Here is a 144,179-nt window from a genome sequence, read left to right on the forward strand (position 1 = left end):
TACTTGTACCCCAGGTGCTGATTTTCAGCTGAGGCTGGGAACCCCTCCCCACCCCCAAGTTCCCAGCATCAGCTGTTTTTTGTGCTGGGGTCTCTATACGGAGACACAGCCTTGGCCCTGGATGACCCTTGACCCCAGGCTGCTGCTGGCTTCCTGAGCCTCCTGCCCGCCCAGGTGTATTACTTAATGTCGCGCAAGATCCTCTGGCCCCGGCGGAAGTGCGGCCACAAACCCCAGAGGCTGGAACTTGCTGATTCATCCAGGGAGCCAAGGTCAGGTTAAGGGCACTGAGTCAGGGGATAGGAGGGGACACCTGGCCACAGCCTCAGCCACTCCCATCACACATGACTGGCTCCTCTCTCTCTCGGTCCCTGGCTCAGGGTCTGTGGTGACTGAGCATGTGCAGGGAACAGGGAACCGAGCCTTCTACCTGCTCCGCCCAAGCCCTGTGGTGGTCCTTCCCAAGGCCGAGTCTCCCTCCTCTCCCCGGGATCTCATCATTCACTGTGAGGAACTGCTTCAACTTGGCACCTGCACCTTCTGCTGAGATTTACCATCTGCTCTTATGACTGCTCGTGGCGAAATTGCCCCAGGACGTAGCTGGCTCCTACGCTGTCCCCAAACCAGAGCTCCTGCCACCATGAGGAGCCCTCTCCATCCTAGGGAGGATTCTACGGAGAATCCTTAAGGGGGAGTCATTCACGCACTCATCCGTTCAACGATGCTTATTACATACGTACTATGTGTCTGGGGCTATTCCAGGCACCAGGGGCACAGCCCTTTTTGCCCTCATGGAGCTCACATCTAATGGGAGAGGCAACCAATAAGAAATGTATAGAAGGCCGGACAGCTCTATGTGCTACGGAGAACATAAGGCAGGGAAGGGTATTGAGAGTGGGGAGAAGGGCGATATTTATTCAAAGACAGCTGGACGAAGCCCAGCTGATAAGGTGTGGGACGCAGTGAGGGATCCAGCTGTGCAGATGTTTGGGGAGGAGGCTTCCGGCAGACGGAACAGGCAGCAGGAGGCCAGTGCTTGTGAGAGAGTCGAGTGAGCTGGAAGGGGCCACGGGAAGGACAGAGCTGCTATTTATGGAGAAGCAGGTTTGAAGGATGGACGTTTTGGCTGTGAAGATCTAAACCCAAGTCCCTCAAGCCAGTTAGTTTAATTCAGCTGGAGTTAAGGTTTCAGGTCCCGAACTGCTGCTTCTTCGACTCTGACCGTGTCTGGAGGGACAGTGGCCCAGCTTCTGCCCCGCAGGAAGGGTGTCCTGCTGTTCCTCCTGCCTTTCCACCCAAAGCCTTCTCCAGCTCCCCCAAATCCAGAGAGAAGATGACTTACCTGCCTGCTCGCCCACCTTCACCCCTCACCCAGCACACACCTGCCTCATGTCATCACTTCTATTCATGTCTTCTCTCTCCAGGTACATTGAGGGCAATGGGAGGGCAGGGACTAATTTTAAACTGCTTGGAGTTTATTGCACTGGGCATATGGGAGGTCTCCATAAATGTACTTGAATTGATCGGGATGGAGATGCTCAAGGAGGCCACCTCTCTTCTTGGGGACGTTGGGGCTTCGAGCAGCTTTCTCTGTAAACTGCCTTCATGGGCTTGAGGGATTCGAGAAAGCCTGGTGGAGTTTACCAGGCACCGGGGGTATCTAGGATTCTCCCACCTTGGATTTGACCATCTGAATACCAAGTTCCTGTCACCTCGAGGATGTCAGCTGAGACTGTGGTCTTTCAACCCCTGGTTCCAAGCAGGTGCCACAGGGGCTGCCATAAGGCAGAGGAGGCTTGCTGAGTGCCCCCTACCCTGCCCCAACCCACTTCAACAGGAGGAGGAGCTCTACTTTTATTTTACATGTGTACAGGTACATTTTCCTTTCGAAAAAAAGATTTGCTATAAGTCACACACACACAGGGTCTGTAAAACACTGGGGTAGCTGAAAGTGTTGGAAACTCCGGTTCTAGGTCTGGCATGAAGCTCACCAGGTTTGGCCACAGTCTCCTCATCTAGAAATAGGAACATATGGAAATATCTTTCCAACCACAGGATGATAAGCTGTCAAATTCTTCAAATCAAGTGTTCTCCAACTCTAATGACTGCAACTCAGGGAGCAGACACTCTGGTGATTCTGACTCAGGTGGGCTATAGAGCATGTCCTGACAAACATGGCTTAAAAAAAATTGCTAAAAGAGAGGGGAGGGATAAATTAGGAGCTTGGGATTAACATATACACACTACTATATATAAAATTATCTAACCAACAAGGACCTACTGTACAGCACAGGGAACTATACTCAATATTTTGTAATAACCTATAAGGGAAAAGAATCTGAAAAAAATAGATACATATGCATGTATAACTGAATCACTTTGCTGTACACCTGAAACTAACACAACATTGTAAATCAACTACACTTCAATAAAAATAAAGAAGTTTAAAAAAAAGATCAAGAGGGCCTCCCTGGTGGCGCAGTGGTTGAGAGTCCTCCTGCCGATGCAGGGGACGCAGGTTCGTGCCCCGGTCCGGGAAGATCCCACATGCCGTGGAGCGGCTGGACCCATGAGCCATGGCTGCTGAGCCTGCGCGTCCGGAGTGATCCGCAACGGGAGAGGCCACAGCAGTGAGAGGCCCACGTAAAGCCAAAAAAAAAAAAAGATCAAGAAAAAGACAAAAACGATTAAATTCATTTTTCACTTTAAAGTTCCTTTAAATTTCATTTCAAAGTGAATGTTTTCACTTTAACAATTAAAATCATCTATCTAAAATGTGCCACAGGACGTCCTTGGGGTCCAGTTAAGACTCCGCACTTCCACTGCAGGGCGCATGGGTTCAATCCTTGGTTGGGGAAGATCCCACATGCTGTGAGGTGCGGCCAAAAAAAAAAAGTACCATAAAATAAAGCAAACAACAATCCTCCTCCCCCCCCAAAAAAAATTCCTAAAAGAGAATATTTGATTTCTAGAAGGACATAAAAGAAATGAATAAGAGTGGTTATCTCTGGGGAGGGGAACTCAAGGCTTGAGGGCAGGGGAGTGAGGAAGACTTACATTTTACTATATTCTCTTTTGTACCTTTTCAATTTTTTACCACATGCATGAGTATTTGAACCATATACATGTATGGGTAAATGTAAATTTATTTGAAAAATAAATGTAAAATGTTTAGAGCATTGTTCAGGTACAAGGTAACAAACCAAACATCCCAAATATGACCACCTGCTGTGTTTCCACTGCAGGTTGAAGCTGAACCACAAGGAAAGCCAGCAAACTTGTCCCTGGGGTTTTGGGGGAAAGGTTTTTGGAGACCTCAAGAAAAGATGACAGAGAGTCACCCAACTGACCTCTCCATTAGGTGTGGCACCCAAGCTGGGTGAAGGGTGGCAGGTCCTGAACTGTGCATATTTCCCTTAAGGGAGCTGCTCATGACGGCAGAGATGGCAAAACAACACAAACAAACAGAACAGAATCAACCAACCCGATACACTGGGAGGGGAGGTGCTGCTTACGTGCCCCGTGGGGCTGCGTACTTCTTGAAAACCGCCTTGAGGTTCTGTGCTCGTACTTGGCTGTCTTCTACCTCCAGCACTTGTCTTGCTCATCCTCTGAGTCCAGTGCCTATGCCCAGCCCTATTTATGGACCAGATGCAAATGTCTAAGGTAAGAAAGCTTCTCATAGCCCCACGCCAGGTCACAGTGTTACTGCTCCCACCGCAGCGTCCAACAACTAGCAGTTTAACAGCTTATAGACAGCCTTCCCTTCTAGTCCAGCTGAGCTTCCTTCAATCCTGTAACACAGGCATTATTATTGTCTTCACTGAACAAATGAGGAAATGATCTTGTATCTGCCATCTTGTATTTTGTGGTATGCTCTTGGCCAAGTCACTTCACTTCTTTGGTTTTGTCACCTGTAAAATGGGAGCCGTTGTTTCTGATAAACCCACAGGCCAGGGAACACCTAAGACTCCAAGGGTTCAAAGAGGCTATGTGCCAGGGGCAGTAAGGGAGGGGCAGAGATCAAATTCAAACCCAGATTCTGAACTGAAATATTTCTGCTGCCCCACCAGCCTCAGGAGGTGGCTGTCAGCATCCCATCATGCAAGGTGATGCAGAGATATTTGGAAAGAGTTGATAAACCCACTTATTTTTTTCTTTGGTCATCATTAGGAATTTGTTAGGAGAGAGCGGACAGGCAAAGATATACCTTTATACTTACTTAATAGCCTTTCATTGAGTGCTACTATGGGCACAGGTGCTGGGGAGGTAAGTATAATTATGATATGGAGAAAAGGAAGAAAAGTTAACTCCTTACAGCAGGCTATTGCCTGCAGAGAAAGTATCTGAATTAGAATCCTGGAATATTAGTGCTGGAAAATTTCTTAGGGGTTAATAGAGTCCTTATATAGATTGGAAAACTGAGGCCCATAATGGGGAAGGAGCTTGCTCAAGTTCCACAAGTTAGAACACTCAAGTGGTCTTTAATCAGATTTATTAATGAGAAAATAGGAGTGGTCCTCAGCCTCCCACCCTGATGGAGTGAAGCCAGGAAAGGGGGAGACGGGAGGGGGCAAGTGGAGCCATCCAGTAAAGGGAAGCCAGGGAGCCCAAAACAGGGTCCAGGACCTAGGTCCTGCCTCCCTTCTGGCTTACATCCTTGAAGCCTGCCATTCCCTCACCAGGGGATGCAGGCAGAAAAAGAGGGAGATTGGCCTGTCCAATTCTGAGCCCTGCAACGGAGGGTTTTCCAGAGCTTCACTGTGGGCGCTGACAATGGAGGGATAGGAATTCTCTCGTTTCCGTTAGTTGTATCTCGCGATGCGCTTTTGGCTAAGTGGCTTCGTTCCTCAGTTTTGCCATCTGTAAAAGGGGGTTACTGGCCCCGCCGAGTCGCAGGTCCAGATGGCATGAGGATCAAAAGAGAAGCGACCAGAGGCAAGATTATTTGTGCCCGGCTTTTCCCGAAAAAATTCCGCCCCCCCTCCTCCAGGACCTGTCCCAGAGAGGCGTCTGGAAATTCAACAGAGCCAGCCAGTCTGGGAGTTAAACAATCAGCCGACGAGGGGATCAGCGGAGACAGAACAGCTATTCAGACGGCGGGGGCGGTGAACGGAGGCCGCGCGGCGACACTTGGAGAGAGCAGCTTTGCACACACGTCCCCTCCCGGACCTCACCCGTTGCCATGGCCGCCCCCTCCGGCTCCCAGCTCCTCCCCCATCCTGCCCCGCCCCGCGCCTGCCTGGCGTCCCTTGCGCTTCCTGGCTCGCGGTCGCGGGAATGCGGAGCGTGTCACGTCCAGGAAGGACGAGTTGACCCGCGGCAGGGCCGGCGGCGGGGCAGGCGGCGGGCTCGGGCGGGCAGCGGCCCCCTGGCCCCCGCCACGCCTCCGTTGGCGCCACGTTCCGGGACGGGTGCGGCCGCCGGGAGCGTCGCTTCTCTGGCCGGGTAGCCGACGCCCTTCCCGGCCACACGTGGCGCTCCCGGGGCGCGGGGCGGCAGCTCGCGGTTGCAGGGCAACGGCAACCTCGCTGGCCCCCTTGGTCACCTCAGGACACTTGCTCAACTTGAGTTGGCAACTTGGGGGCTCAAACAACTTACGCTGGGCCCCCGCCTCCGATGCCCGGAGTCGAGTCACGAGCCAATCGTAGAACTAACTGTAGGATGGCGTCCCATGGTGGAGCGAGCCTAAGGTTTACCCTGTGCGTTTTACTGCTGGAGAAACAACGGCCCAGAGAAGGGGGTTGATTTGTTCAAGGTCCAGGTCCCAAGGTAAGTTACTGCCCGGCCGGGATTGGGGCCTACGTTTTCGTCGCCCATCCCAGGGCCCTTTCTCCAACACTCTCCTACCTACGTTCAATTAAATCAAACCCACCCTGGGGCTAAGGACAGTCAGACTTTTTGCCAGGAGTGGTTTGGCTAAATTAGTGAAATGCCAGAAAATGGAAGGTTTCTAATAAAAGCCTGCCTCCAGGGGCCCAGAGTGTTATAAGGTCTCACCCACTGGCTCCACAAATGACCTGCACAACCTTGCTGGCCGTTTGCCTCCTGGCAGCAGTGGGCCTTCCAACAGCCCCAGGCCCCCTCTTCCCCCAGGACACACGCACAATGGCATTTTCTTCTCTGGCACCTGGAAGGGGCGGAGATGCCCAGAGACCTGATTTGACCTCTGAATGCCTGTTTTTTCTCTACCTTTAAAAAATGCCCAGAACTGGGAAAGTGGGGATGGGAGGTGGATTTGATTATTCTGCTATCTTGTACCTCTTGATGGAGTTCTTCCATTCTACCCACAGGCGATTCTCAAACTGTGTCCCAGAGTAATATTTAGACATCCCTTCATTCTCAGTCTTTATGGAGGGCTAATTTAGCCATTATCCAGACATACCATGGCAGTGTTTCAAACCACATCAAGGAAGACCCTCGGCATATAAGTCCCACTTCAAAAGTAACTCTTTCTAGGGCTTCCCTGGTGGCGCAGTGGTTGAGAGTCCGCCTGCCGATGCAGGGGACACGGGTTCGTGCCCCGGTCCGGGAAGATCTCACGTGCCGCGGAGCAGCTGGGCCCGTGAGCCATGGCCGCTGAGCCTGCGCGTCCGGAGCCTGTGCTCCGCAACGGGAGAGGCCACAATAGTGAGAGGCCCTGCGTACCGCAAAAAAAAAAAAAAAAAAAAAAAGTAGCTCTTCCTGGATCCCTGCCCTGTCCCCAAACAGTTCAGCGAGGAAATGGCCGCTGCGTTGATTGCAAACCTTAGCCTGGTCAAGACTTTCTTTGGTCAGGAAAACCCAGAGGGGAAACTGAGAATGTCAGCTGAGAATCTGGATCACCCCTCAACATGTGTGTGGTTCAGCAAATCACTCAACCCCTCTAGATATTTCTCTTTCCATCCCCATTCCCTTGGGGAACCACTCCATTTTCTCACCTATTGGAGAAACACCATGTCGTCTCACACTGTGATGACAGACCTCATGCCCACAGATGACTGATCTGTGCCCACAGAAATAAGAGGGGCACGTCTAAACTCCAGATCTTCGTCATACCTGTGTACATGATGTATCCATGTAACTTCTCAGAGACTAGGTTGGAACACGTGGTCTGAGGGTTTAGGAATCCTAGGTCTTTCACCTCTCTGTGCCTCTCAGGCATTAGGTCCCGATCCTGGAAGTCAGATTGGGGTCATCACAGACTCTTTTTTTTTTTTTTTAATATATATTTTATTTACTTATTTATTTATTTTTGGCTGCGTTGGGTCTTTGTTGCTGCGGGCGGGCTTTCTCTAGTTGCGGCAAGCGGGGGCTACTCTTCGTCGTGGTGCTCGGACTTCTCATGGCGGTGGCTTCTGTGGTTGTGGATCACGGGCTCTAAGTGCATGGGCTTCAGTAGCTGTGGGTCGTGGGCTCTAGAGCGCAGGCTCAATAGTTGTGGCACACAGGCTTAGTTGCTCCAAGGCATGTGGGATCTTCCCGGACCAGGGCTCGAACCCGTGTGCCCTGCATTGGCAGGCAGATCCTTAATGACTGCACCACCAGGGAAGCCCCATCACAGACTCTTAAATAAGGAACCCATCTTCAAGACCACCATCTCATTCTGGAGAAATTCCATAATTACTTATTTGTATGTTGAGTATCTTGAAAGATGAGATGATCAAGACAGTTCTCCTCCCTCAGGAGCTCACAGTAGGACGATACACAGAGGAAGTGGTGCTTGAGCCGGGTTTTGAAGGGTGGATGGTTGGCCCGGAAAGGTGGGTTGTGATAGAGGCTGGAGTTAGAACTAGACACGTGTTTTCTAGGCTGGTGCTCTTTGCGTACATGGTCAGTGTTTCTGTCATCTTGAGATGACTTGCTGGGGAAGCTGGAGACGTGAATTCCCAGCTGCCTGAAATGGGGCACCGATGCAGCAGTCTGGAAAAGGCCATTATTATGTTCAGCCTTGACCCAGCATCCATCAGCAAGACCAGAGCTGCCTGGGCCATTGAGGGAGGAAACGAGAGACAGCCTCGAAGACACACAGACCGAGCTGGCAGCAGCAGTAGGGATCCGAACCCTTTAAAATCTTGGCATCACCTGGACGGAAACCAGGGTCTAGCGTTCCCTTTATCCTAGTCCGGGAGAGGAGAGGTAGTTTCCATTTCTCTCTCCACTCGTAGACACCACAAGGATAGCCTGGTGAATCTGAGCATTTGATTCTCGATGATCTGAGTGTGGCTTATCCACTAGTGAAGAAACTATTTCCCAGTCTCCTTGGTCCCTGCTGTCTGGCATGGGGTGCTCAGAGGATTCAAATGTCTCAGCACGAGACAAAGCCAACTCAGAATGGCAAAGTGCTGCTTTAAACATGCGACTATAAAATGAATATCCAGTAAAAATGAAGCTGGAACCTACAGGTGTTTTTTGGGTTGAATATATTGCTTCCCCTCCTTTAAAATATGAATGAATTAGAACTTTTATATTATTTTGAAAGACTGATATAAGAGAAATACCAACATGCAAGTGTAAGGATGAGAAAGGAGTGCTACACGGAGGTCCTGGGACTGACTTTCCGAAGGATGCAGCCTCAGCTCTGCCGTGAGCTTGCAGTGTGGCCTTGATTGGTCACTGCTCTCCAGGAGTCAGTTTCCTCACCTGTAAAATGAGGGCTGAGACTCCAAGCACTGTGAAACGTGGAGTTTAGACCTAGGGAACTGAGACTCTTGAAACTGAAGCCCACCAGGCTAACTTTATCCCCTGTCACGTGGATAACAGTGTCTCCTGGTGACTGTCCTGCCCGTCAGTCTCGAACACAGGAGTGAAAGTGGAGGAGGAGAGCCTGCGCCTGGGGCCCAGGCCTGCGTGAGCACGTGGAGGGTGAGATCAGGGCCAGGCGGAGGGGCCGTGTGGCGGTGAGAGGGCTGGTCTGGAGGAAGGAAGGTGGAAGAGGCAGAGGGGCTATAGACAGTGCTGCCAGTTGCTGGTCAGGTGGCCTTAATGGATCCTGCTCTCCCGTCAGGCCCACAAGCTGTGATTCAACTGATGGCGCCGCTCTCTGGATCCACTAGAATGGGTCCCCGAGTACAGTGGAGGTTTCAGATGCTCCACCTTTGGTCCCCTGAGCTGAAGTCCCCAGCTGTCTCCTTGACCCTTCCGTACGGTCTGGTAACTTGGATCACAAAGAGGTGGAAAAAACCAAATCCTCTGAAAAGGGCCCTGTTCTTTCACTCAAGACAGCGGGTGTGGGTCTTCACAGACCCAACCCAAACATGTCACATCATCCCCCAGTACATCATTCTAGTCATTCTCCTTGTGGCGCCGACCTGGGCAGAGAGATGTGGCTCGCTGAGGGTGAGGAAGGTAAATAAAAGAGTCTTAATTTGGTAACTAGCTAATGTTTGAAGTTCTAATTTTATAGCTCTCCGGGGTGAGCACTGTTTCGTGGTCTGAGATTGTCTGGGATATTATTTGCTAACCGAAGCCACCGTCATTTACCTCGGCCCGCCTGCATTCCCGTTGTTTAAAAGTTCTGTGGTTCTAGGCCCGCGTTGGGCTGGCATTTCCCCCAATGAGTTCCCTGATTTCAATCCTCCGCTGGGCCGGCCTACGGAAATGAATGTCCTCTCACCTGGGCCCAGCCTGAGACGAAGACAAAGCCAGCTGGGAAATCAATGCATCAGTCACGGCAGCTCAGCGGCTTCCTAAACGGATTTTTACAAAGTCACAACCAGAAAGCAAGAAAAGTAACTTCCAAACGCTGAATGCTGACTGTTCTCATTTTTCAGTTCAATATTCCTGACTCCAGCGGAGCACCTCTCATTCCTCTGACTGGTCAACCTCTCATTCCTCTGCTTCTGACCCCTTTCAGGGCTTGATCCGGTCACTTCACACGTGAGGGACTGCAGGGGGCCGTGCTGCATTCATCCTGCAGCAACCCCGACTTCACCCCAACATCAGCACCTGCCCATTTCTCAAGGGGGAGACTTTTCGATGAAAGTCTTCTTTGGATGAATCTGTGCCCACCCACTCAGGCTGGCCACACTCCCTGGTTACCATTCCTGTCATCCACTGACAACATTACAAAATGTGATTTGCCACCATCTATGATTATTAGCCTGGAGAGTTGTGATCCTGAATAGTTCTCTTCCTCCCTGGTCGTGTATTTAACATCAAGTCCACATTAATGGCTACCACACAACAGGTGCTTGGGACAGGTGAGCTGTGGCCTTAAGTTGGGTTCCCTTAAGTTGGGAAATTGGTGATTTGGGAGCCGGAGGCTTCCTGTCCACTGCCATGCTTCTGTTTTTCTTAAAAGTAAGCCCTCAGATAGTGATGCTGCCACAGGCCCTATATCAGCCAGGGCTCGACCAGAGAGACAGAACCAGTAGGAGATATATCTGTATCTATCTATAGCTATAGAAACTTATTGCAAGGAACTGGCTTATACAATTGTGGGGGGCTAGCTAGACATGTCCCAAATTTATTAGGCAGGCCAGCAGGCTGAAACTCTCAGGCAGGGGCTGATACTGCAGTCCATAGTGGAATTTCTTCCTCCTCAGGGAAATCTCACCGTTGAGCTTAAGGCCTTTCAACTGATTAGATGAGGCCCACCCAAATTATCGAGGATAATATCCTTTACTTAAAGTCAACAGACTGTAGATGTTAACTGCCTTCACAGCAAAACCTAGATTGAATTGGTGTTTGATTGAATAAGGGTGTTATAGCCTAGTCAAATTGGTACAGAGAACTAACCCTCACCGTCCCTGTGGCAGGAAAGGCAAACCCGTACCCAGAATATGTGTTGATTCCAGTCTTGTCTTGCTTCATCCAGAGTGGAAGGGATCCAATGTGGCCAACTTGTCACCAAGTGGCTAGGTGATTTCTTTGAGGAGTGGTGGTGCCAAATCAGGGCCGTGGCATTGGCCTCTTCGTGGCGGGTTGGTTGGCAGTAGCTAGGCGAATCTTGGTGAGTGGGAGTCCATGCTAGTTGGACCAGTTATAACTTTCATTCCCTGCTCTCTTGGATCTCCATTCATGCACCCAGTGAGTGAGCACTGGGTTGACCAATGATGGAGACTGGCTAATGTCAACTGGCCCAGTTATTTGGTCCACTTGGCATGTGTAGTGTAGACATGGTAGATGTTTCAGATGGCCTTCAACGTGTATTGCGAAAATCTTCACACTTCATGCCCATTCCCATAGGTCATTCTGCATATCTCTTTACCATGCTTCCTTGTCGTGATCTTCCAAACTTTATTTCTCAAGTCCCTGGACAGCTAGTCAGACCATTTGCCCCTGTGCGTGTTTCTGGTATGTTCTTACCTCAGGCTGCTTCTCTATCCACATGCAGTGGATGTCTGGGTGTGCCGCTGAGGCTCTGCCCACGGGAGGATCCTCCCTCACTGCTGTTCCTCGGGAAGACCCAGAGAGGGTTGCAGTGCAGCACGAGTCTGTTCCCAGCGTGCGTCCAGCAAGCCAACCCGTCTGTGAACCAAGCTCTCCTTTTTCCCCCCTCTTCCTTCAGATGATCATAAAGTGCCCCCCCACTCCCACGTATCCACCAAACATGGATAACTAGTGGAGAGGTACCTGTGTGGCGGGAGACATGGGGGTCTGGGCCACGTGCTTGCGTAGCTTACTTGTACGTCTTACTTGTGCCCTCTGTCTTTGCTCAAGTTCAACTGATCGACAGAATCGACCTCATGATAGGAAGTTCTGGCTGCATGAACACTGATGGCTGTGGTCAGGTGTTCTGTTTATACCAGGGTTCAGTGGCATTCCAGAAGCTGTTCTGCAGAAAGTTTATAATGATCTTATGCAAATAGAATAGACCTGCCCCAGACCCCATGTGTCTACATAATTCTCCTATTTGGGCTTGCTATAAACTCCACATAATTTCTTCATGGCTGCTTCTAATGCCACCGTTGTATGGCCCTTATCTGCGAGGTGGTAGGCCAGCTTGCACCATGGCCTGGACCTGCTGAAGAACTCTTTTCAACTCTGGACTCTGCTCAAAGTTGGCATCCCTTTGTGCCATCCTTTACATGAGTTGAAGCAGCATTGCCAAGTATGGAAAGATGTCTCCAGAACCCATAGAGGCCCATAGGGCATTGTATTTTTTCTTTGAGTTGGGAGGTGCGGGATGAAATTATTTGTCCTTTCTTATGGATGCCCTAGATCACTGGACCCCTAAACATTTCACTGATGTGGCAGGCCCTAGAATCTTCTGAGGGATTATTTTCTACCCTCTAGAGTAAACATGTCTTAGCAAAGCCTCCAAAACACTTGCCACTTCTTGCCCCCTCCAGTCTGATTAATATAATGTCATCAATGTAGTGTATCAATGTGATGCTATTCAGGATGTCCAGACAGTCAGGTCTCTTTGGACTATATTATATCAGAGGGCAGGAGAGAGAACACAGGTGGAGGGTAGCGGGAATAAGGCCATAGTATGTACATTTATCCATTTAAAGTGAATGTAAATTTTTTCTGCTGCTCCTTGACAGGGATGGAAAAGAAAGTATTCACTAGATCAATGGCTGTAAACCATGGACCTGAGGCTGGGTTAATTACCTTTAGCAAAGATACTACATCTGGCGCAGCAGTTTCAATGGGGCTACCATTTGTTGAGTTTGCAGTGGTCCTTTTTTTTTTTTCCTTTTCCGCTGTGCCACGCAGCATGTGGGATCTGCCCCAACCAGGGATTGAACCGAGCCCCCTGCACTGGGAGCATGGAGTCTTAACCACTGGACTGCCAGGGAAGTCCGCAGTGGTCCATTTTAATCCCCTAGGTCATGTCTGTTTTTTGCAAAGGCCAGATTGGTGAATTTAGCAAGGATATAATGAAGACTGTCCTTCCTGTCATGTTCTATTAATCACCTCCGTAGCTCTCTGTAGATCAGCTACACCACGCCCCCAAATTCTGACACAGCCACTCATTATACTTGAATCCACCTTGCCTCTGATGTTTAAGTGCTACCATCTGCCTCCATTATGTACGGATGCTACCATCTTTATTGCTATTAGGGAGTCTAGCTCTGTACCATCAGCTCTGGTATGCAGAGGACAGACACATGGAGCTTCTCAGTGATGATGGTGTCCCTTACCAGAGATTTCTAATCCTTTTGGTAAAAGGGGTGTCCTTCAGGCCCTCCTGTGGAATATAGTCAGCTGTTGAATTTTCTAGCTCTTCATAGTATATCCACTCCAGCACTCTCACTTCTCTGGGCCTTCCATAGCACTTTTAACTTTTCTACTTCTCTTAGTGTAGGCCATGTCTTTTCTCCCAGTTTCCAACAGCCGTCTTAGCAGTGTATTAGCACCATCTCCTGGGATCTTTGCTAGGGTTCATTATCAGAATGCTCCCATATCAATAAACTGTCACCTATCCAACCTTACGCCACCCTATATCCCTTGATCTAGTCCCATAATACTGTCCTGGCTTCTGTTAGTACATGCTGGCTAGGTCCTGCAACTTCAGAATATGGAGGCTGAATCAGTCAGAGTCCAAGGAGGAGACAGAAACCACATTGTAATTTGGACAGGAAAAGTTCAATATGTAGAATAATGAAGTGTAATAGGGGATTGGAGTAATAAAGGACTGGCTAGTAAGAAACAAAGAGAACTCAAGAGTATAGGAGTAGCAGATCTAAGGAACAGCCAGTACCCCTAATGCTGGGATGGAGTCCCCAAGGAAGAGGCCATCCACCCCCGGGCCAAGATCCAGATCTTGTTGAGAGGATATGGTCGTGGCTCGAAGGACGGCAGAAAAGTCACTGTGGTGACGAGCAGGTGCACTTGCTGGAAGTTTGCCCTGCAAACTCACCAAAATCTGCCCTCCAGGATGCCTGGGGAAGCCGTGCACGGGGAGGTGTGTCACTGGAGACAGTCCACTATGTAACTTACTGAGGGGAGTGCTGGGAAATGCTGCTGGCCGCCAGGCGCTGCTGACTGTCATGCACCAGAACTGGACAGTTGGAAAGCTGCCCATGCTGCAGAAGCCAGGAGCTGGAGGAGCTGCAGGAGGCTGGCTGCCAGGAGGGATACACTAGAATTAGGAAGGAAAACCCCTTTCTCCTGCAAAGATCCTCCATGGCCCTCTAGTGATGAAGCTTAGCATTTTGCCAACTGGCAAAGGAGAAATATTTCAAGGGCTCAGATCCATTCTTCCAGAGCAGGCAGTGAAGGGTATATTTGGAGCGAAGAGGCAAAAATTGACAACGGGCACAGTCCTTGTCTTCCTTTGGCAAGGCCAGCACTTCCCTGGCTAGGTTATGTTGTGGCTTGGCCCTAGTTACTGGTTTGGTAGCCAGGAGGAGAGATGGAGTAGACTCAGCAAGGTGTGCGAGGCAGAGGTCTCTGCATCCTCTTTAAGCAAGAGGGGGAAATTAGTCTCTTCCAGGAAGGAGTGAACCACTTCTGCAGTACCAGAGGGTTCAGGGAGACCTGGGACTCCTTGGACTCAGATGTGTCCCCATTACAGACCTCAGGGTTCCACCCCTTCCCAACCAGGCCCCTGAACTTGTCATAGCAGACTTGCAGTGGACGAGAATTCAACTGTATCTGGAGCTCTGCTACTCTTATATTTAAGTCCTGGACCTGATCAGCTTTTCTGCTTTCTGACTGCAGGAGATGAGAGTTTCTCCTTATATGCTGCCAAGGCAGTTCGTTTTCTATTGCTGCATAACAAGGGGCCACAAACAGCTGTTCTAAACTACATCCACTTAGTATCGTGCAGTTATGTAGGTGAGGAGCCTGGGCAGGCTGGACTGGTTTCTGCTCAGGGTGTCAGGTCAGCTGTGGCAGCTCATAACATAATCACAGGAGTAGAGTCCCATCGAATTAACAGGTTCCATGGATCAGGGCACAGAATCTTGGAGGGCCAGTTTTAGAATTCTGCCTTCTACAGTCTACCCTGTGGTCCCCGAAGATTCGCATCCCTCCTAAAAACGCAAAATACACTCATCTCCTTCCAATGTTCCCAAGGGTCTCGTCCTATTATAGCATCAATTCAAAATCCAAAATCTCATTTAAGTATCATCAGCTCAAAAGTATGAAGTTTCATCATGTAAGTCAGGTGCAGATGAATCTGCTGAGTATTAGCCACTAAGTACAGCTCCTGGGCACAGTTCCTGTGCATCTAGGGGCCTGTGACGCTAAAGAAATAAGTTATATGCCCCCAGCACACAGTGGTGGGACAAGCTTAGGACAATGGTCGTGTTCTGGTTCAGAAAGCAGGAAATGTCGCCAGTCCAAGGCAGCTGTTAAATCTAGCCAAGCAAACTCTATTAGGTTTCAAGGCCTGGGAACAACTCTTCATGGCTCTTGACTCTGCCCTCTGGGCTCTTGGATCCCCCCTCTTTGTTTTTCATGAAAGACAGGACATGTTTGTAACTGAGACCTTTTTATCAAACTGCTTCCTGTCAGTGAAATTTGGGGGACCCAAAAGCCTTCTTTCATTTTCTACTCTGTCTTTCTTTTCCTGTGGGTATAAATTTCTCAAGAACCTTGTGGGCTTTGCATTCATGGCACAGGGAATCACTCCATTAGACAGAAGTCTCTCCCACATGTCTTTCTGGAATAATCCCTCTTCTATATTTGGCTTCTGCTGAGAAGGCTAAGGGGCAATAACCCCTGAGCTTCCTAGAGGACCCCTGGATTGATTGAGATATTTGTCAAATACCTTGATACAGATTGAATCGTGTCCTCCCAAAATTCGTACCTTGAAATCCTAACCCCCAGTACCTCGGAATGTGATCTTATTTGGGAATAGGGTTGTTGCAGAGGCAATTAAGATGAAGTCACCCTGGAATAGGGTGGACCCTTAATCCGATATGACTGGTGTGCTTATAACAAGGGTAAACACACACACACACACACACACACACACACACACACACACACACACACACACACACATACACACACACGGAGATGCCATGAGAAGATGGAGGTAGAGATCAGGGTGGTGCTTCTACGAGCCACGGAGCTCCAGAGATTGCCAGTAACCCTCCAGAAGCTAGGAGAGAGGCATGGAACAGATGCGCAGTCTTCAGAAGGAACCAACCCTGTTGACACCTTGGTCTTGGTCTTGTAGCCTCAGGAACCGTGAGACCATACATTTCTGTTGTTTAAGCCACCAAGTTGGTGGTACTCCATGGTGGCAGCCCTGGCAAACCGATACAGTCCTTGATCTCTTGTGACTGGCTTTTAGATCTCTCTGAAGCCTCGGCGAAAGGTGGTACAGCCACACGCCAGGGCTTTTCTCTACGCCAGGGTGTGGCAGCCATTTCTGCATTTTAGTATCTTTTGCAATCTGGATAGGCTGAGAATTTCTCCAATCATCAAGTCCCAGTTCCTCTGAACGGTTCTTCCCATAATTTATTTCTCTCCTCTTGTATTTTACTCTCAGCAGCAAAAAGAAACCAGAAACCTAGAAAATCTCTGCTAAATATCCACATTCCTTGCTTACAAGTTCTGTTTTCCACGTAACTGCTAGACACAACTCTGCTAAGCTTTCTGCCACTACGGAACGAGGGTTACCTGCCCTTCAGTTCCAATAACATATTCCTCACTTCCATCTGAGCCCTTACCGTCAGCGTCTTAAGTTCATCTTTCTATTAACGATCTGTTCGTGGAGACGGAGGCTTTCTCTAAGGCAATTAAGGATCTTGACATTGTCTTCACATTCTTTTGACCTGCACTGTCTTTAATGTACATATTTCTACTAAAAGTCAGTTCAAGGCAATCTACCTTTTTAGGTATTTGTTATGGCAGCCTGCTTCCAGGTACCCACACATGTTTTAGTTTTCTATTGCTACATAACAAATATCACAAATGAGGGGGACTTTCAACAACACAAGGCCCTCCGGCTTTCACACTTGCCTTCAGTTGGTGGTTAGACACCCTTGGCCACTCATTATCTTTCCCTAATGCGTCAGTGGTGCTCAGGACAGCCTTCAGAGTCCACTGTCCTTAGAATTAGTACCTCCCCCGCCTCTCAAAAGCCTGTGATATCGCCGCCCCCCCACCCCCTGCCACCCCGGAAGTGCATTCCCTTTTACAGGGTCACCACCGATGACAGTTTGAACAGTTGTCCCACCTATCACTAGTGATAGTGTCTCCACCAGCTGCCTGCCAAGGGTACAAAATCCCGTTTCTGACTCTGCTTCCCCTAGCCAATCCTGGTACCAACTGTATTAGGTCAGGTTCCCAAGAATCAAAACTTGGAAAGTCTTCAAAGAAGAAGGATTGGACAGAGGTCAAGTTGGGCAGAGTTGAACCGTGATGAATTCACAATAAAGGCCTCGGCCGATCTCACAGGAGCTCAGGAGACGGCAGCTCTTCAAAATTTCCCCCTTGAGGCAACAGGTCCGGGTCATTACACCTCTGTGCCAGCTAGTCACTGGATGTGGGCTGCCCTTGGGGAGGAGAGGAGGTGTGACTTTGGGGCAGGTGGCTTTCTTCAGCTGAGAGCCATTCCTGGAGAGAGACTCAGCTGAGAGCTGTCAGCACAAACGCTCTGGAGCAGCTGGGAGAATGAGTGCCTCGACCCTGAAGAGGGGAGAATCTGGGAAGCACACCACAGCATCCGCTGCAATCATTGTTTTCTCCATCTGCTAATAGATAGCATTTGTACTTCGTATTAATTTTCTATTGCTGCACAAATTACCCCCAAACTTAGTAGCTTAAAACAACAAACATGTATTATTCCATAGTTTGTTGGTCATGAATCTGACCTCAGCTTAGGTGTCTCTGGCTCAGGGTCACCAAGCTACTGGCTTGGGCTAAGTCACTTCTAGACTCTACTGTGCTGGAGAGCCCACTTCCAAGCTCACTCATGGGGTTGCTGGCAGGCTTCCGTTCCTGGACAAGTCCTCCATGGGCTGCCTTAAGTGTTTTCATGACATGGCAGCTGGTGATTGGAGAGGTAGAGACCATGACCAAGAGTCTTTTTGTAACTAATCTTGGAAGTGACACTGCATCACTTCTGTCATATTCCATTCCTGAGAAGCAAGTTGCGAAACCAGCCCAACCAAAGGCGAGAGGATTGCACAGGGTGTGACTGGAGGTGGGGGCCACCCTGGAGCGGCCTGTCACAAATACTACCCGGCAAACACCAAGCTGAGCATTTTACCTGCACGGCTTTATTCAATCCTCACAGTGACCTTAAGGGAGTTGCTATTAATATCCTCCCTTGCAGATGTGGACACAGGCGCAGAGTGGTTAGATAACTTACAGCCACAGAAGTGACGGTTAGGGGAGAAAAGGTCGAGCCCAAGTTTGTCTGTGAACAAGCCTGTGTGTTTCTAACTCTTATACTGTCTCCCCTGATAACATCTTGGGAAGGTCGATGTCATTGCAAAGATGGAAGCTAAGTAAGGGGCTACCATGCTTTAGGTGCAGGGACTGGGGGTGAGATGTACCAGTCAGAGGGCTCTAAACCCAGGCAGTACCTAACCCAGGAAGTTCTGGGAACACAGAAGAGCAGGCCAGAAATCTGGGTGGAGGGCAATTCTGAAATGGTGGCGTTCTTGATGAAATCAGCTGTGGACATGAGGAAACCCTCCTTCCTCTCCAAGTCCACAGTTGCTGAATAGGGATTGGAAATAGAAGTAGCAGGGTTACACATGAGCTAAAACTGTTACTTCGTCATGCCCCCCAAAGTTCTTGCATAACGGACTGTGCAGAATTATAAGCTCTTAGTAACTGTTAGACCTAAATCTGAGGGCGTTTCCAGGTTATCTTATTGCTGTGTAACAAACCACCCCGAATCTTAGTGGTTTCTAACAAAAATCATTTATTTCTGGTGACTCTTTGGGTTGGTGGGGCAGTTACTCTGCTGGCGTTACCTGGGCTCTTAAGCATGCGTTTAGTTGGCGTGTCGGCTGACCTGAAGGGCCTGCTATGGCCTCAGCCACGTGCCTGGAACCTTGACAGGGACAGCTGGGACCTCTTCTCTCCACGCGGTTTCTCATCAGTCAGGGGTCTCACCTGAGCTTCCTCAGTCACGTTCCAAGAGAATTAAAGGCAGAAGCTGCACAGGCTCCAGGACTTGCAACATCATTTCCCCACATCCTATTGGTCAAAGAATTCCTAAGACCGGCCCAGATTCAAGGGAGCTGAGAATGGCCACACTTCTTACTGGGAGTTTAATGGAAGGAGGGGCAAGGACAGACTACAGAAGGGTGTGGACACAAGGAGGCGTGACTCATCGAGGATCGTTGTACGGGCAGTGGGTTAGAGGCCCCATGAAACAGGACTGACTGCAGTGTGCCCAAGATTTGACCTGTCTCCGCTGCAGGGCACCGGAATGAGAGATGGCTAATCTGTGCAGGGAGCTTCAGAGTTTGGACCCAGGCAGAAATAGAAACACGTAAGACTTAAAATGTTAGAAGATCCAGTTAAAACAACCCGATTCTGTAGGAAATTGAATTCAAGCTGCTGCTGGAATAAAATAATACACATATACACTGCTTTAGGAAAAAATTCTTCAAACTGCAGGTAGGGCTTAGTGGGTCTTAAAATTAATTTAGTAGTTCATGATCAGCATTTAAAAAATAGAATAGAGGGCTTCCCTGGTGGCGCAGTGGTTGAGAGTCTGCCTGCCGATGCGGGGGACACGGGTTCGTGCCCCGGTCCGGGAAGATCCCACATGCCGCGGAACGGCTGAGCCTATGGGCCATGGCCGCTGAGCCTGCGCGTCCGGAGCCTGTGCTCCGCAACGGGAGAGGCCACAACAGTGAGAGGCCCACGTACCGCAAAAAAAAAAAAAAAAAAAAAAAAAAAAGAATAGAAAATATCAAAGTGCAGCACAAAGATATTTTTCTTGGACTTTTAATTCACTTTTATAAATAAATTCATAGATATGTATATTGGATAGCCAAGTAATGAGAAAATACATTTCTTACTATGGGTCACAGCCAAAGTTTGAAAGCCACTGATTTAGTATACACTGGGGTAGGGGGAATATCCACTTTATATTCATGAAAAAAGTGTGTTAACATCAGCATCTAGTCAGAGTTACAAGATGATGAAGAATAAGAATGGTAATTCCATGATTTGGGCAGTTTTGTTCCGTTCTAAGAGGTTTGAAACAAAAGGAACCTTGACCAAGATTTCCTTTCTCTGTGCTTAACTCCCTCACTGGAATCCTTAGACAGAAAGAAACGGGAATCCTGAGCGTGAAAGGCTCGGTAGAAAATAGTCGATCCTCCAGTGGCTACAGTAACAGCTCTGAGGGCAAGCCTCACTGTTGGAGAATTATTTACTTGTTTGTTGTCAGGTTTCCTCCACTGGAACACGGGCTCCATGAGAGCAGGGACTGTGTCTTGTTCACGGCTGAACCCCCGGTGGCCAGGTCAGGGCCCAATACATGTTAGGCACTCCATAAACATTCGTGGAGTAAACAAACGAGTGCACGAATTAATGGGAATAGGGGAAGGAAAAGGAGCCTCATCCAGGTACCACATTTTATAATCACTGCTTTTCACTGAGTGTACTTTGTAAGCGCTTTCCATCTGTCTTCTTTTTCTTCAGACTGATTCAGAACCCAATCATGATCCTTTTTTTCAAATACTGTTTTCTAGGATATGTTCAGATTATCGTTCAGCTAGACAGAGTAGTGTTACTGAAACCAATCAGCACTGAGCCAGGCGGCACAGAATAAAAGAGAACTAATCACTCTAACTTTGGCCAGCAGCCTTGAAAACATGTTACCCTTCATAAAGAGGTCAGCAGGATTTGTGGGCTGGCCAGCCTATTATGAGGACGGTCACATGAGGATAAGGAAGGAAGAAATGAAGTGAAGAAATACACACAATGGATATGACTACTTTTTTTTTTTTTTTTACTGTGAACATTAGCATTAAGTTGGTTACCGTACACATCCAAAGGCCCAGCATCTCAGAAATATCATGAAGTGGCACACCTTGTACCAGAGTCTCATAAGAATAAAATAAACAATGCTACATCAAGTGGTTAAAAATACACAAAAAAGTAGTTTTAACAGTCTATAAATTTTTTATACTTAAAATCATGATTGAGTTGAAATTAAAAAGTGCATTTCAATTGCTAAAAAAATAATATTGGTATAGTTAACACAAGGGGGGAAAATCAGTACATTGAGGGATCTGACAGGATGCTGGAATACAGAGGACTCAGGGAAGCTGGGCAAGTTTGGGGACCCAGGAGGGAAGCTTGGTTCCCCCTCCCTACGGTTCCCTGGGGCCAAGCAGCTCTCCTCTCCCCAGTATCTTTCCCATCTTACGAGATCCTGTCCTATTACCTGTCACCTCCCCAACTGAAAGACTCCTCTAAACTTCTTTGCAGCACGAGAGGTACCTGTCCTACATGAGTCCACCTTCACCTTCAATTGCGTCCTCACAGAGGTAGGAGAGGGACACTGCCCTCTTCTGGACTTGACACAAGTACCCCAGCTACATGGCCTTAATCCTTATGACCTAGCAGGCAGAACAGGGACCAAGCAGCTTCTGTTTTGTCAAACTCCTTTGGACAAATGTTCAACATTCAACAACAAGCTTTGTAAACCTAACGCTGAACAACTCCTGGCAAGCAAACTGGATTTTTTTCTTTAAGAAAAGAGGAAAAGTGCAAGTGATTTCAGTACTGTTGGGGAAAACAAAAATACAGACAGACAAGTTACACCTGGCCCCCTTGTTACCTAAACCAATCACAGCTTCAGTTTTGTTTTTTGCCAAGTGCTGGGGTTACAAGTGGATGCCTCTATCTGTCTGTATTGCTCAGGGTCAGACTTGGCTGGGGAAAAAGGGCCAGGCAGGTATCTGTTCGCAAGGCCATTCCAGGTGCAAATGCCTCCTGGCTCTACGGGCTGAACAGTTAGGGTCTGGTGTTCCTCTTAGTTGACTGCTGACCTGCTTCTTGTGAGGAAGGTGCTGCTATGAGCACAAACAAAACTTGTGGTCAGAGAGCTGATGACAGTTAGGAGCCCTAAGACAAGTAACTGACACAGAGGGAACACACACTGAATCCTACCCGGGAGGAGCGGCTGCTGCAGGGGACTCCCTACAGGTCAGGACACAGGGCTGACCCCGCTGACTTGGTCCCTGCTGTAACAGACATCTGCTTGGAGCAGAGAAGGTAAGAAGCACTTCCTCATTCATACTCCAGAGCTACCCCTGCCGCTCGTGTCCTTCTCAGAGATGTAATGGCCCTGCGCTGGCGGTGGGACTTGGGAGAAAAGAAGTGAGGAGGGTGGCCTTCCTGCTCTGCACTTAGCACACAACGGATCCCCCATGGGAAGGTTCTGGCTTTCAATCTCTGGCACCGATATGTAAAAAGGCTAATTCAGATGCCTGACCCACAAGGACCTCTGACCCACATATCAACCTTTGTTTCCATCATGAAGGCTGAGCACTTAGTAATAAGGGAAAATGTCTTAAAAACCAAGATCTATAAATAAATATTGAGCCTAGAGAGAATATTCTATAAGAGACTTAAAAGCGGGATCTTTCTTTAGAAGGCAAGAATAAAGAAGCTAAAGTATTTTGTTGCTCCCTTGTGGACAAAGCCCGTACTGCTGGTGGAGCAGAATCATGCTGCCCATGTCAAGAGGAAGATGCATATTCGAACGTGTGGAAGATGGAGAAGAATTCATCTGATTTTCAGAGGCTGCATAGATATGGTTGGGGATACAACGTCAGCAGTAAACACCAAAACTACGCCACACGGTTTCTTCCTTTTTTACTTTTGGAACAAGTCTAATGAGTTGAATAATGAAGCACAGAAAAGATACTTCTAGGATGGGCTGGAGCTTCTAAAAGAACAAAATATTTCCCACCAGCTTCTGAATGCGATTAAACGCAGCCTCAAGTCCTACGCAGAATGTGAGTTGGTGTCTCTGGCCTTGTGATCACACGGTCCCTTTTCACCTGTAGAAGTCAGGTAAGAAGGAAGCTGTGTGTGCTCAGAGGAGCTAGATATTTAGAAACAACTTGATTCTTTGGCACATCCGCTCTAGAGACAGGCTCTTTGGTTGATCAAAACCAACAATGCAAGTTCCAGATTTCCTTCCAAAGTTAAGCAAAATTCAGCTCCTACCCCTTCTTGCCCCATCCCCAAAATCATTTTCAAGTAATTTGTAACATCCCTGATCTCACCAGGGAAGCTCAAATGGTGTGAAACTAGAAGGTGGAGGAGATACTTCTTAGAGGCAAAGGCCCTTTGATACTCGTGCCAAACGTCTCCTATGTACAAAGACATGAAACAAGCCAACAGTCTGTCTCAGGGATGTGGCTCCTCAGGTGTGAGCGCCCCCCTCCCCCACTCCCCGCACGGCTCCCACTGCTGTGCTGCCTGAGAGTCCCAGGAGAAAAGCCACAGATTCAAAGTGGTTACTTTAGGTAGCCAGTTACCACCTAAAAGAGGCAAACTTCTAGGTTTGGGGACTATCAAGGCATACTAAAGCAAGAAGATTTCAAACAACAAGAAACTCTTGTCACTTATTTCTGTAGAAATCTACTTTTTGCATTTTGTAAACGAGTATTCCCATTCCAAACAACCAGTGACATCTTCAAATGTCTTGAATTTATTCATTATCAAACATAAGCATTCTCACAATATCACACCATCCCACCATAACATACTGTCGCCAGATAAAAGGAACAAGAATTTATTAACAGCTGCCTTCTTAGACTCCCACTTCACGTGGTTGTTAGTTAGCCTTGAAAACCTGAGTATTAGTATCATCCACTTTAAGGAAAGAGGCATGACGTTTTAAGTCAGAAAGGAAAAATTTCGACTAAGGCCAAAATACTCAACTCAATAGCTTTCATGCACTTAAAAAAAAAAGCAATCTGATTTCCTCATTTTAATGAGGTCTATCTGTTTTCAGTTTGGGAGGAGAATTGAAAGGGAGCAAGACACCTGTACGCAGCACGAACTGCAGTTCTGACCGTGAAAGATGAGCCAATCGCTACAATGTTTTATCAATAAGGTGCTCCTATCACATGGAGAACACACTGAAACCTCCTTTTTATGACATCCTTCATATACTACGTATCAACGATATTTTAAAAATTAATTAGATGTGAACAAGTAGAAGAGAGTAACCGGAAGCTTTTGAGGGACAGAAGGATTAGAGAGGCAGATCAAACATCAGTAAAGGACTTCTGATAAACCCAGAGAGCAATTTTAAATTGATTTGACTAAAATAACATTATGGGTACAACCTGGCCAAATGTTTCTCGAAGAGAGAGAGCGTATCAGAACAGGGCATAGCAAGAGCAGCAATCTAGATCCCTTAATCAGAAAGGGGAGGCATTTCAGGAAGACTAAGACGAGAAAAAGATGTTCAAAAGAGATACTCAATGACCTTTAATTTGAAAGGAACATCTACTTTCTGGTGAAAGAAAGGAACATGAGCAGTTACGATAAGGATAAAGCCTTTCATCACTAGAGATGTAATACGTGAAGAAATAAGATATACATAAAAGTTTAAAACATAATCTAAAAGTGACATGGGGGAGCAAAACAGAAATACATAAAAAATTCACATCCAAGGTTTTAGAGCTAGTTTGTAGAGACAAATCAATTGGAATAAGAGTGAGTTCCAATACTCATGGAGGATGAATAATCAGAGGTAGGATTTAGATCAGGAAAAGAATGTTCCATGATGCTGGCTTTTTGAAGGCACTCAAGAACAGAGTGAGAGAGACTGAAGCTGCAGTGAGATAATACAGGATGAGTGAGAGATGTACACGCACTAATCTGTCATAAGGAAATAAAAACAACTCCAGGAACACTATGACGAGACATATATTATCAAGTTATACACAGAGTCTAACAAGGTAGAAATCCGCTTTGTAAGTAGCTTCTTACAACAATATAGCTTCTACTTAGGGAATGAGAAAGAGAAGTTTGTTTTCCCGATATGCAATTCTGCAAAATAGCTTAATGAAAAAGTTGATAAGTGGTACATTATCTAGTTCTTTAAACAAATTTACTGAGGCTAAGGCTTCAGAGCTGGGACAACCAAGGAGTTTGATTTTCCTTTGAATCTTGCAAAACCTATCCTCTAAGACAAAAAGATCTGATCACAAAGTCTATAAAAAGTCTAGAGAGTATAAAAGTACAGAACTATGAAAGTAGATATATCGATGGCAACTTTTATGGCTTCCATAGAAAGTGTAGAGAGGATCTCTGGTTTGCTTTATCGAGGTAGCGTCCAGGGTCGGAAGGTCATTGTTATTTGTTATAAACACTACAGGTGACAGAAGCAGGTTAGCTAGGGTGTCACTAGTACATAATAATGCCAGTATCTCTAGTGGCTAATGACCTTTCATTCCTGAAAAAAATGATCTTTTGGGAAATTTCCTATCTTGGTTTAGGTAAATGAAAATTAAAACCCAATATTCACTTGCTCAATTTTATAGTCTGAAGAATTCCAAGTGAGTTGATTTTTGTAATGGGAGATAGTTGATAAAATTCTTAGGTGTAACTCATGCCTTTTTCATCAAATACTTCCCATACGGTCTGCAACAGCATCGAAATGTTCATATGTGGATCAGCGATGTAATAAAAGTTGTCTCTTCTATGCAGTAGCTCAAACAGATGGGTTTCTCTAACTTTAGTTTTCTTCTCTCTCTCTCTCTCTTTAAACATTAAAACCCCACCTACCATTCTGTGTTTCACTAACGGAAATCTTCAAGATGTGGTAAATATAATACACGTCTGCAATGGAGTTCTATTTCTGCTTGATGTTCTTAAGATTTAAAACTTCCAGTGAAATAAAAATTAAGCTAAACAAGCATATCCATTCAAAAAACATAAAAAGTGAAAAAAATTTCAAAAAGTAGAAAAAGTGTACAAGTATCTCTTCCGAGTATTTTGCCTCCAGTTAGTATATAAGGGACAGTCAAATTATAGGGAGCGAGATATGGGAACATATGTATATGTATACCTGATTCACTTTGTTATAAAGCAGAAACTAACACACCATTGTAAAGCAATTATACCCCAATAAAGATGTTAAAAAAAAAATTATAGGGAGCATTCTAACCACGATGAAAAGGTACTTTCAACCAATGTAGTTTTACAAAAGATGGTACAACTGTGGTAATATCCACGCTCAGTCATTAATTTAGAACGGTTAATGGAAAAACGGCAGACTGTAAAAGTATACACAACTGATTTGCAAAGGTTACTTTGAACTACTGTAGTAAAGTTTTATGTGGAGACCTCCCTGCTTGCTAAAAACAAGGATCAAATCACAAATATACACGGAAAGGAAGCCACGTGCTTTTAAACCGTTCATCTTATTTTCTTCATTCAGATGTAAAGTCTGACTCAGTATGAGCCCGCCCCACTCAATTTGAGAAAGCAACGAGCAGCCTTTCATTCAGGCTAAGGAAGAGTTCATATTTGAATGATAAATCTATGAGAAAAGAAGAGAAAAGTGCAAAAAAAATTTAAAAAGCAATAGCAACTCAAGCTGGGAATTTTCAAGTAAGTCTTAACTCTAGCAATGATACAAGCCTTTGAAGACAGTAGAATTAAGTCAGGAGAAACAGCCTCAATTTGGTATCTATATAATGCTGAAATGTGGCCTCTGTCGTCTTTAAAATTTAAGTACAGATAAGGGCTGAGAACTCAAACTCCTCCCCAGTTCTTTTTTTCATAAACAGATAACAAGTAGTTAATAAGTCTTGAATAAGTCACAGGGTGCTGTACTATAGGTGGGAGGGAACACACCATATATAAATGCAACTTTTATTTTAGTAAAGGACCCCAATCAAAATTTTAACCCTGAGTTTGAGTCTTAAGCGTGTTAAACCTGATGCACGTATATGTTTAAGGCTTAATTCTTCAGTTCTTCTATTCAGAAGCATTAATGGTATGAATATTCTTAATGCATTTCGTTAGGCATATGTAATATGACACTGGTGAGGAGTCATTATATTCTGAGCAGTTTTCCCGAAGACCACAAACCCCAAATCAGGGAGGGTATGCTTATCTAGGGAAAAAAAATTGGAAGTTTCCAGATTGTTCCACAATACATTTCACTAAGAAATGTACTGTTTGACAATGCTGATTTTAAAAAAAAGATAATCCTTTCTTTGCTTCTGTTAAGGGTGGTGGTGATTATTTGCTTAATATTGGTTTTCCTATGTAGTAGCTATTTTCTTATGGCTATATTCACTTGAATGGAAAATCAAATACGACTACCTGAATTTTCCAGTGTGTAATTATAGTACACCTCGTAAAATGGTTGATTCAATGGTCTCAAGTCTAGAATTCAGAACTGCTGCCCAATATTGTAAATTTATTTAGAACAAAATAAGGTATAACTAATTAACTAAGCTGTAATTTACATCTTGAACATCATTTTAATATTACAAGCTTGGACATGAAATAATGGTATGTCCACACATGGTATATCCACAAACTTGTCATGGAACGCCAAGGAGACTGTGTGAATAAGGGGAGGCAGCCGCTAAAGATATAACAGTCATAAATAAGGAATTAACTTTTCTTATTGGTTTGGGTACTTGAGTGTTCCAAGAATGTATACAAATATTTAAAACCACATTCCTTAGAAGTTACATCCAGAAACAGGAAAAGTATGTCTTGAGATACTTTTCCGCCTCATTCCCAAATTCTCCTATGCTCATTATAGAAGACAAAGGCAGTAATCAGAAGGAAAAAAATCTGGAAATATTAAACCAAAAAGCTAACAGAGAATGCGATATTTTAAAAATAGGGACTTAACCTCAATGGAAAGAGTTCCAGTTTTCCTACCACAGAGCTAATCAGCCAGAAAAAGTGCTGTAAGTCTATCTGCACACTTAATATTAAAAATCAAAAAATAAATAAAAGTCAGGGTTCTGATTCAGGCAAAGATTTAAAACCTTGAGGAAAGAAAAATGAAGAAATTTCAAGATCAAAAAAATGAGAGAGAGAGAGAGAGAGAGGGAGAAAGAAAGACCTCGCTTTGAAACTCAGTTCGCTGAGATGAAAAATTACAAAATTTTTATCTACACTGAGTCTGGATAAATGTGATCAGTTAAATATAACCAATCTGTCAGCCCTTCTGTTCAGCCTTTCTTCTAATGAGCTCCTGACTGACCATGCTCTTTAGAAGTTACCCGAACTCTTTCAAACCTGCCCCATTTGCGGCTCTCCTTATCACCAAGAAGGCTGCTATCACATCATCGCTTGCAGAGGACAGGGCAGCAAAACGTCGTTTTCTCCCTCTCACCACAATTTAAACTGTGTTAGAATAGCTCGAAGTTGTGACTACATCCATGGATAGAAGAGACATTTTAAAAGTCATAACCAATTTGTGTTCTTATCCGAATTTCTCAGCCGCTATCAGGCAACATCATGTTTGTGATTTTAGTGTACTATTTTATCTTTTTGTGACAATTAGAAAAATAAAGCAACCTTAAAGTGAGCAGTGTATTAGGAGACTTCAGTTGGTCGTCCCACAGAGGCTGAACCTGAACACATTTCTGGGGGAAGCGAGACGTGACTGAGAGGAAACAGCCTCCGCCACGTCCTCCTCTTGACGGCGAGCAGCTTTACTCAGATTTTCAAAACAGGCCAGCTTCAGGTGACCTCCCTGGAAAAGGCTCAACCCTCTGCAAATCATTCCATTCAACGTACTAACTGAACCGAACGAAACATGGAGGACACAGCATGTCCGTGAGCCTAACAGGCCCCCGAGTGTTAAGCAGAGATTAAAAAAACTACCAAGGACTTATGCCGGATTCCGAAAGCAAAACCTCATTTTCGCAGTAACCTGGTCTGGAGACCCTTTCAGATACATCTAGTCTCTGAAGCACCTTTGAGTTGTACGGATGTAAGAATAACTTTGAACTATAGAAGTTATATGCATCTTTAAGAATCACATTTTGATGATTATAAAAATTTTTTCTATTTTACAACATAGGTCCAGCTACACTGAAAAAATTACACTGCTTATTGAAATACATTTCATTTTAGAAACAGACTACTAAAGAAGTCTATACAAAAACTCTAAAATAATTTCTGTAGTAAAATAAAGAGTGCATTAGGAGAGCTACACAAAGAAGAAAATTTCTGTCTTTCTCTATAATGCTTGATATACTGTGAAACATGGCTAGCTCGACTCTGAAGCCAGCACCGAAAGCTGAAAAGAATGTTACGATACACAGTGATACAATTAATGCTCTGGATTAATGTCACAGCCTTCCCGATTAGTACAAAGGAAACCAGGCCTGTCCCCTCTTTGAGGAGAAGTCCAGGATATAAAAGCAAGCATACCTCATCAGCTGATATGAAATTATAAAATTCCACAAGTCTGAGTATTTGAAATTTATAAAAGTCACCAGAAAATGCAAGCAAATTGGGCTTTAGTTCGGTGGTTCCCTGGTTCGACAGTTCCCTCCGTGAGCTCAGGGTCTTCTCGTCCACTCCCTCGGATGCGCTGATTCACCAAGACAATGACAAAGCTCTGGGTGGAGGCTGAGGAGAGTCTGACAGCTACAGAAACGCTCACCAACCCCCACTCTGCAAACTCACACCGGGGCACGGAACTCGCGGAGAACACGTTTAAGGAGATGGATGTTAGTGATGCTGGGCTGAACTGTTCTTCTCTGCCAGGTGCCGCAGAAAGGTGTCCTCACCCTGGCCCCTGTTATTTAAAGGCTCACTCTTAAAGAGAGCTGGAGGTGGGGGGAGGTGAGGGACTGGGGGGATAGGAAGGTGGTGTGGGTGGTGAGGGTGTGCGTGGATGTGAAGGTGCGAGAAGGGGTGGGGCATGGGCCGAGGGGTTAGCGTGCTGACGGGGTTCATGCTGATGGGAGGGGCGGGGGTCGTGGGGGTGCTCCCCACAGAAGGAACTGGGGTGGCCGGGGAGGTTGTGAGTGGGATCTGGACAGCAGGCGGCACGTTCACGGGGCTGGTCACCCGAAAGCACTTCTCCTTGTGGGCCTTAAGCATGTTGGAGAAGCGGAACCGCTGGCCGCACACATCACACGGATAGGGCTTCTCGCCTGTATGAGTTCTGCGGTGCCTCTTCATGTTGGGGCGGCTGGTGAAGCTTTTGCCACAGATTTCACAGATAAAGGGTTTCTCTCCTGAGACAAACACAGACACAAAAACAGGATTAACACACTAGGCGGCAAGTAGTTGCCCCAGCTATTCCTCATACTAAAAAAGGAGGTTACCACTCCTCTCCCTTATGGCATATTACATTCTAGTAGTCATAACAGAGTTCCCCAAGGTTGGGACTTCACAAAAAGGAGCAGATACAACGAAAACTTACTTACAACCTACCATCTGGGCTTGGTTAAAAGAACAAAAAGGGCTTCTACAGTAGTGATCTTCCACATCCTACAGGACGAAGTGTTCAAATGGCTTTCCTGTGTTCCAGGGAACCAAGCCCACAGATGAATCTCTGCCTCTAAGCATAGGCGAGCTGATCTGTGAGCAATTTCTGACATTCCAACCCAGAGTAGGACTTTGCTGAAAATGTCTTGTGGAGGACATAAGTCTCCGCACGTCTACTCGAACACAATCCTTAGAATGCGGCTTACGCTTTGCTATCTGGGGAAATTCTGGACTGACTCACCCTACAACACAGATTTCGCACCACAGTGTTTCTCTGCAGGCGGCTCTCCATTACGTGGGGCTGTCTGCACACCTGAAGAGCGCTCAGCGGTCCTGGCGCCAGACTACTTATATGCCCCCAAGAAATTCTGTCCATCAAGAATGTCCCCACACCATTTCCAAATGCCCACGGGTGTGGGGAGGGTTGAGCGGCAGGCTACCGTTCTTGGTGGAGAACCACTGGGAAAATGAGCCAAAAAGGAAACAAAACCCCCTAGTTCTAAGGGCACTTAGGGAGGAAATTAGGTTTGGGTTCTAAGGGCTTAATTTTTAAACTTCCTAACTTTCCTTTGGGCTTACTGCTTAGTTCTATGCTATGTCTGCCTGCCTCTCTCCCCAGGCCATAGGGAGAAACAAAATGATGTTTGGACATACACGTCCATGGTCACTGCATCCAGAATGCTGTGGTGCGGTGCGGAATACCTGTCCACGTGTGCTTCAGCGACCATGTGCTTGTATTTAGCAATTCCTTCACCAATGCTCAGTGAATGTCGCTTGTATCTCTACTGTAGCTCCTGCTGCAAGAGTTTGCTCTCACTTCAATTGTTACTCTCTTTGTTTCTAACAGGTGTCCTTATTCTACTCTGTATAAATAAGAGCTGTTGTGTATGGAGTCTTAGTGTGTGCTTGGCACTGTTCTAATCCCTTGACACCTTATTAACCTCTGGTGATCCTCACAGCCTTATGAGGTAGGTACGCTATTAAGAAAATTAATTAAGAAACTTGCTGGAGGCTCTACAGTCAGTGGAGAGGCAGGATTTAAAACTCTGCAGTCTGGCGCCAGACACGTAAAACAACGGCGCTTCACACCTCAACGTTCTGTGCATTCCTGAACACACAAAGGAATGTTATTTTCTTACTGTTTTCCTCCACTTTGGGACTCCTTCTAACACTACGAGCAAACTCCCCTTTATCCATATTGTAGTCCTTATTTCTTCTCTCTGCCTTTGAAAACTGACATCTCCTGTTGCTTCCTTCCATGGAAGCCAGACTTTTCCTCACTTCCCATGAGAGACTGAATCGAACCGTCAGGGGGGATCAGTTTTCTCCATAGTTACCGGTACTATTTGCTGACTATAATATTTCTTTTATCTTCCTACCTTTCATTATTCAATCACTGCCACTGCTAGGCTCTTCACTGTGATTCACACACATCTTTCTAGATAAATTCTGTCCTGGCTTGTGTTCCTTCCTTTTAATCCATTTCCTCCAATTAAAAACTTCAAATTCTATGTTAAATGGAATTGATTAAATCAGCTGTGGTATGCCCAGCTAATGGAGAGTACCACTAAAAACAATATTATAAAAGTATAGAAATGTAGTTACTGACATGAAAATCTATAATCTATTATCTATAGTCCATTAAGTAAAACAAGCAAGTTATGAACACGTACGCATGGTATTATCCATTTTTAATGAAAAATACGTGTAGGAACATATGGAAAGAAATACAACAAATGTTACCAGTGATCGTCTCTAGATAATGGGATTATGAGTGACATTTTACTCTATTTTTAAATTTATTTTTATTTATTTATTTATTTATTTTACTCTATTTTTGATGCTTATATGTACTTCCTGTTTTCTAAACTAAACATGATTTACTTGTATAATAAAATGTTTTCAAAGCACACCTGTTTGATAACCTATCAATCCCCTTGACCCCGTCCTCCTTGACTCTCCAGAGTTAACAGTCTTCGCTGCTAACAGCCATGCGGAACCAGAGCCTAAGGACCTAATGTTTGAATTATTAGTCTAATACAAGCAAACATTCTCCACTTAATTCACTAATCACTTCCTAGGTTCACTAGACACTTTATTCATTGACAGTTTACTTAATGCGTGGACATGTAACTTTCTGTTATGTGCTCAAACCCGGATCCAGTCCTGGATCTCTCTCATCATCCATCTCTCATTTGTAGTCTTCTAGGCTATAATGATTTGCCGCAGAAAGACTAAAAACTATTAGAACTGGCCTACCATAAATCCATGTATTCAAATTTAAATGGGTCCTTTTAACTACTTAGTAATCTTTTATCCATTTCTTGATGTCCTACCAAATTTTCCACATTTGTTACTCCAGACATAAACCCACCCAACTCTAACTCTCATTATTCATGAGGCCCCATCTCCTAACTGTGCTAATGACTGATGATAAGGTTTCCCTGAAACCTCAAAGTAAGATTACAATGAGGCTGAAACAAGGAAAAATCAAAATGTAACATTTGAAATCAACCACCTGCACAATGTCCCACTTTAAGGAAGTGCTAGTAAATGGGTGGCTGGAGGAGGTACTAACAGCTAAGTCCATCAGGGTAACTAGAAAGCACGTATGTCAATACATCTTATGATGTAACCTAACTGTTACATACAGATAAAGCTAACCTAATGATAAGAAACGGTACTGTAATGAGTCTGAAGAACGCACATAACAAATGAAGACAGAATCTGCAGGGAAGATAGAAAGAGCAGGAATTCGGCTACTTAGCTGTCTTTTGAACTTTCAAAGGAAAAAGTGGTCTGGCCAATGAACACAAGCACCCCAGTCTGCTTATGAATATCCTGGAGCAGCATCAGAAATCTGTGCATCTATATATCTGGCCTACCATCACGTTACAGTCGTTCACCTGGATTACTGCAATATCCACCCGACTGGTTTCACCATCTCTATTCTTGCTCCCCATCCTCCAATCCACTCTCCACACTGTAGCCAGAGCGACCTTTCAGATGTGTCACGTTCTGCTTAAAGCCACTGAAGAACGTCCCACTGTCCTCAGAATAAAGCTCAAACGTTTTTACATGGCTTATTCTGTGATGCGGTACTTGCTTACTGCTCTCCAGTATCGTGTCTTACTATACTCCCTGCCTCCCCTCCTCCCCCCATCCATCAAACTCTAACCAACTTCATTTAGTTGTACTTACTGTGCTCTCATCACCAAACCACTGTTATGCCTTGCCTGTCTATCACCCCAACGTGACTGTAAGCTCTGTGAATCTAGGGACTATTTCAGTCTTGTTCGCTACAGTAGCCCCGTTTAGTGGATTCTTGATTAATATTTATAAATAAATATTAGTTAATTCTAAGACATGCCTTTCCCCCAAAATATTTACATCTGTGAAACTGACATATACCATAACCATCGGTGACGTGTCATTCTTTAATTTGCAGCATTTCCTTAGTGATAGATAAATGAGGTTTGTCTTAAAACTGATGGCTTCTTGGATTCCATGAAGGATGGTACTCACAATTAAGATCACTCAATTACCTTCCTTTGCTGTAATTTTCTGTCCCTGATGATCTTGTGATTATAATTTAGCTTCTCATATAAATTTATTTTAGGCAAAGAATATTCAGACCAAAGAACGTAAGAGTTCGGAAGCACTTGTCACTCAGGCTCTTCACTGTAAATTAGCAACTTTATTTATATATTATTAAGATTGTTTAGCACAGATCAATCCCTCTGACCCTCATCTGCTCGGGTACACTGACAAATTCTGGAAGCTGAGAACCAGACTCTGGGCTGGTGCTTTTTGCCCTCATGATGTCCTGCGTATCCCTCCATTTTATTACTTGTATCAGAGTAACTAAGTATGTGTTTCTGGAGTCAGACTGCCTTGGACAAGTTCTTTACTCTCTGAGCCTCATCTGAAAAATGAAGATAATAATAATAGGTTATTGCGATAAGTTAGAAATTCGAGGAAAGTGCTTAGAACAGTATTTGGTACATGGCAGACATTCAGTGCATTTTAGTGCTGCTATTACCATCATCATCATCATCACTACCACTGGACTGTAAGCTCCTTGAGGGCAAAAAACAGGTCTTAATTCATCCTGTATCCCTCGGCACTGAGCACTGTGCCTGGTACAAAGAGAATCAACAATTATTCTATGTTGAACTCACCCCATGTCCACACCATCCCAGGAAACCCTGCCTGAGGGCTGGTCGGCTTCCCTAGATAAGATCTACCTCACTTCTCTTTAACTGCAAAGAAACAGCCCAATCAGTGTCAGTTCCTGCAATGGCCTTAACCCCCACCAAAACGTACTCTAAATGTGGTTTCATCCAGCCTTAAAAGACCTATCCCTTTTCTTCTTTAAAAGCTAACCCTTCTCGGATCCTTTCAGGTACTATTGTAATCCTTATTTAGTACCAAGGAACCAGAGGCCTACAGGGGTTGCATAATTCACTTAAGGTCACACTGCTAGTGAGCGGCAGAGCCAGGTGTGTCCAACTCCACCATCCAGCGCTTTCCCAGTGTGAGCATTACAAACAATACTAAAAGGCAGATGCAAACCAGGGAAAAGGATTTTAACATCGGTGTTAGACAAGGTCCCATATATATAAATATATACAAAGAGCTATATATATAAAGAGCTATCATAAACAATAAGAAAAAGCCAAACACTGCAATGGCAAGATGAATACAGAAAAGGCACAAGCAATTCAGAAAAGAAAATATACTGATACCCAACAAGCATATGAAAAAAAATGTTCAATCTTACTTAGCAATTAAGTGCAAATTAACACAGTAAGAAACCATTTTTCACCTATTAATTCAACAATGATTTTACTTAGCATTGGATAGGGTTGGGAAAATGGGTATTTTCACGCGCAGCTGGTAAGAGTGTATGTGGATGGCTATTTTGCAATACATACCACCAAGTCTTAAAACTATACACATCCCTTTGCCCTAATAATCCCATTTCTAGGAATTTATCCTAAGTAAATAATCATGGCTGTGTTAGCCACAAAGTTGTTTGTCACAGTATTATTTATAACAGTAGAAAAATTGGAAATAGAAATCATCTAAATGTCCAAAAGGGAACTGGCTAAATAAAATAGAGATAACATCCTTAACAGGACCACTGTAAAGGTTATACTGATTAAATGAGATAATGTATGTAAAGTATTTAAGATAGTACTCAGCATACATGTGCATAATAAATGATGGCTATTATTACAGCAAATTTATAAGAAGGACTATTATACAACCATTAAAATGATATTACTGTTAATGACATAATACAGTAAAATAAAAAGCAGGTTGTAACAGAGCGTAAAGACCCAACTTTTGTTTTTTTACTATATACATGAACGTATAAACACCTATGCATAGTATCTATATGTATATTAAGAAACTATAGAATTAAAAAAATATGTGCTAAAATGTTAACAGTAGTCATCTCTCATTGATAAGATTATAGATCATTTCAATTTTCATATTTTCTAATATACTTTAATAAGTATGTACTACTACTTTTAATGAGAAAAATAAAAACTTAAGTGAATTTAGGTGGCTGTACTCCTTTAGAAGAAACAGGGAATGTTCAGCTTGCCTATTTGGTCAAAGAAGAACACTTAGCATAAAGTTTTATTCAACTTATACATTAATCACAAAATGTACACTTCAGTTTCATATTATGGACATTCAAGGGCCTGAAGAAAGAAAGAAGGACAAAGGGGAAAGAAGAAAGAGTAAGAAACGCAGAAGGAGAAGGAGAGAGGGGGGACCCGGGAGGAAGAAGCGCAGGGAGACAGGCAGAAAAGAGAAGGTGAGCGCAGAGGCTTAAGTGGTGGAGGTTCCTTCCAATCTTGCGACAAACATTTACTGGGCATCTACTATGTGCCAAGCACCGTGTGTAAATATGACACAGCTTCTGCCTTCAAAAAAACTCATTTTCTGTCTAGTTCCATAGTTTCCTGCTGAATTAACAGAAAACTGCACCCTAAAAGCTACTCAGAACTAAGAGCCTATCCAAGAGCCACCAGATTTTAAGAGGAGAATTTGTTAAAATACTCTGACATACCCTGCTATCCACTTAGGCTTCAAAGTTATCACTACCTTTTGAGATGTAATTTACGTAAACTCCTCTCATGGCTCTTCCTCTAGCTTATTCCTTGAAATCAGAGGTCCTGCTCTGAATGGGAAAGAAGCCCACCAGGCAGGTGTTTTTCTTTGGACTTAACAGAGATGGGAACTACAGAGGCGCAGCTACGGGCAGAACTTCCTCACCACTAGTTAAGCAGGGTAAGGAAGATAATGTCTTGTGGTTCTTTCTGGCTCTGCTACTCTGTAGACTAATAGAACCTAGAATCCTGTGATTAGATTTTATTTAGAAACTTGAAATATGTTTCACACTGTTCAATTTGTGCCAAGACAGCTAATTCCAGAGCGTCAAGATAAGACAGACGTACAATGCCCCAGTGTTTACAGGGGGCTATTATTCTAACTAGCTTCCTGGAGGCTGTGTGATCCAATGCTTTCAAGACTCAAATCGACGCTATGAAGCATATACCTCTGAAAACACAATGTAGTTAAAATACTACTTAAACTCATTTGATGGATGTGTTCGTAAAAAGTAGTGAATTTTGGTAAATAAAATCCAATCAAATTTTAAGAATATTGAGAGGGTATCCTATTAAAAACAATGTCCTCAGGGACTTCCCTGGTGGCGCAGTGGTTAAGAATCCATCTGCCAATGCAGGGGACACAGGTTTGAGCCCTGGTCCAGGAAGATCCCACATGCCTCGGGGCAACTCAGCCCGTGCGCCACAGCTACTGAGCCTGTGCTCTAGAGCCCACAAGCCACAACTACCGAGCCCGCGTGCCACAACTACTGAAGCCCGTGAACCTAGAGCCCGTGCTCCGCAACAAGAGAAGCCACTGAAAAGAGAAGCCCGCGCACCGCGAAAGAGTAGCCCCCGCTCACGGCAACTAGAGAAAGCCCGCACGCAGCAATGAAGACCTTAACGCAGCCAAAAATAAAATAAATAAATAAAACAAAAAAAGCCTGGCCTCCATTTTTTAAAGACCCAGAACCCTTTCCTTAGAAAAATAACATAGACACATATGCAAAACAAGTTTCATACAATTTCAGGAGATCCTGTGTCCCAAATAAAGAGTCCATCATCTCGAAGGAACCCACAGTTAAAAGGCACTAACAGTCCTTTTTTAAATAAATAAAATTATGAACGCCTAACTTTTCGGTATTATAAATTTGTATTTTTATATATCAGGTTTATTTAAAGCGGAATTTGCACTTAGAATGCAGACTCGTGGCTTAGAACTTTAAGTAAACAGACTCACAGGTGATCATTAACAAGTGCTTGAGACATATCTGTACCTTTCCCAAGAAATTCTTACCAGTGTGTGTTTTCATGTGTTCGTCGAAGTACTGCTTCATGTTGAAATCCTTGCCACACCACTGGCACATGAACTGTTTGTGCCCAATGTGGATGCTCATGTGGGAGCGTAGCTGGTACTTGTACTGAAACCTTTCGTCACAGTTCTGCATTGGACACAGTGGAGATTTTTGAATGCCAAGCATAGCAGCTTTACCTGCGCCCACCCTACATAGCCTGAGATTAGGTATATTTTTCATACTCAAAATAGAACCTGCTTGTGTCAACTATTTGGCTCTGCTATATTTCCGTAGCTGAGTTATAATAAAAGGGAAAATTTCCCAAATAATTATCCCTGAAGTATATCTGACTTCTCTGAATTACTGAGAAAAGTAAAATGACTCGTCACGTGTTATTCCCAAACTTAACCTAATCTGAGTTAACTCTGTGTTAAAAATGACCGCTCTCTATCCAGCAGTGAGATAACGCAACGCTCAGAGCACGGGTCTGACGGCTCTGGGGAAACGTAGCCTTGTGCCTTGCACGAGGCACACCTCTCTCCCACGGCTCACCACGTAAACATAAGCCAGCCCCCATGCCTGGGCCTGGTGGGCAGCACATGCCTTACCTCGCATCTGAAGGGCTTCTCTCCAGAGTGCTGCAAGGAGTGCACCTTGAGTGACATACTGCGTTTGAATGACTTTCCACAGGTTTCACAGGTAAATGGCATGTCTTTCGTGTGTGCTGCAACACAGAATGCACTTATACTCAAAAACAGTCCACCAAAGGGCTCAAATGGGAAAAGAGATACGTCCTACTGTAAGGTGGTCCTGCCACCTTAATTGATTGTTCTCTCATCTGTGAGGCTTAAACGGCAAAGTTCTGAAGGAAAAAATAACAACGTTGCAAAGAAACCTGGGTGTGGAGGACTCTACCATCCAATTTGGTGATGCTCACCGAAGACATGTTGTATTTAGTTTCAACAAGTCAAAGCTGATTCAAATACGGCAGTTCCTCATATCCTGCCCAATCCAAAGTATAAAACACACCAAAAAACAAGGGAAAATTATAGGTGTACGAGAAAAGCAACAGAAAAGACTTACCAACCATGTGTTTCCGTACGTGAGCCATGGTATAGAATTTCTTCTCACAAATTTCACAGGAAAATTTCTTTTCTGCATATCCATGGACGATCTTGATATGTTCGTGAAGGGACCAGAGTTTCTTGAATGATTTATTACAGGAAACACACTGAGCAGGATAAATAGAAATAATCTTTATTTATAGGAGCTTCCAGAAAGCCACGCCTGCTGACTGGCAGCTGAAATGGGTGTGCCTTATTATTATTATTATTATTATTTGGCCAAGCTGCACAGCTTGCAGGATCTTAGTTCTCCTGACCAGGGATGGATTGAACCTGGGACACGGCAGTGAAAGCGCCGAGTCCTAACTACTGGACCACCAGGGAAGTCCCACGAAACGGGTGTGCTTTAGATTCATGGCACAGGCCAGAATCCAAAACAAATCCACGGAGTCCAGATTCCAACACCAACGTCCTCATGTTCTATTTTCCAAGATGAATTTTTTTAGAGACACTTTGGGAGTATGACGACAATGGCAAAACGTAAGGCAAAAAGGAAGTCCCACTAATGTCAAAGAACTGACCGAATTAGCATTATACCTTTGAAAAGAACCTTCAAGTTTTTTTTTTTTTAATATATGGATTACCAAGAGCAGCTGTTTCCTACACGTGGGTTACTATGCAGTTAATACGTGTTTTCCAGAGAATACAAACTAATTTTAAATGAACATAAATAAAAACAAGATAAAGCGTACGTTAATGGTTATATATCTGTAGAAATATAACAATGTTTTTGTAGCTTAGAGAATGCATTTGGAGCCTTCATTGACACAAATTATTGAGATTTTATTGTATTTTCCCAAATCTAATTTTCTCTATTAAACATTCCCCCCTGGCAGAATTTAATATGACCCCTCAGCTGTTGGCCTCATCCTCCCCTTTCCCGGAGAGCCCAGCTCCGGATCTCTCACATAGGCATCTGCAGGAGACACAGGCGGTCCTGCCTGGTTCCCTGTACGATGGATCATCACTAGTCTAGGCTATCATAACATGTATCAAAATAAAATGGTTAAAAGCAATATTAGGAAGTTCTAGGTAACCATCAGACTCTGGGATGCTGAAGGGAGCAAGTTGTTATTCACTGTAAATAAAGATCTCTGAACACATTATCCCGTCAGGAAACAAGGACTCTGAGGAGAGTCACAAAGATAAGCCTCCGGTTGGATACTGTTCGAGAGAAGGACAGACAACTCCTATAAGCTATTTTGTCGGGCACAGTTTTAATGTTTACTTGTTACCAGGTCATCAGGATTAGAAATGCAAAAAGAGTTCCTTTAGCAGAATCCACAAAACCTAAATACAAGTTTAAATGAAATTATGGTGAGGAATAGTGAAGAAAGTCACACAAAAAAAGGATTTATTAAATGTTTTCTGTACTTAATGAAGCAAATTTGAGTAAAAAAAAAAAAACTATATAACATCAAGATCAAGATATACCTTTTTCAGCCACGAATCATCACAGAACTAAGTTTGACCCCTAGGGTGCAGCACAGCATTGCACTCCTTTTGGCCTGAACAACAGTTGCAACAGCAACCAATTCAGAACCAGGCCCTGGGCACCAGTAGTTATTGGAGGGTAGGCACCATGATTCAGTCTTCTTTTATTTACCAAGCGTGTCAGAGATCAAGTCACAACTGACGAATCAAAAAGCAGTGAATTTTTAGCAAATATAATTTATATTTTTAAAAAAACCTCTTTAAAGTAAAGCAATGATCTTGGTTGTCGATTAAAAGCAAGAAAGAAACGTGAAAAATAAGGAGCACTCCAAATCAGGAGTATTCCAAGAAACACACTGAAACAAAACAATTTCATCTTCTGAAAGAAGTTTAGCTTAAATATGGTACAAGAAATTTCTATTTTACATATCTTTTGGAGACATTAATAGACTTACCTTTTACGAATATTCATTAATATGCATTCACATGTGCAAACCAACATAGCTCAACATAATATAATTCACTCAACATGATATAATTAGCACACTTCTTAACCTATCACAATATAGTCCTTTCAAGGACTAGCCTGGTTTGGATACCATGTTTTGTTACCTTAACAATACTGCACAGTAGCATTATATAACCCTACTGCCAGGTGGGCAACATTTTCAACCAGCTCAGCCTCGTTTAAAGTCTGCATATTCCCATGGGCTCAGCCTCTTGACAAATTTAGTGTTGTCATCTCTCCACTGGCAAAAGCAAACTCACTCCTGGAGATCTTCCATTTCCACCAGTCTGATTCATTATGGTTTTTGTCCCCATCAGCTGCACTAGCATCTGGCATCCTTTCAAACCTTAGAAAAGGACCTCTCTCTACTCCTGACCTTTCCTTGATATCTCCCACCTTGACACAGAAGATGCCAGAATGAATTATATTACATGTCTTACAAGAGTAAATCTCAGTGCAAAGTCGGTGTTGACTTTACCTCCTTGTCAATCACCTGTAACAGATCCCCCTTCCAATGTACCTGGGTTCCCACTAGTCCAGCGTCAGTTAAATTTAATGCTTTTGAAAGAAAATGTTAAGGCTGCTTTTGAAAAGACCAAAGCAGGGGCTTTTAAAAAGATAAATTGGTGAAAACTGTCCCTTCGGCCTCTATGGTATTTATTCTCTTGGGCAGATACCAGGTGAGTGTGAACAGCCAGGTTCTATCCTGGAAAGTTTGCCCTCTTGGTGATGAAACCTACCTGAATATTTTTTTCACAGTCTGTTTGCTGGTGAAGGGACAGCTCACTTTCCAGGACAAACTTCTTGCCACACTTATCACAAATCTGCATGCGCCTATGAGTAACGTTCATGTGCTTCTCCAGGTACCAGCGAGTATTAAACACCCTGGGGCACTTCTCACAGGTCAGAGTCTCTTTCTCTTCACACTTAGCTTTCTGGACTGGCGCTTTGGGCTCCTTTGCGGCCCGCTTCTTACGCTTAGGTGGCTCTACACTCTTCCTACGACCTCTTGTAGCTCTGGGAGTAGGGGAAGTGGCAGCTGCGGCAACAGAGGCAGCTCTCCTCGTTCTCCTTTGTGTAACGCTGACCTTCTCCACTATCTTCTCCTTTTTCTTCTGCCTTTCGTTTTCTCCATAGTCATTACTGTCATCCGTGGCCTCTTCCTCACTCTCTTCCTCTTCCTCCTCACTGCTTGTCTTAAGAACAGGAGTCTCTTTGGACTGAGAAGAGACACCCTTTTCCCCTTTAGATACATTTAATGTTTGATTATTAAGGTTTACCTCCACTATGATCTGCTCCCTTTTGTAGGAGACTTCCTCCTCCTCCTCCTCTTCTGTGTCATCAGAATTCTCCCGGTCTTCTTTCACAGCATGCACGTCAGACACTGCTCTTGTCTCCCTGAAATACGGCTGCTCCTCTGTTTCATGGAGATGTGGTTTGCTCATCTTGGTGTCCACTAACACAGAATAAGGACTTCCTGATTCCCTTTTGTACACTTTGGTGGACAGGTCAAGCTCCTGGTTGGCACCATGATAAAAGGTAGGTGGCACTTGACCACGACGGCTGTCTTCTTGTGCCATCCCTGCTACATGCACAGCACAGTTTTCAACCAGCTCCTGACAAGAACTGACTGTGTGGCTCCTTGGTAAGTGGCCTAATTTATGAAGCAGTTCAGACTATAGAGAAATAGCTTTAAAACAGGGCAATTATTAAGACTCAAATCCTTTTCCATCCACAAAGGATCACTCAGATGAAAAAAAAGGTATTCCTGGAACCTGTGTGCAATTCTTCCAGTGATGCAGCACCAAAGCATAAGTCAAAAGGTTTGGTATTATGGCAAGAGCAGAGCACTAGTGATTTTTCTTTTGAAGAAAGCTGCAAATGACGTGGAGCATCTTATCTGCAAAGAAAAGCAAAGACAAAAAAGATCAGATGTCTCTTATTTCCTTCTTATAGCATGCACTGACATCATACAACAAACATATCTTAAAATGATTAAACTCTTTATATATACAATTCTTTATCCTGCTTAAATGGTTCATCGTGGGCCATCATTTTACTGGGTTACATGAACTCAGCAAACATTCTGTTAGAATGTAAATTCTAAGACAGCAGGAGTTTGCCTGTCCAGTTCACTGAGGTATTCTTAGAGCTTAGCAGAGTGACTACCAGCACTTAGTAGGTGTTCAGTGTATATTTGATGACTAAGTGAATATCTGTTTTTGCATGGCATTCATTATCCTGGACGTACTGACGTGGCAGAATATATGGTCTGTGTCCCCAAGGAGTTTACAGTCCAGTTACACAATATGTGTTGTCCATGAAACATGTAAGGACCTTATGCTGGCTGGTTTTCTTTTCAGTATCAGTCACCACCATCCACCACAGTGAGAGCTCATGGAACAAAGGGAGTAGTGGGCTAGGCACTGTGGACCACGAAAATAAAGCAGCGAATTGACAACTACAGAAGAGAGAGAAACGTCACTGGCCTTAAATAATTTATAATCTAGGTATAGATATCATTGTTTTCAGGTTTCTTAGAGTAATTTCAGAGTGGCTAAGTACTTTTAAATTTGTTCTATGCATAGCTCTCTAGATCCACTCAATGACCAGGTGATTTTTGAAGTGTCAGCTGCACAGAAGTCTAAATTCTAAGAAACAGTAACCATAAGGTTGACATGGCTCCAAGAAAAATAAAACCATCCATTAAAAAAAAAAAGATGAGAAAGGCACATAATTTGCTTTGTGACATACCTCACATTGCTGCTTAGCCAACCACCTAACCTCTGAGTCATATGAATATCACTGCAAGCACATACCCTATTAATTGACAAAAGGAAGGAAACTAGTATTTACTGAATACCTGCTATGTGCACAGAATTGTAAAGGTGCTCATTATTTTTTATTTTTAGTTAATATTCACTACAAAACTTTGGGGTTGATTTTTTTTTTTTTTTTTTTTTTTTTTTTTTTTTTTGCAGTAAGCGGGCCTCTCAACTGCTGTGGCTTCTCCCGTTGCGGAGCACAGGTTCCGGACGTGCAGGCTCAGCGGCCATGGCTCACGGGCCCAGCCGCTCCGCGGCATGTGGGACCTTCCCGGACCGGGGCAAAAACCCATGTCCCCTGCATCGGCAGGCGGAGTCTCAACCACTGTGCCACCAGGGAAGTCCTGGGGTTGATTTTAAATTTTTTATCAAAGTAATCACTCAAAAAAATCATACATAGCTTTACAAGTCAAATATACTGCAAGGTTTATAAAAAAGCAGCCATCCTCTGCCTGCTCCATCCCATCTGAGTCCCATACCTGAGACAAAAGTGTTCCTTTTAGCTGTTCCTCTTCCCCTTCCCCTTGTATTCTTCTTCTTTTTTAAAAATTTATTATTTTTTAAAAAATTTTAATTTATTTTTTATACAGCAGGTTGTTATTAGTCATCCATTTTATACACATCAGTGTATAATGTCAATCCCAATCTCCCAGTTCATCACACCACCACCCTCACCCCCCGCCGCTTTCCCCCCTTGGTGTCCATACGTTTGTTCTCTGCATCTGTGTCTCAATTTCTGCCCTGCAAACCGGTTCATCTGTACCATTTTTCTAGGTTCCACATATATGCATTAATATACAATATTTGTTTTTATCTTTCTGACTTACTTCACTCTGTATGACAGTCTCTAGACCCATCCACGTCTCTACAAATGACCCAATTTCGTTCCTTTTTATGGTTGAGTAATATTCCATTGTATATATGTACCACATCTTCTTTATCCATTCGTCTGTCAATGGGCATTTAGGTTGCTTCGATGTCCTGGTTATTGTAAATAGAGCTGCAATGAACATTGTGATACATGACTCTTTTTGAATTATGGTTTTCTCAGGGTATATGCCCAGTAGTGGGATTGCTGGGTTGCATGGTAATTCTATTTTTAGTTTTTTAAGGAACCTCCATACTGTTCTCCATAGTGGCTGTATCAATTTATATTCCCACCAACAGTGCAAGAGGGCTCCCTTTTCTCCACACCCTCTCCAGCATTTATTGTTTGTAGATTTTTTGATGATGCCCATTCTAACTGGTGTGAAGTGATACCTCATTGTAGTTTTGATTTGCATTTCTCTAATAATTAGTGATGTTGAGCAGCTTTTCATGTGCTTCTTGGCCATCTGTATGTCTTCTTTGGAGAAATGTCTATTTAGGTCTTCAGCCCATTTTTGGATTGGGTTGTTTTTTTTTTTAATATTGAGCTGCATGAGCTGTTTATATATTTTGGAGATTAATCCTTTGTCCGTTGATTTGTTTGCAAATATTTTCTCCCATTCTGAGGGTTGTCTTTTCGTCTTGTTTATGGTTTCCTTTGCTGTGCAAAAGCTTTTAAGTTTCATTATGTCCTATTTGTTTATTTTTGTTTTTATTTCCATTACTCTAGGAGGTGGATCAAAAAAGATCTTGCTGTGATTTATGTCAAAGAGTGTTCTTCCTATGTTTTCCTCTAAGAGTTTTATCGTGTCTCGTCTTACATTTAGGTCTCTAATCCATTTTGAGTTTATTTTTGTGTATGGTGTTAGGGAGTGTTCTAATTTCATTCTTTTACATGTAGCTGTCCACTTTTCCCAGCACCACTTACTGAAGAGACTGTCTTTTCTCCATTGTATATCCTTGCCTACTTTGTCATAGATTAGTTGACCGTAGATGCATGGGTTTATCTCTGGGCTTTCTATCTTGTTCCATTGATTTATGTTTCTGCTTTTGTGCCAGGACCATACTGTCTTGATTACTGTAGCTTTGTAGTATAGTCTGAAGTCAGGGAGTCTGACTCCTCCAGCTCCATCTTTTTCCCTCAAGACCGCTTTGGCTATTCGGGGTCTTTTGTGTCTCCATACAAATTTTAAGATTTTTTGTTCTAGTTCTGTAAAAAATGCCATTGGTAATTTGATAGGGATTGCATTGAATCTGCAGATTGCTTTGGGTAGTATAGTCATTTTCACAATATTGATGCTTCCAATCCAAGAACATGGTATATCTCTCCATCTGTTGGTATCATTTTTAATTTCTTCCATCAGTGTCTTATAGTCTTCTGCATACAGGTCTTTTGTCTCCCTAGGTAGGTTTATTCTTTTCTTTTTTTTCTAAATTTATTTGTTATTTATTTTTATTTTTGGCTGTGTTGGGTCTTTGTTGTTGTGTGCAGGCTTCTCACTGCAGTGGCTTCTCTTGTTGTGGAGCACAGGCTCTAGGTGCGTGGGCTTCAGTAGTTGTGACACGCAGGCTCAGCAGTTGTGGCCCACGAGCTCTAGCGCACAAGCTCAGTAGTTGTGGCACACAGACTTAGTTGCTCCGTGGCATGTGGGATCTTCCTGGGCCAGGGCTCGAACCCGTGCCCCTGCATAAGCAGGTGGATTCTTAACCACTACGCCACCAGGGAAGCCTCGGTAGGTTTATTCTTAGGTATTTTGTTCTTTTTGTTGCAATGGTAAATGGGAGTGTTTCCTTAATTTCTCTTAGAGATTTTTCATCATTAGTGTATAGGAATGCAAGAGACTTCTGTGTATTAATTTTGTATCCTGCAACTTTACCAAATTCATTGATTAGCTCTAGTAGTTTTCTGGTGGCATCTTTAGGATTCTCTATGTATAGTATCATGTCGTCTGCAAACAGTGACAGTTTTACTTCTTCTTTTCCAATTTGGCTTCCTTTTATTTCTTTTTCTTCTCTGATTGCTGTGGCTAGGACTTCCAAAACTATGTTGAACAATAGTGGTGAGAGTGGACATCCTTGTCTTGCTCTTGATCTTAGAGGAAATGCTTTCAGCTTTTCACCATTGAGAATGATGTTTGCTGTGGGTTTGTCGTATATGGCCTTTATTATGTTCAGGTAGGTTCCCTCTATGCCCACTTTCTGGAGAGTTTTTATCATAAATGGGTGTTGAATTTTGTCAAAAGGTTTTTCTGCATCTACTGAGATGATCATATGGTTTTTATTCTTCAATTTGTTAATATGGTTTATCACATTGATTGATTTGCATATATTAAAGAATCCTTGCATCCCTGGGATAAATCCCACTTGATCATGGTGTATTATCCTTTTAATGTGTTGTTGGATTCTGTTTGCTAGTATTTTGTTGAGGATTTTTGCATCTATATTCATCAGTGGTATTGGTCTGTAATTTTCTTTTTTTGTAGTATCTTTGTCTGGCTTTGTTATCAGGGTGATGGTGGTCTCACAGAATGAGTTTGGGAGTGTCCATTCCTCTGCAATTTTTTGAAAGAGTTTGAGAAGGATGGGTGTTAGCTCTTCTCTAAATGTTTGATAGAATTCACCTGTGAAGCCATCTGGTTCTGGACTTTTGTTTGTTGGAAGATTTTCAATCACAGTTTCAATTTCATTGCTTGTGATTGGTCTGTTTCATATTTTCTATTTCTTCCTGGTTCAGTCTTGGAAGGTTATACCTTTCTAAGAATTTGTCCATTTCTTCCAGGTGGTCCATTTTATTGGCATACAGTTGCTTGTAGCAGTCTCTTAGGATGCTTTGTATTTCTGCGGTGTCTGTTGTAACTTCTCCTTTTTCATTTCTAATTTTATTGATTTGAGTCCTCTCCCTCTTTTTCTTGATGAGTCTGGCTAATGGTGTATCAATTTTGTTTATCTTCTCAAAGAACCAGGTTTTAGTTTTATTGACCTTTGCTATTGTTTTCTTTGTTTCTATTTCATTTATTTCTGCTCTGACCTGTATGATTTCTTTCTTTCTGCTAACTTTGGGTTTTGTTTGTTCTTCTTTCTCTACTTCCTTTAGGTGTAAGGTTAGATTGTTTATTTGAGATTTTACTTGTTTCTTGAGGTAGGCTTGTATTGCTCTAAACTTCCCTCTTAGAACTGCTTTTGCTGCATCCCATAGGTTTTGGATCATCGTGTTTTCATTGTCATTTGTCTCTAGGTATTTTTTGATTTCCTCTTTGATTTCTTCAGTGATCTCTTGGTTATTTAGTAACATATTGTTTAGCCTCCATGTGTTTGTGTGTTTTACATTTTTTTCCTCTGTAATTCATCTTTTTTTTTAATTAACTAATTTTTTTGGCTGCCTTGGGTCTTTGTTGCTGCGCGCGGGCTTTCTCTAGTTGTGGCAAGTGGGGGCTACTCTTCGTTGCACTTCGCGGGCTTCTCATTGGGTGGCTTCTCTGTTGCAGAGCATGGGCTTTAGGCACATGGCCTTCAGTAGTCGTGGCATTTGGGCTCAGCAGTTTTGGCTCGCGGGCTCTAGAGCACAGGCTCCATCATTGTGGCACATGGGTTTAGTTGCTCCGCGGCATGTGGGATCTTCCCGAACCAGGGCTTGAACCCGTGTCCCCTGCACTGGCAGGTGGATTCCTAACCACTGTGCCACCAGGGAAGTCCTGTAATTCATTCCTAATCTCATAGCGTTGTGGCCAGAAAAGATGCTTGATATGATTTCAATTTTCTTAAATTTACTGTGGCTTGATTTGTGACCCAAGATGTGATCTATCCTGGAGAATGTTCCATGCGCACTTGAGAAGAAAGTGTAATCTGCCATTTTTGGATGGAATGTCCTATAAATAGCAATTAAATCTATCTGGTCAATTGTGTCATTTAAAGCTTCTGTGTCCTTATTTATTTTCATTTTGGATGATCTGTCCATTGGTGTAAGTGAGGTGTTAAAGTCCCCCACTTACTGTCGACTTCCTCTTTTATAGCTGTTAGCAGTTGCCTTATGTATTGAGGTGCTCCTATGTTGGGTGCATATATATTTATAATTGTTACATCTTCTTCTTGGATTGATCCCTTGACCATTATGTAGTGTCCTTCCTTGTCTCTTGTAACATCCTTTATTTTAAAGTCTATTTTATCTGATATGAGTATTGCTACTCCAGCTTTCGTTTGATTTCCATTTGCATGGAATATCTTTTTTCATCCCCTCATTTTCAGTCTGTATGTGTCCCTAGGTCTGAAGTGGGTCTCCTGTAGATAGCATATAGATGGGTCTTGTTTTTGTATCCATTCAGCAAGCCTGTGTTTTTTGGTTGGAGCATTTAATCCATTCACGTTTAAGGTAATTATCAGTATGTATGTTCCTATGACCATTTTCTTAATTGTTTTGCGTTTGTTTTTGTAGGTCCTTTTCTTCTCTTGTGTTTCCCACTTAGAGAAGTTCCTTTAGCATATGTTGTAGAGCTGGTTTGGTGGTGCTGAATTCTCTTAACTTTTGCGTGTCTGTAAAGCTTTTGATTTCTCCATTGAATCTGAATGAGATCCTTGCTGGGTAGAGTAATCTTGGTTGTAGGTTCTTCCCTTTCATCACTTTAAATATGCCATGCCACTTCCTTCTGGCTTGTAGAGTTTCTGCAGAGAAATCAGCTGCTAACCTTATGGGAGTTCCCTTGTATGTTATTTGTCATTTTTCCCTTGCTGCTTTCAATAATTTTTCTTTGTTTTTAATTTTTGCCAGTTTGATTACTATGTGTCTCGGCGTGTTTCTCCCAGGGTTTATCCTGTATGGGACTCTCTACGCTTCCCAGACTTGGGTGGCTATTTCCTTTCCCATGTTAGGGAAGTTTTCGACTATAATCTCTTCAAATATTTTCTCGGGTCCTTTCTCTCTCTCTTCTCCTTCTGGGACCCCTTTAATGCGAATGTTGTTGCTTTTAATGTTGTCCCAGAGGTCTCTTAGGCTGTCTTCATTTCTTTTTATTCTTTTTTGTTTATTGTGTTCCACAGCAGTGAATTCCACCGTTCTGTCTTCCAGGTCACTTATCTGTTCTTCTGCCTCAGTTACTCCGCTATTGATTCCTTCTAGTGTATTTTTCATTTCAGTTATTGTATTGTTCATCTCTGTTTGTTTGTTCTTTAATTCTTCTAGGTCATTGTTAAACGTTTCTTGCATCTTCTCGTTCTTTGCCTCCATTCTTTTTCTGAGGTCCTGGAACATCTTCACTATCATTATTCTGAATTCTTTTTCTGGAAGGTTGCCTATCTCCACTTCATTTAGTTGTTTTTCTGGGGTTTTACCTTGTTCCTTCATCTGGTACAATAGCCCTTTGCCTTTTCATCTTGTCTATCATTCTGTGAATGTGGTTTTTGTTCCTCAGGCTGCAGGATTGTAGTTCTTTTTGCTTCTGCTGCCTGCACTCTCCTCGATGAGGCTATCTAAGAGGCTTATGCAGGTTTCCTGATGGGAGGGGCTGGTCGTGGGTAGAGCTGGCTGTTGCTCTGGTGGGCAGACCTCAGTAAAACTTTAATCCGCTTGACTGCTGATGGGTGGGGCTGGGTTCCCTCCCTGTTGGTTGTTTGGCCTGAGGCAACCCAACACTGGAGCCTACCTGGGCTCTTTGGTGGGGCTAATGGTGGACTCGGGGAGGGCTCACGCCAAGGAGTACTTCCCAGAAGTTCTGCTGCCAGTGTCCTTGTCCCCACGGTGAGCCACAGCTACTCCCCGCCTCTGCAGGAGACCCTCCAACACTAGCAGGTAGGTCTGGTTCAGTCCCCCCTGGGGTCACTGCTCCTTCCCCTGGGTCCCAATGTGCACACTACTTTGTGTGTGCCCTCCAAGAGTGGAGTCTCTGTTTCTCCCAGTCCTGTCAAAGTCCTGCAATCAAATCCCACTAGCCTTCAAAGTCTGATTCTCTAGGAATTCCTCCTCCCATTGCTGGATCCCCTGGTTGGGAACTCTGACGTGGGGCTCAGAACCTTCACTCCAGTGGGTGGACGTCTGTGGTATAAGTGTTCTCCAGTCTGTGAGTCACCCACCCAGCAATTATGGGATTTGATTTAACTGTGATTGCACCCCTCCTACCGTCTCATTGTGGCTTCTCCTTTGTCTTTGGATGTGGGGTATCTTTTTTGGTGAGTTCCAGTGTCTTCCTGTCAATGTTTGTCCAGCAGCTAGTTGTGATTCCGGTGTTCTCGCAAGAGGGAGTGAGAGCACGTCCTTCTATTCCACCATCTCGGTTCCTAAACCCCTTCCCCTTGTATGTACTTTCATATTTCTAAACAATTTGATTATATTTCCTTTTTTTTTGGCCATGCCGCATGGCATGTGGGATCTTAGTTCTCCAACCAGGGACTGAACCTGGGCCCTCAGCAGTGAAAGCACCGAGTCTTAACCACTGGACCACCGTGGAAGTCCCTGTGATTGTATTTCTATTTCTTGACTTTTTTTTTTTTCAATTTTAGATAGTACCACTTGTCTCCCACTATAGTTTTCTTACCTTATTGCTCCCAACTCTTCCTTCATCCTCCCCATATAGTTGTATCACTTTTTTGTTAAGTGATTTATTGCTTACACTATTATGACTATAATACGTAATTCACAACTATTTCTATCATTCCTCTGCTATTGTCTCTCTTCCATTTTCTCTCCTTATGGATTTATTCTTTTAAAAAAATTATTTAGGGAATTCCTTGGCAGTCCGATGGTTAGGACTCTGTGCTTTCACTGCCGAGGGCCTAGCTTCAATCTCTGGTCGGGGAACTAAGATCACACAAGCCGCGTGGTGTGGCCAAATCAATCAATTAATTATAAAAAATTATTTTACTTTCATTTTAGTAGAATTTCAGAAAGAAACGGTGATAAGTGCCACCATGTTTTACTTGACATCTGAATAGATATATTTATACTTTTTTGTATTTATAAAAGAGGAAATTATGCCTCTGAGAGGTCAAATTATTTGTCTAAGATCACCTAACTATTAAATGACAGAAGCAATGTTTGACTTCAGGCCTGCCTGACTCCAAAGCTCATGGTCTATTTCTACTATGACAAATGACATTCCAAAATAATTAAAACTCAATTATTCCTGTAACCACATACCTTTTTGCATCAGTTTTGTACCTTGCATTTTAAGTAGGAAAATCATAGTAGCTTGATTTTGTATTGCCCAAACTTCTGACCCGTGGAAATAATGTAAACTACTACAAGTACCAGTAAATAAACTTAACCACATTAATTATCTCAAATTAAGCAAGGGAGGAGAGACAGTAAAATTCAATTAACCAGAAAAAGAGAGGAATAAAACAAAATCATGAAGACAAAGAAAAATAAATGAAAGGATATCCTCTGTGGTAGTGGTCAATTTGTTTTTCTGAAATACCCCTGACCCTAGCCCTTCTGGGCACATGACAGACCTGCACTTTCTGACCCTGCCCCCTCCCCTGTAGTTGGGTGGGGCTGTGTGACTATTTCCAGCCAGTACAGCTGAGTAGAACTGATACATGGAAGAGCAATATGAGACCCTCCAGACCTCTCTTCCCTCTGAGACAGGGACCAGCGATCCTTAAGGTGATGACTGCTCTGACTGCTATCAACCTGGGACACCAAGTAACAAAATGACCCACAGGATATGCATAAGGCTGTGGATCTTTAAATTTTTTTGTTTTTTATTTAATTTGAAGGAGAGCATATTTTCAAAGCCACTGAGATTTTTTTTTTTTTTTAAATACATCTTTACTGGAGTATAATTGCTTCACAATGCTGTTAGGTGTTAGTTTCTGTTGTACAACAAAGTGAATCAGCCATATGCATACATATATCCCTGTATCTCCTCCCTCTTGAGCCTCCCTCCCACCCTCCTTATCCCACCCCTCTAGGTGGTCGAAAAGCACTGAGCTGATCTCCCTGTGCTATGCTGCTGCTTCCCACTACAAAGCCACTGAGATCTTGTGTTGTTTACTACTGCAGCATAACCTGGCCTCTCCTAGCTGATACAGGTGGAATCCAGAAGTGTGGTGCTGCCTCACCAAAAAACCTAAAATATATGGTGAAGGCTTAGGAGCTGGGTAGAAGGAGGCAAGGAAAAAGTTATCAGAGGCTAAAAGGAGAGCAGCTCATATTGCACGGTGGTGACGAGAGTTAATATGCCATAAAAACTTATAGCTCTAGTGGGAAAATGGACTATTAAAAGAGTGTGTTGGTTACTCTTGGCTGTATTTGACAAATTATTATTTGAAAAGGATGAATTCAGAAAAGAATCAGTCAGTTTCCAATCCTAAAAAAAGGAGTCCAGAAGGTCAGTGATTTGTAGGGTTAGAAGAAGCAGGTGCTTAACACACAACTGAGAAGGTCTCTGAGCTACAAATGCCGATCAGAATTCAGTCTTGAGGCAAGGATCAAGCGAAAGTTTTGGCCTTCACAACCACTGATAAAACCTCCCAACTGATTAAGGTAGCGCTGAATAAAATAGCTTTTCTAAAAAGAGACTAAAGAGAGGTTCTCTCACCAAAGCAGTCTCTTAGTCTGTTTTGCTACAAAGCATGTTTCTTTGATGTGAACTAGTTCAAATGCTATTAGTAAACAGGGAAATGATGTCAATATAACACAGAAGTCATGTTGGTTTATACGAAATTTTCCTGTTCGAAGTGATCAGGAGAAAGCTTTCCCAAATTAAAAAGAAAGCTTTAGCAATATATGAAAACACTAAGAAAAATGCTAAGCATCCCACTTCTGTACCTTCCTTTAATGCAAGTTGTGGCTGGTTCAGCTGCTTCATGAACCACTGCACTTTCCACTTTATATCTGGTGAAGTTGAGGGTATATGTTTTTCCTCCTGTGTTTAAAAAAGAAAGAAAGTTTTTGATTGCTGAAGCATACACCATACCATAGATCAAATTTTTACTGTAATGAAATTAGTCCTATTATACGTAAATGTCTTCAACACCCCAAAATCTCAGAGGCGGAAACAAGCACCCAGGGGACTGAGTCTGTAAAGCTCCAACCAACTGATGCTGAGTGCACACGCCGCTGGAGATTTAATATGCTACTGTTTTTATTTTAATTAATTTTGCTTTTATTAGTGCACTGGTTACAGTGTTCCACAGCTTTTGAGTGGTCTGCCCAATCCTGTTTTTCCCATAAGCCCTGTTTATTTTAGTGTGCAATTTTGCAGAATTCAGGAAAGCATATACGGCATTATGGCAGAAATACCTGTATTCAAAATTAAGTCAAGGAAGAAGTATGAGACCAACAAGGCAGAGTTATGCAGCAAATCTATGAAGTATGGCTAGAAAAGACTGGTGGACGTGGCTAGGGCACATGGAGCTGACTGGAAACAAATAAGTAAAAATCCAACTAAGTTTTTGAGAGTTATACTGCCAAAACGACCACCAGCCTGGGCTTGAGAGCCTATGACTATTCAAGCCTTCTTAAAATGATCTTTGGGGTCCCAGGCATCTACGGCAGGAAGTGGACTAAGAAAGCTGTTCGTCCCCTTAAAGGGGTATATTCCTCATTGTCCATTTGGGATACAGCCAAGGAACATAATAGGAAAAAGAGGAGGAGGAGGTCCAATAAGATGGAGCTACGGGAGCAAAGAAAGAACAGACAAGTGAGCTAAGGAGCCAAGTCTGGGTCTCTTCGAGAACATTCCCCATCCCTGGAGGGGTCCTCTCAATGACTGCTCAGAGGAACTGCAGAATTTGCTGCAGTCCACTGACTGCTATATGTCTCCTGTTCTTCCCCCTTTCAAATGGGAGTGTTTCTTTTTATCATCCTGTCGCTAGTCACCACTGTATATTGTATGTGACGGCAGCCAATCATTTGCCAATTTCTTTCACAAATCTATGGATCAGAAAGAGCAACATCTGGGCCTGATGTAGAGACTATTATGTGCATCATCTCCTCACGAACAGACCACCAGTCATCACATCCTTGCATCACTCAGAGATCCTGGACTTCAAGCTTGATGCCATGATTTGATAGGACCTTGGGGTTCTCTACTTGGGGAGGAAGTGAGTGTATTTTGCCTGTGAGAGAGGGTAGATCGACTATCTGGTGACCAAAAGAACAGTGCTGTTTATTATATATTTTCAGCTGTCTCCCTGGTACCGGCAGTGTTGTGCTTCCTGGCCCTGCCTAGTTACATGGGACTACATGACTAGATCTGGCCATCATGTTGCGAAATAAGCAACGTGAATCACTTCTGAGCTAGTGAGAGACCCTCCAGACTTCGTTTCCCTCTTAGCACGGTGACCAATAGTGTACAAGAAGGTGGTGGTTCCATCAGCCTGGATCACTGAGTGACACGGGCAGAGCTCCCCTGCTCATCTATCATGGCCATGTAGTGAGAAACAAATCCTTCACTGTTTAAGCCACCTAGACTGGGAGGTGGTTTGTTGCTGCAGCATAACCTAGCTAATGCAGTTCTTTATGAATATGTATACGTATTACATATATCAATGGTCTCAGTCTTAAGCTAGACAGCAGAGACAGAATTGCTAGGTGAAAAGTTTAAAAATCAGACAGATGAAGGGATCAATTCACATGGGAATTCTCTACTTAACAAGTTTGAAAATAAGACTTTTCCTTATTTAAAAAATGACAATTAAAGTGCTGTATTCTATTTTTTTGGGGGGGAGGGGCGCGCCGCCCTGCGTGGCTTGTGGGATCTTAGTTTTCCGACCAGGGGCTGAACCCGGGCCCCGGCAGTGAGAGCGCTGAGTCCTAACCACTGGACCACTTGGAAATCTGCCCTTTTTTGCTTTATATGATTTTAAATGATGTACACATATATAGGATTACCATATGAACCTGCAGTGGAAGAGCTGAGTCTTAAGCACTGGACCACCAGGGAAGTCCCCCCATATGAACCTGAAAGTGACATCTCACCACTATTAAAATCAGGAAGGCTCATCGAAACACCAATAAATCACACTGTCACAACAGAAGACACAATCTAACTGTTCACTTTGAGACACATATGGGCATTCTGCCCACATTTTACTTTCTTCATTTGGTTTTGGCACCTTTTCCCTTGTCTGAGTTTTGGTAATAATCTTTCTTTAGTCTCTTTCCAGAAAACTTAAAATATCTCCTAAGGGCACAACAGAGTAACCTTTACAATACCAAAACCGCATTAGGGAAATTAGAACCTTCCATGTTCCATTATCCAACTCTTCATGCGTATCCTCAGTTCTAACTTACTTATTACAAATCATCTTAGTTTTTTAGAAGACTCTCTAAGTGAATGTATTGAGCTCTAAGAACCTGAAGGTAGACAGAAGAGGCAAATAAGAAATAACCCTCAGTGATATTTAAAGCTGTTTAAATGCATCTCTCTATGGTATTAAAACAACACAAGTTCATCTGTTCTTAAAGATAATTGTCTGAAGTGTCATAAAATAAATTCCAAAATGAAGTGGGTCATTCCTTAGTGTCTTGCTACAATTAGTGTACACAACTTGGGAGAAAACGTGGTGTGTATGTCAGGGGTTCACCAGCTGAGAAGCAGTCAGTCCTAGTACTGTAAAAGCTGGGCCAGCTACTGGGAAGAAAATACAGTTTTTTAAAAAAAGTTAGAACATATGACAGCATATATACAGATAGTAAAGTACAGCTTCCAGAATGTGCTTTTTTTCAATGCCATTTTTTCCCCACGTGGACCACAAAATAAGTTTACGCAGTCTTCAAGAGTGTTTATTAGGTTTAAAAGGAAAACAATTTTGTTCCCTGAGAAGTTTTAATAGTTCCTTTCAAAAAATTTAGTTTTTTTCTATTAAAATATGTACCTATGCATCCTCCTTGTATGTTAAAAAGACACTACTTTGGACGAGTCTTTGCAAGTTGAAAAGGCAGCCTGGTAAGGTATATCAGTCTGATACCTCTGCTTATTCCACTCCTTCAGAGCCATGGCCCCTGACCTCTTTCCAAAGCTCAAACCACCCATGTACTGCCAGACCCTGGTCCTGCTGAATGGAGAGGTTTCTAAAGCATACAACTACCTATGAGGATCAGGCCAGAACTAAAACCACCAAGAAATGGAAAGAATCAAGGAGGGAAAGATAAATGCCTATCAGCAAAGTTCTTTCAGAAAGAAAAAAAGATCCACTAGGAAGAACGGACAGGATGACACTTGGGTCTGTGACAGCAATGCACTGGTCTGATACTTTAGTCAAAGCTTTCCTGCTTTTGCTGAAGGCTACTCACTTTTTTCTCATTAGGAAACTATGTCAGTGATACATTTGTCAAATAACAACTAATCTCAAAGTCTTTGGATGGTCAGGTAATTATTTAACAACTACTGTGTGCTTACTATGAGTAAAAAAAAAAACCAAAAACTAGAAATCTGAAAGTTTGGAAGAGACACTGCATGCAGGTGGGAAAATCAGTAGAAGTTTTGTGAAGGATAGTACATTTCAGGAAAACTTCAAGGGCAGGCAGGTTTTAGACTGGCAGAAATGAAGGCAGAAAAGGTCACTTCTAGTAAAGTGAAATTCGAATGGGGTAATAGTGAGGTATATTCTTAAACAAGAGACCGTGTAAGCTGTTTAGTTTTGCTAGCATATAGGGCTTGAGGAAGGGAGAGGTGGCAAGATAGGTGAGTTATTTATTTTATTTTTAAAATAAATTTATTTATTTATTTATTTTTGGCTGTGTTGGGGATCTTCATTGCTGCGCACGGGCTTTCTCTAGTTGCGGCAAGCGGGGTCTACTCTTTGTTGTGGTGCGCGGGCTTCTCATTGTGGTGGTCTCTCCTATCGCGAAGCATAGGCTCTAGGCGCGCGGGCTTCAGTAGATGCAGCACGCGAGCTCAGCAGCTGTGGCTCACGGGCTCTAGAGCGCAGGCTCAGCAGTTGTGGCGCACGGGCTTAGTTGCTCCGTGGCATGTGGGATCTTCCCAGACCAGGGCTCGAACCTGTGTCCCCTGCATTGGCAGGTGGACTCCCAACCACTGAGCCACCAGGGAAGTCCCAATAGGTGAGTTACTGCCATATCGTGGCCAACCTTGAAGGCTGGACTGAAGAGTTTGTAGTTAATATGGATGACAAGATAGAGCATCAAAGGTTTTTAAGGAAGGAACGAATATAATTAGAGTTGTGTTTTAGGGGTCAAATTACATGACGGCAAACAATTGTAGACCTATATGTAAGTATATCTTTGAAACATATATATGATAAAACAGATATACAATTAAGCAAAATGGAATAAACTTAAAATAAGTAAAGAAATTGAAGTAGAAAAGGAGTAGGAAAATAATACCAGGAATTAGGATAAAAACAAAATAAAAGCACAAACGATTTTACACTAAATCCTATATTAGTACTGACTAAAATAAAATTTAAAATATCCAAATTGTAATTCTAAAAAGTTCTCTACAAGAATGCATTCCTTATGAAATAATTAATTTCCCCACCTAGTAATTAAACTGAGTTTAAGACTCATGTCCACACTAAAACCTTAATTTTGTTTTTTTGATAATACAGTAGGTTCTACTTTCAGTAGGCCTAAAATAAATGAAATCTCACCATGTCCTGTCTTTTCCTTAAAAACAATCTGTAAGAGCAGCCACAATGGAAAACAATATGGAGATTCCTCAAATAATTAAAAATAGAACTACCATTCGATCCAGCAATTCCACTCCTGGGTATATATCCAAAGAAAACTCCTATGTTCAACGTAGCATTATTTACAATAGCCAAGAAATGTAAGCAACCTAAGTGTCCATCAACAGTTGAATGGAGGGACTTCCCTGGCGGTCCACTGGTTAAGACTCTGCGCTTCCATGGCAGGGGGGCACAGGTCCAATCCCTTCTCAGGGAACTAAGATCCCGCATGCCATGCGGTGCGGCCAAAAAAAAAAAAGATGAATAGATAAAGAAGATACAGTGTGTATGCATACATATATATTTACACACACACACACACACACACACACACACACACACACGAATATTACTCAGCCGTGAAAAAGAATGAGATCTTGCCATTTGCGACAATATGGAGGGATCTAGAGGGTATTATGCTAAGTAAAATAAGTCAGATACTGTATGATTTCACTTATATGTGGAATCTAAAAAACAAAACAAGTAAGCAAACAACAAACCAGAAACAGAGCCACAGATACAGAGAACAAACAGGTGGTTACCAGAGGGGTGGGGAGCCGGAGGGGGGGGAGGGGGAGGAGAGAAATAAGTGAGGGAAATGAAGATCTTGTTATTTTATATTAAAAAAGCCATATTATTATGGTAAAGAATGTGTGACCATACAGGCTTAATGATGGGATCGATAATTAGGGTTCATTTTTTTTTTGGCTGTGTTGGGTCTTTGTTGTTGCGCGCGGTCTTTTCCTAGATGCGGGAGCGGGGACTACTCTTCTTTGTGGTGCGCGGGCTTCTCATTGTGGTGGCTTCTCTTGTTGCGGAGCATGGGCTCTAGGCGCGGCAGCTTCAGTAGCTGTGGCACGCAGGTCCTAAAGTGCAGGCTTCAGTAGTTGTGGCGCACGGGCTTAGCGGCTCTGAGGCATGTGGGATCTTCCCAGACTAGGGATCGAACCCACGTCCCCTGCATTGGTAGGCGGATCCTTAACCACTGCACCAACAGCAAAGTCCCGGGGTTCATTTTTAACCTAAATTTTGGTACTGTCAACCCTTAAATTTTACCAACCTATGCCTCAGTCTGCCAACCTGAAAAGCGGGAGCCAAGAAAACAAACTGCAAAACTGAAAAACTTGGTAAATTCTACCCTCTGATCTACGAAACACATACGGTAGTGGTGACAGTTATATGCATTTATATGATACTTTAAATTACATAAAGCACATTTATCATACATTTGTTAAACATTTATTAAATGCTTACTTTCTAAAGGTGCTCACAAAATCGACCTGGGATGCACTAGAAAAGCTACCAACACCAACATGTAAAAGTCAACTTTACAATAAACAAAACCTCAAATGACATATATCATTGGACCATATTTTAGATAAACATCATAAAGTGTTCTCAGATGCCTATATTTTATACAGTTGAAAAATATAACTAGTTTTAATGCAATCTCATCTAACAAAATTTAACGTCAAATAATTATTTTTAAGCAGTCCATTTAATCCGTTATCTGTAAGAAATGAAACTGAGAAATGCCTGTCACCTCCAACTTTGGACAAACCTTTTGTAAAAATAAAATTTCACTGCAGTTTTTCACATATGCATTTATTTATTATAAATTTACTTATTTTTGGCTGTGTTGGGTCTTCGTTGCTGTGCGCGGGCTTCCTCTAGTTGTGGAGAGCGGGTGTTACTCTTCTTCACGGTGCGCGGGCATCTCATTGCGGTGGCTTCTCTTGTTGCGGAGCAGGGGCTCTAGGTGCGTGGGATTCAGTAGTTGTGGCACACGGGCTTAGTTGCTCCGTGGCATGTGGGATCTTCCCAGACCAGGGATCAAACCCGTGTCCCCTGCATTGGCGGGGGATTCTTAACCACTGCGCCATCAGGGAAGCCCCACATATGCATTTAAATGGGACTGTCGTTGCGTTTCCTCAGTAGTATGCAAGTGAAGCTAGTAGAAGAGTACAAAGGAGAGGTACTTTTCCTAAGCACTATCGAATTACCTTCAAGCATCAACAGTCTCCACATTTCCTTACAAGATAATAAAAACTAATGTGCATTACTCATCACACAGTGGCTTAAGCAACCTTAACTTTCACCAATAACCCCTAGGGCCAAAGACGAAACCTAATACTAAGTAGGTTACACTGCAGGACCTGGATGATTACAACATATTTTTACAACATCTTTCCATTATTCAATTCAATTCACAAAAGTCATCTACAGACGGGAGAATGTAATTTAAACAAAGGAGTTATTTTTAAAAGAAGAGTAGAGTTTTGTATTACTTAGAAAGTCTCAGTCTAGCTTTAACCAAAGGTTGTTTTATGGAACGCAATTATCACATTTAATGCACTAGTCCATTTTCAAAATGGCTATCAATGTGAGTACCTTGATCATTAGTAGTTGATATCCTGCCTATTAGCTTTATTAAGAAAAATCAGAGACTTAAAAGGCCTTGTGAATCTTACTTTTCTTAAACTCCTTAAAAGTAACACTTTAAGTTAGAACTGAGACCTGTTTAGCAGGTTCAGATGTTCACACTGTGGCTACCTATAATGTAAGCCATTGCGAGAGGCCTATGTATACATCAAGTTGACTAGATCATTGTGAATTTGAATTGAAAACTCATTTAGAAAATGAAAAGAACTGAGAAATGCCCTCATTACACTCATATGTTATATTTTACAATGTGTGAACACCACCAGGAGATGTTGGAATTTAATTTATATATTTGACCTACCGAAAGACAAAGGATTGTTACCATTTTCTCATTAACAAAAAATGTTTGACACTTCAAAAATTAACATTTGGAAAAAAGTTTAACTGAACTAGTCTTAAACCAGGTATAAACAACTAATCTAAAACAAATTATTTGAAACCCTATGGGAAGGTTTAACCCAAACCATGACATACCCAAAACATGTCCAACGGAAAAAGATGAATTGCTAACATACAACTTGCCTTTTCCTTCCTAAGTCTGTATTTTCCTCTCCTTGGCTGTAATTCTTAAACTTTTAAGAATCTTTGGAAAACCACAAATCCTCTCTCCCCACAAAAATGAACACACAAACATTTACATGCAATTTCAAGGAGTCTGCCCATTTTGAGAAACCCATCCATGGATCCCCCTAAGGATCTCCAAACCCCCGTCTAAGAACTCCTGTCGTACAGCAGCTTTTACTTTTCTATATTTGTAATATACACTTAGATTAGGCTTGTAAATTAAAATTTCCTCTACCTCCTTTGCTCTTCTTTCCTACATCTTTTTCTCTGAATCTCTCCAGCATATCTATGGTCATAAAAGAATTAACAGTTGAATGAAAGAACTGTGTTGAGTAACATCATTAAATGTAGAATAAAAGATCTTAGTATAAACCCCAATATGCTAATTAACCAGATGTATAACCTCAGACAAGCCAATTAATCTCACTTGATCTCAGTGTGTTCCCCCGTAAAAGAAGAATAATAGTACCCACACCTATTTAATCTGATAACACAGGCAAAGTTCCCAGTACATAGGGGGCTTTCAGTGTTGGCTCCTTTCTCCTTCCTACTTGAGAGGATCATTCCTAAAGAAGTTATAGATTATGGATAGCAGAGCAGAGATTTATGTAATTTTAGAGTTTGTTGCATGCATTTTCCCACAGTGAACATGATGCAGGAGATGAAAGAAAAGAAAAGATGGGGAACGGAAAGTTTAAAAACTGAAGTAGGCTATAAGCAACCAAAGAAAGAATATAAACTGAACTTTATCAAAATAGAAACCTTTGGGGTGTCAAAGGTCACTATCAGAAAAGTAAAGAGATAACCCAGAGAATGGGAAAAAATATTTGCAAATCATAGGTCTGATAAGGGTCTAGTATCCACAATATACAAAGAACTCTTACAACTCAACAATAAAAAGATAACCCAATTTTTAAACGGGCAAAACACTTGAATAAACATTTCTCCAAAGAAGATATACAAATGGTCAATTTGTACAGGGAAAGATGTTTAATATCTTTAGTCATTAAAAAAATGCAAATCAAAACCACAATAAGATACCACTTCATACCTCCTACGGTGGCTATGATAAAAAACTGGAAAGAAGCAAGGGTTGGCTAGGATGTGGAGAAATTGGAAGCTTCATACATTACTGATGGGAATATAAACTGGTACAGTCACTTTTGAAAACAGTTTGACAGTTCCTCAAAATGTCAAACATAGAGTTACCACATGACCTGTCATTCCACTCCTAGGTATGTACTCAAGAGAACTGAAAATATACGTTCATACAAAAACTTGTATGTAAATGTTCATAGCAGCATTGTTCATAATAGCCCCAAAGTGGAAACAATCCAATTATACACCAACTGATGATGAATGCATACCTAAAACCTATATCCACACAATGGAATACTATCAGTCATAAAAAGGAATGAAGTACTGAGACGTTGTACAGCATGGATGAATCCTGAAAACATTATGCTAAGCAAAGAAGCCAGACACAAGAGACAACACATTGTATGATTGCATTTACATGAAATGGTCAGAATAAGCAAATCCATGAAGACAGAAAGTAAATTAGTGACTGAGAGGAGCTGGGGTTAGGGAGGAGCAGGGAGTGACTGCTATAATGGATTCCAGGTTTCCTTTTGGGGTACTGAAAATATTTTGGAAATAGATATTCGTGATGGTTGCACAGCTTTCTGAATACACTAAAAAACACTGACTTGTACACTTTAAAATGGTGAATTATATGGTATATAAATTATATCTCAATATAAATAAATAAATGAAATGAGATGAAATAGGCTATCTGGACACTAGTAGTCCAAAGATGGTCTGAAATAAAAGATCATCTGAAAATTAGGTATTTTATATAAAAATGACATTATTGATTTACTGGATAGGTCATAAGTGATGAACTGGGCTCTAACAGCAGTGACGCAATGAGATTGAGTGGAAAATTCAAAACCACCCACAGTGCTGAGCGTCACAGAATTTGGACTGGCTCTATTTGGGGCTTTTCCATACTGCTCTGGGCAGGTGACTTTACTTTTCGAACCCTCAGTTTTCTCAGCTACACACTTAAGGGATTCCCTCCCACCCGTGACACTTACTGTTTGTCCTGATTGTTTCTTTCCATTTTCTTGCCTAGCTCATCTGGTCACCTACTGCCACACAGTATTCCCAACCTTTTCAACATTAAGGGCTTTAATGTTGAGCCCTTTAATTAAGGGCTCGCCACTCTTCATACGCCCCTCCCATGTTCCCATGGAGCACTGTTTTTTTTGTTTTTTGTTTTTTTGCGGTACACCGGCCTCTCACTGTTGTGGCCTCTCCCGTTGCGGAGCACAGGCTCCGGACGCGCAGACTCAGCGGCCATGGCTCACGGGCCCAGCCACTCCGCGGCATGTGGGATCTTCCCGGACCGGGGCACGAACCCGTGTCCCCTGCATCGGCAGGCGGACTCTCAACCACTGCGCCACCAGGGAAGCCCTGGAGCACTGTTTTTAAAAGTTATGTCTCAGAGGGACTTCCCTAGTGGTCCAGTGGTTAACACTCCATACTTACAATGCAGGGGGTGCGGGTTTGATCCCTGGTCCGGGAACTAGGATCCCACATGCTGCGTGGCACAGCCAAAAAAAAAAAAAAAAAAAGTTGCGTCTAAGAAATTACATTTAGGTCATACTTTTTTATTTTTTGCTGACCAAATATAAAAAAGTAGCCTAACTTTTTGGTTAGACTCTCCAGCTTTTACCATAATTTCTATCTGACTTTCTGAATACTAAAATTAGTTTATTAATCTCAGGATTGGGGATGCCTGAGCTAAGGGAATATGCTATCTACAATCTTGAAGTAAGTATGACACTAAATGGGACTGGCCCATAGCCTTAACCATGGTATAGGTAACTTTTTCCAAAAACAACACTAGGTCTACCACACTTTCTCAGAGTAGAGAGAGGTATGACCCCGTATAACACCATTCCTTGATGATTCTATTCCATCCTCTGCCTTGATCAGAAGGCGTTTAAGGCAACATGCCAAATGGGATGTAGAAGCAACCTATGAAGCCTCAGATAACGTGCCATATCCACTGCTTCCTTACTGTTAATAGTCCTTTCTTTTTGAAACATAAGTTGTAGGCTGAGTAAAACAAAGCCAGGTAGCAATGCCACAACTGTGTCAAAATTAAAGGCAAAAGTGCCCAATCACTCTGTAGGTGGTATAGAGCACACCTCTACCCAACAGAGGTGTTCTATGCTGGATGGTGGCAAACGGAGCCAATGGATCCTCCCTCCCTTTTGGGAAGTACAGCTGAACATAGAGAAGAGGTTGATACTGGGGTCTGGGTTGTAACCCTAACCACGCTGAGTTATGGTTAATGAATCCTCACGAGATATCCAGTGTGTCACAGTCTTGGAAGTGATAGGACTCTTTACTAAAATTGCTACTTCTCAAACATAGGGTCTATTTGTGAATGCCCAGATCTCCTTTTTTCCTCTAAAGAGAGATACAGCTTTTAACTTTTGTTTTTCTGATTATAAAGGCAAAGTTTATAGGTCAAACGGGTTTATGCACTGTGTTTTCTGTCCAATTACCACACTCCACTCTTCATTCACAAGCCTTAACTATCATCTACACGCAAAGTACCAAGAGTCTAATATAAGAAGATATTTATTTATTTATTCCTTCAAATAATTATTGTATTGACCCCAACCTTCACAAGCTTAAATTTGTTTGGGGAGCAAGAACTATACACAAAAAATAAGTCACAACTGGGTCTTCCCTGGTGGCTCAGTGGTTAAGAATCCACCTGCCAATGCAGGGGACAGGGGTTTGAGCCCTGGTCTGGGAATATCCCACATGCCACGGAGCAACTAAGCCTGTGCGCCACAACTACTGAGCCTGCGCTCTAGAGCCCACGCACCACAACTACTATAGCCCGTGCGCCTACAGCCTGTGCTCCGCAACTAGGGAAGCTACCGCAATGAGAAGCACGCGCACTGCAACGAAGAGTAGCCCCTGCTCACTGCGACTAGAGAAAGCCTGCGCGCAGCAACGAAGACCCAATGCAGCCAAAAAAAAAAAAAAATTATAAATAAATTTATTTAAAAAGTCACAACTGCCAAATAAAACAAATGGTATTTTTAAAAAAGGTGCCACATAACTATTTAAAAGGGCAAGAAAGATGTAGAATGGACAGGCTATGGAAAGCCTTGTGAAGAGCATGAGATCTGAGCTAGGTCCTGAATGATGGAGGGATCTGAAGAAGCAGACAGGAAATGAGAAGACAGGATGAGGAGAGTAAGGCTGTTACCATGAAGAAGCACAGTATACTTAGGCCCAGTCAAAGGGACTTTACCAGGGGTTAGCTGGTGATAAGGTTATAAACGTAGTCAATGTAGGGACAGAAAATGGAAGGGTTTGACTGTAGAGCTGAGAGATGTGGGCATCACGAACAGTGGCAGAGAGAGTCAAAAAAAAAAAAAAGGGGGAAATCAACAGAGCCTTCTCATTAGATGTGAAGGATAAAGAAAGATATCAAAGATGATTTAGACAACTTGAATTTCCATACCCATATCTAACAGGAAAATACAGGTGGGAGAGCACATCTTTTTTATTACTGTTAAGACAGTCAGCCTCAATCCAGAGATCTAGTTCTATCTTTTGCAGAGTGACTAGACAAGTTTTTTGCTAAATATTCCTAACATTCCTTTGCAATGACAACCACTACCAAAAAAATTAAGTCCAAACCTCCTTCAAGATTAGACCCCATGCGCCACAACTATTGAAGCCTGCGTGCCCTAGAGCTCGTGCTCCACAAGAAGAGAAGCCACAATGAGAAGCAACGAAGAGTAGCACCGCAACGAAGAGTAGCCCCCACTCGCCACAACCAGAGAAAGCCTGCGTGCAGCAACGAAGACCCAACGCAGCCAAAAAAAAAAAAAAAAAAGATTAGACCCCTCACTTTACCTTTCTAACCTCATTTCCCTCCACATCCCTCCACAAACTCTATTAAGGTCTGTCTACTCAACGTTCCCTGAGCATGCCATACGACTTCTCATGCCAGTCACTTGTGTATCCTGCCCCATCAGCCAAGAATGCCCTTATTTCTCTCCCTATCAACTGAATCTCACTAATCTCTCAATATTCAGTTCAAACACCACTAACTCTTTCTAAAAATCCCCAGCCCCTATCACTTTTCCTGTGTGTATTTCTACTCTACTACTCCTGGCTTTATTATACTTATTTCATCCCGTATTGTATAAAATTTGTTTATATGACCACATTCCCATTGCCAGCGATTGATTTAGAGGCAGGTCCATGATTAAGTTTTGGACAGAGAGATTTAAGGGAAATCATGGAAGGCTTCTGAGAAAGATTTCCAAACTCTTAAAAAAGCATAAGAAAGCACTAACCACCACCCTCTGCTGGATGTCATCTTGTCTGGATATGATGCCTGGAACTGTGGTACCCAACTTGCATCCATGATGAGAACTGGCTAAAGGACAAAGCAGACAAGTCCAAGATGGCAGAGCAGAAAGGTGGAAAGGATGTGGGTCCTTGATGATGTCACTGAACCACAGATTTAAGCCAATCCTAGACTGAGGCATCTTGTCACTTGTTATGATCAATTTTCCTTATTTCCAAATTATTTTGAATTGGATTTTCTATCATTTGAAGCCCAAGGCATCCTAATTTATAGAGTCATGTTTGAGATGCAAATTAGACATCTATGCAGAGACATCAAGTAGTCAATTGGATAGAAGATCAGGGGAGGAGTCAGGACTGGACCCATATATTTGGGAGACAGCAGCATACAGAAAGAATTTACATTTCAGGGCTGGGAAGACAGGACAGATAGAGACAAGAAAGCTTTAGGGCACCCTATGGGCAGAGGAGAAAAAGCCAACAAGGAAGAGAGAAGAAATTAACACTGAGGTAAAATGAAAACACTAAACTGCAATACGCAGAAGCCAAGAGATTCAGCTTCAAGAAAGAGCTGTTCAGCTGCATCAAATGCTGCTAAAACACTGAGTAAGAGAAGAATGACCACTGAATGTAGTGGCTGGGTAATTCCTTAACATAAAGGCCACCTTGGCCTTCCACAGCCTCCTTCCCCCTGGAGACACAGCCGTCTTGAGTTAATTAGTATAATGGTTAAGGGCTCAGACTTGGGCTGAGTCCTGGAGCTACCACTCCTAGCTGTGGGGCCTGCCCTGTGAGGAGGAGGGAATGGCAGCTGAGGAATGGCAGCCGGAACTGGACTCCAAATAGACAAAAAGTTTGCATTCGGTTTTTAAAGGTGGGAGAGACTTAAGCGTGTTTAAACGCTGATGGGAAGGAACACCTTTTACCACAAGGAACCCATTACAAGAAAACATTTTGGAATTTATTAGAGTAGGTTAGTTTATTAAGCTTTAAAAAATTATATACAGGGCTTCCCTGGCGGCGCGGTGGTTGAGAGTCCGCCTGCCGATGCAGGGGACACGGGTTCGTGCCCCGGTCCGGGAAGATCCCACATGCCGCGGAGCGGCTGGGCCCGTGAGCCATGGCCGCTGAGCCTGCGCGTCCGGAGCCTGTGCTCTGCAACGGGAGAGGCCACAACAGTGAGAGGCCCGCGTACAGAAAAAAAAAAAAAAAAAAAATACAGATGAAAAAGTATAATAAAGCCACAAGCTTAATCTCTACCTCATTTCAGAACCTATCAACCAAAAGAAAAAAGATTATCTATCACAATAAGTAGTAATAGTAAATAGTTAATAAAAAGTGCCTAATCTTCTCTTGGTTATACTAAAGATGATTCCAATATTAAAACACAAAGTACTAAATCATAAAAGCTCAGATATTTTTAAAGCTAAGGAAATCTATAACATAGCTACCTAAAACTGTTTGGAATACCCTCCTAAACACTTTGTCTTTTATATATATATATATTTATACAGCAGGTTCTTATTAGTCATCAGTTTTATACACATCAGTGTATACATGTCAATCTCGGTCTCCCAATTCATCACATCACCCTCCCCACCACCACTTTCCCCCCTTGGTGTCCATACGTTTGTCCTCTACATCTGTGTCTCTATTTCTGCCCTGCAAACCAGTTCACCTCTACCATTTTTCTAGGTTCCACATATATGCGTTAATATATGATATTTGTTTTTCTCTTTCTGACTTACTTCACTCTGTATGAGTCTCTAGATCCATCCACATCTCTACAAATGACCCAATTTCATTCCTTTTTATGGCTGAGTAATATCCCATTGTATATATGTACCACATCTTCTTTAACCATTTGTCTGTCGATGGGCATTTAGGTTGCTTCCATGACCTGGATATTGTAAATAGTGCTGCAATGAACACTGGGGTGCATGTGTCTTTTTGAATTATGGTTTTCTCTGGGTATATGCCCAGTAGTGGGATTCCTGGATCATATGTTAATTCTATTTTTAGTTTTTTAAGGAACCTCCATACTGCTCTCCATAGTGGCTGTATCAATTTACATTCCCACCAACAGTGCAAGAGGAAAGGTTCCCTTTTCTCCACACCCTCTCCAGCATTTGTTGTTTGTAGATTTTCTGATGATGCCCATTCTAACTGGTGTGAGGTGATACGTCATTGTATCAGTCTTTAATACATTCTCAAATCTGAAGTATTTTTTCCCTTTGGTCTTATTGAAGAAATACGCTGTCCGGAGATAAGACTTCTATAAGCTTGTGTACACAGCCACATAAGAAAATATTAAAACATTTTAATGTTCACTTCAGGAAATTCTAAAATTTAAAACCACTCCAAACTAAAATATGACCACTTCAAAGAAAAGGGGATAATTTCAAAGTTAAGACAAAAACAGCTTTTGATACAAACCACTGCATGTTGCAGAAGCAGTAACCTAGTTTCACTTTGAGTGTAGTGTTTGTTGCCCTCAAGGGATCTGCAACTTTCGAGCAAGATTTTTTCATTAAATGCCATATAACAGGTAAAGCAGAGGAGGAAAAAAAGTCAGTACATCTTCATGCTACAACACATCTCAACTGTTCAGTTTAAGGGAAGAAAAGCACAGTACTTACGAACACATACATATACAAACACGCACACATATACACGTATCACATTGATAAGCTTCTGTTAGCTATTGGTGACATAAAACTAAAATGTTAACTCAAGGCTAACCTATAGAACATGTGGCAAGTTAACAATCTGCTTGTGAGGCGCGAAGATCCCCAGCATCACACAAAATTCCGCTTGACTATTTGCTCCCTGGGTCAATAATTGGTCAGTAATAACCTGAGCAGAGAAAGCTGGTGGAAGATGTTCAAATAGACAAAAGTTTTTCCACATAGAATTCTTAGTTACTTTTTCCCAAAACATGGTTCTCTATATTGAGCTGTGAATACTATGCATGTTTCAGAAAGACAAAAATCCCAAACACCCACATTTCTGAGTGAACAACCTGTTCCAAGACACTATCTCCCTATAAGCCCCAGAGAAGTTACTTGGAGGGTATAAAATAAATTAATTAGTAACAATACACACTTTAGACATTTATATTTTAACTGCACTGGAATGTCTAAAAAATGAGCCTATGAACAGCAAAGGCACTGAGCCCAAGAGGAAGTGAACAGACTCCTGGCTTGCAGACAAATGAGTGGGTGGAGGAAATATTTATGTGGGGAGGATGATTTTTACACGATGCTTTTCTTAATCTAAAGAAAACCACAGCTCTTCGCAATATAGGTGCTATAAATAGATGTAATCAGTCAAAAACCTGAATAAATACTTGTTTGCCTACTTGTTTTGTTTTCAAATAACTTTTGTCACAACCCAAATCCAATGCGTGATCAAGATAATCAAGCCAACGTGACCAAGCAGGTTGCCCAGTTAAAGGCCTGGGGACACAGGACCAAGACGAATTCCCCTGCACCTGTTTATGCTGAAGAAAATATTTTAATTAGTAATGTGGGTTTTTCTTGTAATATCTTTAAATATACTTCCCTCACCAAAATCAAAGAGTTTTCACACTGGTTCACATCAATGTAAAATTTCTACCAACTACTTTTGGCAACACCTTTAAGAAATGTGGCTAGGGCAATCAGAGTTCTGATCACAGAACCATTGTTCTAGTAACTGCTCCCTCCTTCCCCAGCTCCTCCCCCCCAAAACCCCACAACTATCTATGATCACAAAGTCCCTGTCAAGTAAGTATTAGTCTCTTTCATAAATAGAGGAAATTAAGGCCTGCTGACTAAAAGGTGAGAGGGGCTCTGAGAGAGTAAGAACTAGTTGAGTATATAGCTGCTATGCTCTTTTCTCCCTTAAAATAAAACCCAATCGGAGGACAGATGACTTTTTTTGGAAGTGGAGGTGAGGGTTGCTGGTAAAGAGGTAATGTAATCTAGGTTTTCTAATATTTTTACAATGGACATGTATTCCTTTTTTTTTTTTTTAAAATAAATTTACTTATTTATTTATTTATTTTTGGCTGCGTTGAGTCTTCGTTGCTGTGCACAGGCTTTCTCTAGTTGCGGGAAGAGGAGGCTATTCTTTTGTTGTGGTGCGCGGGCTTCTCATTGTGGTGGCTGCTCTTGTTGTGGAGCGTGGGCTCTAGGGGGGCGGGGTTCAGTAGTTGTGGTGCACGGGGTAGTTCACTGCTCCATGGCATGTGGGATCTTGCCGGACCAGGGCTCGAACCCGTGTCCCCTGAATTGGCAGGCTGATTCTTACCCACTGTGCCACCAGGGAAGTCCCTATTATTTCTATAATAAACCAAACAACTGATCCTAAACTTAAAAACTAAATGAATTCATCAAACCAATTCAGATTCAACATAAAAGATCATTTAGATGCGAGTGTTGATGAAAGTGCAAACGTAAGTTAACTAAACATAAAAAGCACTTACATCTACACCAAGCCTCAAAATACCAGCAGACTTTCAGTAACACTCAACAAACATTTATTGAGTACCTACCATGTATGAGGTGCCACAGACATAACTACGGACATGATACATATGACCCCGGGTTCAGAAGCTTACAATATCGCCAATTAGACAGGGTGGCCCTATATCCTATTTTAATGAGCAAAGTCCTGGTTTATACCTGTTTCTCCCAGAAAAGAGGGGACATATGACCAAGACTCCCTTCTCTCCCAGGGAAGCCCAGATTAATCGTTAATAATGCCCCTCTCACATATCTCTCCCAGTCTGGAGAATAAATGGTTACCATTTATGCAAAAAACAAATATACTACTGTTCCTATATGGCAATAGGTTTGTAAAATGTGTATCATTTCCAGATTTTATCTCTTTAAATTCATTTTATTCATTTTTATTACACATTAGATTTTCTTAAATTATACAAAGTAACTTATTTTAGACCTTCGTCTCATTCTGATATATACCTGTCATACAATAAAATCAAAGATTTGCTTTAATCAAATAAGAGAAAATCAAAATCTGATTTTACCACATCAAAATGTATACAGAGGGACTTCCCTGGTGGCGCAGTGGTTAAGAATCTGCCTGCCAATGCAGGGGACACAGGTTTGAGCCCTGGTCCGGGAAGATCCCAAATGCCGTGGAGCAGCTAAGCCCGTGAGCCACAACTACTGAGCCTGTGCTCTAGAGCCCACGAGCCACAGCTACTGAAGCCTGTGCACCTAGAGCCCGTGCTCTGCAACAAGAGAAGCCACCGCAATGAGAAGCCCGCGCACAGCAACAAAGACCCAGTACAGCCAAAAATAAATAAATTTATTTTAAAAACATGTATACAGAGTAAATAAATCAAATGAATAAAAAAGAAACTTTAAAGACTATAAGCCCCTTGAGGAGAGATAGTTCTTTTAAAAATACTACTTCAACATTCTAGCCTGTGTCTAGATCAGTACTGAGAACATAATGAGGTCCAGATTGAGGCCTGTGCTCTAGAGCCTGTGAGTCACAACTACTGAGCCCATGTACCACAACTACCGAAGCCTGTGCGCCTAGAGCCCGTGCTCCACAACAAGAGAAACCGCTGCAATGAGAAGCCCGCGCACTGCAACGAAGAGTAGCCCCCAATCGCCACAACTAGAGAAAGCCTCTATTGTAGCAACGAAGACCCAACTCAGGCAAAAATAAATAAATAAAAATAAATCTATAAAAAAAAATTAAAAAAAAAAAGACTCAGGAGGGACTTCTCTGTGGCGCAGTGGTTAAGAATCCGCCTGCCAATGCAGGGGACACGGGATTGAGCCCTGGTCCGGGAAGATCCCACATGCCCCAGAGCAACTAAGCCTGTGCGCCACAACTACTGAGCCTGTGCTCTAGAGCCTGCGAGCCACAATTACTGAGCCCACGTGCCACAACTACTGAAGCCCGCATGCCCAGAGCCTATGCTCCGCAACAAGAGAAGCCACCACAATAAGCCCGTGCACTGCAATGAAGAGTAGTCCCCACTCACCGCAACTAGACAAAGCCTGCACGCAGCAACGAAGACCCAACGCGGCCAAAAATAATAAATAAATAAATAAATAAATTTATATATTAAAAAAAAGACTCAGGAGCCAGCCTGATAAGCTCCTAATGGACAAAAACAGGACAACTGAGTATCAACAAGGATGAATAACAGTAATGCACTGCAACACTTCAAATATGCTTAAATCCATTGGTCACCTTTAGAGGATGCTAAGAGAACCAACTCATTCTTCTGAAAACTGGTAAGTGAAGGGCAAGAATCAAGCATTTAGTCTGCCATTCCTATGAGATCTGTACCTCAAGGAAACTAAGTATTTGTTGAGGGGAAAGTTTTTTGGTTTTTTTTTTTTTTTTTGCGGTACGCGGGCCTCTCACTGTTGTGGCCTCTCCCGTTGCGGAGCACAGGCTCTGGACGCGCAGACTCAGCGGCCATGGCTCACGGTCCCAGGCGCTCCGCAGCATGTGGGATCTTCCCGGACCGGGGCACGAACCCGTGTCCCCTGCATCGGCAGGCGGACTCTCAACCACTGCGCCACCAGGGAAGCCCGAGGGGAAATTTCTTTTTATAGAAGCATTCCAGCTAATAATTGAAGAAGAAGTTATAGTGTTTGGTATTATTTTGCAACCCATGATGAATTAATAGATATAGGCAAAGATCATCAGTGGCTGGTAACAGTACCGAAGAAGAAACAACCAGCACTGTACGTCTCCTGGTAGAATTACACACCACCAGCTATTAGTCTTGCCCCGCACCCACAAGAAAAATTGAACCTTAATCTGATCAAGCCTGTAGATCTAAAAGCCAATTTACAGGAAGGCACCGAGGAACATGTTAACCGATATCACGTGGGTACAAGCAGCACAATCCAGACTATGGGAGACTATACAACAAATGATAGGGATTCTTCAACAAAAATTCCAAGGAAAAAGAGAAAGAAAGGAAGGAGAACTTATAAAGAGACTTAACAGACATATTAGCCAATCACTTCTTTTGAACTTAATTCAACATTCTAGCCTGTGTCTAAATGTTGAAAACACTAACTGAAAAAACAATTATGAGTCATTTGGGAAGTACAGACACTGACTGAACACTTAATGATGGTCAGGAAGTCTTTTAGTATAATCACAGTATTAAGTTGTCTTTTTTTTTTTTCACACACACACACTGTATTTTATTTTTACAGGAGATAAACTGACACCAAGCATTGTAAATGGATGACCACAACAAAAGCAACAATGATTGCAATTACCAGACACGAAACACTCTCATACTACGTCATAATATTGACATTCAGTCCAGTAATCCTCCACCGTAACAGCTCCTTTACTTTGCAGTGAAAATTGATGTGTATATTTTTTGCCTCTGAGTCGTTGTGGGATTTTTTTTTTATTCAAACAGAAAGTCACAAAAATTATAATCATCCTCATCAGTTCACTCAGTCCCACGTAATTAATTTTTTTCATTTTGATCTTTTGTTAGCACTTTTATGAAATCATCAGTTTTCCATTAGAGTTCTGAAAATGCTTATTCATTCAGTTCAGCAGTACAGTCAGTTACCAGAAACCTGTACTTGTCAGAGTCTTTTCCATGAATTCCTTGAAGATGAAACCCTTTTATAGGAACATTTTTGCAAAAGCATCAGAGTACACCCAAAACTGTCTGTAAATGACAAAAGACTTAAAAAAACACTGAACACTTAATGATGGTCAGGAAGTCTTTTAGTATAATCATGGTATTGTCTTTTTTTTTTTTTTTTTTTTTTTGCGGTACACGGGCCTCTCACTATCGTGGCCTCTCCCGTCGCGGAGCACAGGCTCCGGAAGGGCAGGCTCAGCGGCCACGGCTCACGGGCCTAGCCGCTCCGCGGCATGTGGGATTTTCCCGGACCGGGGCATGAACCCATTCCCCTGCATCGGCAGGCGGACTCTCAACCACTGCGCCACCAGGGAAGCCCTGTCTTTTTTTTAAAAAAGAATTTTTGTATATAAAAATAATATGATATGACATTTAGAATTGCTTCAAAGTAATTGGAGGGAGGGAATTATAGTGAGGGTGGATATATATGAAACAAGATTAGCCATGTACAATAATTGTTGAAGCTGGGATATGGGTATATTTCGGCTCATTATATTTTCCCTGTTTTTATATTTGAGAATTTCTATAATATAAAAAGGGTTTTGAAAGACCAAAAATAATATCATTATTTAGAAACATACAGGACACTGTTAACCTGACAACAATGGAGAAAATATATTTTATGACAAGTACAATTAACTCTAAATTAATCTTTGACTAAGGAATTACAGAAGTAAAATATAGTGTGAAAATCCCTCTGTATTATGACTACATTTAATATTCTTTTATACAACTTAAATTTTATATCTCTAAAAACTATAATGTAAGCAGTATGGTATTTTTTTTTTTTTTGCGGGAGAAAAAATATTTATTATTAAATAGAAATAAACCCAGCTATACATTATGGTAAGTGTAGAGTACTTTGTGTGTACTTTTTTTTTAAATTTAATTTTATTTACTTTTTTAAACAACAGGTTCTTATTAGTTATCCATTTTATACATAGTAGTGTATATATGTCAATCCCAATTGCCCAATTCATCCCACCACCACCCTCACTCCACACCAGTTTCCCCCCTTGGTGTCCATACGTTTGTTCTCTACATCTGTGTCTCAATTTCTGCCCTGCAAACCGGTTCATCTGTACCATTGTTCCAGGTTCCACATATATGCATTAATATACGATATTTGTTTTTCTCTTTCTGACTACTTCACTCTGTATGACAGTCCCTAGATCCATCCACGCCTCTACAAATGACTCAACTTTGTTCCTTTTTATGGCTGAGTAATATTGCATTGTATATATGTACCACATCTTCTTTATCTGTTCGTCTGTCAATGGGCATTTAGGTTGCTTCCATGTCCTGGCTATTGTAAATAGTGCTGCAATGAACACTGGGGTACATGTGTCTTTTTTTTTTTTTTTTTTTTTTTTTTTTTGCGGTACGCAGGCCTCTCACTGTTGTGGCCTCTCCCGTTGCGGAGCACAGGCTCCGGATGCGCAGGCTCAGCAGCCATGGCTCATGGGCGCAGCTGCTCCGCGGCATGTGGGATCTTCCCGGACTGGGGCACGAATCTGTGTCCCCTGCATCGGCAGGCAGCCTCTCAACCACTGCGCCACCAGGGAAGCCCCATGTGTCTTTTTGAATTATGGTTTTCTCTGGGTATATGCCCAGTAGTGGGATGGCTGGGTCATATGGTAATTCTATTTTTAGTTTTTTAAGGAACCCCCATACTGTTCTCCATAATGGCTGTATCAATTTACATTCCCACCAACAGTGCAAGAGGAAAGGTTCCCTTTTCTCCACACCCTCTCCAGCATTTGTTGTTTGTAGATTTTCTGATGATGCCCATTCTAACTGGTGTGAGGTGATACCTCATTGTAGTTTTGATTTGCATTTCTCTAATAATTAGTGATGTTGAGCAGCTTTTCATGTGCTTCTTGGCCATCTGTATTCTTCTATGGAGAAATGTCTATTTAGGTCTTCTGCCCATTTTTGGATTGGGTTGTTTGTTTTTTTAATATTGAGCCGCATGAGCTGTTTATATATTTTGGAGATTAATCCTTTGTCCGCTGACTCGTTTGCAAATATTTTTTCCCATTCTGAGGATTGTCTTTTCATCTTGTTTGTAGTCTCCTTTGCTTTGCAAAAGCCTTGAAGTTTCATTAGGTCCCATTTGTTCATTTTTGTTTTTATTTCCATTACTCTAGGTGGATCAAAAAAGATCTTGCTGTGATTTATGTCAAAGAGTGTTCTTCCTATGTTTTCCTCTAAGAGTTTTACAGTGTTTGGTGTTACATTTAGGTCTCTAATCCATTTTTTTTTTTTTTTTTTTAGCCGCTCTGCGGCACGTGGGATCCTCCCGGACTGGGGCGCGAACCCGTGTCCCCCGCATCGGCAGGCGGACTCTCAATCACTGCGCCACCAGGGAAGCCCCTCTAATCCATTTTGAGTTTATTTTTGTGTATGGTATTAGGGACTGTTCTAATTTCATTCTTTTACATGTAGCTGTCCAGTTTTCCCAGCACCACTTACTGAAGAGACTGTCTTTTCTCCAGTGTATATCCTTGCCTACTTTGTCATAGATTAGTTGACCATAGGTGCGTGGGTTTATCTCTGGGCTTTCTATCCTGTTCCATTGATCTGTATTTCTGTTCTTATGCCAGTACCATATTGTCTTGATCACTGTAGCTTTGTAGTATAGTCTGAAGTCAGGGAGTCTGATTCTTCCAGCTCTGTTTTTTCCCCTCAAGACCACTTTGGCTATTCGGGGTCTCTTGTGTCTCTATACAAATTTTAAGATTTTTTGTTCTAGTTCTGTAAAAAATGCCATTGGTAATTTGATAGGGATTGCATTGAATCTGTAGATTGCTTTGGGTAGTATAGTCATTTTCACAATATTGATTCTTCCAATCCAAGGACATGGTGTACCTCCCCATCTGTTTGTACCATCTTTAATTTCTTTCATCAGTGTCTTATACTTTTCTGCATACAGGTCTTATGGTATATTTCTGATTTAATAAAACTTTAATCCCAAATACGCTAACACAGAATGATCAAAAGTATAAAAGAAAAATTAAACATGTTAGAAGTAAAACAATTTGCCTAGTAAGGTCATCACTCAGTCAAGATCAGAATGCAGCCTTTAGAGAGTAGACATTACTGTATCCCAGATACTAAGTTAGCTTTTAATGTTTCAGTGACAGGACAATAAAACTGAACCACAAACTTCTGTCTTCATGTGGAACTTACTATGTAGACCTGGCTACAGGTAAGGTTTTAGATCTATATTGCTTAAGTACATAGCCAATATTTTAGTAAGAACTGCCATTAAAGCTGCTTTATGTGTGTTCTCCAGCTGATATGCTACACAGTACATTCTGCCACCTTCATACTTACAGGTCGAACTAAGAAACCATTATCCAAACAAAATACATGTATGCTTATACAGAGAGACTTGTGGGTGTGCAGAAGACCATTTTAGATGATTTTCTAAATCTGCTGTACTATGAGGTGACCAGGATTCTCTTCTTATTCAGTCAGTGTTGTGGTGTTGCTATCACCATAAGTGCAATGGCCGTAAGCATTTCACTGTATAAAAGTCAGATGTAAGCACAGGCCATAGCCACGGTTCTCACCATTCAATGAAAAACTACCTTCTTCCTTCCTTGGTTTTCTCCCTCCATCATGAGCCAGCAAATATCATGTATTCTCAGTTCTAAGCTCCATTTTATTGTTTCTAAAACAAGGATGCTACATACTTTTCCTCAGTTCTAGGATGCTATTGATTTTTTTTTTTTTTTTTTTTTTTTTTTTTTTTTTTGTGGTACGCGGGCCTCTCACTGCCGTGGCCTCTCCCGCTGCGGAGCACAGGCTCCGGACGCGCAGGCTCAGCGGCCATGGCTCACGGGCCCAGCCGCTCCACGGCATGTGGGATCTTCCCGGACCGGGGCACGAACCCGTGTCCCCTGCATCGGCAGGCGGACTCTCAACCACTGCGCCACCAGGGAAGCCCTGGATGCTACTGATGTTAAGTTCTTATTTTACGGTCAAGTTTGTGGAAGATCCAAATGAAGCAGCTACAGTCTCTGACTGAGGATCCAAACCTCATATTCATTTGGGGCTTGTTACCCCAATATCCAAGGAACCAACAAGTCCTGTTTTTAAAAACTGCCCTGTCCTCCCTGTTCCAATTGCTAACGTAACCTCTGAGTTCAGGCCCTCATCACCTCAGTCTGTCTGCCTCCCTCTTTCAAACCCCCTTACACAGAGATTTTTTAAACTCCATTTTCCTAAAGAATTTGGATCATGTCACTCCCTAGCTACAAACCTTTACTGGTCTCTAGAGCCTTGGAGTAAAGTTCAGTTCCTTAGCAAAGCATTCAGAAGCCCTCCACCACCTGCGCCCAGCTGACTTTTTCAGTCTTGGCTCCCAAAGTCCTCCCCGCCCACCTAACATCCTCATGCTATTTTTCAAATGAACCTTGACTTTTTCCACGTCTAAACCTTTGACTATGTCATTCTTTCCTTCTACCTAGAACATCCTTCCCCCTGCCATCCACATGACCATAACATCCTAGCCGCCTGTCAAGACCAGCTCAAATGTACCTTCCTCATGAAGCTTTCCTTGACACCATTTTTGTTTCGTAGAATGCTCAGGAGGATTTTTATTTCCTTTTAAAAGGACGTGTAAGCTAATGGAAAGAATACGCAACAGTTCTGTTTAGGCTGGGAGGAAAGTGATTTTTAAAAATCCATATCCATGTGATATTGTCAATTTCTTCCTCCTCTTCCATAAAATAAACTGTTTCAGGGAATGATTTAAATTAATGTAGAGTTTGGATGTCATGGTTTGCCTCGGGAGGGATTTTCTGCATTAGCAAGCGCAGAGTGAAAGATACTCAAGTAGTACCCCATCTGTAATGGTATTCTGCCTCAAGACCAGCACCTTTTTCTCCTTCAAGAACTGCTTAATACTTATATTCTCTCAGAGCCAGACACTGCAGACAGTGTAACCATCTGGCACAAGTTAATTTTCTAGTAAACAAAAGGTGGCTGTTTTCCATGTGCTCCTGGAGACAGGGACCTGTAACTGGACTGAAAAGGGTTATCACTATGCAAGAGCTAGACTCATCCATGTTATAAACCATTTTTCTGCATGGACACAAGAAGGATGGGGAAAAAGACCTTCAAACTTACCCTAAAATAGCCTTGGGGAGAATGACTGTGAACATCAAAAGATAACTTTCAAAGGTAATAATGTCAAAGAAAACTTAAATTTGTCTAAACAAATATAGACATCCAGATACATTATATATGGTATATACATAGGTACACTGTATGACTAAACTTAATCTATGAACAGATATTCAAGCTTATTCAAGTATAGAGTTTAAAAGCTTGATTTAGGATGTTTCCAAATAGAAAACTGATGTTAGTTGAAAAACTAGTGAAATCTGAATTAAGTTTGGAGTTACGTTGATAGTAATGTACCAGTGTTGGTTTCTTAGTGTATGTAAGACTGTAAACAATAACAGAACTAGATGAGGGGAACTACACTCAATATTTTGTAATAACTTATAAGGGAAAGAATCTGAAAAACAAAAAATGTATATATATCTGAATCACTTTGCTGTACACCTAAAACTAAGATGACATTGTAAATCAACTATACTTCAATAAAAAATTAAATTAAATGAAAAAGTTTTTAAAGAGTAATATATGTGAAAAATATCTCAAAATCCTATACAAACGTTATACTCATTATTATGCTTTGTGTTTATATGGTTTTCTACTTTATTCATAAGATATAACCATCTGCAATATTTTCATATTTCTACTTTTATAACTAAACAACAAAATGTCAACACAGTGAAGTAATTTTCAAATGTTAATTTTCATAGTTTGCCAAACATACAATAAAAATGTTCCAACTTTAATGTTCCTACCATTTTATTTTACCTGTTCTAACAATTATAACAATGAATTTAGCTAAGAATGATTTCAGATTAACTTCTCTAATATGAAGCACTCAACTTTTATAATATATGTGGAGCAAGTAATAAGCACGGAAATATGTAATTGCTTTTAAAGAAATATTTGTTTTCAATTTAGGTTTCAGAGTAATGTGGAAGACTAAATTATTTTATCTTAAATGGCTGTTAGGTAAAACTCTAAGTATCAGTAATAGGTTAGGAAATGGAAGCATAGTTATAGAAAAAAGGGAAATAGACTTTTAAGAGCACTGGACCTTAAACTCTACCATTATTCCATAAACCACAAAAAGACCACACAGTTATTAAAGATTATCAATCACCATTTATAATATTCCTATATAGTTAGTTGTACTCTGCTATTATAATATTTTTAAGTGTAGATTTTAATCCAAGGTTTTTTTTTTATAACCAAGAAATAAATGTATATGTGTTCATTTTGAGGAAGAAAAAAGAAGAGAACTGGATGAGGTGGTATATAGGTACTCTCTTTGTAACTTTTCTGTAAATCTAAAATTATTCCAAAATTTTAAATTTTTTATTTTAAAAAAGAGAACTTGGGCTTCCCTGGTGGCGCAGCGGTTGAGAGTCCGCCTGCTAATGCAGGGGACACAGGTTCGTGCCCCGGTCCGGGAAGATCCCACATGCCGCGGAGCGGCTGCGCCTGTGAGCCATGGCCGCTGAGCCTGCGCGTCCGGAGCCTGTGCTCTGCAACGGGAGAGGCCACATAACTTACTGGGATAACACAAATTGACATAATCGCATTAATTAAAAGATTTTCTTTGAATTAAAAAAGCAAGTTGGTTTATTAGTTTTTCTCAAAAGTGAGTTTTTTTTAAACTTTTTTTTGGGGGGTGCGAGCTGTGCCGCTAGGCTTGCAGGATTTCAGTTCCCCCACCAAGGACTGAACTGGGGCCTTCAGAGTCTTAACCACTGGACAACCAGGGAATTCTCTAAAAAACTGTTTTTTTAAACTTTGATGTTTTTAAACTTTTTCAGGTTTACTTGGTAAAGACTATCAATTATGAAACGGGCTGGGTTTTTTCAGCCGGATTCACCTACAAACACGTATAGGTATGTTTTATGGCTTAAATCCCAAAATGGCTAATGCCAAGATAACCTGACTGACTTCTGACATCAGCTGGTATGGCCGACTACAGCTCAGAATGCTATGTGAATATGGAATAACCTTCCTTAGAACAGCTTAGCACTATTTTCCTAATTGTGAAGTGTGCATATTTTTGGACCCAGCCATCGAGAATTCCTCATTAGTAGATAATACGACAGGTATACAAAGATGTGTACACAAGGGCATTCGTTATAGCACTATTTAATATAACAAAAATTTGAAACATAAATAATGATATACACAGACACTGGCATACTACATAACCAAATTATGACATAGGTTTATATTAAAAGACACAGAAATATGTCCACATGGAAAAAAAAAAGACTAAAGAACGTGTGGGAATGGAATCATGCAATCTCACTATGTAAAACTATGCATATACAATCATGCATATATATGCTCATATTGAGAGATATCTCAGGACAGGGGTAAAGATGGGGAAGGAGATATTTTATTTCTTTCTTTATATTTTCTGTAATCCTTAAATAATTTTTTTTTTTTTTCGGTACGCGGGCCTCTCACTGCTGTGGCCTCTCCCGTTGCAGAGCAACGGCTCCGGACGTGCAGGCCCAGCGGCCATGGCCCACGGGCCCAGCTGCTCCGCGGCATGTGGGATCTTCCCGGACCAGGGCACGAACCCCCGTCCCCTGCATCGGCAGGCGGACTCTCAACCACTGCGCCACCAGGAAAGCCCCTTAAATAATTTTGGATAAACCTGTACAATTTTTTAGAAAAATAATAAAGCTATTCTTCATAATGCTATAGAAGCAATTTGTGTCACACTCAAATAAGACATTAAGTACCCAAATATGTAATTTTTAAAAAGCGATCCCCTGTTCACAACTGAAAAAGGCAAAATATTTGTTATTAAACTTACTGTAAACTATAAACGTAGAAAGCTGAGAATAGTTCTACTATAAAAACATCAGACATTAGCCAAAGACTCTAGGTTGTCAATGTTAACTGCAACATTAGCTATATAATAGCTAACAGACATGACACGTCACAGTATTATTATGCTTAGCTAGAGCTACACTATAGTTATAAATATCACGTTATTTCACATAGATTCTATTTATAAATATGTACCTTAGCTGAGATCAGTCAATAGATTTTTTTTTTTGCACAAGCAACAGAAATCTGTCCTCTTGCCAAGGGTTTATCTTTCCGTACCAATGAATTGGGGAGCTGCAAGAGAACTTATAACACATTCAGTATTCTCCATTATATGAGAGATGAGGGAAGAGGAGGCTTTAAAATGTTAAATGGTTCCTGTAAGGTCAACAGCTAGTTGATGGCAGAGCTGGGCCTATCACCCAGATTCTGGTCATAAGGCTCAAAATGAATTATTCCTACATACCCATCAGGATGGCTAAAATTAAAAACACTGACAATTTCAAGTGTTGCCAAGATGCAGAACAAATGGGACTTTCATGTGTTACTGGTGGAGATGCAAAAGGGCACACTCTCTCTGGAAAAGAGTTTGGCAGTCTCTTATAAAGTGAAACATACACACACCATAGCATCAAGCAGTCCCACTCCTAGGTATTTACTCTAGAGGAATGAGAACTTACATTCACTCCAAACTAGAAACAATCCAAATGTCCTTCAACCGGTTAATGAATAAACCACCTGTGGTACATCCACACAGTGGAACATTACTTGGTGATAAAAAGGAACACACTGTTGATCCACACAAAAACTTGGATGAATCTCATAGGCATCATGCTGAGTGAAGGAAGCCAGTCTCAAAAGGTTACCTACTGAATGATCCCACTTACATAGCATTCTCCAAAACACAAAGCTATAGAGATGGACAACAGATCAATGGTTGTCAGAGTGGAGGGTGGGGGAGAGTATGAATGAAAAGGGATTACAGAAGGAGTCTTTGGGTGATGGACTTGTTCTGTATCCTGATTGTGGTGGTGGTTACACGCATCTATACAGGTATTGATACTCAAAGAACTGTACACATGTCAAAATGTCAATTTTACTGTACATTAATTTAAAAATTAAAATAGGGACTTCCTTCCACGCACTGCAACTACTGAAGCCCGTGCACTCTAGGGGTCTGTGTGCTGCAACTACTGAGCCCACATGCTGCAACTACTGAAGCCTGCACGCCTAGAGCCTGTGCTCTGCAACAAGAGAAGCCACTGCAATGAGAAGCCCGTGCACCACAACAAAGAGTAGCCCCCACTCGCTGCAGCTAGAGAAACCCCGCGTGCAGCAACGAAGACCCAATGCAGCCAAAAAAAACCCCAAAACAACAAAAGCCCCAGGGACTTCCCTGGTGGTCCGGTGGTTAGGACTCTGCGCTTCCACTGCAGGGGGCATGGGTTCAATCCCTGGTCGGGGAACTAGGATCCCGTATGCTGTATGGTGTGGCCAAAAAAAAAAAAAAAATACATAAAATAAAAAAATTAAAACAAATTACTTACTCAGTCTCTGGCTTCTAAAAGCCAGAAATATTTATGGATTTTTAAATTCAATTTTAAAATTAATTTTTCAATTAGCAAAATAAAATGATTTGATGGGTCTCTTCCTATAAAATCTCAATGCCAAGAAAAGAATACATTCAACTTGGCAAGTTACACAGCCTCATTTTGTCTTAATTTCTCCGTTGGCAAAATGGGGATAATAATACCTACCTCAAAGGGTTATATGAGAATTAAATGGTAGATAAATAAATAAATAAATAAATAAAAATACAGACATATTCACAGTATACATAACTTTGGGTATGGAAATGGAAGACAACTCCAACCAAGTAACTTTTAAGTTTTGTCCTTCCAGAGAACCAGGTTCTGATGATTGCTTTTCTGATAGAGCTGTCTCTGAAATACAGTCCAAGCCCGGCGTCTGATTTTCACATAGAAGTAAAAATTCACTACTGAGTCCTTGATGTATTTTTATTCTGTAACCACTCTACACAAATAAATTGTTGTTTAAACCAGACTCTGTGTTAAAGAAGATTACACTGTATATATTTGTATATATTTGTTTGTATGTATTTCGTAGTCCTCTTAATTCTACCTAACTTAATGAATAGACAGGTAGCCAGTGCTCTCGTGTGTGTGTGTGTGTGTGTGTGTGTGTGTGTGTGTGTGTGTGTATTAAGTAATAGTAGGTTTCCTACCTCTCAGAAGAACACAGTTTAAATGCTAGGCAAAATGAGAATCTAACCTTAACCTTTCCAGAGTTTCAGGTCTTTAAGAATTACCCCTCTATATGGAGTAAGGTCATAAACATGATGATTTTCTTCATGCCACATTTCTTAGCTTTCTACTTTCAAACTCATACCTTTAAGCCCAGCTTTTTGTTTTATCACTCTCCCACCCCCATTTAATCCAGTAAGCATTTGCTTAGCACCTACTTCAAGAAAATACTTTTTGTTAAGCTCTATTTTGGGCAGTGATTTTCAAACTGTCTGTCCCAACCCAATTTTTACAAATGAAATAGAATAAAATAACAGACTGCCTCACAGATGGTAAGGGTAAATACTGTTTCATGAAGCTTTTGTTTCAGTTGTGGGTGGGGACATGTATGCGAGTGAATAACGTAGGCATGCATATACTGCTCTTACTGTGGATCATGGTCCAAAAGTTCGAGAAACAGTGTTACAGGGATTAAATAAACATCAGCTCTAGATTTAGAACAGTACAACCCTGCAACAGTTGGCTTCTCTGGACATGTTTTTTGGTACTCACTGCACCACCTGACCTTAGAGACACAAGTCATCTTAAAGAAAAAAAATCTAACTTTCCATTTGAGGTGATGAAAAGGTTGAGGAGATACTGAAAGGCAGAACAAACTGTCCTTTGGTTATTGTTACAATCCCCGACAAGCTGGAATGGATGCAGAAGTGTATACTTTCTTTTCCGCAACCTGACAGGAGGAAACTAGCCATTTGAAATGAGGTAATTTTTAAATTAAAAAAAAATTATGTAGTATACACTTGCATGGATCAAAAATTTTAAATACAGAAGAGAATACAGTGAATAGAGCATTACTCATGACAGCTATACCAGAAACAATCCAAATGTCCATTAATGGTAGAATGGAGAAATAAATTATAATATACGCATACAATGGAATATTATACGAGAATAAACTAATTATTCTTACATATAATGATATGGGTGCATCTTATAAGCCATACTCAAACGAGTACACACTGTATTACACTTACATATGGCTGAGAGATTTTCCACAGTAATATACAGTTTCTTCATTTGTTTTTGTAGCCATATAAAATTTATTCAATTGCATGAATATATGTTAATTTATTTATCCAATTCTTACTGATGGGCATTTAGGTTTTTTCCAAACTTTTGATGAGTTAATTTAAATGACTTTGCATGCTTGGTATGCTAAAAAGAAAACTGAAGGGCTCAGGATCTTTCAGACAAGGTAACTTCAAACTCTAGCTCCTAGTATATTAATACAGGAAAAGTCCCTGGGCATCTGGGTCACAGTTTTAAGAGGAACTGGGAAGAAATACATATTTATTTATGCACAAAATTGAGATCATAAACACTCTCCTTGCCACCTCCTCAAAAAATGAAACACTTCCCATGTATTTCAATGTTTCTAGGCCACTGATACTACTCTAGATCTATTAAAATGACACATTCAGAAGGGTGAAAACAATTCATAAGGACCTAGTTAGAGAACTCATTTTATAGCTCACGCAGTGTAATTAAGAAGTTATATTCCATTGAATTCCCCAAACTGAATCAACATTCCAAAGCTGAAAACTATAAATGTGTAAAAGACTATGTTCTACACTAGCATTAAAGACAAAAGGAATCACCTACCACTGCATGTCTTGGTGAAATCCAGGTAGAGTCACAACCCTCTGATGCCACATGCAGAGTAAAGACCAAAGAATCAGGCTAAGGAGCCATTCTTTGCATCATTTCCATTCTTACTCTCTTCCAACAAACCCTGCTCACCACACACTGATTCATCTATCAAGAAACTGACAAAAGCAACTAGCTATCTGCTAAGCCATTTTACTCTGGTAAACTAGAAAAAATAATAATTAAAAAAATAGCACCCCTTTCCAAGAAAAATTTTACTTAGCAAAATGTATTATAGTTGAGAAAAAAATATGTAACTCAATCATCTAAATTTCATTTGTTTAGTCAGTCTGGGCTCACACAGCATTAATGATGGTGTTATTAATATTATACATTCTGGCCGAAGTTAAGTTCTTTCAAGTGTTCTGCAAAGTCTAAGGAGAGTCTAAGACCATTATTTGCCAATCCCTCTTTATCAGCAACCCAATACCAGTGACTGATTCCACTGATGGGCAAGCCCCTAGGTGGCTCAATAATAAAAGAAAATAAGGCTTAGCAGATTCCCTTGAGGTAAATTCTAATGCATTACTGATGTGTCTACCTTATCTGAAAAGTCTCTAGCTAACTTTGGTGGGTTCACAGACTTAACACAGTGATATTCTGCAAAAATGACAGAATAATTTAATTCTATAGAACCCAAGAAATCCTATTTTAAAAGCTCTATGCACTGAATAAAGCTGTATACATGCTCTTGAATCTACTTTTCAGAGTAACCAGTCTCTTAAACTATATTTAAAAAAGGAAAAAGATAATGTCATATTTTACCATAAAACTGCCTTTCTGACTAAAAACCTCAGAAGAGCAATGGGGATTCTTTAAGAAAAAATGTTCATAAGCGTCTTCAAAAATCAAAGGTAACTGCTATATAAACAAACAGATTAACTAAAGCATCTGATGTCTTCACTGATTCTACCAAGCACTTTATGGCTTGCATTAACCATGAAAATTTACACAAGGCTTTGCACGTGATTCAACTCTGGACACAGAACTTATTGAGCTACATTAATGTCCTAAAACACCCCTTTCACCGCATAAGCTCTGTAAAGGCTTAAAACAAGCACAGCCTGTGGGTAACACTGTAGAATTTGGAGCCAAGTTTTATTGTCTCCACGAAGTTCAGCCAGCCATAGAGCAACAAATCAAAGTTCCAATAAGCACAGTGCACCTGCAAGTCTTAGGTATGCTCCAAGTCAAATATTTGCAATTTTTTCATCCCAAATCAGCACAGATGAAAGTATGCAGATCGCAGAACCAGCCCTCGAAATCCTGGAAGCCAAAATGATCTGCAGTTTCACTCCCACATCACTTGTGTCCTACCATTTATTGAGTCCTTAATGTGCATATGTGCCAGGAACTGTTCTAGAAGTTTGCATACATTATCTCTAATACCTATAACAAATCCTGTTCTGATGAGGAAACTGAGGCTAGAGAGGTCAAGGTGACTTGTCTAATGCCATAAAGCCAGTGGCGCTTTATTCAAACTTCGTTCTCCCTGGCTCCAAAGAGCCACCTCTGTGATCCTCCCTCAGCTAAAGTCACTAACTCCAACAGCAGCTCTCCTTTATCAAAGTAAATTCAAGGGCCAACTGTCTGAAATGATGACAAAGATGAGAAAAATATCATACCTAAAACCATGGCACAAGACCCAGGAATTCCCAGCGAGGAAACTCAGTCACCTCCTTCAGAATAACTAGTTCCAAAGGCTATGATTCAAAATCAACTGACTTTTTGGAACAAGGGAAATGAAACTCAAGAGTGTATTCACATTTTTGGTGAAATTTTCTAAAACTCTTGAGAAAAAGGTGATTTCTTGAAGCAATTCACTTTTACAGTTTACTTCTTTGATAGGCTTCAGACATTCCAAAACAAAATCACATCCGCAGCGTTACTAATCAACTTTTTTCTACAGACTTGAAAAGTATCTTCTTACCACACTACAAGATTACTTCCCATACTTAGAGCAGAAATGGAAACAGCTCTGGGTGTCACGAATCAGATCTTGAGGCCACAGTTGCAGAAAGTAGGTGCTGTTTCCCTTGAGTAGGAGCTGCTGATCTGAAACCTCCCAAGGGAAGGGTGTCTGAAGAAGGGTGTCTGACAAAGAGCATTGAAAAAACTAAAGCAAAAGCTGTTTGTATTAATGAGAGTGAGCTGCTGGCACCACTACTCCGTAAGTGTTTCACTGCTATGCAATTGTTTTCCAGCTTCCAAGCTCTGAATCTGGCAGAGAGAATGCTGTTCTCACAGCCATATGAGTTACATGATCAGCTGCTTTGTGGTGTGTGGGTGTTTAAGTAAGTGACTGGTTAGAAGAGGTTCTGCAATATTAAATCAAGGAAGCACACACTGTCCCCTGAGATTTTAATGATTTGTCACTATACTACGCTGACAAAGAAAAGCAACAAATTTGCAACTTTGAAATACTTTTGAGTTTAGGATAGGCAAATAATTTCTGACAGTAAAACTTTAGGCATGACATGAAAAAAATATATAACCTGTAATATAAGCCCCTTCAATCACGTTTATTGAAAATCCTTCCATTAAAACATTTAAAAATGGATGATTCTGATGGCAACATCACCCTGAAAAAAGACATGAAATCATATTTAATAAAGTTGAAAAACCTTCACAGAGCAGGTGCTCTATTAGGGGAATGATAAGGCCTTCTTTTAAGAGATGGGATCAACCTCAAAGAACACAAAACAATTCCAGATACACATCACAAAACAGACCACTGACTGTTGTTGAAATTTACTACATTTAGAAGATAGTGCAAGGAATATACGTTATCAACTGGTCAAATTTAGGCAAGTTATTTTGAGTTCAGTTTTAACTGTTTCTTAAACTCTCACATACATCTCTTTACAGGAAGACAGGCAAATGATACCTTACAAATACCTAACTCACTGTAATCAAAGAACAGAACGCAAGGATACATATTTAATCTATTTTGCTGCTTACTGCTCAGGATCAAAGTAATGCCAATCCTCAAGAGACAAACAAAACAAAGCAAAACACAAAACTCAAATTCCTTTCACTTTTGCATAATATAGATCTTAACCTGAGGTCCCAGGACCAGGCTCAAGATGACTGTAATTGCATACAAAATTATGTGTGTCTATCTCACCGAGAAGAGGGTCCTAAAGGCTTCCATGACTCCAAAGAAAGGTTAAGAACCACTGAAGTAGACTTTTCCAGAATCCCTAAAACTCAGCAGTGAACATTTTAAACAAAATTATACCAAAGGTAGTATCTATCTGAATACATGTGCACAGTCCTGATACAAACATCCAAGATGCCTGCCAGCCCTATCACAGTACAGCTCACCACTCTCAAATCAGCCCTACATGGGAACATCACCTGCACACACTCTCACATGCCAGCCACAGCAGCTCTTCATTCCCTAAGCATATACATGTGTCAACAAAGCACGTGCTAGTTGCCATTCCCAGAACAATATGGATCTGACCATCTCTGGGAAAAAATACACGTTCTTCCTAAAATATTACCCTATATATTTACTATGCCTTGACCATAGATGTTAAAAATTACAACAAAAATAAACGAAATTTAAAATACAATGAAATTCCCACACACCATATGTATGTAATTAACTGGGAAAAAAGCATCACTCAGGTATTACTGAGGGTCCATGGGAGATGCATATAGGGGAAACACTGTAATAATGATGCTTGAACACGGGACAATCAAAGCCAGACTCACGCAGCACCATCCTGAGAACATGGTTGTGGAAGGCACCCTTCTCCAAAGGCAAAAGCACATTCCTTTGATTGGCACAAGCCATTCCTGACAATGGATCCGCGATGACAGGGACTGTTCCGCAATCAGGAAGTGTGCGTGTGTGTTTTGTGGGGGAGGGATATGCTAGATGTGATCAAAGACTGGCTCTCTTCAAGAAGAGCATATGGGATCTTAAATCGTGAAGACAGTCTTCGAGGGTGAGGCAGGGGCATTTATCATTTCTACAGGAGACATTCCTCGACAATGAACATGTTCTGTGCAGATGTAACGCGGGTGTCACTACCTTTAGTGGCTCCCATCTAAGAATCTCAAGCAGAGCCTGATTGGAGGGGAGGAGGTGGTGGGGGTGGAGAAAGGTCTGCATTACCCTCCGGGTGAGTGTTGGGCGGTTGTACACTAGATACATTTTATCTCAGGCGGCACAATACTCCCGGGGGTTGGGGGTTTGGGCGCAGCCGCAGGGAAGGAAGGGGAGGTAGGGGGTGCAAGCCACCAGCTTCAGGGCAGGCGAATCCTCGGAGGAGGACCGGTGCAAACCTCCCCCTCGGCCCGCTAACCCGTGCAACACCAGCCTCTCCTCGGGCCGCGGGGCGAGCGGACTCTGCAAAACTGGAGTCCGGCCCGGGTCCGGGAAGGAGGGGGCGAAGGTGCAGAAGCGGGCGCCCCCGGCCCAGGCTCGGGGCCAGAAGAGCGCAGCGCCCCGGGCCTCCCCGCCGGATGGGGGCTGCTCCGGCCTACTGGACGCAGCTGCCTTGGCGAAGGGCTCACCCGGCGCCCAGAGCCCCAGTCGGCTCAGCGGGCGGCGGAGAGGAAGGGCTGCTGCCAGGGGCGCAGCCGCGACTGTGGCGTGTGCGTTGGGGGCAGGGGCCCCTACTCACCCGGGCCGGCCGCCTCCGCCTCCGCCGCCCCGACCACCGCCTCGGCGGTCCATCCCTGCGGCGGGGGGCCTGTAGCCGCGGCGCTCGAGTAACAACCGCCGGCCGGGCCGGCCCCTCCCCCCTGCCCAACGTCTGTCCTCAGGGCCGCTCCGCAGTCCCGGCCTCGGCCGCCGCCGCCGCCGCCGCCGCCGCCGCAGCGCTACGTGGCCGCCGCTCCGACGTCTCGCGACTCCCTTCCGAGCGCGCGAGGGCGAGCGGGGCCGGCGGGGCGGGCGGCGCGCGGGGAGGGAGGCAGGGGAGGGGGTGTGCGTGTGTGCTTGTGTGTGCGGAGAGGAGGGCAGGGAGGGAGGGAGGGAGGGCGAGCGCCGGCGAGAGCGCGCGCGCGCCCGCGGCCCCTTCCCTCTCCGGCCCCCCCGCCCTACGGGGAGCCCGACACCTCCCTCCGCCCGCCCCCCTGGCATCCCGGCCGCTGGGCGCGGCGGCGCGCATGCGCAGCCCTCGGGGCCGGCCCCGGCGCACCTTTTCTCCCTCCTGCTCACATTGTGAGCGCTCCGCCGCCCACAAAACTGCCGATTCCCGCTCCACCCCCGCCTCCCCCACTCCACCCACTCCCGGGCACCCAGGTAAAGGCGTGGAGTGCGCGTGCGCACCGGTCTTCTTGGGTTTGGGGGCGTGGCTGCTGAAAGGAAGCCAAAATGTAGAGTGGGAGGGAGCTTTGGGTTCTGGGGGGTGGGATTCCACGAAGTGGGGGGCGGGTTAAGATTAGGGAAAGGTGAAGTGAAGAAAAGTAGGCCCGAGTGAGATTTAGAAGTAAAAGAACTTCTTTGGTTTATGAAATAAGGTAAGAAAACAAACAACTTGACTCTGCCCTCCTTGTTACTGAAGAGCTGTGTGAGTGACAGAAGACAGAAATAAAAGAGGCAAAATATAAGCAGTAGTGGTCATTCGCTAGAGTAATGGGACAGCTAATAAAACGAGAAATTTAGAGATCACCCAGGGTGGTCAGAAGAACATATTTAGAGCCGTGCTTGTTCTGTGGCCAGAAATAGGGAAGGGGATATGTGTGTGAGTGTGTGTTGCGCGCACGCGTGTGCGCTTGAGACAGGGAGCTGCTGAAAGAAAGGAAGCCTCCATTTAAGTATTATAGCATTATGACTAATTAGCTATTAATCATTAATATAATTAAGGGTACTATTAGCTAACAAGGTAGCATTTATCCAAGTTCATAGCCAAGAGAAGTAGTCCATAATTGAAAGTGCTTGGAGTACAGAGAGGGGAAATGAACCCAGCAAGGTAAAGGCCTTAGATGGAGTAGAACCAAGGCATGACCTTTCCCACCATAAACCAAACTTCCTTGATGATTTCCAAAGTTTAACTTTTTTTTTTTTTTTATGCGGTACGCGGGCCTCTCACTGTTGTGGCCTCTCCCGTTGCGGAGCACAGGCTCCGGATGCGCAGGCTCAGCGGCCATGGCTCACGGGCCCAGCCGCTCCGCGGCATGTGGGATCTTCCCAGACCGGGGCATGAACCCGTGTCCCCTGCATCGGCAAGCGGACTCTCAACCACTGCGCCACCAGGGAAACCCCTTTTTTTTCTTTTTAATAAATTTATTTTTTCATTTTTGTCTGTGTTGGGTCTTCGTTGCTGCTCACGGGCTTTTCTCTAGTTGCGGCGAGCAGGGGCTACTCTGTTACGGTGCATGGGCTTATTGCGGGGGCTTCTCATTGCGGTTGCTTCTCTTGCTGTGGAGCTCGGGCTCTAGGCGCGCAGGCTTCAGTAGTTGTGGCTTGTGGGCTCTAGAGAGCAGGCTCAGTAGTTGTAGCGCATGGGCTTAGTTGCTCTGTGGCATGTGGGATCTTCCCGGACCAGGTAGCGAACCGGTATCACTGCACTACCAGGGAAGTCCCTCCAAATTTTATCTTACTTGGAATTCCTTATTATCCTTCCGGAGCACAGTCTCCGGACGTGCAGGCTCAGCAGCCATGGCTCACGGGCCCAGCCGCTCCGAGGCATGTGGGATCTTCCCGGACCGGGGCACGAACCTGTGTCCCCTGCATCGGCAGGCAGACTCTCAACCTCTGTGCCACCAGGGAAGCCCTATCCTTCCATTATTAAAAGCACACTTAACAAATGTTCTTGCACTGAGGCTGAGCTCTCAACATTTTGAAGACACATGCAGGTATTTCTCCCCAAAATAGCACCCCCCAAAAATTCCTGTGGAGAGTAAAATGACCTGAGTCTGGGAAAAGGTTAGGGAAGAGATGGAAACCTTTATAAAGGGGTTTGAGGGTTAACTCCATCCTTAGCTACTTCCAAAAACCTATGCTTGGTTTTTATTACACTTGGACTCCATACTCTAAGGATTGCAATTTAGCAACTTTGGGTCGTGTTCTTCAATAGTGAGTGTCTTCAGTAGGTAAACACTAAAAGTGATATCATATTTTAGCAAGTAGAGAAAATCTTCAGGCAGAACAGGAGGAAGCAAGCATAAGTAGTAAAAGAAAAGACTTAGATTCAGTGTGAGAAATAACTTGGCATCCGTGGAGGCTGGTGAGCCTAGAATATCTGACTGAGGTGTCCAGCTTTGCCTTCTTGGACATTTGATCCATCCCCCACCCTCTGCCTGTCAGGGCTATCCTGCTTGGAAGAGGGGTATGCAGAGTGACGGCTAAAGAACCAAGTCTCTAGGAGTTTCTACCCACAGGCCAAACCTCTGAAGGGCTCCTAGTCATTGGAATAGTAATATTGTCACCTTCCATCTGAAGCATGCTTTATGGTTTTTGCAGAAAGGTTATGTCCATTATCAGATCTTGCAACAACCCCATGAAGCAGGCAGAACAGGTATTATTCCCAGTGAAGGAAATCCAGGCCAAGGTGTGTTTACTGGCTCAGCCCATGTCACCCAGCCCAGTCAACAATGGAGGCAAAGCAGGACTCCCAATGTGCTGTCCTGTCAAAGGGTTTAACAGGCCTTCTCGGAAAAACAGCTACATATTCCTCTGGATTTAAAACAGGTAGCCTGGCCATGTGAGGGACGATAATTCTAATATTCAGTTCTACATCTGCATCTCCTTTAGTTCATGGTTCTTTTCATCCTTGCTCTCTCCAGGACCCTGGCACTTGCCCTGTGTATCTGAAGCCTTGGCAACTGGTACTCTGGAAGGCCCTGGGCCTGGCAAGGCGAGCCCAGTCCCTCTGCTCTCCCTTAACTCTTCCCCCTTGAGAAGCTACAGGAAGAAGGGCTGTCATCACTTTGCTAGTCCCAGTGCCTCCCTTCTTCGTCTTAGCAGTCATTATAGGCAACATTTAGCACCCACATCTGGCCTTATTGGAAGACGAGGCTTCTGTCATCCTGGTTTCCTGGCCCTGGATAGTTCTTCACTAACTTTCTCATTAAGGCCGTGGGCAGAAACCAACAGAACCCCCTGCCCCCCGCCTTTTTCTTTTGGTCACGCCACGTGGCTTGCGGGATCTCAGTTCCCTGACCAGGGAATGAACCTGGGCCATGGCAGTGAAAGCCTGGAATCCTAACCACTAGGCCCACCATTTTTTTTTTTTTAATTTAAAAATTTTAGTGAAAATTCTTTATATTTTGACAGCTCTGGAAACCTTCACAAATTTAATTTAAACAGCAGCAGAGTTATCTTGTTCCTGTAAGGTGAGCTGCACAGGCTGGTACAAGCTCCCTATTCACTGCGTTTCTTTGCTCCCCAAGTTTCCAGGGGTGTACCCCCAGTCAATTATAGTCAATAATAGTTCTTGCCACCTGTACTTATAGAGGGGCAGTGGTTGTGGCTCCCTGCCCACCCATTAACCAATGTAACCCCGTCCTACCGCACCGGACTTGGGGCCAGAGCCCTGGTCGTGGTCTCCTAGGCCCTAATACTTGTAGTGCTGTGACCTTTGTACAGTCACTCCACCTCTGAGGCTTTGTAAAAAGAGGGGATTATATGGCTCTTAGTGCCTTCCAGAGCTGATACCTAGGATTCTACTTTAGAAAGTTGACTGTGTTCGTTAATACCTTGGAATTCCATTCCTTTCCTAAGAGTTACTATCCAATTCTCATCTTTAAGCCCTTCCTTTTGGAAACTGCCCCTTTTACAGAATGGATAAAGCTGTCCTGGACTCCCGTTTTGTATTCACTTCTTTTTTCTCAGATCTCTAAGCAATAATGTTTAAAGACAGCTCAGAAAGCTGGACTTTTGGCTTGTCTGTCATGGGGCTCGTACGTGTGCGTGCACTTGTGGACATGTGTATATGTGGTCCATGGGCACTTTCATTCTGTGCCCCCTCAGCTCCCACCACCCCCACTAAAATTCCAGAGAAAAGTTAAAACAAATGCCAGAATGCACCACAAGGCCAGGTATGTGAGTGGAGCTGTTTTGCTTTGGGGATGGAGATGAGGGAGGCCATTGAGATAGCCAGTGTCACTTCAGTCTCGGCTGGTTTTAGCCATAGCATGGCCTGGGACCATCATTTGGTTCATAGTTCCCTATAGCTGTGGTCTCTATACATCAGCTTCTCCATTTGAAACATCTCAGAGTTTGGATCATGATTCCTCTGGTGTCCTTATCATCAAAATGCATTCCATAATTAAAAAGAAAACACACATATGGGGACTTTCCTGTTGGCGCAGCGATTAAGAATCCACCTGCCAATGTGGGGGACACGGGTTCGATCCCTAGTCTGGGAAGATCCCACATGCTGCGGGGCAACTAAGTCCGTGCGCCACAACTACTGAGCCTGTGCTCTAGAGCCCACGAGCCACAACTACTGAGCCCACGTGCCACAACTACGGAAGCCTGCGCGCCTAGAGCCCGTGCTCCACAGCAAAGACCAGCCACCGCAATGAGAAGCCCGCGCACCGCAGCCAAGAGTAGCCCCCGCTCACTGCAACTAGAGACAGCCTGCACACAGCAACAAAGACCCAATGCAGCCAAAAAAACCCCAAACCAAAACCGAACAAAAAACCCAAAAAACAAACAGAAAACACATATGTGACAGTTTCTACAAATCTTTCTTTTACAGTATTTCATTTAATCCTTCCCTCAACCCTGGGAGGTAGGAAGGGCAGAAAACATTTCTGCTCTTTATTTTTCACAGCAAATTAAAAACAACGTCTGGATTTTAAGGGTAACATGGCCAGAATGAAATCCTGGGTCTCCAGGGTCCAAGTCCAGGACTTGTCTGTGACACGGTACTGCAGCCCTTTGCTGGACACCATACAAAGCACATGGAACAGATGTGGTCTCTGCTGTCTGGAAGTTTGGACTCAGATGGCCAGCCACGATTCTGGCCAACATAAAAGGACAAAGTGATTCACGGTCGACTCACATACGCCAATAAAGAAATGAGTTAAATAGATAAGGAAAGCCATGCTTAGCTGGCCTATTAATGATTTTTTAAATTCCAGTTGGGTAGAAAGGACAGTGTTAATGAGGCTAAGGTTTTAGGCCAATCCCATTCTGCCTACTTGCTTCACGCGCGGAAAAACTATTTGTAGCTGCACTGCTGCTCTTTCCCCTTCTTGTCTTCAACATTCTATCAACCTTCCTGAAATAACTACTAAGTGTCTGTCATGCAAGGTGGGAATCAAGGACCATGAAGAAATCATCTCTACCCTCAAGCAGCCTCTCTAACCATCCTCCTCATTCAAACCACTTGTGAGAGCATTAGTTAGCCCTGCGTCTACCATCTCTACGGATGGAAGGACAGATTAACTTAGTCTCTGTCCTGTTGTGTGAGGGTCTGAGATTCATCTTTATCCATGCAAGATGGCCAGTTAGGACAGTAGAGAGGTGGGCTTTGGGATCTGAGGGACGCTGGTACTACCCCAGAGAAAACAGGCTACCACACTACCTGCAATAGCTTAGCTTCCTGGATATCTAAGCAAAGGCCAAGAGGAATCCTGGGGTTAGGGAGTGTGGGCAGCCCAGGGCAGGGACCCACAGCAGGAGAACATCTCCCATCTCTAAATGGACTGTTGCAGCCCAGTTCCTCCCCTGGGGGGGTTCTGCCTCAAGGTCCATCTACAGGGGAGTGATCTAAGGCAGTTAGGCCCGAATTGTGTTGGAGTCTTTAAAGAGGTTCTGGGATTCTTTTAGGCAGCGTGCTTAATTGTTGTCAGTAATTGATGTGACATATGCCCCAGAGGCATGCACTGAGGTCCAATGGAAGACATGGTTTTTAAAAATTGGAATTAATTAATTAAAGAAGGCGGCTGCACGGGGCTGTGAGTTCATGCCAGACTCCGCAACCCTAAGCCTGGCAATCCACCCAACCGGCCTCGCTACCTGAGGAACAATCCCCAAATTCTCACAGAGGTGGGATGGGAGACCTGGGATGCAGTGCAGGACATGGGGGCTGCAAGGGGGAAGGACAGGGCTCAGGGAACCCCCTCTTAGCTTTTGTGACCCTCAAAAGGCTCGTCTCAGGAGAACAGTTTGGGAGCCCCAATAATCGTGTTGGGGGGGGCCAGAAAACTGCAGAAAAGGGAAGGCATGGCCAAAGGAGGTGTGTGAGATTATGGGGGAGGGGTGGCAAAGGGGATGAGGGTGTCTGAAACTGGGGGCTGCAGTGGGACCTGGAGTTGTTAGCAGGACTGAAGAATGATGGAGCCCCTCAGGTAGCGCCTGGGAAGATCTGGGGGTGGAGAGGACCCTGAAGGCGGAGCTCAGAGGAGGTGGAGCTCAGAGGAGGTGGAGCCTGGATGTGGGGGGGGCGGGAACCCAGTGCCTGGGGCCTCTGGCATTCAGAGGTATTCATTAAACCCCTGACCTGAGGGCGTTAACTAAGCTGTGGCAGCTTTTCACAGGAGTTGGGTTAAGAACAACAATAACAACAATAATAACAACAATTAACGATAATGAGACCTTACCTGCAGCAAGTTGTTCCTAGAGCTTTGTAGGCATTAAGTCATTAATTCCCCTGGCCCCTCAGGGCCACCTTTTTCTAGAAGTGATGGAGGCGCTAGAGGACACAGTTAATCCTGTGGGGCCCAGCCTCCTGCCATTGGCTGGGTGGGTTCGTTCACATCCAGGGGGGTAAAATCCAGGGTTCACTTCCCATTTCATAAACTGTTATAATCTTTTGCGTTTACTTATAGGGTCTCTGAAATGATACTTAAATGGGGTGCATATAGAGATGTAGAAATCAGCCATCACAACACGTCTAAACAGCTTTGATGTGAAAACTCAAGTCCCACCTGACAGCACCAGGCTGGATAATATGCTGCAGTGGAGAGTGGCCTGCAGATGACCAGGGAGTGAGCAGGAACTGACCATCTGCTTGAAGCCGGAACTGGTGGCAAGGCTGAGCCTTGGCCTGCAAACAAGGTAAATTGGAGGATTTCAGGTGTTTACCCCCCACAGACCAAGGACGGAAGTTTAGAGTGAGAGCTAGAGGTGAGTAAAAAAAGGAGGATCATTCGAGATTGCAGAGTCATATGGGATGCAGCCTGGGAGCCAAACGCTGAGCAAACCTAGTGCCAATAGTGACTACCCTTGCAGATTTCAACCGTTCTTTTATTTATGTGTTTCACGTAACAGTGACTACCAATGACACACACTCAATCCGAAGACAGACTTTCACTTACATGCCATAGATGGTGAGAGTCATCCTCGTTAACCTATTCAACATCAAAGACAGCAATATAGACAAAAAAATCTCAGTATGCCTAACAGAATGGGTATCCTGGTCATCCTTAGGTCATGGAGCAGTGGGAATGATGCTCCCCATTAATGGCGAGGGCAGGTGAGATACAGAGCAGGATCTGAGCTTCTCTGAATCTCAGAGTTGGGCAGAAGAAGAAACTGTCACAGCTGAAGTGCTATCACCATTCGTATCAGGGAAATAAGAGGGACCAGTCCTTACTATTCTGACCCTTGCCATCCCTCTAGGAACACAGCCTTCCCTGCCTTCCCTGTATTAGTCCAGAGAAAGCCACCTTCTAGAAGGTACTAGAACTTTCAGGGCTTGAATACCAATCTCCCTTGCAGATTACATCACAGAACATAGAGTAAAGTGTTATATGGTGGACTAAGGGAACGGAGTATTCTGGTTAATCAAATAATCTGGTTTTAAAGTAGTACTAAACACATAGTAACATTTGGGACCTACTAAGATTATTCATTGCTTATCCAAAAGTTCAGATTTAACTGGGTGTCCTGTGTTTTATCCACTTGCAGGTAAACTTCTAGGAGATCCAAAGCCACTCCTTTGGAGTTCCTTAGAGAAAAAAGCAACAGGAAAGAGATATTCTCATATAGCTTCAGGTTCATTGGTGACAGAAAAATGGGGACAGAGGAGATAGGGAAGCAAGAGGCCCTAAACCAGGTGCCCATCGACTCAGAAGCACGCTTACCATCACACTGGGTGCATAGGTAAGATGTCACCAGGTCTTTAACTGGCCCTGTGTCAAACCAAACAGCTGTTTCAGAGATCTCAGGGAAGAGCTTAAGACAAAACATCACCTACTCTCTAATATTATCCAACACAGACGGAGCCTCACCTAAGAATGGGAACAGACAGGGGCAACTTACATCCCTCATTTCATTTTGCCAACAGAGACGAAGAAGGTGCGTGTTCCCCTGAGCAATGTGTTGCCATTCGGAGGAGCTGCATATTTCCTCTGTGCCTAAGAATCCCCTGGTGCTTGGAGACCTCCTTCCTGTCGTGTTGATGGTCCTGTGGAAATGGGCCCCATAGGAAGCTTGGTTCTGCTCTGCGTGGCATTGACTGTGCATGTCTTTTTCCTGACCAGGTTGCTGTTCTTAGCACCTACTAAGCACCTAGATGTCCCCAGCTTATTGAGTGCTTTCCACTGTCCTAAATGTTGCGCCTCTGTTATCCCATAGAATCCTTCCAACTTCCTTTTGAGGTAGGTATCCGCATTTCACAGATGAGGAAACCAAGGCAGAGGGAAGTAAAGTAGGAAATAACTTCAGGTCACATAAGCCTTAGGTGACAGACTCAGGAGTGAACCCAGGGGGTCAGACTCCTTTGAACCACAATGCTGTACTGCCCGACACCCCAATTCAGTCACACCACTCTCCTGCTCAGAATTCTTGAACGGCTCCTGTGATAAGCAGAATAGTGGCTCCCTAAACCTGGAACCTGTGACTATGTTACCTTACATTGGTGGGAGGGACTTCGCAAATGGGATTAAAGTTAAGGATCTTGAAATGCAGACCTTAGCCTGGATTATCCAGTGGGTCCAATCTAATCACAAAGGTCCTTAGACGAGGGAGGCAAGAACATGCGAGTCAGAGAAGGAGATGTGACCAGGAAGCGGTGGTCAGAACGGTGTGATTGCTGGCTTTAAGATGGGAGAGGGACAAGCACCAAGGAATGTGGGCAGCTTCTAGAAACAGGGATAGGCAAAGAGCGGACCCTTCCCTAAAGCCTCCAGAAGGAACACAGCCCGCTGCCGCCCTGATTCTGGCCAGGTGAAGTTTCTGACCTCCAGAACTGTCAGATAATACGTCTGTCTTGTTTCATGCCACTCAGTGTTTGGTGATGTGTTACAGCAGCAGTAGGAAACTAATACGGCTTCCATTGCTTAAAGGGAAATCTGAACTGCTTTGCAAGGCGTTCAAGGGCCTCACGTTATCTTCCCCCTGTCTGAGTGCCTGGCTAGCTTATGCCCCCCACCCCATGCTTTACATACTGAACTTCTTCAGGATCCTCGACAGCCGTGCCCTTTCTTACGTCAACGCCTTTGCCTGGAACACCCTATCCTCCCTTGTTTGTCTGGCAAACTCCTCATCCTTTATGTCTCAGCTAAAACAATACCTCCTCTGTGAGGCTTTTCCTACTTCCCCCAAAGGAACGTAGGGCTCCTTTCCTGCATTTCATGCCTCTGCTGCAATTCATGTGCACTTCTGTTAAAGCAGATATTAAGGACCGGTCACTTCCCTCCCTGGGTTAAAAGCTATTTGAGGGCACAGGACCTCTCTTCTCACCTTTGGTCTCCCTTAGCACCTAGCGTGGTCCCCAGCACATCAAATTAAGGTCCCCAGAGAATAGAGCTCTTATCCTGACCTGTGCACTGGACCAGTGATGCAGCCCCTCCAGCCCCGTTTCTCCGTTGATAACAAGCGTTAGGCGGGAAATCATCCCTTCCCTTCCCTAGTGAGAGATAATGACAAAGAAAGTGAGACACGGGAGTGTTTCAAGTTAAAAAAGAAGAAGTGCTAATCGAAGTTTTGTGATATTCCAGCTGTACCCACGGTAGACAATGCTTCCTCTCCAAGTCTCAATTTTTTCAGCTGGGAAATGGGTCTAGAGACGAGCTGTACGGAGACAGGAGCTGTGGCCACTTCGCGGCCTATTGTATCCCCTGCATCTACACTGCTCTTGATTCTCAGGTGAATCCTCTGATGCTGGTTGGTGAAGATCTCGAGGGAGGTTTTTCCACATTCTTCGGATTCATGGTTTCTCTCTAATGTCCACGCCGATGTTGGGTCTCATCTTGAGCGAAGGTTTCCGCACATCACATTCTATGTAATTAAATTCCTGGACACTGAGTCAGATGTGCCGTCCAAGCCTCCAGACTCACCCGAGGGCTCTCGCACGGACACATCAGATACAGGTTTCTCTCCAGTAAGAATTCTCTGATGTTGTATAAGACGGTTGGTGACTCTCCCCAAATGAAGGCTTATTCACATTTATTACACTTATGAATTTTTTTTCCTGTGTGAATTATCTGATGTTTAATGAGAAGCAAAAGGCAAATGAAGGTCTCAATAAAGGCCTATTACATACCCAGCCCTGGGCTGAGGGACTCCAAAATGTAAGGGATGGCCTCTGCCCTCTAGACATCTACAGCCTGGTTGGGGAGACAAGACTCATGTACATAAAACAGCTGGGGAACACGAGACACTGTGGAGTCATACCAAACCCCGGAGTGTAATAGAATTCAATGGGAATTCAGAGAAAGGAGCGGACCACCAGAGACTGACTAGATGGGAAAGTTGTATGAAAGAGGTTGGCCGTTAGCTTGACCTGAAAGGATGGTAGAATTGAGGCTGGAAGAGAGGAGAAAGGTGTTTCCCTTGAAAAAGAGAGAGAAAAGAAAGGAAGGAAGAAAAGAAGGGAGGGAGGGAGGGAGGAAGGAGGGAAAGAAACTCTTTCTAATGTAGGGATTTGCCCGTTGATTCAGGAAACTCCCACAAACATAGGGCAGCAGCCTTTGAACATTTTCTTTCTCTGACGCTTTTCTTGTTTTAGAGCTCAAGCCCCTTTCACTTCTACCAGGCACCCCTCAGAAGCAATGCTCTGCTGCTGCCCTGCACATGCCAGCCACGCCTCGCCTGCCACCTCCACAGCATTCTTGGGGCCCATTCCAGTTTCACAACCAGGTGTCAGAGGCACCAAACAGGGAGAGACCCCCACCAGGAGAGGGGCCCAGGAAAGCACCCAGGAGGCTTGTATTCAAGAATGTGTCCCCCCCACCTACACCCACCGTCACTACCTCTAAAAAAATTTCCATATGGGATGCTGACACTTAGAGAGAATGAGGGTCATCAGATCTGAAGCCCTTTAAAATATGTCAGGTGTTGTTTTGTTTTCTTGCGGTACGCGGCCCTCTCACTGTTGTGGCCTCTCCCGTTGCGGAGCACAGGCTCCAGACGCACAGGCTCAGTGGCCATGGCTCACGGGCCCAGCCGCTCCGCGGCATGTGGGATCTTCCCGGACCGGGGCACGAACCCGTGTCCCCTGCATCGGCAGGCGGACTCGCAACCACTGCGCCACCAGGGAAGCCCCGTATGTCAGTTTTACAGAAGTTTTCTGGGAACATCAGGAGTAGGGAATGCTTTATAACTTTTCCTTATTTTCTGCATCCCACAGAGAGCAGCAGATGAGCAAGAGGGTGGAATTTGCAGTGTCTCTTCTTGGTTAGATAGTTGGAGGACTTTTTCTGCCAATTACAGTGGTTAAACACTGACTCAACATCCAACATCTGCATGAGAGGTTAGAGCCTTCATTCATGGACAAGTTTCCAAATGAAACAGGGGTACTACCTCTCATGGGCGATGTAGTCAGAGAACAGAGGAGAGTGGATTTCACCCTCAACAAGGTGGCTGCTTTCTGGAGAGGTGGCGGGACCTGGTATTTCCCAGCATGGTGAAATCGGGAAGTGCCTTTTGCAGCCCTTGTCAGTTTCATGGCCCAAATGATTTGTTTGGACGTGGAATTCTCTTTTTTTTTTTTTAAACATCTTTATTGGAGTATAATTGCTTTCCAATGGTGTGTTAGTTTCTGCTTTATAACAAAGTGAATCAGCTATATGTATACATATATGGACGTGGAATTCTTAAGCTCTTAATTCTGTCCCTGCTTCCTGTGTCACTTCCCTAGGAGACTGAATTCATGAAGGGCGGGACCTAGGCACCCCCGCCCCCATGGAGAGAACAGAATGGGGGCTGATGCCCTTGGGGTCTTACCATGTGGACATCCTGTTGGAACATTCTTCACTCCTCCCCAGCAAGGCACACTCTGCTCTGTGAAGAATCCAGGCAGGAAGTAAAGGAGATCTCTGCGGCCACAGTGGAAATGCCCAGACTCTCAGGAACCCCGAATGGTCATCCAGTCTGACCACACATACCATTCTGTTTTCATTATTAGTGTCTGTCCTGACTGCTAGTTCATGGGCTCCCCCAGGACAGGAGGCATGTGTGCCCTAGACACCAATAGAGCCATTTCAGTGTGTATCACAGTGCCTGGTACAGAGCGGCTGTTATTAAATATTTGTTGAATAAATCAACTATAAATGTGGAAGTGATTCCCTTAAAGAGCTCTTCGCTCTTGCTTAGATGTTGAGTTACATTACAAGATGGGTGTGTTGGGGGTGCGTAGGGACACCATTGGGTAAGAAATGCATGGAAGGGCTCTGGAAAATAGCCCCAAAGTTCCATTTGTATCTGCTGAGTAACAGGGAATCCCTGCAGGTTCTTCGGGTCGCCGACAGGAGAAGGCAAGCGGGCGCGGGTTTTACAGGCTGTATTTGATCTGGAAGAGGGTAGGGTTACCCGAAGAACAGTGCGTCTTCTGGGAGCCACCTAATCGCAGTGGCGAGCTCCAGAGATGACTTTTGTGGCTGAAGGGTGAATGTTTCAGCCGGGTGAGTGTCAAGAATGTGGTAAGAGCTCTAGGGAGCCTTGCTGCTGTGTGAACTCAGAGCTGACGGTGGAAACAGAAGAGCCAGTGCAGTAATAGCCAAAAATGGCCAAAGAGGAAGACGCCTTGGGACCCAGCCCGGGATCCTGGCGTTGCGCTGTGTGGAGTGGGGGTGAAACCAAATAGGAAGATGTGTCTTTATCCCGAGGGCAGAGGCCGTGTCTTAAGCATCTACACCCACAGCTCCAAGCAGAGTGAGCGCCTTGCACACAGTAGCTGCTTAGTAAATGCTAGATAAATGAATGCTGGTTGGCTGGCTCTGGGAGGCACTGAGGATGTGAGAGCTTGTGCGGGCCCCTGAAGCCCTGTTTACTGTCTTCTCTCCTCCAAGCTCCTCAGCCCACTCTTCTGTGTCGTCCCACCTCTGCTTTAAGCCAGAAGATGTTCCCAAAGATCGCGGCTCTCTAGGTGGACAGCAGAGAGTAGGAAAGGTGACTCGAGCGCCTGCCAACTGGGTCTCAGCCTCAGCTGGTCAGGTCACTCCCTCCCTTCTCCTTGGGGTTCCCGCTGCCGATAGGATCCCACCCAGCCCCCCACCCAGCCATCAGGTGCTGTTTCCTCCTAGTCTTTCTCTCTTTGATCTCATCTGGGCAGGCAGGGGCGTGTCACTGCTGGAAGCCTGGCATAAGCAGATGTGTGCGTGCGGGCACACACGACCCTTTCCCTGTCTCGGAGCCGTCGTCTGGGCCTCTGCCCCTGGCCTGACCCATCTTTATGAGGCCGGGGCTCTTCCTCTCCAGGTGCTGAAGGTAGCATCTGAGGCGAGAGAGCCAGGCATTTTGCACATCCGTGTCTGCAGCGTTGGCCTCCCTCAGGGGCTTGGGGAAGATCCACCCATAAGGAAGGAACTTCCAGAGAGACAAGAAACCAGGAGCCTGACCTCGTGATGCCCACAGCACCTGGCAAGGAAGGTACCAGTTCTGCTGTCCTGGCCCAGACCCAATTCTCTCTTCCAGCATCCACGCCTTCCCTGGCTCCCCTCCAGGCCGACAAGATCTGCTCCAGTTGGGGAAGGATAAGTAGTATGGTCTAATGAGTAGCAGCAGGAGAGGGAGGCCCCCATGATCTCGGTCACATCATACCCTGGCTCTGTGCCTCAGTTTCCCCCTTGAGAAAGTCTGCCCCTGCTTCCAGGGTTCGGAAGTTCCCTGGTCTCACTGGGGAAGAAACCCACAATGGTGTTGTGTTCCCTTGCAGCCAGGAGCCGCCCGCCCTGCCCTGCCCCACCCCAGGAGGACTTGCTAGTTGGTGAAGCCCGGCCAGCAAGGCAGGGTCCTGCAGGATGAAAGCTCGGAGACGCCAGAGCAGGAATAATAATGATAATCATCGGCTGTGGCGTCTCAACCGTCCAGGAATGCGAGGCCCACGCCCTGCGCTCCCCACACCCCGAGACACTCCGAGGGCTCCTTTCCCTTGATTTTACTGCAGTGATCCCACACTTAGCCATTCCCAGCCCAATCCATTTGGGTTCCCAAGGACTGCAGTCCAGCTCCTGGCTCATCCAGCCCCCAGGTTCCCCATGGGAAGAGTGAGCTCGACTAGAGGGTTGAGGGTAGGACGCCAGGCTCCCTGGAGGCTTGGGCTCCTGGGTTTCCCAGAGAAGCACTCTGGCCATCCCTGGCCTGGAGCGCTTTCCCACAGACCCATTTTTGTCTGGTCAGCTTGAGGTCCAGGAGCTTTGCCTGTGTCAATACAAATCAGAATTCAAGTCCTGGCTGGGCCACACATTAACTCGCGGTAGGACCTTGAGCAAGTTTCGTTTTGTTTTTAACTTCTTTGGGTTCACTGTCTCACCTGCCCCAAAACTTCCAAGGTTCCCCCTTGTTCACTGAAGATAAACTCTGAATCCCGTAGTCCAGCATATGGCTGTTGAAGATCCGGTTCTTTGTTTTCTTGGCCGTGCCGTGCAGCCTGCAGGATCTTAGTTCCCTGACCAGGGATCGAACCACGGCCCCCTCCAATGGAAGCGTGGCGTCTTAACCACTGGACCACCAGGGAAGTCCCAAAGATCTGGTTCTAATTCACCTTTCCAACCCCACTCTTCTTCACCCTCCAGATGCCAGCCACAAGTGACTCCCTGCTGTTGGTCATGCATATCCCATGCTTTCCCATTCTGGGGTTGCCATCCTTCTTTGGGAATGTCATTTTCTTCATTTCTACCTGGCCAGACCTTCCTAGCCTTTGAGGTCCAGGCCAGAGATCATTGCTTCCATGACTGCCTGACTCTCTTCCCACCTTGGAATGCTGGTTCTTCTTTGTCTGAACCTCAAGTCCCTGGGTCCACCCTCTGCCCTGGTTATGTGCATATCTCAGCTTGCCCACTGGGGTCGTCAGTGTGCTGAGGTCTCCATCTCTGTGTCCTCATAGCGCCTAGTACAGCAACCTGCATACACGACACATGCTCAATAAATAAGTGTTGGGCATAAATTGTGGCAAATAATCATCCCCACCCTATTAACTTCCCCACACAAATGTGCTTTGAAAAAGTAAAAGTAATTATTTTAATATAAAATTGTACGCATGTGTGTTCTCCCCAGTTTCCTCGGGGTAGTGGAACGCAGGTACCCAAGTATCCGGTGAAGGTATTAGCTCCCTAGCATTGGGCCGACATGCGGAAGGCTTTTCTCAACCAGTCGCTGGTCCAGTCTGAACTTAGACGCTGCCTAGCAGGAGGCGAGCTCTTCCCTTCCTCAGAGAATGGCAATCCCATCCCTTGGGGGCTTCCGTTTTTCTAAGCCCCATCAGCCTCCATGTGCCGTGGGACTCATATGCCAGCAGGACCCCTGGATTCAAGTGTTGTTAAGAGATGAGAGGTTGGATGTGTTTCGAAGCCTCTCACCTGGATCCTTATGAGAACACCTTGGAGCAGTGTTCCCTGCTGCTGCCTGTTAGTGTTGTTAATAACAGTAAGAATAACTTCGGCAACGCCTTGTATTTACTTAATGCTTTTCTCCAGGGAGCTCAACTAATCTTTCCCTCATCCCCAGAAAGAAGAGAAGGACCATGGCAATGAAAGAGAAGTGAGCCATTGCGGCCACACTTTGAGTACAAGCATCCTTTGTTCTAAGAGGTAAATACAATACACAGCACTGCAGATGTGTGGAACTGATAAAGTAGGAAAGCAGTTCGTGCCCTGGGACCCGAAACCTATGACTTAAGAATTTTCCCCCAAATCAAATCCTGAGTGAGATGTTAACTCTCATACTGAGAAGTTACGTCTCATCAATTATAAAATTCGAGCATGCGCCCTGCGTATAAGTTCAATTACTTACAAAGTGTACACACAGCCTACTATCCTTATATCTCAGGGCACAGTATATACTTGGGTGAGGTTTGTTTTTAACCATGGTGGAAAGTATAATTCACATATCAAATAGTGACCTTGATAATTACAAATTACAAAAAAAAGTTTTGTGGCTGTCATCGTGTCAGACCTGATCGGGTTGTCCCCGTGTTAACCTCCTGATGGGGCTGACAAAGAGCTCGTGTGACAAGCGCCAGTGGTGACACTTTCTTGTGTGCCAGTGCAGTGCTTTGCTGAATTAGTGTGATCTTTAACCTGCAGCTCCTTTGCAGGAATCTTTTTAAACCCCGTGTCCATTTCGTGAAGGTTAATTTAGTTCAATTTAGGTAATATAATCCGCAATGTCATTTAACTAGGCAATGGAAACTGTGATGCTTTGCAGGTTTCTAGCCATGAGCTAGGGAGTGGGGGAGCCTTGTCAGCCCCTCTGGTACCCTTGCTTCTGTGTTTCCCCCTGCAGACCCCACGTGTCGTACATCGCCCATGGCTCCGTGTCCAAGGTCCCCTGATTCACTCTGAAGGGAGTCTTCTGCAACCCCACGTCATTTCCATCACTGCACCACCATTTCCTCTTTCTCCAAGCCCCTCCTGGCTATATCAGCCACCTCAAGCTCAAGCTTGCTTGCTTGCTTTCCTTTTCTTTTTCTTTTTTCTTTTTGGCCACGATGCATGGCTTGCGGGCCTCTTGGTTCCCTGACCAGGCCCTTAGCAGTGAAAGCGCGGGGTCCTAACCACTGGACCACCGGGGAATTGCCTCAAGCTCACCCTTTCTAAACCTTCTTTGTCAAGCCCACCTTGCTCCCTTTCTTCCCCATCTCCAAAAAGGACACCACTAAACACTCAGTTGCCCAGACCAGAAACCACAGGGTCAGTTTCCCCTCCTTTCTGCTTGCCATCCTTCCAAATTAGTCCACTTTCTTTCTTTTGTTTTTTCCCTTGAGCAGTATTTTTATTTTATTTTTTAATTGAAGTATAGTTGCTGTACAATATGATACGTTATAGGTGTACAATATAGTGATTCACAAATTTTAAAGGTTATACTCCATTTACAGTTATTATAAAATATTGGCTGTATTCCCCGTGTTGTACTATATATGCTTGTAGCTTATTTTTTTAATTTAATTATTTTATATTGGAGTATAGTTGATTTACAATGTTGTGTTAGTTTCAGGTGTACAGCAAAGTGATTCAGTTATACATATACATATGTCCATTCTTTTTCAGATTCTTTTCCCATATACGTTATTACAGAATATTGAGTGCTATACAGTAGGTCCTCGTTGATTGTCTGTTTTGGATATAGTAGCGTGTATATGTTGATCCCAAGCTCCTAATTTATCCCTACCCCCCATTAGTCCACTTTCTAAGGGTCCTCTTTTTGGTGTCTCTGGCCCTGACCATTGCTGGGTTACTTAACCAATTGGCCTCCCTGCCACTGTTCTCGTCCCCGCTCATTTCCCCTCCACATCTCTGCCAGAGAATTCTTTCAAATACAAGAGTCTGATTTGGGTCCCCCCTTCCTAGCCTCTCCACTTCCTCAGGCCTAGAGGCTAAAGTTCGAACTCTTAGCAGAGTACTGCCAGCCCAGGCCCTGCTGACCCTTCCAAACTGCTCACTCCCAGCCACCCTCCCTGCTCTCGACCCCTGGGCAATCGCCCAGGAGCCCCACCTCGAATACCATGTTCCCTTCTCGGCCTGATGACTTATGTTACTAAACCTCTAAGACTAGCATGCCCCACACCTCCCAAACACTGAAGGCAGGGAAAGTTACTCCATCTTCCAAGCGCTCCAGCACTTGGTATGAAACGCTCTTGTATTATGCTGAAATGTGATTGGTTAGCTGTCTGTGTCCTCCGTAAACCACTGGTTCCTGAGAGCTTAGACCACATCTATCTTATTTCTATCCCCTTCTTCCTAGCGTGGTGTGGTGCAGGCTCTCTGTGAAGCACTGTCCCACGGACAGGAGGTGTTGGGAGTTTCTTCCCACCCATCACCTGCACTGCCCCCTACTCCACCCCCCAAAGGCTAACACTTAAGAAACAATACTAGGTACCAGGTACTGTTCTAGAAGGCTTGGGCACATTTGCTCACTTCATCCTCTCCTCGCCACAACACCATGAGGTCGCCACTCCTGGCATCTCCACTTTACAGATGAGGAAACTGAAGCACAGAGAAGTTATGCATCAGTTCCAGGTCATGCAGCTAGTAAGTGGCTGAGTCAGGAGTGAAACTCAGCACCCTGGATCCAGAGCCCTGACTCTAACCTCGGTGGCGTGGAGTCGGTCCCATGCCACTTCACTCAGCCCTCTCACGGTTCTCCCTTCCCTCCACAAGAGTGGCTGCTGTTCCAAGGCCAACTGAACACACTTCCACCCTGCCCAGGTGTGAGCTGAGGGTCCGGTGGCTCAGGTGGCTCTCTCCCCCGAGAGGGAAGGACAGACATGACAGTCTGCCTCTGGTCCCCCCTGCCCCACTCTCCTTTGGGGCGGCCCCATGCCCAGCCACTCCATTCCTGGGCCGAGGGCTCTTTGGGGGGGATCTGAATCCTGGTCTCAGTAGGTCCAAATCATTTCTCTGGGAGGGTGTGGCTGAACCACGCACATGATCCCCTCCCCTGCCCGCCAGCCCCTCGGGCACCTGGAGGGCTTTCCCCACCTGTTCCCCCTGATCAGCTTCTGGCCATTAATAATATCTCATTCTTCTCTGGGGCTTTTTGTCTATTCTGCCTTGCCTGCCCACGCTTCCTTCCTGTTCTTTCTCTTTACAACAAGATTGGGTATTTTTAAGCTGAGGTTTCCACTCATCTCTTACTGTCCAGTAGTTTGCTAGCCCTGGAGGCTACAGTTTGTGGCCTCACGCTGGGCCCAGCCTTGGCCCTCACCCTTAGCCATCTCTATAAAGCTCCCCCTTCTCTACTTTCGGGGGAAACACCCTAAACTGGCTGTTGGTCGAAGCTTTGGAAACTGTGCAGGACACGTAGGGAGCTGACCCCCTCCCGCGGTGCTATAAGATTGTATATGGAGCCAGGTGAAGGTCACGAGTGCTGGAACCTCACCAGGCCTCCAGGGTCACCTCTCGGTCCACCTGTGTGACCCACATTAGGTGGAGTCAGGGGAGCTGGTGGTCCGTGGTGTGCACCATCTTTGCAGCTTTGGAGATGTGGCTCAGGGAGCTCCAACTCCCTCTCTGCCCTCCTGTAATGTCCAGGGTCCCCACCTCCAGGCAGCCCTTCTTGCTTTGCCTTCCGCTTCAGCCCCAGCCTGGCCCCCCATCGCTCAGTCCTCACGGATGGCCTCCAACCTCCACAGGCTTCTCTGCACCACGGGTGCTTAACAGAGAAACTTTTGTTTGAAGCCCAAACAACTGCAAAGGGAAGATAACTGAGCTTTTAGGGTTTCCTAGTTATTGTTTGTTTTTAAGTTTGGTTTCTGTCCTTGGCTTTCTTAAAAAAAAAAGAGAACAGTGGCAACTAAACGAGTTGATAGCCGAGATTTTTGTTTTTAAGCAACTGATAGTGACTCACTGCAGGCTGTTGGGCCCACGGCTAATGTTCTCTAAAGTAATTGATAGGCGTAAGGACAGCCCCAAGCACCGAGGTGTCCTACTGCGCCCTCTGAGTCACCATGAAGGATTAAAAGTATAGTCAGCATTGTTTTTATGTTGACTGTGCTTTATAAATTTGAATTTGTTAAAAAAAGGGCACCCTCCCCCCCCCCCAACCCCGGGTGTAGTATATATAGCAACTAACTGATTATTGATTGGAAACCAGGGAACTGATGTTCCGGGCAGTCTAGTGGGCCTTCAGGACTTGTGGACTATAGTATCTGCAGCCCTCAACCCCGGCCTCGGCCCCAGCCACACCTCTGCTTCACACTCTCTTGACAGTCCCCACCACTCCCGCCGGTCAGACGCCCCCGTGGTCCGGTCCTGAGCAGCGAAGCCTTCTGACCCCACCATGAGCTGGGACTACAGCCCTGTTCCGTCTCGCTTGTTCCCTGGCACCCCTTTTGGAGTTGGTCAGTCATTCAGTCTACAAACATTTATTGGGCATCCCGCATGAGCAGAGTGCCGTGCTGCGTGGCTACTGGGAAAAGTCAAGAAAATGTTGGTGCTGCCTTCGGGAGAAAACACTCTCCCACCACAAACACCCAGAGAGCTGCTTACTACAAGTTCAAAAGAACTCCGTCTCAGAACCAGAGGGGTAACGGGGAGCCAAACAGGGTGGGCTTTATCAGAAAAGTCTTCTTGAAATGGGGAGATTGGAGCCTAACTTTGATTCTCAGTAGGGCTGTCCCAGCTGAACAAATCGGTGCCCAGGGTTGGGAAGCTCATCCTGGCAGTGGGACCCAGAATTCCCCCGCCACCTCTGCCAGGAAGCTGCCTTGTGAATCCTGGGCTGCCCCTTCCCCTCTGGGCCAACTGGGCGATAAGGACGGGGGACCAGCCCCAGCAAGGAGGAAGTGGCCTGGCTTCCTGTTTGTTTGTGAATCTCAGAGCAGCACCGTGCAGCCATGAACCCCAGCTAAGCAGAACAAGCCCAGCCTGAGCCCAGAGTTCCAGGGAGACCCACCAACCAACCCAGCAAGTCCTCAACCATCTGGGACTCCAGAGCAGAGACCCATCCCAGGGCAGCCACACTTGGAGGGCTAGCCTGGTAGCAGCCATGCCAGGTCGGCAGGGTAAAGAGGTGGAGTAATGACTTCCCCAAAGAAGTCAGAGTCACACATTCATAATAGGAAGCCTCTGGGCAGCTCCAGGGGCTCAAGCAATGCCATCTCCCCACCCCAACGATTATTTCCTAGGACCCTGGACACAACCCTTTTGCCTTGTAAGAAAACCTTGTGCAGAGATTGGACCCTTTGAAAAATGGGGCAACATTCATTGTGGTTTTGTTTGCAACAGCAAAACACACGAAAAACCACCGACAAGTCATCCAAAAGCCGATTCGTGACAAAAAACCATGATAGATCCATACTGGGGGAAACGCTGTAGCCATTAAAAACAATGGGGTGGATTTGTTTGTGCTGCTGTGGTGAGATGTCCAAGATATTTCAGTAAATGAAAGCAGCAAGATACAGAACAGCGTGGTCCCTTTTCTGCAAATAATGAACAGCAGAGGACATGTTCATATCGGCTTAGAGATGTATGTGCTCCAGAATGCGTGACTTTTTTTTTTTTTTACTGGAAGGAAATTTAAGTAACCTAACAGCGGTTATTTTGGGGAGAGGAACTGTGAAAGAAAAGTGGTGGGAAGGCATTCAGTGTTCATTATGTATCTTCCTGTACCATTTGCATTTTAAAGTGATGTATATATGATATTGAGATAGATATACATATTTTAAAAATATTACCTGTGGGCAATGGGATTATGGTCCATTCTGTTTAATTCTTTGTACTTCTCTGTATCATTTAAAATAAAAAATATCAAAGCTATAAGTATTATTTTTAAGCCAGTTTAAAGAATCGGGCAGTGTGCATTTGCAAGATGAAACAGGGTAGAGCTAGGATCATACATTCTCCAGGACAACTGATGGAGGAGATGGGGAAAGTGCTTTGCTTTAAGATCAGTACACATCAGTAACAGCAGAGCCATTTGACATTCCACTTTGTGGATTCCTTATGGCAAATGTTTGAGCTGTCTCTGGTTTCCTTTAACCACTCCCTTTCCCTGTGTCTTCCCCCATTTCATGGCCTCATCATTTAACTTTCTTTTTTTTTTGCGGTACGCGGGCCTCTCACTGTTGTGGCCTCTCCCGTTGCGGAGCACAGGCTCCGGACGCGCAGGCTCAGCGGCCATGGCTCACGGGCCCAGCCGCTCCGCGGCATGTGGGATCCCCCCGGACCGGGGCACGAACCCGTGTCCCCTGCATCGGCAGGCGGACTCTCAGCCACTGCGCCACCAGGGAAGCCCTCATCATTTAACTTTTGACCTGAACCAAACAATAAGAAACAGAAATCTGAAGGGAGAAGAACATATACAATATGACTTCAATACACACGACCTGATCACCTGTCATTTGGACTAACTTGTATTCGCTTCTTTATAAAAGACCTGTATCTGATTCAGCTTCTAATCCCCTGAAGCATCTAGCCCAGGACTGCACACAGTAGGTGTTCAATAGTTGTTGGATGAATAAATGGAACAACTTGTGTACATGACGCTTGTCCTTTTCAGGTCTGTTCATTCATAGAGTATCCGCAAGGTGGAAGGTCAAACCACCCCTAAGCCTATCAGATTTGATTTTGCTCCTCCTCACGAGTGTTTGGGGAAGCTGGAAGGAAACTCTTGGGGCCTCCGAAGGAGAATGTGATGTCTCCTCTGTGTCTCACAAATTCATTAACAACTGTTGAGCTCCCCAAGCTGACCTCAGGCTGCCAAAGCCTCACTACCCAGCATACCTGGAGCCTCCCTGGTTTTAGAAAGAGTTAAGCTGAGCTGGTGGCAATCTCCCACCTGGCGAAGAGAGGGGCAGCACCAGTTTGGCTGGTGGTTGGGGCAGGACACTTGGTATGTTTACAGCCACAGATGCCCAGGGGGTTTTGTATCCGGAAGTCGCCTGCAGACGGTCACCTCGATCTATTTACTTACCCTTAGAGCTGGTGCTAATGTCCTCCTGGTCCCTTCCCTAGGATATTTTTCTGAACATCTTGTGCTTGTCAACACAGCCTGGCACCTGCAGCAGCAGGCAGGTTGCTGCCATCTGGTGGAGAAGAGAGGCCACAGCTTTGCCGGGCTGGGCCTGAAACAGACTTGAGAGATGGAAGGAACCTTTGAGAACAGCTTCTATGACAGTGGATTTCAAACTTTTGTAGCTGTGGAGCCCTTCCTTTAAATGACAGCAGTGACTAAGGCCTTCCTGTAAAACTGCTAAACTCAGCGCTGCTCTGGCTGTAGCAGGGGAAACACTGGACCCGTTCCACACTCCCCCGAGCTCAGTTGGCAAACAGCTGATAGGGTGTTTACCCCTTCATTGTAAGGATGGGGAAACGGAGACCTGGAGATATAAAGGGACTTGCAGAAATTCTCTGTACAAGGCACACTTTGGAATCTGTGCAGCCAACCTGTACCCTCAACCTCAAATAAAGAAGGCCTGAACACAGCTTCCTGAGTACTAGATCGAGCCACCTACCCCAAGACATCCGGGCTCCTGGGAGGAGAAGCCTGGAACTCAACTTCTACATCTTCTTGTTTGAATCAAACCAGGGTTAGACCCATGATGGTCCCTATGCCCCCTTCTCAATAGCTATAAGCATGGAATCAGGGGCACGTAGATGCCCATTGCTACCTCAGAATTCCAAAGGAGTTTCCTGATCTCTGACATTAGGGAGAGGCAGGCAGCCCCTTAGAACACAAACAGGGACAGAACGAGACTATTTTGAGCATCTCCTGTGGGCTGAGCCCTGTGCTGAGCATTTTCTCAACTGTCAACTCATTTATTCCTCAGCAGCACTGCAACGTGGATATTCGTATCTTTAGTTTTGATAAGAAAAAAAAGGATGATTGAAGCAGCTAAGTAATTTACCCAAGGTCTCCCAAGCTAGTCATTGGCAGAGTCAGAATCCAAACACAAATCTTTCTAATTCTAGAACCCATGTTCTTTCTACAAACTTAGTTGCCTTCTGGGGTGATAAATCTGGGATGCCCGGGCCAACTTGGAGTTTCACAGTGTCAGCAAGGATGGCTGCAGTGCCCTGGAGGGAAGGGCCTTACGAAGGAGAAGGTGTTGTCTCTGCCTGCTGTGGTCTAGCTGGGGATGGAAGTGTGCCTACGAAGAGAATGAAGACCCCTCATGCACAAGCCCACCTGTGAGTGCAAAGGATTTACAGGACAAGGGGGCCCGGATATAGAATCCTGGAAGCTGAGAGATGGGATGAAAACAGTACTAGACAGAGTGTGGACACCTGGATTCCACGCTTGGCCTTGCAACCCGCATCCTGTGGGACGTTGTGCAAGTCTCCTCCCCCTCCTCTCCCAAATGAAGGGGTTGTTCCTGAGGATCTGAAAACCTGCTACTCAGTTCTGTGCTGTTGTGACTCCAGTGGGGGTGGAGTTAGATAGGAAAGGATCCCCAGAGGAAGTGAGTGAGACGGAAGGGTTAAGGAAATAGCATTTCACACGGGGAGGATGGTGACGGCAAGCGAGGAAAAGAAGTCGTTGCTAGCCAGAGACGGCAAGCTCCTCTGTTCCTGAATGCTTGGTGGAGATTAGGGTTGGCACAATCTACAATGAGGAGCATCTGTGTGTTCTTTTGGGGTCTCTGACTGTTCAGGATAGACACGGCATTAACCAAGAGATCCTCCACCCAGAGGCTAACGGTCCCAGAGTCCCCATCTCTGGGGGTCATTACTGCACTGGGCTCCCTTCCTCGGCTGTGGCTTGGGAAGTCCAATCCGGCAGCAAGTCCTACCTGGAGAGCAGAGGAGTGGAAAAGAAGTGGGTTCACCCCAGGCCTGGAGATCCTCAGACCTCTGGGGGACCATTGGGTTCTTCCTTCCTAATTCCCATCTGTTTGCTCCTCCCATTCCCCCCCTCTGCCTAGCTCAGGGCCATCTGCAGCCACGGAGACAGACGGTGTCAGAAGCCTGTGTGCCAGGGCCTCAATGTGACTTTGCTTCCCAGTTTACTGTAGCCTCCGACACAGTCAAGGACTTCGGCAACAATTACATTGTGTCTGACTTCAAGCCCTCAGCCCCTCCCTGGTGCCTGAGACTTCCATATCCCAGGGTTCATCCCTTCTCCAAGGCTGTCTAATGCCCTTAAGTCAGAGGTCAGCAAACGTTTCCTATAAAGGGACAGATAGTAAATACCTTAGGCTTTGAGGGCCATATAATCTCCGTTGCAAGTATTCACATCTGCTGCTATAGTGCAAACGTGCAGAGACATGTTCCAACAAAACTCTACTTATGAACACCGAAGGTTGAATTTCATATCATTTTCATGTCACAAAATAGTATTCTTTTGATTGTTTTCCAACCATTTAAAAGTGTGAAAACCACTGTTAGCTCGTGAGCTGTACAAAAACAAGCAGTGGGCTGCACGTGGCCTGCATGCCATCGTCTGCCAGCCTCTGACCTGAGTGTTTGCAGCTCGTTCAGCCACATTTCGATGGTCCAAGCCTGTCATTGATGGAAGGCTTTTCTGGCTAATCCTCATGGCTTGTCCTATCTTCCCTGGATGACAGCAGCTTTAAGTTCTTTCAAAGTAACCTTGCCCTTTCAGCTTTACTCTCTTTTCCAAAGTAGCTTGATTGGAGGGAGCTGGAAATACACCCTCCTCCCTCTCCACCCAGTGTCCTGAGCAAAGTCATTTTCTTTCAACTATAAACTGGTTTCCCCAGGCCAGTACCTTTCCATTCCCTCTTCCAGCCATGTGCATCTGGGCCTTGTCAAACATCCCAGCCTCTACTGGCTGGGGCAGGCCTCTTCACTCCTTTTTTTGTTCAATTCTCAACCCCAGTGCTGCCAGAGTTGCCTTAAATGTAAGGCAACTTACATGTATGTAAGGGAGGCCTTAAATGTAAGGAAAGGCGGGAAGAAGTCAGCCACAGGAGAGGAAGGATTTTGAGTTGGGCCTGAGACAGAGAGGGACCGGGATTGAAAGAGGGAGGCGAGAGAGGAGAGGTGTTCCAGGCAGAAGCGGGAGACGGTGAGCTGTGGGCAGGGGACAGCAAGGGGAGAGTCCGCACGTGGAGGCCACAGGAGGCGAGAGGGTGGTGAGGCTGGGAAAGCGATCTGGGTAGGACCTTTGTGGGTGGGTCAGTCTGCTAGACCCTGAGCACCCTGCTTCAGAGCAGCTCGAGGCTACTTAACATAATGGCAGGGGAGGAGAATCAGGGGCCTCGACCCCCAGCGCTCACCTCACTTCTAACTTCAGTCCTGTATGTCTATTCCTTCATCTCTTCATCTGACAAACATTCAGTAACTCCCACCAAGAGCCAGCCATGTTTGACTTGGGGGAAAAGATCAGGGGGTGGTTGGGGGGGAGAAGAGGAAGAGGAAACGTTTAATCAAATAAGGGTCCTGCCCTCCATAAATGTAGGGCTGGAGGGAGAACACATGTATACACACACACACACACACACACACACCTGCAACCCAAATGAGCACTAAACGCCTCATGGGACTGTGGCGCAGCGGAAGTTTTGTGTTAAAGAAAGAATTGGAGCCAGCACTCAAAGGATGGGGACATCTGGACCTGTGAAATGTGGGGGAAGGGCTGTCCGGGATGAAGTGACCGTGCGAGCAGAGGGGATGCAGTGAAAGTGGGGCTGGGGGGCATGCAGACAAGAGCAAGGAACTCAGTTCGGTGCGTGTTTTCAATGAGTGTTATTGGCATTACGTTTGGGACCATTTTTCGTTGCATGAGTCTGTCCCACACAAAGCAGGTCTCATAACATCCCCGCCACCTCTGCTTCCCATCACCTAATGCCAGTAGCCGCTGCCCCTTTCCACCTGCATTTTTAGACAACACTCCCCATCCCCTGGGAGCCACCAGGTAGGTATGTGAAGGCAAGCAGTAAAGTATAAAGTTGGACTAGAAAGGTAGCGAGCAGAGGGCCTCGAATGCCAGGACAAGGCATTTGCAGTTTATTAACCAAGGGAGGAGTGGCTGCTGAAGATTTTTCAGGAGGAAGGGGATGAGATCTGCTTTAGAAAAATTAAGCTCGGAGCAGCGTGCAAGATGGACAGGAGGCCTGGGAAAGGTGGGGACATCAATTCCAGTCTCCTGCGACTGTCTCACCCAGGTTATTTTCAGTCAAGGTGGGCTACTTTGCCCACAGTATTGGCAGAGGGCAAAGGTTGAGGGGAGGGCCTAACTGCTCTCGCCCTGCTGATTGCTGGACCACCAGGTGATTAGAATAGCATCTGCTACACGTCAGACTTTGACAATATTCCATTGTCTCTCCCTGTCTTTCAAATCGACCCACGTGGGGATGACACAGCTCCTCCCCCTTCAGTCCACACCGGCAGAACTTGTGTAAAATGCAGCAGTAAGGAAAAATGGTGAGACTTCGAGGGTCCCCCCCCCCCCACACCGCCCTCCATCCAGGGCCCATTGCCTTCCTAGTCCGGGACCCTCGGGGCCTGAACAAGGGAACTATTCAGTCTGACCAAAGGAGAGACACTCCCTGCTTGGCCCCCTCCCTGGCCAGGACAGGACACGGCTTTTGATCCAGGGCCCAGAGGATCCGGAGCTGATAACAGCCAATTGTGGCAGTTTCTAGAGAAACCCAGAGGCCATCGGGGGGACTCCGCGGCTAAGCAGCCAGTTAACAGCCCTTGAACATTTGTGAAAAGAATTACTTGGCGGAAGTCAAGGCAGAATGAGGCCCCTGGTCTGCCACTGGCACTGTCTGTGGCAGGGAGGCTACAGGCAAAACCAGCAGGAACTGGCCGGCCGGACGCCGAGGGGCTGACCTGGAGGCAGAAGGAACCCAGAAGCTGGGGACCTCACACACCTGGGTGGGAAACCCAATCTCCTGCCATATGCAAGAAACAAACTGCTCTTTTAGAAAGGGCCTGGGGAAGAGAGGAGCCTCCTGCCCCGCCCCCCAGGGGTGTCCAGAGCAATAAACAGAGGAGAGGAGGAAGGCCGCTGAGTGGAAGCCGGTCTGGAATCTATTTAGCAGTCATGCTCTTTCTGCTCCGGTCTTTCACGCGTTTTGTGAGTCCAGGCACCTCACCGCTCGCAGGTCTCACTGCTCTTACAGCACAAGACACAAGTGGGAAGAGCTAACCGGAGATAACTGATGCCAGGGAGGTGGTGAGGAGATGGGCTAGATGAGGCTCGCCCATCAGCAAACAGAACAGGTGGGAAAGGACGAGATCCCTGGGGAGAGGGCCTGGGAGGGGAGCGCGGTGCCGGGAGAACTCAGTCCCCAGCCCACCCGAAATCTGGGCACCCGTCCCATTTCCCAGCTGACAGCTGGCCCTATCACTCTGGGAGAGGAAATGCAGAATCCAGGTCAGAGACCAGCCTGCAGAGTCCTCTTAAGAGACCATTCTGGGCTTCCCTGGTGGCGCTGTGGTTGAGATTCCGCCTGCCGATGCAGGGGACAAGGGTTCGTGCCCCGGTCCGGGAAGATCCCACATGTGGCGGAGCGGCTGGGCCCGTGAGCCATGGCCGCTGAGCCTGCACGTCCAGAGCCTGTGCTCCGCAACGGGAGAGGCCACAACGGTGAGAGGCCCGCGTACTGCAAAAAAAAAAAAAAGGACCATTCTCCTTGGCCAGGTGGTGAGCTGGGGATTAAACTGAGAGCAGAGGTTGAAGCAGTCAGTATGAGTGCTCACTGCACGTCATTTCCATTTTATTCCTAAAAGGATTGAGATGGGTGACTGGCACGACCCATTTCTCAATCGTAGGTCCGCTTTCCCTCCCCACCACTCAAAGTGCATAAACCCGGCCCCCCTTCAAAGGCCAAGGCCTTTCTTCATCAAAGCAAAGCAGAATAAGCAATACAAGCCCGCAACAGGCAGGGCACCCGAAGCCACCTCATGTATGTAGAAGTCTAACCAGAGTGCGCCGAGGGCTTGGCACACCTGCGTTTTGTCAACCCCTCATTTAGGGGGCGGGCCTACAACTTTCCAGTTGGCCCCCAAAGCCACGGGGGAAGCTAACGAGCCTCCACCACCCCTCACTGCCTAAGAACCCACGTAACAACCAACCTCACTTGACACCACTGATTCGTTTCAGGCTGGGCTGGATCTGGAACACGGCACAAAGTGTTTTCTGAAACCAAAGCATTTTCTGCCCTGCTGGAGGTTCTGTCCTAGCTGGCGATACAAACGTGCACACAGAAACTGCTAGAATGCTCTGTTCTGATCCCACGGTTCCCACACACATACAAAAAAAAACCCCGTAAGACTGAGCTGGAAGGTCTGGGTGTCATTTATTGATAGCAGTTTACACACATTTGTTTTCTTCCCGTGGTTGTTTCCTTCAAGGCACAGGCACAGAGCCCTCTAGAAAGGGCAGTCTCTGAACAAGGGAAGCCAGGAACTCCGGATGCACACGTCTCTGGCAGGCCCATGTAGTCCCGGCCGGATGCAATCCTTCAAGCTGGAAATCTGCCGGGTATTTGAGACACCAAGGTGGGAGGTGGAGAGGGAGGCCAGAGGACTCACATCTTGGTCCAGGCCTGCTTCCTCATTATCCAAGTCCATTCCAGCTTTAGGACCCTGGGGTGGGGGTAGGGCAGCAAATCAGCCCACCCACCTTCACAGGGGCAGATTCTTCAATCCGTGCTTCCACTGGCCCCGCAGCTAAAGAGAATCGGCCTATGGTAAGAGACAGATTGCTTCCTCTCTGACCCTCCCCAGCACCTCTCTTCAGCTGGGTATGTGAAGGAACCACTGGAAAAAACCGAGGCCGGTGTTCGTTGTTGTTCAGCTGCGCATGCCGTCTTCCTCAAATCATGAATAAAAGATAGGCTGGAGGCTACCAGTCTACTCAGGCCGCCCACTGACTCCCAGCTCATCACACACATGGCCCTGCCTGTCTTCTGCCCACTGCCAGTGCCTCGGCTGGAGCGCCAAGCAGGCCCCAAAGACGGGAGCCAAGCCGGTCTGCGTAGGCACTTGGCAACTCTGGGTAGGGAGGCGGATCAAAAAAGGGGATGGAAATGAGAAGAGTGAAAGAGCTTCACCTGATCAAGTAATTAGAGATCCGAAGTGATTTTACTTTTATTTCCTTCACTTTAAGCCAATCATGAAGTTTCACAGTGATTCTGGGGCGGGAGAAGGAAGGTGGTGGTGAGCATCATGGGGGCTGTGGTCCAGATGGCCCAGGAGGTGCGGGTCTCACTGGGGCAGCTGGAGGAGCACCGACTGCCCAGTGGGCAGGTAGGTGATGTTCCGGGAGCGCGACAGCTGGTACGCGATGTCCTCCGCCGCCTCCAGCTTGCGCAGCTCGATCAGGCCGTCGCCCGCAGTGGTGAGCGAGTTGGCGATCAGCTCCGCTGCCTTGGAGTCGCCCTCCGCAGAGATGATGGCTGCCTTCTTCTGCTGCTCAGCCTACGGCGGTGGAAGCAGAAAGACCAAGATCACATCTTGGGGTGCTGGATGGCGGCTACGGCCTCAAAAGGACCACGTTAGGCACCCTCACCGGGTCCCGAAGGAACTCTGGGACTTTACCTCCCCCTCCAGACAGGGTCAACAAGCACTGTCCACCCAATCCTCCTCTCTCCTGTCTTGCCACTGTAGGGACATATTTCTGTTGGCTATGTAAATAGCTGTCTTATTTTAAAGGCCTCAATAATATTAATAGCAACCCAGTCCAGCCACATACTCCAAGGCAGGAGGACTCCAGGCCAAGGAAAGCAGGAGAGAAAGAAAGATGGAATTAATCCTCATCTTTCCCTCCAGCCCCAAGTCAAAGCGACTTTCATCAAAACCAGTGCAGCTAAGCAGGAGCGGCAGGCACGGGACGCTCCCTAAAGTCGCTCTTGGGCTAAACTGGTTCCCGACCAGGAACTCAGGCACGCAGAACGAGGCCTCCTGGCTCCCCCTACCCTTACCAACAGGAGGACGTCTATCTGCAATGCATGACCTTCAGAAGCACGGGAGGAGAACACAGTGTGGAGCCTGTCTGAGATGAACAGACAGCTGTTCAACTGAGGTTCTGGGACTGTCCACTCAACAAATGTTTATTGATACCTAGAATCTATCCCAGGCATGGTTTGGGACATGTTCTAGGTGCTGGAGAGAGGCAAAAAAAGTGGAAAAAGAAAAAATAAGTCTCCATCCACATGGAGTTTATATTCTCTAAAGTTAAATGTCTACCCATATACCTCTCTTTTGCCTGATTCTAAGGACTAAGGTGTCCTGGATTAGGAATAAAAATCCAAGAGAATTAGTGGTGGGGAGAAGGGAATATATGAAATAAATACGCCTTTGCAAAGACCAAAAGACCAGGCCCTACGCAACTATATTGCGCCCCAGCACACTCTGACACATCTGGATGGATTTAGTGCTTGAAAAAAACCCAGTGATGACAGTGCACCTGGTGCAACGTTTGATCCCTTTTGCTGTCAGCTTTCACTATGTAACCACAGTTAAAAATGACCTCTCAGTGAAGCTGAAAATATTTCAGAAGAAACATTTTTACTTGTGGGAGACTGTTTTTGATCATAGGGACGTGGAAAAAAAATTACCCTTCCGTGATTTAAGAACATAACTTCACATATCCCTGACTAGACCCCGAAGACTCTGGAACCAATTGCAGGAGTACGGTCCCTTCAATCCCCTTCCGACGATCCCGGAAGAGATGACAGATGATGAATTTCCAGGCCACCCAGCAAACAGGGAGGCTGAGCAAAGGAGAAAGGGGAGAGAGGCCCTGCCATCTGGCTGAGTGCTCACCTTTTCCACCACAAATCTGGCCCTCTCTGCTTCCTGCTGAGCCACCTGTTTGGCTTCCACCGCTTCTGTGAACTCCTTCCCAAAGGTCAGATGCGTCTAAGGGGAGAGAGTGAGCACGAGATGAGGCAGAGTAATGGCTTCGACAGCGCTGCTGCAGGGCCCGCACGGTCGCTGGAGGAAGAGGCCACGAATGGCTCTAGCAGCTGGAGACAATGTGAGGTCAGAACGCCCTTCCACCTCCACATCCGTGCCCAACCTGAGTTCACACCCCAGAATCCTTGGCTGCCCAAAGTGCTCCTGTACCTCATTCTGGCACCCTCAGGTAGAACACAGCCCACGGGCACCAGAAGGTATCTATTCGATTGACCACCTCCCTAGGGGAGGAGACCTGTGGGTTCCAGGACCCCCACCACTGACTAGGGCTCTTCCAAGGTCCTTTGATGGCCTGCTTGAAGCCCCCAGGAAGCCAGATGGAAAACTGAGCCCCTGAGTGAGGGATGCAGCTGGTTCTCAGGGATTCAGGAGTGTGATGCTCTCTGCTTATGACTTAACCAGGCCACTGCTTTCTCACAGCACCTCCACCACAAAACAGGAAGAGGACTAGAGAGACGATTTCCAAATCATGATTTTGCAAATCATGGTTTTCCCTGTGTGAGTGCTTCTGATAAAGGGTTTAAAAGACAGAGAAGGCAGGTAAAGATATTGCTTCGGGAGAAGGTTTAAAATTCTGATTATGCATAGGTCTTCCCTAACAACACGAGTGACCGAGACTTTGCTGAAGTGATGTATCTGTAATGACAGTGCAAACAACGGAAACAGATCTCAGCACTACTAATGCCTAGTCTAATTTATCTGTATTTTTTATTAAAAGGGAAGAATAAAGGGGATAACAGCATTGGTTTTGCTACCAAATTCTACTTGTTTCATTTCCTCCACTACCCTCCCAACCTCTGCTTTAAAAAAAGAAAATAAGCGGCTCAAAACTTCTCCTGAAGAGTAAATCCCAGTCCAATGTCTTCCAGAATTTTTAACCCTGCTAACTCTTAAACTGCAGCTGTTCTAGCTCGCCTGCTCCATTTCTGGACTCTTGTTCAAAGTTTGGGAAAGAAAATACAATCCTGAGCAATGAAAAAGAAATGCGTAATTAAGGAATAAAATTTCTTTCTAAAAGGGCCAGCTGAGGGCAGCAAATTCCCCATGAAACCTAATTTTCTTCTCACACCTCTTAGATATGGTTTCTTGTGGTCAACCCCCATTTCCCCAGAATGGAGTATGTGGTCAAAGTCTAGCAAAATGCCAAGCTTCTCCTCAGGCTTTTACTTAGTGTGTTCTCACGGCCACAGTGTTTAACACTAAGTGGGAGAGCCTGAGGAACCACTCTGGTCCAAGGAGCCAAATGGCTGCAGCCTGGCGTCTTGCCAGTAGAGGGAGCCCACGAGCCCTTCCACGGCTGGAAGGCAGTTGCTGCAAGTGGAGCAGTGCCCCGGGGTGAGCACAGGGTATGTAGAATGTTACTGTTTAAACAGCTGCACAGATGCTGAGGGGGAAGCTCTGCCTTTCCCCAGCGACGCACAGGAGAACGGAATGGGAAACACTCTACCTTGCTACCCGAACAAATCACTCCAAATGATTTTCCCCAGAGAATCAGAAACACGACCCCTTCCCCTCACCCTCCTCGATCTGAAACGCTATCCTGCCTGTACTGCTTTCTGTCTGCATTGCGGCATTCAGTGTCATATAAATACACAGACCACACAGTCTCAAGAGGATAGCTTATGCCTCAGAGATGCCCCTGCCTCCCATACCAGGCTTTGGGAAACAGAACCATTCATTTACACTCTATCACCTTTCATGGGGAGGTCCCAGAGCTCACCTGACTGCGCTTTAGACCCTAGGTGTCAGGAAATTCCTCGGGGTCAGGCTGGGAGGTCTGTGCTAGGGAGAAAGACTATCCCAGCTGTTCTCTAGTCTCTACCCGGCAATTTCTGCCTGTGTCCAACAGGGTTAGCAGGACATCACTTCCTGGGGAACTCGGGGGAACATTCAGTTTGGGGAAGGTGAAAAATCTAGTGGTCAGGGCCAAAAGTTAAAAGAAAAATGTCTGTGGCACAGGGGAGGTAAGAGAACCTTCTTCTGAAAACAAACCCGAGGAGACTGCCACGTGCCACCAAGAAGGTTCCATGCTTTCAAGCCTTCATTGAGGAAAGCGGAAGGGAGGACCTCACAGCGTCTACCCAGATATGGAACCAGGCACCCTCCCCTGCAGGCACCCCAAGACCCTTACCAAGGATACGTCATCCAGGATGAGCCCAAAGGTTGCTGCTCGCTCCGTGAGGTCATCGCTCACCTGTCTGGAGACCAGCTCTCTCTGGGTGATCAGTTCTCCAGCATCAAAGCGAGCCTGGTTCCAAGGGAGGGCAGAGGAGCTGGTCAGGATAATGAGGAAGCAGAGTCCCAACCAGTCACCGCCAAGCTCTTCCTGCCACCTAGCGATCTCCTGGGGGCTGGGCTCGAGGCTGAGGCCCTGTTCACTCACCACCACGGACTTGAGGATCTCGGTGGTGATGGACGGCAGCACGCGCTCGTCGTAGTCCTCTCCGATGCTGGTGAAGATGCGGGGGAGCTGGCTAGCAACCGGCCGGAAGAGGATGCGCAAGGTGATGTTGACATTCTGTAAATCTTAGGGTAGGGGAGAAGTGCTGGAGTTAAAAGCAAACACCAAAGTGGCCTTCTATGACCTCTCCTACCCCAAATTTGCTATAATTTATAAGTAAAGTTGCCGATTATCAGATCCTAGAGGGTGAGGCACACCTGTGCATGGTCTCCCTGGTAGAGAACCCAGCACAGCATCAGCGTTAAAAACTTCTCCAAGGATTCTGGTGATGACAGCTTTTCAGTGTGTCCTGAATGCCCTCTGATATAAGTAAATTCAGATTGTACGTCTAACAGTTGCCATGGATATGCCTGGAACACTGAATATTTTAAGAAAACAGATAGGCCAATGCCAAGAATTCTAGGGTAAGGCCTCTCCAAGGCCCAGTGAATGGGGCCCAAGGAAGGGTGTGCCTCAGAGAGGTGACCGTGGGCCCAGCAGACAAGCAGTCTAAGGCCTGGCTGCAGCCTCAACTCTGCTGTTTACTAATTATGCGGGATCACTAAGCCTTAGCCCATCTCAGCTTATTTCCTCACATGTAAGAATGGGGATGATTTCATCTGCCTCCCAGGCATGTTGGGAGAAACCGAAGGAGGAAACAGATATAAAAGCACTCTGTCAAATGTGCAACAGATGTAAGGGGTTATCAGACTCATCTAGAGGCCGTTTCTCATTACTTGGCCGAGTCAAAGGACCCAGGGAGGGAATTACAACTTCCCCTGACAATGCAGTCCTACTCGGAGCTAAGGCACTGTCACGGCCTGCTTGCAGTCATCAACCATATGGACCAAACGCCCATGAGATGAGTTCTGAACCAGGCACCAGAGTGGGAAATGGTTATACACCGTCCCTGATCTCTGCAAGTTCCTATCAAGTTTTGAAGATAGGTGTATAATGTATCCTTAGAACAACTGCAAAACAGTAGAGAAAGAAATCCCCAAAAGGAGGAAAGTTCAGAACTAGGCCTTTAAGTTAAAATATGATGTTTCTTGATTAACCCCACCCCACCGCTGATTTCCTCTGATGTAGCAGGCAGGCCAGACCCTTCACAGGAGGCTCCTCCTCTCTCTGGCCAGGAGCGACAGGACAGATCAGTCAACACCAACGTACCCTTTCCCCGCCTCTGCCCGACGCACTTCTCATCCTAATGTGCCAGTGCAGACGCACATTCCTCACGGGAGCTCTCTTCTCGGCTTCCCCTCCATGCTGCAGTCCCCGCGCCCCACGCTGATGCCTGTCCACATGGCTATCTCCCTAGCTAGGCCAAGCTCCTAAAGGCTCCCGCTTTAGTCAACTTTGAACTACCCCACCCTCTGACCCAGCACAAAGCCTGCCACTATGACAGAAAGCAAACATCTGCTGAGGAACAGCAACACCCATGCAACCCCCTCCTCCTGCTGCACAGAAACGTCACGGCCAAGACAGCACCTGCCGTTCCATCTACTGCCTGTGCTCCTCTATGTGTACGACGGGGGGAGAACCATGACAGCAATTCATTTCAGGCTCCAGCTGGGAAGCCAGTGGCGTGTCAGACCAGATTGCTCTCAGGGATGTGGGCCTTGGCCTGTGAGATAACAACGTGAGGGCAGCACTGCTGGAAACAGAGGCCTTGGAAAGCAAGGCAAAGGGTAAGTCAGCTGTGAAGGCAAACAGAACGGCTGGAGATCCGTTTACAGTCACCCTGGGAAACAAGAACTGATGGGAAGGGTCAACCGAGGGAGCAAAGGCACACTCAGATTTCTTTAAAATTGGATTGCTATGTAACTCTTGAAATATATCTTTGTTCATTTCTCTAAATTTGTACAACTGTGTGCGTATTTTAAGTATATAGGCATACCTCACTTTCTTGAGCTTCACAGACACTGCATTTTTTACAAATTGAAGGTCTGGGGCAACCCTGTGTCAAACAAGTCTATTGGCACCATTTTTCCAACAGCACCTGCTCACTTCACATCTCTGTCACATTTTGGTAATTCTTGCCATATTTCAAACTTTCCCGATATTATTATATTTGTTATGGTGATCTGATGATGGTTGGCATTTTTTAGCCATAAGGTATTTTTAAATTAAGGTATTGTATATATATTGTTTCTTTAGAGATAAAGCTATTGCACCCATAACAGGCCACAGTATGGGGTGAACTACATGCACTGGGAAACCAAAATATTCGTGTGACTCGCTTCATCACAATATGTGCTTTGTTGCGGTGGTCTGGGACCGAACTCACAACATCTCTGAGGTACGCCTGTATATTTCTTTCTCTGTAGCCACATAAAACTCTTCACGGAAAATATGCCAGGAATTCGTACTACGAGAAGTTCAACCCGTTCGGGATCCCACAGCAGCCCTTAACACTCTCTACTTTACCTGACCCACAGACAAGACTCACCTTTGCTACCAGTGATTACTGGCACGTTACGTGGTCGAGAGCGGCAGTCAAAGATAATTGGTTTCTGTACCCAAGGGATGAGGAAGTGAGTCCCTTCCCCTACGACAATGTCCTGCACTCCCCGGAACCGGTCAAAGATGACAGCTCTGTGCCCAGCATCCACTAGGAATGAAGAATAAGGATGGGTCAGAAAAATCCCCTCACCCTTTAACCTAAAGGATCATGGTTTTGGAAGATCGCTGGTGCCTTCCATTCATTTATTAAGTCTCCCTCTCCTGCTCTTTCTTCCTACACTTCTGGTCTCCAGAGGCCTCTGAACAGCTATAAAACTAAGCAATCACTTCCCATCCCACATGTCCTCCCAAGGACTTCGGTAACAGGATCTGTTCCTCAGCATCCTTTCTCCTTGAAACAACTGGCTGCTGATGTTCTGATTAACCACCTCCCAAAACTTCTTTCTAAAACTCACCAGTCTTCACTGTTACCACAGTCCATCCTGGTTCCAATTTAACTCAGTGTTTCCGGAAGCAGCATCCTCCCTATGGCGATCCTAAAATATGGAAGGCCCCACTTTTTCTTTCCAATAGATTGGTTTCTCTAAGTTTTGAAGGGGTTACAGAGCTGTCTTGATGATTCAGAAAGAAATTAGTAATGGTGACTACTGTTTGGCTATGCAGGGGTGGCCAAAAAGATCAGAGTATAAAGCTGCGCCACAGAAGGAGAGCAGGCTTTTCTTTCTTTTCTTTTTTTTTAATAAATTTTTAATTTTATTTTTATTTATTTTATTTTTGGCTGCGTTGGGTCTTCGCCGTGCACGGGCTTTCTCTAGTTGTGGTGAGCGGGGGCTACTCTTCGTTGTGGTGCACGGGCTTCTCTTGTTGTGGAGCACAGGCTCTAGGCACGCGGGCTTCAGTAGTTGTGGCACACAGGCTCAGTAATTGTGGTTCACGGGCTCTAGAGCGCAGGCTCAGTAGTTGTGGCATACAGGCTCAGTAATTGTGGTTCACGGGCTCTAGAGCGCAGGCTCAGTAGTTGTGGCACATGGGCTTAGTTGCTCCACAGCACGTGGGATCTTCCTGGGCCAGGGATCGAACCCGTGACTCCTGCATTGGCAGGCAGATTCTTAACCACTGTGCCACCAGGGCAGCCCAAGAGCAGGCTTTTCTGACCAGCTGGTTTCTGTCTCTGCCTTTTTAGACATTACAGTTGGCCCAAACACCTTCACTCTGAAAGTAATCCTCCTCTTGTCAGGGTCACACATGAGGTGGGTCGATCTACTGCTACTTTCCAACAGTGAAAGCTAGAGAGTATCAGAGGTGGAGGGGGTCTTAGACATAAAGCAGTTCGATCCTGTGGCTTGACCAATGAGAAAGCTGAGGCCTGCGGAGGGGAAAGTGACTTGCCTAAGGTCACAAAGAAAAGTGGAAAAGCCATCTTAAACACCCAGCACACTGTTAAAAGCTGGGCAGTGCACCTCAAAGATATTTTCTCTGGAAAGACTCAACCACACCAGAGCAAAGCTCCTACTCAGGACAAGGTCACCGAAGGGCTAAAACCCTTGCTGAGTTATTCCACACACAGGCAGAAGAGAACCAACGAGCTCTCCATTTCAGCTGGCCAGCGAAATCCTGGCACTCCGCTGCAGCATCACTTTAAATTCACAAGAGCAGGTGGAAATGTCCAGCTGGGCTGGGAGGCTCTTGGTGAATAAAGGCTCTGGGAGAACCTATGGCTACAAGGACAGAGGCCCTGATGCAACCATGTGGTGCAGGATGGCAGCAGGTGAGCCCTCTTGGTCACAAACACATTCACGGACAGCGGCTGCCAACAGGAGTGTCACACAGGCTATGCAGACCAATAGAAGTCCTCTGGCAAAGGGCAGTGACCCACCACCCCTCAGCGCCTCACCATTATACAAGGCAGAGTTCACCACGCCTCCTGCAACGGCTAAGGCCAGGCCAAACTTGCCAATGGACTCAAACACTTTGGCAGCCATGTCTCCTTCTGCTGGGCCTGCTCACACCTAAGTGGGTAAAAACAAAACAATTCAATCCCAAAATCCTCAGAGTAAAGCCCTCTCTGAGGCATCACATGTACCTGTCGAGTTGGCTGTTTCTTCCCCCACTCTTGAGAGCTCTAAATTATCGACTGAAGGACGTTTCATAAATAACACTCTGCAGCTTGTATAAGTGTATACTCGATTCCTCTGCGCTCTTTCTTCTTTCTCTACTACTTAAGAGAAAGGGTCTGGGGTCCTTGGTTCAAAATTGGAAGGAGGCATGGGCTTGATACCCATAGAGAACTTAGCCCCACACCAAACACCCTCCCATTTCCTGGACAGTCAGGCCCCAGGACAGAGGCTGCGAGGCTGGTTCTGTGCAATTCTGGTTCAGAAAAGCATGTGATTCCAAGAACAAAATAACCATAATAGCTGACCTTTATACTAGGTAGTCTTCTAACAGCAATTTCCATATTTAATCCTCACACCAACCCGTATGAAGTAGATAACTACAGATGAGGAAACTGAGGCACACAGAAGTGTTAAGTGACACCAGGAGCCTAAGATCACGCAGCTATGAGGAGGGCTACCAGGATTAGAACCTAGAGGTCTAATTCTAGAAGGCACATCTTAACTCCTCACCACGCGGCTTCCCAAAATCAGGCGTTAAGAATGACGTTCTGGGGTCAACATATCACGAGAACCAATCGGGCCAGAAAGGCCCTAAACAACTGCACCCCGAGGGAGAGCCCTGGAACGGGTGGGGGTAGGGGGGCTGAGGCGGGGTGGGCGCGAGCACGGCTGACCTCACTAGAATCTACTCCACTTAACTTTGTCTCGCTCCGCCCCATTGCCGTCGTCCACTTCAGCCTCCCTACCTCCTCCCCAGACCTCAACGTCTCTACCTTCATCTCTCCCCGTGCACTTAAATCTTTCCTGAGACCAGGATGCCCAGTCCCGACCCCTCAGCTTTTCCATTCCTAAGAGCTTCTAGATTATTCCTCACTCTGGCCCCATACACACCTACCTCACTCTACGCAACCCCTGGCTCCTCCCGTGCTCACCCCCTTTCCCCTCCGACACGAGGCGGACCCACGCATGGACCCCGCCCGCCCAAACCTGGGGTTAATGGGAGTGCAGAGGGGGACTGCGGAGACGCCCGGACGCGGGCCGCTGCAACTCCTCTGCATTCTCACCTGCTCCCACTCTGACCTCCACATGAATTCCCCAGCCAAACATATTGCGCGTGCGCCGGGCAGCTCCCCTCTTCCCCGCCTTCCTTCCAAGATCCGTGCCTCCGATTGGTGGGGACGAGCGCTGTGCATTCTGGGAAGGGTGGCTTGCAGCCTTACCCTAGTTCCTGGGCTCTTCGCAGATGAACTACAATTTCCAAAAAGCCATGCAGCGGCTGGCCCGCACTGAAAAACCTTTCTCTTTGGTGGTACTGAAGGCCCAGAGGTTGCCGCAAAGCCTTTTGGGTGCTGTAGTTTCTTGAGGGATAAATGCACGTGCCTGTCCTGAACAGATTTGGAGCCTGCGAGAAGGTGGACGCTAAAGCCCTCGGAAGGAGGGGCTGGGCCTGCTGGCTGGTGGCAGAGAAGTGCAAGGGCAAGTTTAGGGCTGATGAAAGAGGGCGGGTGAGCACGCTGCAGAAAGTCGCGGTGAAGTAACTGGTGGGCTGAGAGATCGAAGGGCTGGCTTCTTTCCAAAGACCTATCTAGAAGCGACCTGAGTTGTGGGACCTTGATTGCCAGACCAGAGAGAGCCTTAGAGACCACCTGGACTAGAAAATGAGACCCAGAGAGAGGAAGGGAGTCATTCAGGTTCATGCACCAATTAAAAAAGGGGTTGGGCTGAGTCTGGGTCCTGTGGACACCTTTTTTTTTTTTTTTTTGTCTAAAAATGGTGGTTAATTTTCTACTGAATTTTATTCATTTATTTTAAATTAATTTTTATTGGAGTATGGTTGCCTTACAATGGTGTGTTAGCCTCCACTGCGCAACAAAATGAATCAGCCATACACATACAGATATCCCGTCCCTTTTGGACTTCCTTCCCATTTAGGTTACCACAGTGCATTAGGTAGAGTTCCCTGTGGTATACAGTATGTTCCCATTAGTTGTCTATTTCATACATAGTATCAATAATGTATCTGTGTCAATCCCAGTCTCCCGATTCCTCCCACCCAACCCCTTTCCCCCTTGGTATCCATACATTTGTTCTCTACTCTGTGTCTCTGCTTTGCAAATAAGATCATCTATACCGTTTTTCTAGATTCCACATATACGCGTTGTTATATGATATTTGCTTTTCTCTTTCTGAGTTCACTCTGTATGACACTCTCTAGGTCCATCCACGTCTCTACAATTTCATTCCTTTTTATGGCTGAGTAATATCCTATTGTATATATGTACCACATATTCTTTATACATTCCTCTGCTGATGGACATTTAGGTTGCTTCCATGTTCTGGCTATTGTAAATAGTGCTGCTATGAACGTTGGGGTGCATGTGTTTTTTTGAATTATGGTTTTCTCTGGGTATATGCCCAGTAGTGGGATTGTTGGGTCATATGGTAGTTCTATTTTTAGTTTTTTAAGGAACCTCCATACTGTTTTTCGTAGTGGCTGAATCAATTTACATTCCCACCAACAGTGTATGAGGGTTCCCTTTTCTCCACACCCTCTCCAGCATTTATTGTTTGTAGATTTTCTGATGATGGTCATTCTGGCTGGTGCAAGGTGACATTTCTTTTTTTTTTTAAGTCGTATTTGGAGAAGTTGCAAGGATAGTACAGGGAACACATGTTTACTCAAATTCACCTATTGCTAACAATTTGCTCCATTTGGTTTTTTGATCTAAAACAATAAAACAGCAGGTTATTTTATCAGCAAATTGGGTTTATTTGGGAACAGCAAAGAATTGCAATTCTGGACATGTAATCTATGGCAACGCACAGGCAAGTCTGCAGAACAAAGGAGAGGACCTTTCTTTTATAGTGGAGAAGGGGGAGTTGGGAGGGGCTGTCATAAACAAAGAGTTGGAGGAAACTGGGAATTTGAAAGTGTAGTGGCTTTTCATTGGCTGAGTTGTGACAGTCTCTTATTGACTGGGCTGCTGCTGGGCAAGGAGAAATTCAGGCAAAGGGAATATTTTCCTTCTCCCTGCTGGATAGTAAAGTATCTTCCTGTTGGAGATGCAAAGCTATCTCTTCCTGTTGGGTTTCTACCTGTTGGTAGGGTGTGAGAGTTCCCCCTTCTGGCCTCCTGACTCAATTTAAAATGAGGTTTCTGTTTATTCATTTTCACATCTTACCATTTGTTCCCTTCTTCTCTCCCTCCCTCTCTTCTTCTCTCTCTTTGTATTTTCTAAGAATAAGCATATCCTTTTATGTAACTTGAAAAAGTTTAATCTACCCTCTGCATTCCATTTTCTTCCGTTGACCTAATAATGAACTTCATAGCAGTCTTCTCACCCCCTCCCACCACCCAATACGGGAAGCAGTCTAAGATTAGGTACTATATTTATTTTTCATGTCTCTTTAGTCTCCTTTAATTTGTCCTCAGCCTTCCTTGCCTTTATTATATTAAAATAGAAAAAAAAAAGAATGTTTCTCATTTTGAGTTTGTCTGATATTCCCTCATAATTAGATTTGTTGTTTTGCATTCTTAGCTGGGGTAGCTAAGTGGTGTACGGACACTTAATTTTAATGAAACCAGGCCCATTTCTGGATTCTAGTATGATTGGATTCCTTCAACTTCTTTTTCCCGCATTCCTTTCCTTTCTGTCCCCCTTTTTTTTTTTTTTTTTTTTTTTTTTTTTGCGGTACGCGGGCCTCCCACCGCCGTGGCCCGCCCCGTTGCGGAGCACAGGCTCCGGACGCACAGACTCAGCGGCCATGGCTCACGGGCCCAGCCGCCCCGCGGCATGTGGGATCCCCCCGGACCGGGGCACGAACCCGCGCCCCCAAGATTGGCAGGCGGACTCCTAACCACTGCACCACCAGGGAAGCCCAATTTTTTTTCTTTCTTTTTTTTTTTGCGGTTGTCCCTCTTCTTTGTCTCCACTTGGCACCAGTGGGATGCCAAATGACCAGAGATATACGTGGCAGCTCTCTTCAGGTGGTATGGGTTTGCCCTAACTGCCCACAGTCTTTTCCTCTGCCTACCAGAATGCAAGCTGTATGAGAGCTGAGTGTTTAGTCCGCTGTCTTCATTGTTCTATTCCTAGAACATACGACAGTGCTTGGCACACAGTGGACACTCAATAAGTATTTGCTGAATGAATGAATAATGAGGGGCGTTGAAGTAGCTGGTTAGGCAGGCTGTGGCCAGGAAACGCAAGGCGGGATGCTCTGGAATCCTGTAAGAATAGCCTTAGTATTGTCTGCTTCTATTCTAACCTCACTAGCAGGAATGCTGGAAATATGAAAAGAAATCAGTTTTTGAATGTTTTATAACTTTCAAGTCTGTGTATCTACAGCATCCCGCTTGAGTATCATTACAGTCTGTTATCCCTCTACAGATAAGGAAGTCGAGGTTCAGAGGTTAAATGACCCTTCCTCAGGGTCACTCACCTAGTCAGAGCCAGACTGGACCGGAACACACGTCTTCTAGGTCTAAGCCCTATATTCTTTCCATTTCCCCACACTGTGTCCTGGGAAGCAAAGGCAACAGGAAAGCTCACGTGACATGAGGGCATCGTGTGGACCTGGGCTAGTTGTGGGTGGAGAGGTGGGGAGGATGAAGTATAAGGATAATGAGGAGGATATCTGGGAAGAATTTAATTGTGCTGAGGCAGAAATTAGGGACAGAGCAGCACTGATGCACCAGCTTTAGGAGTGGATCCAATTTGTTGCTACACAGAGCATTTTCCCCTTCAGCTCTTCTTCCCAGACTGGTGTACAGGTTGAAGATAGGAACAAATACATCTCGAACACTGCCTGTGGACCAATTGCTTCATAAAGACAGAATCTTATTTAACCCTATTTTCACATGACCCTTTTGGAAATGAAGAAATGAAGATTCAGAGACGTCAAGTAACTTGCTTACAGTCACACAGCTGGTAAATGGCAGATATGTATGATATCATAGCCAGTGCTTTTCCAAGCTGTGGGAACGTGTGATCTGTAAGTAATATGTAAACAAAGGTTGATTCTACTGCCAGGCTCATTGCTAACATGGGAAGGATGGTAATTAAAGCAAATAATTATAGAAAAGCATCTCTTTTTCTTCATTTAACACATATTTTGGAGGCCTCTTGTGTCTCGCTAGACATTGGGGATAAGTGATGCAGAAGATGGAGAGGGCCCCTGTCCTCATGGAGTTTACATTCTGGGTTAAAGGGAGGCTGGTGTATACAGAGAAAGACAAGTACACGAAGAAATAAATGATATGGAATTTTGACTAGCTTCATGAGGAAACAAACAGATAACAGGAAGACGGTGAACCGGTAAAGAAGGCTTTGATTGCAAGTAATAGAAAAGTGGACTCAACTGACAAACAATAAAGAGATATATCAAATAACAAGTCCCACGGGAGAGCAGGTCTGGGGTTGGTTAATTTAGTGGCTCACCAAGGCCATCAATGCTGCAGAATCTTTCCATCTTTCAGCTTTGCCATCTTCAGATGTTGACTTTCTTTCTCATGCTTGTCCCCGCAAGGTCACAGGATGACTGTAGAAGGTCCAAGCTTAATGTTCTCACACAGCAATAACCAAAGGTCAGAAGGCAGGAAAAGGACATGTCACGTTTTGGGTCCCTTTATAAGAGCTAGGTAAAGTTTCCCAGAAGCACCCAACCAGACATCCACCTCTGAGTTATTAGGCAGAATTGTATCATCTGCCTATTTCTAGACAAGTCATTGGCAAAGGAATGGCATTGCAATGTTGGAATTGGATGAGCCAAGAGTTTACCTCTGGGACTGGGGAGGGCTGGCTTCTCCTAAACCACATGACTGCCTAATACGCTAACAAATCAAAATGGGGGTTCTTGTTAGCAAGGAACTGGATGCAAGGGAGGATGGATGTTGGAATTGCAACCAACCGTGTCTGACACAAAGGGTCTCTTTTGAGTGAGCTGGTCAAGGAGGCCTCCATGAGGAGATGACATTTAGGGCAAGATGTAAAGGAGTTAGACATGAAAGGTGGCGTGCGGGCTTCCCTGGTGGTGCAGTGGTTGGGAGTCCCCCTGCCAATGCAGGGGACGCGGGTTTGCGCTCTGGTCTAGGAGGATCCCACATGCCGCGGAGCAACTAGGCCCGTGTGCCACAACTACTGAGCCCGCGTGCCGTAGCTACTGAAGCCCGTGCGCCTAGAACCCGTGCACCGCAACGAAGAGTACGCCTGCTCGACGTAACTGAAGAAAGCCCGCGTGCCGCAACAAAGACCTAATGCAGCCAAAAATAAATAAATAAACAAATAAATTGACTTTTAAAAAAAAGGTTGTGTGGGATGGGAGGTTGCCTTCAGGCAGAGGGAATAGCATGTGCAAATAGATTTGGCTGGTAAAGAGATGAGGAGCCCTTTTTAGATTCAGACAGTTTATTACTTACAGACACCAGGAGGAAGAGTAGCCGAAGGAGCCAGCTCGTCGTGGCCCTTGTGTAGGGCGACGCTGAAACAAATGGGGGCTAATGTTAGGACACTCTGTTTCTGAGGAGCCAGTGCCCTGCTGCAGCTAAGCAGGATTAGTGTTTGCTGCTGTATCCTTGGTGCACGGGGGTGGGGTGGTGGTGGTGGTGGTGGTGGTCGCGAGACAGAAAGCCTCAGACCTCACCAGAACCCAGAGGCTATGAGAAACTGTCTCATGACAGCTTTCCCGTGCCTAGGGAAGCAAGTGAGAAATGGCCTTGTAGCAGCTCCTCACAAGCTCCCTTTTGTCCCAGGAGGATCACACGGTGCTCTGTAAGACAAATTCCACTGAAGTTTCAGCGCTGTCGATATGAACTATGTTGAGACCCGTAAGGTTGCCAGGGCGCCACGGTGGAGCGTTTTCCCTACAGTGCAAAGACCTTCAGGCAGGCTGGACCTTGGTCCACTGAAGGAACCAAATGTGGCTGAAGCATAGCTAGTGAATGGGACTGGGAGTGCTACCCAACATTACAATGGTGAAATAAGCATATATAAGTATAATGTATACAGATTCTTTTTCAGATTCTTTTTCCTTATAGGTTATTGCAAAATATTGAGTATAGTTCCCTGTGCTATACAGTAGGTCCTTGTTGATTATCTATTTTATATATAGTAGTGTGTATATGTTAATCACTATCCTGTACACCTGAAAGTAACACAACATGGTAAATCAACTATACTTCAATTAAAACAAAAAGATGGGAACTTCCCTGGTGGCGCAGTGGTTAATAATCTGCCTGCCAATGCAGGGGATATGGGTTCGAGCCCTGGTCCGGGAAGATCCCACACGCTGCCGAGCAACTAAACCCATGCACCACAGCAACTGAGCCCGCGTGCCACAGCTACTGAAGCCTGCACGCCTAGAGCCCGTGCTCGGCAACAGAGAGAAGCCACTGCAATGAGAAGCCCACGCACCACAACAGAGAGTAGCCACTGCTTGCCTCAGCTAGAGAAAGCCCGCACGCAGCAATGAAGACCCAACGCAGCCAAAAATAAATAAATGAATAAATTTATATATTAAAAAAAAAAAGATGGAGTATATACAGTCAAGTTAAAATGAAAATTTTTTTTAAATATTTACTTACTCATTGAAAAATAACAACAGTAAACTCATCGTTTTAACACGTTTTTATAAAAAATATAGTTTCCCAAATAAAAAGATTTAATGAGAAGAGTGGCATTGCTTTTTTAAATAAATTTAATTAATTAATTAATTTATTTATTAATTATCAAGGAAGAAAGGATTTGGGGACTAACCAGCAGTCTGCAGTACCTCACTTTCAAGTATGAACAGACAAGTGACGTAAGTCCATTTGAGAAAAGCCATAACATGAAAAAGAACAACAAAGCAAACAGAAACAACTAAGCAAAACAAAAACAAAACAAAAGCAACACAAACAAAAAACTTGGCAGAATCAGAGACAAGGCAAAGAGCATGGAAAATCTAAACCAGCCACAACCAACCAACCAACCAACCCACCCTATAATTGATATCCTCAGATAAAGAGAAAGATTCTACCATGCATGAAACTAGAACAAGATGCTATTAAGAAAAATAAGTAGAGATGAAAGATGTTTTCCCTTAAAATCAAGAACAAGCCAAAGGCTTCCCTGGCGGCGCAGTGGTTAATAATCAGCCTGCCAGTGCAGGGGACACGGGTTTGAGCCCTGGTCCGGGAAGATCCCACGTGCCGTGGAGCCACAACTACTGAGCCCATGCACCACAACTACTGAAGCCCGCATGCCTAAAGCCTGTGCTCCGCAACAAGAGAAGCCACCGCCATGAGAAGCCCACGCACCACAACTAAAAGAAAGCCAGCGTGCAGCAACAAGGACCCAACGCAGCCAAAAATAAATAAATACATTTAAAAAACAAGGCAAAGATACACACTTCTGTCACTTCTATTCAACGTTAGGAGATCTTTGCCAGCATGATAGTTACAACAGGCACAGAAAAATAAATAGGAGGCATACAGATTGGAAAAGATGAAGTAAAACTGCTTTTATTTATTGTGTATGTAGAAAATCCTAAAAATTTTAAAAAGAAACTATCAGAATCGATAAGTGAGTTTAGCAAGGATGAAAGAAGTAAGGTTAATACACAAACTGAACAACAAACTGAAAGATGGAAACTGAAAGTCACAAACACCCTTTACAATAGCACCAAAACCATGAAATACTTAGGGATAAATTCAATACCACCTGTCTGATAAAAACTACAAACATTGCTAAGAAAAAATTTTAAAGGCCTAAAAGAAATGGAGAGATATACCATATTCATTGAAGAGAAAATTCAATGTTATTAAAATATCAATTCTTCTCACATTAATCTATCGATTCAAAGTGATCCCAAACAAAATTCCAGCAAGTTTCTTTCTTTTTTTTTTTGTTAAAATTCACAAGTTAATTCTAAAATTTATATGGAATTGCAAAGAACCTAGAATTGGTGAAACAATTTTGAAAAAGAGAACAAGGTTGGAAGGTTTAGTGTACACAGAGGATATAGTGTCCATTCATCCGTAAAGCTACAGTAATCTAGAAGGCGTGGTATTGATTCTCAAAGGAACAGAGAATCCAGAAATAAACGCACACATCTGTGGTCAGTTTTTGGTTTTTTGTTTTGTTTTGTTTTTACAAAGATGACGATGTTATTCAATGGCAAATAGATAGTCTTTTCAAAAATGGCACAGTGAATATCCAGATGGAAAAATGAAAATACTTGACCCTTATCCTACTCCACACACACAAATTAACCTGAAGTGGATCATGGACCCAAACATAAAAGCTAAAACCAGGGGCTTCCCTGGTGGCACAGTGGTTAAGAATCCGCCTGCCAATGCAGGGGACACGGGTTTGAGCCCTGGTCCTCCGGGAAGATCCCACGTGCCATGGAGCAACTAAGCCCATGTGCCACAACTACTGAGCCTGTACTCTAAAGCCTGAGAGCCACAACTACTGAGCCCGTGTGCTACAACTACTGAAGCCCACGTGCCTAGAGCCTGTGCTCTGCAACAAGAGAAGCCACCGCAATGAGAAGACCATGCACCTCAACGAAGAGTAGCCCCCGCTGGCCACAACTAGAGAAAGCCTGCATGCAGCAATGAAGACCCAACACAGGCAAAATAAATAAATAAAGTAATAAATAAATTTAGGGGGAAAAAAGCTAAAACCATAAAACTTCTAGAAGAAAAGCAGGACAAAATCTTCATGACCATGGTAAGAATTTCTTACATAGGACAAAAAAAGCACAAATCATAGAAGAAAAAAATGGATAAATTAGACTCCATTAAAATTTAAACTTCTGTTCTTTGAAACAGACTGTTAAGAAAAAAAATTTAAGCTACAAACTGGGAGAAAATATCTGCAATGTATTTATATGACCAAGGACTTGTATCCACTACATGGAAAGAACTCTTACAACTCAAGAACAAGAATACAAACCCAATTAAAAAAAAAAAATAGACAAAAGATTTGAATAGACACTTCATCGAAGTTAGTTCATCAAAAAGCTAACAAACACATGAGAAGATGCTCAGTATCATTAGTCATCAAGGAAATGCAACTTAAAACCATAACAAGTTACTACTATATACCCTCTAAAATGATTAAAATGGAAAAGCCTAAAAATATGAACTCCTGGTAAGAATCTAGAGTAACTGGAACACTGCTGGTGGAACTGTGAGCACCACCACTTTGGAAAACTATCTGGCATTTTCTTATAAAATTCAACATATATTTACTGTACAATTCAGCAATTTCATTCCTAGATATTTATCCCAAAGAAACAAAAACCTGTGTCCGTACAAAGACTTGTGCACAAATGTTCATATCCGCTTTCTTCCTAATAACTCCAAACTGGGAGCAACCCCACTGTCTGTCACTGAATAAATAGAAATCTGTGGTGTGCAGCGGAATACTACCCAGCAACGAGAAGAGATGACTGACTGATACGGCAGCAATATGGAAGTCTCAAAACCATTATTCTTAGTGAGAGAAGCCAGGTGCGAAAGAGTGAACATCGTAAAATTCCATTTATATGAAACTCAAGAAAGGACAAGTCTAATCTATAGTGTCAAAAAGCAGAATGGTGGGTGCTTGGGACCAGGAAAAGGGGGTGATGGACTGCAGGTGGGCTCAAGGGAACTTTCTGGGGTGGTGAGAATTTTCTATATCTTGATTGTGGTGGTGGTTACATGAGTTTTTAAAAAAGGTTTATTCATTTGGTTGCATCAGGTCTTAGTTGCGGCTCCTGGGCTCCTTAGTGGTGGCATACATGTGGGATCTAGTTCCCTGACCAGGGATTGAACCCAGGCCCCCTGCATTGGGAGTACAGTCTTATCCACTACGCCACCAGGGAAGTCCCTACATGGGTTACTAATTTGTCAAATTTTATCACACTTAAATAGTTTCCTTTTATTGTGTGTAAACGACACCTTAATAGGGTTGATTTTTTTCCAAAATTAAAACACTGAGAGGGAGAAATTCTTTTATTTTTTATTTTTTCTTATTAGTCATCCATTTTATACACATTAGTGTATACACGTCAATCCCAATCTCCCAATTCATCACACCACAATCCCCATCCACTGCCGCTTTTCCTGCTTGGTGTCCATACGTTTTTTCTCTACTTCTGTGTCTCAATTTCTGCCCTGCAAACCGGTTCATCTGTACCATTTTCTAGGTTCCACGTATATGTGTTAATATACGATATTTGGTTTTCTCTTTCTGACTTACTTCACTCTGTATGACAGTCTCTAGACCCATCCATGTCTCTACAAATGACCCAATTTCGTTCCTTTTTATGGTTGAGTAATATTCCATTGTATATATGTACCACATCTTCTTTATCCATTTGTCTGTCGATGGGCATTTACGTTGCTTCCATGTCCTGGCTACTGTAAATAGTGCTGCAATGAACATTGGGGTGCATGTGTATTTTTTTTTTTTTTTTTTTTTTGCGGTACGCGGGCCTCTAGCTGTTGTGGCCTCTCCCGTTGCGGAGCACAGGCTCTGGACGCGCAGGCTCAGCGGCCATGGCTCACGGGCCCAGCCGCTCTGCGGCATGTGGGATCTTCCCGGACCGGGGCACGAACCCGTGTCCCCTGCATCGGCAGGCGGTCTCTCAACCACTGCGCCACCAGGGAAGCCCGAGACAAGTTTAATTCCAGAGAAAATAAAGTTATTCAAGATAGGAAACAGTATCGTAGTACACAACATGGCTCAGCTGTGAATAACATTTTCATAGTCATAATAATACAAGTACTTAACGATCTCGTAAAAGGTGAGACAGCATCTGTATTGGGAACACGAGGGAGGGAGATGATGTGTATGTGTATGGGCTAAATCTTCAACTTCCGTAAGTCATACTTACAGCTAAAAATTCAGCCATTTTGGGATTTTGTTAGAAACACGAAGGGAAATACCAAAAGAAAAAATACAAGGACTTCTGTCTGTCTTTGTAAGGCTTCTGGAATTCTTTGAGTTGTTTAACGATGTACATATATATATGTATCTCTGATTAAAATAAAAATTAAAAGAAGAACGAAAGATGGTATAAAGAAAGATGTGGTAGAGACAACAGACTTTTAGCTAAAGGGAGATTTCTTTTGTATTTTGTATATATATTAATTTTTGGATTATAAAAAATGTAAAATGTGTTCACTGTAGAAAATAAGAAAAAAGCATACAAAAGCAAACAAAAATCACCTCTAACCCAACCTTCACAAATGATCACTGTTAGAAGTTTGCTCTTTCCTTCATTTTTAATGTATAAATAATTGGAATCAGATTGAATATGCAGATTTCTATCGGACCTATTTTCACTTTACATGCTCGTGTGAGAATTTTCCTGTCATTAACTATTCTTTGTAAGCATGGGGGAAGAAAAAGAGAATAGGAAGCAAGGAAGTGGAAACTGAGTGTGTCAACAATTCTTTTGGGAAGAGGAGAAGAGAAATGAGGTAGAAGCTGGAGGATGACATAGGAAAAGCGGGGGGATGGGTCCCCCCACCCACGGGAGAGACTCAATCCTGTCTGCAGACCAATAGGAATTATCGGGTGGTGAGAATGATGATTCGAGAGGGTGGTTCACTGAAGGAGCAGAGTCTTTGGAAAGGCGAGGAGTGGAAGTGGAGGCATCGCCATCTCTGGCAGAGGAGGAAAAGGGTGGTGCGATGCAGGATGCAGGAGGGTTAGGGTTTGGTGGTGGGAAGTGGCAGAGTCACATCAGATGGTTTCTCAGTACATGTAAGATCATCTTTTGAGAGGCAGGTGGAAGAGGAGGCACGAGATGTCTTGGGAAGTGGAAGCAAGACTACCAGAGAAATACAGCAGGACTGCTGGGCGGAGTTGAGCCCACGAGAAGTCTTTGAGCACCAGTACCCAGTGACGTACTCAGCCTCGTGATTCTCTCCGGCCAGGGTCAGCTACTCAGGCCAGGCTCGGGGAAGGCGGATGGTTGACTAAATCCAGGGTTAGGGTTTTGTCAGGTGGGTTATGACAACAGAAAGAGGAGAAGGGTGGGAATGGGTAGAGGGATAGCAAGGGGTGGACCTTAGAATCTAGGCTGGACAAGAAGAGGGAAGCCAGGAAGGGCTGATGGCTAGTGAGGAAGTGGTACCCAACAAGGAGGTCTCAATGAGCTTGCAGAAGTGTGGCCACAGGCAGACCCAAGCAAGCAGGGTGGAAGGACACAAGGTAGTGGTCAGGGGGTGGTGTTTGGAGTTAGAGATTTCAGAGGAGGTATAGTTCCTGGTGAGGAACAGGTAGTAACACAGTGTGGCGAAGGTACCTACATGGATCACAGGAGCTTCAAAGGATCTGGGATTTTTTTTTTAATTTATTTATTTATGGCTGCGTTGGGTGTTCGTTGCTGCGCGCGGGCTTCCTCTAGTTGTGGTGAGCAGAGGCTGTGCTTCATTGTGGGGCGCAGGCTTCTCATTGCGGTGGCTTCTCTTGTTGCGGAGCACAGCCTCTAGGCCTGTAGGCTTCAGGAGTTGTGGGACGTGGGCTCAGTAGTCGTGGCTCGCAGGTTCTAGAGTGCAGGCTCAGTAGTTGTGGTGCGTGGGCTTAGCTGCTCCGCGGCATGTGGGATCTTCCCGGACCAGGGCTCGAACCCGTGTCCCCTGCATTGGCAGGCAGATTCTTAACCACTGCGCCACCAGGGAAGGCTCAGACCTGGGATTTTTAAAGAAGGGAAGAAGGAGGAAAAAGAAATGGAAAGCAGGGAGGACTCTTATCTCTCCTCCAAGCCCCAAGGTGTTCAGTGTGTGAGAGAAGAAAAGCCTTCAATTGAACAGGCTTCTGGAGAGACTTCCACGTGGGACTGGGTGTTCCTGACAGAGGGGAAGACAGAAGGGAGTTTGCCAGTCACAGGCTGGTAGCAGCAGGGGTCCCTGTGGGAGGACTGGGGGCCAGGGTAGGGGTTTGGGTCAGATTGGAGGGATGCAGAGGGATGAGAGTCAGAGAGACCTGTGGTGACTTCTGGTGGGGATGGGGGTGAAAGGGGAGTGAGGCGGGGGAGACGGGTGTGGGGCTTTTGAGATGGGGGTGGGTGGGGGTCTCCTCCCATCTTGATGCTGCCTTCCCTCGGTGGCTTGGCCTTCCTTGGCAACAGCTCCCAGATCCTGTTGATGGGGGCGCCCAGACTCTGTCTCCTGTTCCTTCTCCTGCCCTCACCTGTCTTCTGTGCTGCAGCAGAATCTGGAGGTGTTGCGCCTTCCCCTTGGAAGGGAGCTGACTTAGCCCTAGATTTGCTTATATTTTGGCTTGTTTGTCCCCCTCTCCCTGAAACCTCTGGAGGCCACGTGGATTTCCCTTTGAGCATCCTGTGCTTAGACCATACCGTGCTCGAGGTGGTGCTTCCCAGGCCTGTGTTTGATTAAACTGAATTCA

The 144,179-nt window shown here is 44.7% G+C and overlaps 2 protein-coding genes across 4 annotated transcripts; both read right to left on the reverse strand.

The window, feature by feature from the left end:
• Window positions 1-19,800: 19,800 nt before the first annotated feature.
• On the reverse strand, window positions 19,801-91,062 carry ZNF652 (zinc finger protein 652). Of its 2 annotated transcripts, XM_059997068.1 has the most exons (7): window positions 90,774-91,062; window positions 53,258-53,354; window positions 41,548-42,707; window positions 38,825-38,972; window positions 38,350-38,465; window positions 37,744-37,888; window positions 19,801-30,065 (listed from the first exon to the last, which is right to left on the reverse strand). In XM_059997068.1, the coding sequence occupies exons 3-7, from the start codon at window positions 42,385-42,387 to the stop codon at window positions 29,554-29,556; spliced, it is 1,761 nt and encodes a 586-aa protein (XP_059853051.1). In that variant the 5' UTR covers window positions 42,388-42,707; window positions 53,258-53,354; window positions 90,774-91,062; the 3' UTR covers window positions 19,801-29,553. The 2 variants fall into 2 exon arrangements, with proteins under 2 accessions (XP_059853051.1, XP_059853052.1); XM_059997069.1 differs by lacking the exon at window positions 53,258-53,354.
• A 29,071-nt stretch (window positions 91,063-120,133) lies between these two features.
• On the reverse strand, window positions 120,134-130,928 carry PHB1 (prohibitin 1). Of its 2 annotated transcripts, none has more exons than XM_059998730.1 (7): window positions 130,854-130,928; window positions 129,567-129,681; window positions 127,659-127,820; window positions 125,153-125,295; window positions 124,901-125,017; window positions 122,617-122,712; window positions 120,134-121,269 (listed from the first exon to the last, which is right to left on the reverse strand). In XM_059998730.1, the coding sequence occupies exons 2-7, from the start codon at window positions 129,652-129,654 to the stop codon at window positions 121,057-121,059; spliced, it is 819 nt and encodes a 272-aa protein (XP_059854713.1). In that variant the 5' UTR covers window positions 129,655-129,681; window positions 130,854-130,928; the 3' UTR covers window positions 120,134-121,056. The 2 variants fall into 2 exon arrangements, with proteins under 2 accessions (XP_059854713.1, XP_059854714.1); XM_059998731.1 differs by lacking the exon at window positions 130,854-130,928 and adding an exon at window positions 130,777-130,850.
• Window positions 130,929-144,179: the final 13,251 nt, after the last annotated feature.

This window comes from Delphinus delphis, chromosome 19 (genome assembly GCF_949987515.2).
Source record: "Delphinus delphis chromosome 19, mDelDel1.2, whole genome shotgun sequence".
NCBI classification, from domain to species: domain Eukaryota; kingdom Metazoa; phylum Chordata; class Mammalia; order Artiodactyla; family Delphinidae; genus Delphinus; species Delphinus delphis.

What these genes read in the sequence shown, in the direction of transcription:
- ZNF652 (XM_059997069.1), bottom strand. Translation starts at nt 42,387, where the DNA reads ATGGCACAAGAAGACAGCCGTCGTGGTCAAGTGCCACCTACCTTTTAT. An exon ending in AGAAGCCCTTCAGATGCGAG is followed by an intron (nt 37,889 to 38,349) that starts GTAAGGCATGTG and finishes TGTCCAATGCAG; the next exon opens with AACTGTGACGAAAGGTTTCA. An exon ending in ACACATGAAAACACACACTG is followed by an intron (nt 30,066 to 37,743) that starts GTAAGAATTTCT and finishes TGTTTGTCTCAG; the next exon opens with GAGAGAAACCCTTTATCTGT.
- PHB1 (XM_059998730.1), bottom strand. Translation starts at nt 129,654, where the DNA reads ATGGCTGCCAAAGTGTTTGAGTCCATTGGCAAGTTTGGCCTGGCCTTA. An exon ending in GAACTCTGCCTTGTATAATG is followed by an intron (nt 127,821 to 129,566) that starts GTGAGGCGCTGA and finishes CTTCATTCCTAG; the next exon opens with TGGATGCTGGGCACAGAGCT. An exon ending in AGTAATCACTGGTAGCAAAG is followed by an intron (nt 125,296 to 127,658) that starts GTGAGTCTTGTC and finishes CCCTACCCTAAG; the next exon opens with ATTTACAGAATGTCAACATC.